The sequence below is a fragment of the Vigna unguiculata genome, chromosome 8 (genome assembly GCF_004118075.2).
Source record: "Vigna unguiculata cultivar IT97K-499-35 chromosome 8, ASM411807v1, whole genome shotgun sequence".
NCBI lineage: Eukaryota > Viridiplantae > Streptophyta > Magnoliopsida > Fabales > Fabaceae > Vigna > Vigna unguiculata.
This window is the reverse complement of record NC_040286.1, coordinates 24,486,966-24,631,144: the sequence shown is the minus strand read 5'-3', so window position 1 is coordinate 24,631,144 and position 144,179 is coordinate 24,486,966. Positions and strand designations below refer to the sequence as shown.

General features: G+C 34.3%; 2 protein-coding genes, 4 long non-coding RNA genes and 1 pseudogene across 14 annotated transcripts; 5 read left to right on the top strand and 2 right to left on the bottom strand.

Annotated features, from left to right (window-relative positions):
- Positions 1-19,301: 19,301 nt before the first annotated feature.
- Positions 19,302-22,838, top strand: LOC114194096 (receptor-like protein 6). The gene is given in 3 exon segments (XM_028084152.1): positions 19,302-20,919; positions 20,922-22,667; positions 22,754-22,838. Coding segments are annotated over 2 exon segments (3,180 nt in total). The 5' UTR covers positions 19,302-19,448; the 3' UTR covers positions 22,631-22,667; positions 22,754-22,838.
- Positions 22,839-51,265: 28,427 nt separating this feature from the next.
- LOC114195027 lies at positions 51,266-54,335 on the top strand (annotated as a pseudogene).
- A 16,862-nt stretch (positions 54,336-71,197) lies between these two features.
- Positions 71,198-72,006, top strand: LOC114193501. Its single transcript, XR_003606272.1, has 2 exons — positions 71,198-71,583; positions 71,661-72,006. It is a non-coding gene; the product is annotated as an uncharacterized LOC114193501 (long non-coding RNA).
- Positions 72,007-74,296: 2,290 nt separating this feature from the next.
- Positions 74,297-78,691, bottom strand: LOC114192988. 6 transcript variants are annotated; one of them, XR_003606190.1, is made up of 4 exons: positions 78,464-78,691; positions 76,612-77,460; positions 75,617-76,221; positions 74,297-74,360 (listed from the first exon to the last, which is right to left on the bottom strand). It is a non-coding gene; the product is annotated as an uncharacterized LOC114192988 (long non-coding RNA). The 6 variants fall into 6 exon arrangements; XR_003606191.1 differs by lacking the exon at positions 74,297-74,360 and adding an exon at positions 78,040-78,271 and having other exon boundaries at positions 75,432-76,221; XR_003606192.1 differs by lacking the exon at positions 74,297-74,360 and adding an exon at positions 78,211-78,271 and having other exon boundaries at positions 75,432-76,221.
- A 2,222-nt stretch (positions 78,692-80,913) lies between these two features.
- Positions 80,914-82,140, top strand: LOC114193335. Its single transcript, XR_003606252.1, has 4 exons — positions 80,914-81,033; positions 81,473-81,531; positions 81,695-81,745; positions 81,835-82,140. It is a non-coding gene; the product is annotated as an uncharacterized LOC114193335 (long non-coding RNA).
- Positions 82,141-94,981: 12,841 nt separating this feature from the next.
- Positions 94,982-114,870, top strand: LOC114195423 (synaptonemal complex protein 1-like). Of its 2 annotated transcripts, XM_028085896.1 has the most exons (19): positions 94,982-95,221; positions 95,349-95,398; positions 95,539-95,746; positions 95,848-95,973; positions 96,114-96,212; positions 98,369-99,045; positions 99,128-99,376; positions 99,460-99,588; positions 99,674-99,742; positions 99,816-99,926; positions 110,267-110,374; positions 110,452-110,562; positions 110,635-110,721; positions 111,593-111,661; positions 111,776-111,883; positions 112,052-112,138; positions 112,307-112,366; positions 113,688-113,791; positions 114,423-114,869. In XM_028085896.1, exons 1-18 carry the CDS (start codon positions 95,068-95,070, stop codon positions 113,787-113,789), a joined length of 2,604 nt encoding a protein of 867 aa, XP_027941697.1. In that variant the 5' UTR covers positions 94,982-95,067; the 3' UTR covers positions 113,790-113,791; positions 114,423-114,869. The 2 variants fall into 2 exon arrangements, with proteins under 2 accessions (XP_027941697.1, XP_027941699.1); XM_028085898.1 differs by lacking the exons at positions 94,982-95,221; positions 95,349-95,398 and having other exon boundaries at positions 95,732-95,746; positions 96,088-96,212; positions 114,423-114,870.
- LOC114195424 lies at positions 101,407-107,448 on the bottom strand. 3 transcript variants are annotated; one of them, XR_003606483.1, is made up of 5 exons: positions 107,140-107,448; positions 106,901-106,990; positions 103,723-103,954; positions 102,280-102,620; positions 101,407-101,769 (listed from the first exon to the last, which is right to left on the bottom strand). It is a non-coding gene; the product is annotated as an uncharacterized LOC114195424 (long non-coding RNA). The 3 variants fall into 3 exon arrangements; XR_003606485.1 differs by having other exon boundaries at positions 103,877-103,954; XR_003606484.1 differs by lacking the exon at positions 103,723-103,954.
- Positions 114,871-144,179: the final 29,309 nt, after the last annotated feature.

Below are 144,179 nucleotides of genomic sequence, written 5' to 3'. Positions count from 1 at the left end.
ATACTTTTCGTTTTAAAATATTACCAATATGTTTTTTCCTTAATAAATTTTTGCTTAACTATTTTGTTTTACTTAAGAAAACTATCTTTTATGCTTGTTATTTATTTTACCCTCGATAAATATAACTACTTTGCTTTAGATTCATAATATTTTATTCATGTTCAATTAACCTATAAAAAATTCATTTAAGAGAAACTAAAAGCAAATATCTACGTATTATAAGAACAATTGTTTTAAAAATATATTTTATTGAGATTAAAATAAAATTATGTAGTATACATATTCAAGTACACCTTGATCACCTAGGTTGAGATATATATGTACGAGTATACCTGAATCATCTGGGCTTAGATGTATTTAACCTAAACATATTTGACAAAAAAGGAATCATGCCAACCAACCATCATGTTAATATTGGTAAAATATGACTAAGTTAGGAGGAAAGGTGAAAGTGAGACTAACTAAGATAATTACGTAATGTGTCCCAAGCCTATCAGAAAGGGTTCATAAACAAAATTATAAATAAAATGTTGATGAAGTAAATTAATTATGTTAATTAATTATTGTATTTATTATTGCCTGATGCACTTGGGTGACTTGAGCGTCAGAGTATTTTCTAGAGACACACACCTCTTCTGACTTGAAAAGACGAATACCTTAGAGGTTTGGAATTACGGAAGAGAAGTAATTGCTTGGAGTGCAAACGAGGAGCTAAAGGGTGACTTTGAGATTCATCGGGTCTTATCAGATCAATAGGAGAGTAGGTCCATCAACATATGAGATCACCTTGCCACCGTACTTGACGAACTTGCATAATGTATTCCATGTGTGTAGTTGAGGAAGTACATAACAAGTCTCACTCATGTGGTGGAAGATGACGATGTTCATGTTCAGGAGGATCTGATAGTGGAGGTAGGACTAGTGAGGATACTTGATTCTCAGGTCAAGAAGCTGCGGGGAAAGGAAATTCGGAAGGTGAAAGTCCTCTATGACGAAGCAAAGCATGAGATGACTTGGGAGATGGAAGATCTCATGAGGCAATCATACCCAAAATTATTTCCCTGGTAAGTGCAATTTTCGAGGACAAATTTTTTTGTAAGTTGGGAGAAATGTAAGACCCGGGAAAAATAAATAAATAAATATTTATTTAATATAAATGTAATTAAAGGGATTTGTATAGTAATTAGTGCGAAGAGTTATGACAAGGAACAATACTAGCTTCAGTGATTGAGAGTATTTTGTTATCTTAATTAAGAGGACTTAGGTTCGAGTCTTGTGTATGCCATTAGTGTGATGTTTTAATTATTTAATGTATTTTGTGTGCATGCATGAACATGTGGCATGATGTTATAATTATATATGTGCATATAGTCTTTTTTATGTTTGGCATTTGATGGCCATTAATCTTTTAATTTAATTTTCGTTTTTTTTTATTTAATTCCATTTTTTTGGGCTGAAAATGGGGGAGGAAAGAGTATAGTGAAGTGAAAATAGAGGGACAATACTTGTGGCAACAGAGAGAGGTTTTGAGAGAGCATATCTTCGTGACCAAAGAGTAAGAGGAACAATAGTGAGGGTTCTTCGTGGGAAAAGGCCAAGGTGTGATCAAGTTTGGACCAAGAAGGAGGTTAGGAACACAATTAAAGTAGGAAAACCAGGTTACAAGAGTTGCAATTCGTGTTTTAATGTTAATATATGTATTTGCGTGATGTATTAATGCATGGTTGCCTCCTTTATGCTTTTAACTTCGTTGTTTTCGCGTTTCTGGATTTTTGTCCAGAAATCGCCTAGCAGCAATGAAGGCTTGCTAGGTGACGCATGTCAATTAAACTCATTTTCTAGGTTTTTCTATGAAGCGCCTGGTGGTAGTTATGAACCGCGAGGCGACAAAACCAGGTTAGGTCAATTTCTATATTTTTGTGAATTCTGTTAAATCTTTGGACTTTTATGAGTTGCTTGTACTCACAATGAATGTTTCTAGATATCTATATTGACTGAAATGTCACTTGGGTGATTTTAATTGAATGCATGGTTGTATGAATTACTGCAAGGGTTCATTTGGGATTGAGGATGAACTGAAGCATGATATTTAAATTATAATTGTTGTGATATTATGTGCAGTTACGTATAAATTGAGTGTATGAAGACTTTAGAGGCATGAGTGACAATCTATATGTGCCAATTGATGAATAGGAATGAGACCTTAGGGAATTTAGGGTTTCTCGTAGGTGCAAGAGAATATGGGTCTTTACCTAGAAACTATTACACCACCTGGCGATACATGCTTGCCGCCAAGCGACAGTCGATGTCCAGCAGCTTTTGTGGCTGGCTGTTTTGGCATTGAGTTGGGGTTCAGTTGGGGTTAGTTCTGACTCACGAATATGGTATGATAGTAGAATGCGCAGAGTTATATTGTGGGTGTGTTAATGTATGAATTGAGGTTAGGTAATAATGTTAAACTTGATGTGGATGATATGCATGAAATGTGTAACATCCCAGTTGGATATTACTAATGTTTAATAATTTGATAATATAAAAAAACAAAACTACATTTATTATACTTTCTTTCCCAAAATGCAGGAAAATTAAAACCATACATCAATCGTCATAATAACAATAGTCGTAAATTAAAATCCAAGTTCTACAATTCCAAAAAAACTAATTATAAAACCAAGTACAAAATAGTGAAAAAAAAAACCATAATCTTAAAATTCCCATGTTGCCCTGCTCTGATCTATGTCTCACCAGAGCCACTTGCAACATCATCTGCTCTTGTGTAACAAATTACACGATCATCGCTAAACACAAGTAGATAAGGTGAGCTAACATATATAAATATATATAAAGCACAACTCAAAAGTACACACACTCATCAGAGAACTCCATCCTCTGATTCAACAAAGCATGGCCACCACCATGTTTATCCATGTTCTACATCTTTAGATGATAACCTTAAGATATCCTTGTATGTCACCACCTACAAGCCACAACTTGTAGAACACGTGAGGGAATCATGCTACTGACCACACTTCACAACGCCAGGTGGAGTTCCTAATACGAACCACAGTTTGTACTTTTGACACAAGATTAACACATCAATGACCACAACCTATGATTGCTTAATCGAGTGGAAACCCTCCGTACGAGCCACAACTCGCACACTCACACCGTTAACACACACCATTTCGAGCCACAACTCAAGGAATGTACAATGTTCATCCTCCATCCTGAGTCATAACTTAAGGGATGTAATTCCAAGACACAACTCAAGGAATGCCATGTGTTTATCCTCCATCCCGAGCCACAACTCAAGGAATGTCATTCCGAGCCACAACTCAAGGAATGCTCTAGCAAAGTCCTACATTAAGATATTACCCAAAGTCTTGTAGACCACTCACATCAAAAGCACATAAGCCCTTACCCCTGCATTATCGCCTAGTGTTGCAGTAGAGCCTTCAAGCAAAAGCCAATTGCAGATCACTTGGCGGAACCCATCTGCCGCCAAGCGCCAAGTGTCTCAAAATTGACTGCCTCTGTAGGTATTGCTTGGCGGGTCAAACCTCGTCGTCAAGCGCTACACCAGTACAACGAGTTTACTGGTTTAATTCCTGCAACATATTTCACACACCTCCTAACCCTTTCCATCTCACCTTAGCTCTCTAAGTTTAGTAATCCAATCATGCACTACTCATAGTTCACCTTCACAACACCACTACCTAACCATGAACTATACATTCATCCAAGATACCTATGGTCTAGTTAGGTACTGTCCAAGCTGCTTCCAATCATCAAATCTCACCTACTATGGATCAATTTGCTAAGTGTGGGTATCATCTCATGTACTATGACAAATGCCATTTATCCTCTAATCACACCATAAACGTAGACAAGTCTTACAAGTAACTAATACCATGTTAGGTTATGCAACCACTCATTCACAGTCCTGGTGCAACTAACCTCATATGTACCTCCTTTTCATCACTCTTCCTCCAAAACCCAACCCTATCCATTTTGACTCCAACAAAATCCAACCCCACAATTGCACCTCACAACGTAGTACAATTTTCAATGTACTGGCGCCCGACAACAGGCCCCATGCCACCAGTCAGTGCATACCATTCTAGGAAAATCCCAAAATTTTCCAACACCTACAAAGCCAAAAAAATCTCCAATTTCATTTCTTTGCGTATTTCTACAACTCCACAAGTAATCACGCTTACAGTTGTACAATTACTCAACATAAACAATATCCAGTAACATTTCTAGTGCCAACCAAACAACGATTAATCAGAACATCAAAAACCCCAAATTTCCAAACCCTAAAAGAAAGTTCATAAAATTTCTCCCAATGAACTTCCAATCACAGCGTAATTCAACTGTTACTGGCATCTAGTAATCAACCAATAGATAAAGCTCAATTTTCCCCGATCAGAATCAACCTAGAAACCCCAAAACACCAAGATCAAGTCAATTTGGCTCGCGTCGCCTGGCGGGTGTTTATAACGTCCTAGCCGAAAATTACTTGTTTAAAATTAAAATAATAAAATTTATTGTAAATATGCCTTTATTATAAAAATTCTTTCCCAAAAATTTGGGAAATTTTAAACTTTAGTTTATGCGCGCCAAAATTTAAAATCCATCAATACGTCTAACGCTTACAAATGTAAAGTAATACATAATAACTTATGACAAAATAGTCCATAAAATCCATAAAGAAAAACTCATGTAAAAACTCCTATAGTTGGCCCCACTCCGATTCTAAGCATCCAGGTGCTCACCTGCATCAACATCTACTCCCATATAATAAGTTACATGATCATCGTCAATCATAAACAAATAGGGTGAGCTCAAATAAAAGGAAATACAATATAAATTAAAATTACAATTTCAAACCCATGACCCTTGTTAGAACCTCAATCCTTAATCTTTGACTTCAACATCTTCCGTTAGACGCCTCTTGATTCTACACCTTCTGATGATTATATTGATCAATCTTTGCTGTCACGAGTGTCTACTTGCCCCTTCGACTACAAGCCACCACCTAATAGTCCACACACGGGAATAAATTTGCCACGACCACGATCTACGACAGCAAATAGAGTTCCCCAATATGAACCGCAATTTGTATTTGTCCCAAGACTACCAAACTCGTCAAATAACACCGAGAAGGGCAATCTTCTAGACCCATCCGTACGAGCCACGATCTCACACACTCCACTAGACTTCCAAAATCACCAGGCTACAACCTCGAGTGACCACATGTTACCCTAATACAAGTTACACTCGTAATTGGGCCCTAACAAAGCATCGCATCAAGACCTCCATCCAAAGCCGTGTAGAATCCTCCTCGCAATCCAACTTTACACCCAAAACTGTCTGGCATATCACTCACATCGCTAGGCGGAAATTGGTTCCAGACCACCTGACGAACACCTTACGTCGCCATAGCAAGTTCCAAAGATCCCCAAGCACTCAACATACAATCCCTAACATCAAATATGCTTATCTAGTCATAATCACATGACTGGATCACAATCTAACACAATCACATACATCATGAATTCATTACACCGTCATTTAAGGTTTGACAACAATCTCTTACACATTTTATTTTATCAATTAATCATGCCATATTGAATTTAACTCTAATACAGTTTCTACAACATTCTATTCATTCCAAATGCATTATACCAAGCCCACAATTTATCGTCACTACATGATCATGCACTTTAAAGACTTCCAAACCAGCAATCATGCATATCATATATCTCTAGCTATAGACATGCAAACTAAGATCACACCGTTCAAACTAAAGAACAACATATTATGAACCCTCTGTCAACAATGCAGCTAAATCAAATGGTTCAAGAATTGGGAAACACAGTTTTACAAAAACTGCGCAAACTAGAAAAATCGTAGTCGCCCAACTACTAGATCTTGTCGCCCAGCGAAACAAGACCAGAGACCTAGAGCCTAATGGTAGAAAACCACCGCTCGACGGTCCCTATTGGGCGAAAAATCTGAAAAAAAATCATTTTTCCTAAAAAGAGACCTATTTCACACATTCCAAGCATCCAAATACGCGATCCAATCATGCAATTGCTCGAACATTCAATCAATCATACGTCCAACATTCATACATCTCATTCAACGCTTCACGGTTCTAATATTGAATGCATTATCTAAGGTAAGTTTCTTAAACCCAAAAGGAACTACTCATTCTCATGCCCCCCCCCTCTTCACGTAAGTCCATCACCCAAGCCTATAAAACAATTAGCATGCACTCTTAGAGGCATTGCACCCCTCACAAGACGTAAAAAAATAGGGAAGAATATAGATTTTAAAAACATGCACTTTAAGCAACCTACACCCATCAACCAAAGAAAATGTGAATGGAATTGCAACAGTATAAAGTGACCCCATAAGGAAAAACAATAGATGTTACTTTTCTTCCAACTTAACCATGGTCTGCACCTTCAACATTAAATCATAAATGCCCCAAAAGTGGGCAACATATCAAAGAGGAAATAAATAAAAGGCACCAATTAGGTTCACGTGTGTAGGCACCAAAGAGAGAGACAAAAACGTGCTCACTATCATGCACCACTACAAATGTAAAAGCAAAGAGAAATTTAGGCATGTGAAGAAAAGGAAACGTGAACACTTTGTGGAACCTACGGTGAACATAAAATTTAAAAAAAGGAAACCCTATTACACCAATCTTATACCAACTACACTTCACCATGGTTTGATATGAAACAACAAAAACATTGAAACCAACGCTCGTGAATTGACTATTAGCCATCCCCAAGCTTCATTCTCGTATACACCCCGTGCAAGCCCCAACATTTCTCTACAGATCCTTGCACCTAACCACGTGCGAAAAACCAAAGGAAAAGAAAACAACATTCCTCTATCAAACCCAACTACAACAATGTGACCAATGGATGAAAACCTCCCAAAACACCTTTTTTGTGAAATCTCTACACCCCACACTCTCTTTCCACCGTTGCAATCATTGCAACGCGTTTGGTTTGGGACTACGATTGGCTTATTACACATGAATGGGGAGAGATAACCCCATGGTATACATAACATCAATAAGTTATGATTAATAATCAAAGCATTAAAAAAACTAACAACAAACATGCTACAACAAGAAAGGACCCGCCGTGGTGTGTTAGGCTATAGAAATCCAGTAAAACTGATTCCTCCTCTAGTGTCTTGAAACATCACGCGACCATGAAGAAATATTAGTTAATGGCACACACATGCATTAAGGTGAAGGCTCACAATTGTTTGGGTTGAAAATCAGAGAAAGGAAACAGAATAAAGCAATGACACACTACACCGAGAGATCAAACCAATTTTGAAACTAATGAAAATACTCACACATGCTTTTCAAAGTTTCCATATCTATCAATACGAACTTGAAAACAGAAAAGAAAGACAAAATAAAGCTTCCCCTAACTTGGAAATCCTACTAAAACTTTGATCTTCTAATGTTCCTCTTTGCTCCAAATTTGATCTCCCCTCTTGAGACCTTTTTCCAACCATCTAACACTCTCCTCACTCACTTTTTAGGGTCCTAAACTTCCTTAGTGGCAGCCACACAAATTTTGTTATTCTCTCTCTCTTTTAATTGGTTCATCATAGCTAATTATTTCAAATTACTCTCCTTGTCTACGTCCAGGTTCATAGTACTTACCTTCAGCTTTTCATCTTCTCACATTTATCCCCAAGCCAAAAAAAAAATATAAAATAATATGATTTTTAGTCTAGTCAATGCACAACCATTCGACCAATTTATGTTTCATGATAATTCTTACACATCTAGGATTGTATTATCACATACTATGGTCAAGCATATTTGCAAAACAATAAACAATTAATTTAACAAATAATTGGCATAGTTAAGACTCAAGCCTAAGTCCTCTCCCATAACTAAGTACTCTCAACCACTTGAGCTAATACTATTCCACATCATAAAAGTCAGCATTTAATGCCATAAAGGTTTCCACTACCCACATTTATTAATTAATTATTTATTTAATTATTTAAATTCCTCGGGTCTTACAGTGTTCATCGCCACTAGACAATTCATACAGAAACCCAGAAAACTGGGTGAGAAGGGTTCATAAAGGCAATTCCTACCAGGAACCCATAAAAACATATGGAATTTACATGAGTCGCCTGGTGGCTTTGAAGTTCCGCCAAGCAATTTCTGAAAAATTTCCAAAAACGCGAAATTGCACAATTTAAGCAGTATTTAACATCCAATTATACATACTAACATGCAAAAGAATAATACGAATCTAAATTCATAGAGTCCAATTCCCCTAACCTAGATTCCTTGCTTAACCTTGATGATCCTAGAGCTTCTTCTTGCTCCACAATGGCCTACCCTTACTCCTTCCACGATTAACCCGCCCTCTCTCTCTAGAACACAATGGTGGCTCTCTCCCTCAATTGACCTCTTAATTATGCCTTAATGATGGTTAATGTTAAAAAAAACGAATTTCAATAAATCATAAGTATAATTGCCATTCAAAAACCATTATTTGATGTTTTTCCAGCCCTTCTATCTGCTTCTTAAGACAACTAGGGTTTTTGACTCATCTAATTATTTAAATGTCTCAAGTCTAAAATGGTTAGTTGTTGAAGTATGTTTGAGTTATCTCATGTGCATCATTTAATTACTAGACTGATGGGTGCTGATAGTATGACTCGCACTTGATAAAATTCAAGCATGGGGATGGTCTAGTTATGAATGGTATATATTTACATGTGTGGATGCATACTTAATGTTGTAGTTATGTGGCTATGTAACTGAGTGCAATTGAGATATATGAATGTGTATGAAATGTTTTGGATGGTATGTCTGGGTATTGAGGTTCACTAGAACCTACTCGAGGTGCTAAAACCAGTAGCTTTCATACTACTGGTGTTACGCCTAACGGTATTCAGTTTATTACAAAGCGATAAACGTATCAGGGAGGTCTGACCGAGAGGTGGCGCCTAACGATACTCTAAGACTGCCACGCGAGGGCAAAGCAAGTGACCTAGCGCCTAACAGAAAGAACTGGGTCGTTAGGCGGTCAGGGGAAACATGTGGTCTAAGTCAATTTTAGTTGGCTGGCGCCTAACGACACTGAAAGGACCGCTAGATGGTCTGTAGCTTGACTTTGCTTGGCGACGTGCTAGGCGATGTTCCAAGTGTAAGGGGATGTCACCTTAGAACCGTATCTTTTCTCAACTTGAAATCACTAGTTTGATTAGTACCTAGCAGATCTATAATACTTCTCAAACTAGGATTGTCCAATTTTCCTTTTCCTAACCATTTTCAGAAACTCACTAATTCTAATCAAGTGACTACACTAATGAAATCTTCTCACAACTTCACTTCCCAGCTCAAATTCTTATACTTATCTACCAACTCTTACCTTTTCCAACCAAGGACTTGAAATCCCTTTTCTGGTTAAGCATTTATTCTCACTTCAAGGTTGGCACCCTAACTTAAAATCATAGCTTAGATAATCTTCTTCTTTTCATGTTCAACTTCTTATGTGCAACTCGACACTTCTAGCTTTGGATGATCACTAAACACCTTTAACTAATCGACCTAAGAATGACACCTTTGTTGGTTTAGAAAACTCCCTACCGCATCAACCATCAGGTCATGAGTAAGATAGCTCTTCCCATGCATCTCCTACTATTGGGAAACATAACCTACCACCATTTCGTTGTGCTACTATGATCCACACATAAATTGACTTCTTTGTTTGCTAAAAAGGATGATCCTTTCGTGTCTATTGTGAAAAAGAAACGACCACCCTTGAAAAACCTTCCTCAAAACTTTCATAAACCTTGTAAGATGTAACACCTTAGGCAGATATTACTTGGTAAAGCAAAATATAATAAAAAAAAATTATCTGATACCATTTCCAAGCGCAGAAAAATTTACAACTTTAACGATTCACTTAAAATAACAATCCATAATTCACAATTCAACTATTACAAGTTAAAAATCCAAAACCAAATTAATATAAAATAATAAAACATTCCAAATCATAATTCTTTAGTAAAATTCCCCAAGTTAGCCCTCACTCTAACTCTATGTCTCTCCACCATCACCTGAAATAACATTTGTTATTGTGTGACAAGTCACATTATCATCGCCAATCACAAACATAAAGGATGAGCTAAACAAAAGAATAAACATACACAAATAACATTAAAATCTCACCCAAAAGATTTAACTTCACTTGACAAGATCCACATGCTTAGAGACCTTATATCACAAGATAAATATGAAATCATAGTCTCATAAACTATATGAGACTAGGATATCCAACCACATCATGCACATACTCAACCATGGATTCAAGGATATCATATGCTTCTACGAACATGCCGCTCGTAGTCGAACCTCTATGAACCTCCCTGCTCGTAGTCCAACCTCTACGAATCTCCCCGCTTGTAGTCTAACACGCGTGAACATATCCAATTACGAACCTCCCCGCTCGTAAAACCCTTAAGTGTGAGCAAAGAACATATGAACCTCCCTACTCCTATTCACACAAGAGTACCACCAATATGAACCTCCCCGTCCGTATTAATCACGCGTTCAAACTCAATTAAGAACCTCCCCACTTGTAATACATTAGAGCATATGCTAGACCTAAGGCCATCATAACTAGGCATGCAAAACGCACCAAATGCCCAAACTACCACTAGACCATTTGATGGACGTCCTTGGAGTAGGAAAGGAAGAAAATCCATGGAGAATGATGAGAAGGAGATGGAGTGCAGCGGATTTTGGAGAATTAGAGGAAAGTAGCTCTCAGAAATGGAGAATTTGGTGAAGATGAAGAGTAGAAATGGAGCTATGGTATGGAAGGTAGCTAGAGGAGATGAAGGAGCAGGTTAGCCATGTATGCTCTCAAATTAATAGAAGTGTGGAGTGATCTCAAACACTAGCATCTATTAGCAATTCAAGAGTAACCATTACAATATTTGAGTGGCGTTATTTATAGGCACATGGCCGGCCAAATGAAGAGAAAATGCAACAAAGATGAAATGCAAATGTAGCTTGGAGAAGAAGCTTGATTGGAGACCATGTGATGTAGTAGATGAGTCTTGATGATGCCAAGTGGCATATCACACTCTCCTAGCCCAAGTCACACGCATCATGCTTCCATCACATGCTCCTTGCTTAGTTCATGCTTTGCTTGCATCCAAATGGAGAGTCACTAAAGTAATTCTCGGCCAAAGGTAGCAAATTGGACTCGGCCCAATTGATTTCAAAAAGTGTTCTAACTTTTATTGAAAACAAAGCCTAAAAATGGCCCAATTTAAATCTAGACTACTTCCTTCATACATAATCTCATATTTTAGAGATTTCTTTAGTCCATGTGAATAATGTAAAAATCTCATGATTGACTTGATCATCTTGTGATAGGCCCATATGAATCTTTCTCATCATGCTTCTAGTGATTGGGCCTTGATGTGGGCTTGAGCTTGTTGATGCATTTGAGGTTGGGCTTATTGGGGTCACATCATCCCCTCCCCCTTAAAGAGGATTTGCCCTCAAATCTTGGTGGTCACCCTCTGCATCAAAAATACCTACAAAAAGATCCAAATCAGTAATGTTGAAAGTAGGATGCACACCATATTCCGGAGGAAGATCCAATTGATAAGCATTATTATTGATCTTCTTGATGATTTGGAATGGACCATCACCTCGGGGACTAAGTTTGGATTTTCTTATATTAGGAAATCTTTCCTTCCTTAAGTGCAACCAAACTAAATCTCCTTCATTAAAAGACCGAACTCTCTTGCCCTTGTTTTTAGAATAAGCAATCTTGTCAACTTGGGCTTGAATTTGGTGTTTAACCTTCTCATGAAAATCTTTTATGAACTTGGACTTAGAAACCCCTTCTTTATGAACAAAATCAAAAGAAGTTGGAAGAGGTAATAAGTCCAATGCTGTGAGAGGGTTAAAACCATAAACTACCTCAAAGGGTGAGAGTTTGGTGGTGCTATGGACCACTCTATTGTAAACAAATTCAATATGGGAAAGATACTCATCCCAAGATTTATGATTCCCCTTAAGTAAAACCCTAAGCAATGTGGAAAGGGATCTATTGACTACCTCGGTTTACCCATCAGTTTGTGGGTGACAAGAGGTAGAGAAAGAAAGTTTTGTTCCTAGCCTAGACCACAAGGTCCTCCAAAAATGGCTTAGGAATTTAGCATCCCTATCAGACACAATTGTTTTGGGTAAACCAGAGAGGCGAACCACTTCTCTAAAGAACAACCTTGCTATGTTGCTAGCATCATCTACTTTGTGGCATGGTATAAAATGTGCCATTTTAGAAAAACGGTCCACTACCACAAATATAGAGTCAACACCCCTAGAAGTCCTTGGAAGCCCTAGGACAAAATCCATACTTATATCCTTCCAAGGGGTGGAAGCAACTGGCAAAGAAGTATACATCCCTGCAGGCATTGCGCTAGACTTAGCATGCAAACAATTCAAACAACTAGCACAATAGTTTTGTATTTCCCTTTTCATATGGGGCGAAAAGAATTTCTCCTTAAGGATGGCCAAAGTTTTGGCGACCCCAAAGTGACCCATAAGTCTCCCCTCATGCATTTCTTTGATCACAAGTTTTCTATGAGAACCTAGAGGAATACATAGGCGGCCTTCTTTGAAAAGACATCCATTTGAGAGATAAAAGCCGCCTTGGGACTTAGTGAGACAATCATGATAAATGGTAGCAAAGAAGGGATCATGAATATATAATTCACATATGTTGTCAAATCCAAGAATTTGGGACCCAAGCTTGGCTAAGAGAGTATATCTCCTTGATAGTGCATCAGCCACTACATTAGCTTTCCCTTTCTTGTACTTGATAACATAAGGGAATTGTTCCAAGTACTCAACCCACTTTGCATGCCTTTTATTCAATTTGTGTTGGCTCTTCAAATACTTGAGAGTTTCATGATCACTATGGATAATAAACTCTTTTGTCACAAGATAATGTTCCCAAGTATGAAGAGCTCGCACAAGAGCATATAGCTCTTTGTCATAGGTGGGATAGTTGCGAGAAGGACCATTTAGTTTTTCACTAAAATAGGCAATTGGATGGCCTTCTTGTAACAAAACCGCACCTATTCCCACCCCAGAAGCATCACATTCTAGCTCAAAAGTTTTCTCAAAGTTTGGAAGAGCAAGAATGGGAGCTTGGGTGAGCCTAGTCTTGATATCATCAAAAGCCTTTTGTTATCTTTCACCCCACTCAAAAGATATGTCTTTCTTAACAAGTTCATTGAGGGGTGAAGCAATGGTGGAGAAGTTGGGGATAAATCTTCTATAAAAACTTGCTAATCCATGAAAACTTCTAATGTCCCCAACATTCTTTGGCATAGGCCATTCTTGGATGGCCTTGATTTTTGCGGGGTCAACATGCACCCCACTCTTATTGACCACAAATCCCAAAAAGATGACACTCTCTACACAGAAAGTGCAGTTGTCAATGTTAGCATAGAGTTGGTGGTCTCGGAGAAGAGATAACACAACTCTAAGATGACCCACATGAAGCTTAGAACTTGTACTATACACAAAAATATCATCAAAATAGACAACAATAAACTTGCCTATACAATCTCGCAAGACATGATTCATTAGGCGCATGAATGTACTAGGAGCATTGGTTAGACCAAAGGGCATGACTAACCATTCATATAGACCAAATTTTGTATTGAAAGCAGTTTTCCACTCATCACCTTTTTGAATACGAATTTGGTGGTAACCACTTTTGAGGTCTATTTTTGAAAATATTTGTGCTCCATGTAATTCATCAAACATATCATCTAGTCTTGGGATTGGGTGCCTATATTTTATGGTGATGTTGTTGATAGCCCTACAATCACAGCACATACGCCACTTTCCATCTTTCTTGGGCACCAACAACACAGGCACAACACAAGGACTTAAACTTTTTTGAACCCATCCCTTGTCTAGCAAATCATTCACTTAAGTTTCTATCTCCTTGGTCTCAATTGTGTTTGTCCTATAGGCGGGTCTATTAGGAAGACTTGCCCCTAGGACAAAATCAATTTGGTGCTCAATCCCTCTAAAAGGTGGGAGACCATGAGGGCCATCCTTTGGAAAAATATCTTGAAATTTATGAAGGAGAGCACGAATGGAAGGAGGTAGATCCTTAAGAGAAGGATGTTCAAGACAAGTAAGGATTGCTTGACAAAGTAAGAGGAAGGGAGGTTGCTCATTATGAAGAGTGTGCAAAAGAGTTTTATGAGTTAAAAGAACTTCATGAGCAACATCCTTAGAAGAAGAAACTTCCTCTACCTTTGTCTTGTCCTTAAAATCTTTAGAAGCATTAGAGTTCTTGGAACTCTCTTCCTCTCTCCTAGCTCGCATTTGAACTTGATCACTAGCAACTTGGCTAGGAGTGAGGGGATGCAACACAAAAGTTTTTGAATGATGTTGGAGGGTGATCTCATTGGTGTGGCCATTGTGTAAGGTTTTATGATCAAATTTCCAAGGCCTCCCCAAGAGAATATGGCAAGCTTCCATTGGGATTACATCACATAAAACTTTATCTTTAAATTTCCCAATGGAGAACTTGACTTTCACTTGATGTTCAACTTTGAGATCTCCATCTTCATTAAGCCAATGAAGTTTGTAAGGTTTGGGATGGGGTAACAAAGTCAAATTCAACTTCTCAACCAATCTTGTGCTACAACAATTGCAACAAGACCCACTATCAATGATCAAAGAACAAGTGTTTTTCAAAACCTCACATCTTGTGTGGAATATATTTTCTCTTTGATCATTGAGAGGAATGCTAGGTTGGTTATTGAGAAGCCTCCTAATCATCAAAAGTTTCCCTTCATTTGGATATGAATGTTCTTGAGAATCATTAGAATGAGAAATGTCGGAGTCACTTGAAGATGACTCCTCTTGGCTAGTGTAGAGGTCTTTGCCCTTAAGCACAATGGTACGTTTGGTAGGGCATTGAGCGGCCACATGACCTCTACCTAGACACTTGAAACATTTGATGTCACTACCTCTTTTGTTGGTGGAGGATTCACCCTTATCACTTACCTTTGTAAGGCTCTTATGAGTGGACTCTTTTTCTTTTAAAAAATCTTTCTTTTGAAAATCACTTTTAGAAAAAGAGGGAGAATCCTTGCGAGAAGGACGTCTCAAAAGTTGTTGCTCCACCTTAATGCTCATTTGAACAAGATCATTAAAATTGCGGTAGGGGAGCAACTCAACTTTATCTCTTATGTTGTAATTGAGTCCACTTAAGAACCTAGCAATGGTAAGTTCCTCTTCTTCTTCAATTCCGGCTCTCATGATGTAGAGCTCCATCTTTTATCTATACTCTTCTATAGACATAGATCTTTGTTGGAGCCTTTGGAGCTTGTCCAAAAGCTCTCTTTTGTAGTAGGAGGGAACATGGCGGGCATGAAGGGCTTCCTTAAGATCATTCCAATACTCAATATCATGTAGCCCTTTTCTCCTTCTTTGGAGGACTAAGGAAGTCCACCAATTAAGAGCATGCCCTTGAAAGCTAAGAGTAACTAGAGACACACGCCTCTCTTCCTCCACAACATGACTTTCAAACAATTGTTCTACTTTGGCAACCCAATCAAGAAAAACCTCAACATTATCCTTTCCATAGAAATGAGGCAAATCAATTTTGACTTCCTTTGGGTGAGGAGGTATGCGCCTTTGCCTTCTTACACGAGGCGATTGTCTAAGGTTAATGCGCTATCTTCCTCCTCTTCAAAATCATACTCATGCCTTGAATGGGCACGAGAAGGCCTAGGAGAGACACGGGTATTATGGTTGGGAGGGGTAAGTTGATTGGCAATTAATTGAAGATTGGCTTGCATGGAAGCCATTTGAATTTTAAGGTCCCTAACCTCTTGAGAGAGATTATTTAGGACTCTAGGATCAACCTCAACCTCCTCATCACCACTTGTGTGGAGGTTGTTTTCATCATGTTGTTGATGATGGGTACTAGCACGAGTAGCCCTTCGAGTGCTCATGGTGATTGAAAGAACTTAGAACTTTAACCAAATGGTGAAAGAAGAAACCAAGCACAAGGAGACCTCCAGGTTAGGCGAGGTGAGTCTAAAAGACTTCTTAAGTACCAAGGCCAATCCTTGCCAAGATGTACTTGCAAAAGGTTTCAAAGATCACACAATTGTTTAAGGCTAAGTAAATAGAATCACTTGAGACACTAAGCACAAACAAACACAAACAAGACTCAAAGAAAAGAAAAGACTAACACTAAAAACGGACCCCTAAATGGCAAAAATTTTAGAGACTTTGGTCTCACAAATTTAAACCACTAAGCGTCTAACTATGCGGCCTAAAAGCAAGATGAGAAAGCACTTAGAACTTTCAACACACTCACTTAGTAAAACGTTGCACTATAATATGAAAAAGGTTCTACTTAGGAGATGGGATTGAACACCTTTGGTTCCCCAAGACACCTAAGTAGGCCATGGATACAATGGAATGTTCAAAACAAAAGAAATTGATGCACAAGTTTTGGTACAAAGTGAAGCAAACCGAGAGCAAATTGGATGCTAGAAAATAAGATTTTAAGGCTTTTTGGAGAACCAATAAAATGTCTTAGAATGCTTCAATTGTACCAAAAAGAGGTGTCCAAATTATACACAATTAAAGAACTAAAAGGTGTTGCTAAAATGAGGTCCAAAATGTACAACCAAAGACTCCAAAACAGCACCAAAACAAGCTCTCCAAAGATCACAGCTGCTGGAAAATGTACTATCCCGAGAGCAAATGAGGCTTTGGTAGCCTTTGTATATGACCAAATTCAAGCACCAAAGTGTGTAAAAGTTTCCTTTGCAGCACCACACTACTACAACACCCAAAAAGAGCAACCAAATCTGCAAAAGAGTGAAAGAAAGAAATAAAACAAACTATGGCAAGCAAACTAGTTAGCACACACTCTCTCAAATGAATAGGCTCAAAACTCTCAAACTCTTAAAGGTGAGGAGAAGGAAATCATATAGAAAACACACAAGCTAAAATTCTACTTCAATATCCACCACCTAAGATGCTACCATATCATACAAACCATTCTAAACTCCATAGCATCATTAATCAACCAAAACCGAGAGACAAGTAGATGAACCCAAACAAAGGAGAAAGCAAGAAAAGCTAATTAGAAATGCTAAACCAAAAGAGAATTGAAATGAAACATGACTAGAAGGAGGTTCAAGAAGTGACAAGCAAAAAATTAAAGGCTGGAAAATAAAAACAAGCACCACAAAAGGAACCTAGAAAGGCACTAGAATAGATGAAAACAACAAAACAGCAAAATAAAAGTGCTCAATCATATGGTTGAAGTACTCATTGCAAAGCAGTAGCAAATGAAGTGATAAATTGACTTCCAAAGCAAATCAATAATGAAGCAATATAGAGTACAAACTCAAGAAAAAATTCATGTGAAAACAAGCACTAAAAACACACAAACACGCACAAAACAGCAATAGAACAGTGAATTTTCAGAAACTGCAGTGCCAGAAAACGGAAATATGAGCCTCAACTTGCGTGATTTTTTATTTTTTTTCTACTCAACATTTTTAAATGATTCTTTTTTTGTATTTTTCGTCTAGATGTTAACTAAATGAGGCAAAAATCATATTGAATTTTGGTGCACTGAGTTACTCACAAAAAATCAAAAACAGAGACTGCGCATGTAGTGGTTTGGTAGAAAAACAGAAGAAAACTATAGCAGATTTGCTCTCTGAAATTGGAGGAGATGTTCTATGGAAAGCATAGCTAAAGAACTTGATTATGAACTGAAATCAAGCATGAATCATAGAAGAACATCTTAGACACACAAAAGCACAATCCAATCGGTGAAATGGATGAAAAACAGTGAGGATTCAGGCCTTAAACATCCACACACTTCCTTGCAGGATCATAGTGTTTTGGTTGTGAGATGTGGCTCAGAAACTCAACCAAATCAGTAAGCAATGCAATTAAACTGTGGAAAAGAGGAATTAAAGCACAAACAAAGCATAGAACATGACTTAAACATAGATGGAATGATAAAATGCAAAGAAGGACTGAATTCACCGAATAAAAATGTAGAAAACTCAAGAACCAAAGAACAAGTGCTGGAAAACGAAAATGGAACCTAAAACAGATTTGCACCAATGAAGCAAGGAGTACTACAAGATGAATTAATGGAGATTCATGTAGCCTCAATGTCAAATGGTGGAGAGCAACAAAAACATGAAAAAAACAATAGCAAAATTGAAGAAAACAGTGGAGAAGAGAGACAAAACGGAAATTGAAACAAGAGACAAGTATGGACCAAGAACCTTACCCAAACCAAGAGGATGGATGCACCAAAGGCTTGGATGGCTCTAGATACCAATTAATGAGACTAAATTGAATAAAAATAATAAATATAAAACATTTAATCTAACACGTGGTACATTACTAGGTTGACACATGGACATTTTTTCAAATATAAAAAAAGTTAAAAAAATAAAAAATAAATAAAAATAAATAAAAAATTTTAAAAAACAAGAAAGTGACATGTGATGGTTACTACTCATTATTTTTAATTATTTAAACAACATTAAAAAAGGACTAAATTAAATAAAAATGACAAAAATTAAAGCTTGATTAAAAAAATATTATTGTCAGATACAAGACACCAATGAGACCTGAGCCCAACCATATAAGGCATTGACACCACTCTCAACCCAAAACCTTAAGACAATGGGTTTATGGGTCTTTATTCTTATATAGTGTTCTACTTTCTCATTTCTGGTCAATGTGGGACTTAGACTCACACTTGGATTCCTAACAATTATAACTAAATTGATAAAATTGAACTAGGACCAAATATATATTTTTTAGATTATATTTTATAAGAGATTGTCACGGTAAACTTTTGCATAGGCGTGAAGGTGTAAAGGCACAAGTTTGGAATATAGGATTTAAATCAATATATAGTTGAGCAAGTTCTATCGTGTTACTTCTTAAAAAAAATAAATGAGTTGCTTTAAATAACAAATTAATTTATAAAACTCCCCTTATATAACTTTTATAAAATGTTATATTATGCTTGTTAACTTAATTATCAAAAGTTATTTTATTTTTTTATTCTCTTCTGATCTACTTAAAAAGGAGAAATTTAATCAAAGCACCATTTATTGTATGAAGACCTTGCAACTAATTCCACGCGGAAAATTTATTTGTGCGACCTCAATTTTCATATAACGGGGCCCTACTCCTTCCTTAAGCACCTGTTTTCAAATTAACATTCACACCTTGCTTACATTCCATAACCATATAGCTTTCCTTTTAGAACTCCTAAAAGGCAGAGTATGAATTGAGCAGAACAGTTTGCAGAAGTATGAGGTGGTTTCTTATTCTGCTACTAAGTGTCTTGGTTTTTCAGTTTCCTTCAAAAAGGTCTTCGTCGATGCTATTGCCCTTATGCAACCATCATGATGCCTCTTCCTTGCTTAGCTTCAAAAGCCAATTTAGAGTCGATGGCTGTTCTGGCACTTCTACATGGTACCAATCTACATATCCAAAGACAGAATCTTGGAAAAATGGTACTAATTGTTGTTTCTGGAATGGAGTGAGTTGTGACACAAACTCAGGCCGCGTCATTGGCTTAGACCTCAGTGGCAGTTGCCTTCAAGGTGAATTTGATCCCAACACCACTCTCTTTAAGCTCACTCACCTGCAAAAGCTCAACCTTGCTTTCAACGACTTTTCCTTTTCTCTAATGCCTTCTGGGTTTGGTCATCTTCTCGCTCTTACACATCTCAACCTATCGTATGATGGATTTAGCGGTCTCATTCCTTCCGAAATATCTCATCTCTCAAAACTAGTTTCACTTGATCTCTCACTGTCATATGGAATGAGAATTGAATCAGCAACTCTCGAAAAGCTGATTGTAAATGCAACTCAGTTAAGGGAGCTTATTCTTGATTGCCTAGATATGTCTTTGATTAAACCAAGTTCTCTGTCTTTGTTGGTTAATTTTTCATCCTCTTTGGTTTCTCTTAGCCTTCACAGTACGGGATTGCATTGGAAGTTAGCAAATAAAATACTCTCTTTACCTAATCTTCAAGAGCTTGATCTGTCTGCTAATGGGTATATTGAAGGTGAGCTTCCACAGTCCAATTGGAGCACTCCTCTTAGACACTTGGATCTCTCTTTGAGTACTTTTTCAGGACACATTCAGTCTTTATCTAATCTCACGCAGCTAAAATACTTGGCCCTTTGTGATAGCGAATTCAGTGGCGAGATTCCATTATCACTTTCAAATCTTCAACATCTCACTTACATTGACCTTTCAGATAATAATTTCACAGGACCTATTCCTCAATGCATGGGTAACATCTCACAATTAAACTATCTGGTCCTCCATTCGAATTACTTCAGTGGTGAGATTCCATCATCTCTTTTTAACCTTCACCATCTTATTCACTTAGATCTTTCATATAATAATTTTGATGGTGAAATCCCCAATCTGTTTCGCAAGCTAAGCAAATTAGAAGTTTTAGATCTTTCTAGAAACAACCTAGTGGGCCAATTGCCATCATCGTTGTTTGGGCTCACTAATCTTCGTGATTTAAGTTGTTACGTGAACAAATTACTTGGAGCAATACCAGAGAAAAATAGTGGACTTTCTAATTTAGCTAATCTGGATTTGTCCGATAACCTGTTGAACGGAACAATTCCGCGTTGGTGTTTTTCTTCGTCATCGTTATTTAACTTACACCTCAGTGGGAACCAGCTTACCGGCTCAATTGGTGAATTCTCTGCTTTTTCACTGGATATTTGTGATCTGTCTCATAACAAGCTGCAAGGTGTTATCCCGAGTCAATGTTTCTTCTCCAAAATCTCTCTGAATTAAGTCTATCATCAAATAACCTCAGTGGTCACCTAGATTTTCATAAATTTTCAAATCTTCAACAGCTACAAAATCTTGATCTTTCTCGCAACAATTTTCTTTCTCTTAGTTTTAATGGTGGGGGTGAATACACCTTTCCCAACCTTCACGGTTTACATTTATCTTCATGCAATGTAATTAGTTTCCCGAAATTTCTTAGCCGACTAAATATACTTACTTCCTTAGATCTATCCAACAACCAAATTCATGGAAGGATTCCAAAGTGGTTTACTAATACGACCACATGGAAATATACTTTGTCTTATTTGGACCTCTCTCATAACCTTCTAACATCGGTTGGGAGTCTCTCACTCGTATGGGAGAAAATTTATTACATTGACTTGAGTTTCAACATGTTGGAAGGAGATATTCCGGTCCCTCCATTTCGCACTGAATTCTTTTTTCTCTCTAACAACAAATTGACTGGAGGCATTTCTTCAGCTCTTTGTCATGCAAGCTCACTTGAGATGATCAACTTGTCTCACAATAACTTAACAGGAAAGCTTCCTGAATGCCTTGGAACCTTCCATTACCTTTCAATTTTGGATCTGCGAAGGAACAACCTTAGTGGTATGATACCAAGAACCTATCTTCAGATAGAATCATTGGAAACTATGAATTTTAATGGCAATCAATTGGCGGGACCATTACCTCGGTCGGTAGTAAAATGCAAACAACTAAGAGTTTTGGATCTTGGAGAAAATAACATACAAGATACATTTCCAAGTTGGCTAGAGTCACTCCAACAGCTGCAAGTCCTTGTTCTACGTGCTGATAGGTTTAATGGATCCATCAACAGTTTGAAATCCAAAAATGGCTTTCCTATGTTGCGGGTTTTCGACATCTCCAACAATAATTTCAGTGGAAATCTGCCAACAAGTTACTTTGAAAACTTTAAAGGAATGATGGTGAATATCAATAATGGTTTGCAATATATGAGGGGTGAAAGATATTCTTTAAAATACTATGATTCAATAGTGGTTACCATAAAAGGAGAGATTTTTCCGCTAGAGAGAATCTTAACTATTTTCACAACTATTGATTTATCAAATAACAGATTTGAAGGAATAATTCCAGCAATTGTTGGAGAGTTAAAGTCACTGAAAGGACTTAACCTTTCCCACAATAGAATCACTGGTTGTATTCCACAAACCTTGGGTGGTTTGGAAAATCTGGAATGGTTAGACCTTTCCTCAAACATGCTCAAGGGTGAGATTCCAAATGCATTCACCAATCTTCACTATCTCTCTGTCTTGAACCTTTCACAAAACCAGCTGGTGGGAATGATACCAACAGGTAAACAATTGGACACATTTCAGAATGATTCCTATCTGGGAAATCCAGGGCTATGTGGGTTGCCATTGTCAAAACCATGCCACAAGGATAAAAAACAGCGGAGAGACTCAAACACCTTTTACCATGATGAGCAATTCGGGTTTGGATGGAAACCCGTAGCTATAGGATACGGGTGTGGAGTGGCATTTGGAATAGTGTTGGGGTATATTGTATTCTTCTCTAGGAAACCACAGTGGTCAATAAGGTTTGTTGAAGGCATTCTCAATCAAAGAGTGAGAAAGAAGAGTCACCTAACTCCTGCAAATACAAAACAACACAATGAGGGTCGTTGACGAATCTGACAATCAGTATCCATCCATGCTATAACAGGTAAGTGAAATTTTGTGTTAAATTTTACCTGTTTGGTGTTACTTCATATAAACTTGCATTATGATCCTTAATATGTCAATCCGCAGAAAACAAACACATTCACAGAGGTCTTTCTTCTGTCCCATTCCCTTTTTTGCCTCAATTGAAAGACGTTCATGTCTTATGTTAAGATGTTGAAACAATTTGTTGTAATAAAGTAATCTTTCTGTTTTATTTTTTTAGTATTTTTAATTAATTCTTTATCAAGTATTTAAAAGTTTTATATTTTTCAATTAAATTTGTTTCATTTAATTTCTTCTTTAAGTGACTCATATATTGTTCTCTTGTTTGTCATCTTATTTATTTGTTCTTAAATATTAAGAAACATGAAATTATGATGGTTAATATAAAATTAAATTATATATGGTTAATGTGAACTGAAAAAGATAGCATCACCTATAATTAGTTACGTATATTGTTATTCAATTAAGTCTTAAAAAAAACAAAACCTTATACATCTAGAACAAGTAATAACGAAACAATATAATAATCATGGCAAAATACTTAATCGAAATATAATTTTTTTTAATACTCAATATGTAACACCCTATTTAAAATAATAACTTTAATTTAAATGAAATGTCACATAGATAGAATGAGAAACAAAGTCATGGAGTATAATGTCACTCCTTACTAATATCCAAAGAAATCTAGGAAAAGATTAAAGGCACACCACGATGCCAGATACAAGGTGAAATAAGAAATTGACAGTAATTCAAATAAATCTCAAGACAAGACAATACATGGGCCTTAGCCCTAAATGAAAGTTGGAATCCAACCTAGAGAGGCTACGCAGTAGAATCATCGTTTCCCTATTAACCACGGGTAGTCCTCGCATCTGCTCACATCAATAAATTGATGATCATCACAAAGAGAGAAAACCACACTAGACAGAACATACAACAAATAGAAGGATAAGCTAGAGTAGAAAATAGTTTATGTCACATCCCCACACACAAGGTTAGTCCTTAATGAGTTTTAGGCCTCTTGCTACTCTCACTACTAGAGTTAGCACGCTCTATGTGAGACTAACTAACTCTTTAGAGTGTCAGGATGCAACCTTACCTTGAATCCTTACTAAATTATATAAATGGGGCACCACCATGAACTCCCACTAATAGGGGTCATGAAATTACGTCCTGACCAACTGAGGCACCACCATGAGGTCTCACCTAGAGGCTCATGGAATTACGCCCTAACCAATGAGGCACCACCACGAAACTATCGTGGAATTATGCCCTAAACACACCAATATCATGTTTCATCCATTCATATAGAATCATACCTCATACCAACACCATTCCACTTTCATTACCAACCATCTCATTTATTTTACATGTCAAGACCATACCAACACATCAATCCAATTCATAACCTTAGATATTTCATGCATATTCACATGCCTCATACTTTAAATAGCGCAAACCAATCAATCAAAGAATCAATAACAACCATGTAAGGAAAACAGGGTGGCCTGCAGCAGCAGATCTCACTTAAGCTAGAAGCCCTCGCTCAGACGAGAAGGGTGCCCTCGCTTAAGCTACAGACTCTCGCTTAGGTGAGATCGCGACAAAAGCCCTGAGAGGTTTTGCGAACACTCGCTTAGGCGAGGCCATCTCACCTGACCGAGATGGTCTTTCGCTCAAAACTCAATTCGCTCGCATGTGCGAGTACTCGAACAAAACTCATGGGCGAGGTGAGCTCGCTTGGGCGAAAATAACAGTTTGCGTTCCTTGTTTCACGTGACAGTAGCAACATACCAACTCAAAACAACATTCCATTCATATCCATCTGAACCCAAATATCATCCAGGCATATAAATCACAAAACAGAGGTAAAATAGCCAACGTACAACTAAAATATGAAAAACTCTAGCTTCCCTTACTTGGAAAGGGTGAGCAAAGGACTTCGACACCAACTGTGGAGCGCAATAGCTCAAGGAATATGCTTAGAAAGTGGAGCAGGAAAAATAAGGTTGATCTTCCTTGACCAAGGTGGTATCAAACCCTAGCAGAGAAACAGCAGCAGCTCTAGGAAGGAATAAGGGAAACCTATTTTTCTGAAAGTGAATGGAATGAAGGTGTTAGGCAGATTAGGGTCTTTGGCTCTCTATGGGCCAGCCCTAGGCCCAATTGATTTGAAGGCAGTCCTTTAAAATAAGGACAGAAAAATAATTGGGCCTTACATTCTCCTCAACAAGAAAAATTGTTGCCCTCGAAAATGAAGACTTACCAGAAAAATAGATAGGGATGCGACTTCCTCATATTCTCCTCTAACTCCCAAGTAGAGTCATTTGTCCTCCAATCTCAGATGACTTTGACGTACGCTTTGCTATGTTTAATATATTATTTCAGCTAATTTCTTTTTTTTTTAGTTTTTAACAAATTTATATATAACTTAATTAGTAATATATGTTAAACTATATTTTTTCACTATTTTTTGGCTTTTTAAATGGACTTAAAATATTTTTTTTAAATACAAATTTCTAATTTCTTTTTTATATATAGTATTTGTATTCTTAAATTATTTATTAAATTTTTTAGAAGATAATACTTTATTTTATATATATATATATATATATATATATATATATATATATATATATTCTTTCGTTCACATATAGCATTTAATTAATTTTTTTGTAAAATAAAATTTTCTCACATGTACCTTTAATTACACGGATAATGAAGGTAATTATTGTTTTATGCAATATTTTGATATATTTATATTATACTATTTATTTTAGTCATTATATTATCTACAATATTTTACTTTACACATCAAGATATTAAAATTGATAGATGATATATTTTATATTAATTTATTTTATAACGATTATATTAATTAGCATGATAAAAAAACATTACCAAATTAAAAGTATGATAGTTTAATTTATTTTAAATTTAAATATTTTAAAATATAGTTTAACATGAATACACAAGAAGAATAACTTATAGAGTCAATTATTTATTAAGGTTTTAACATGACATAATATTAAAAAAGTTAGAAAGTTATATAGTTACTTACAATCGATTTAAATGTGGTGGAAAAATTATAATGTGCGCACTTTGCGGTAGGCTTGCTCGCATAGTTGTCTTTTTCTCCTACACTACTACACTTGGAGAAGAGTTGGGTCTCTTATGTCCATGGAAGTTATCTTCTTTTCTTCTTGTGGAAGCCATCATCTCTTCCCTCCATTAAAGCCATCTTAATCTCTATGTTCCTTGTTCATTTTCCTTTTTGTAAGTATTTCTTCTCCTTTTGTAAGTTATTTTTCTCTTCCCGTAGGTTATTTTTCTCTTCAGGTAATTTTCAAATTTAATTTCCTTTTTGAAGTTTCAACTTGTTATAATTTCTGATTTGAATTTCTTTTTGACATGTGTTTTTGTATTGGTTCACGTTGATTTTTTTATTCCATTTTTCAATCTCAAGTTCCTCACATCAATTGATCGTCTCTGGTAAATATTTAAACCCTAATTTCAATTTCTTTTAAACCTTAAACCAGGATATTAGGTTTTATTGAAATTAATTTACTCATTGTTGATTGCACTCATTATTGTTACGTGGAATGTTTCCATATGACAAACAAAATTCCACAATGAATTATAATATATAATTTTCATGTATTATACCGAGAGGAGGAGAATGAATATTATTTATTTACGATTCTTTTCTTATCTAATAATATTTTTATTGTCCTTCAAATTGTAAAACTAATTAAGGATCTTTAAGATTTATGATTCTCACACGATAAACATAATAGAGCACTAACCTTGATCTATGAGAGATCTGTGAATATACGTTTTTCAAATTTGTAATCTTGTGTGCTCTTCAATTACCGTTTCCCAATCTATCTCTTTGTCCTTCTTTCTCTTCACACACATTCTTGATGGGTTATTGTGAAAATAATTTTATGGCCAGAGACAGAACCCCAATTCCTTTTATAAACCAACGCCCATCAAGTTGGTTTTTATTTTATCTTTATCTTTATTTTATTTTATTATCACTTCCCATAATAATAACCAATAAGTCTTTATATTTTATTAAATCACAATTGAGCCCATCATAATATTTCAAATGAGTCACTAATAGAATTAATTCGTCAATTAATTCTAACATTCTCCCACTTGACTTATATGATGTCATAACATTATGTGATTTAATACATAAACATAATGCGTGTTAAAAGACCTTGCATAAATTGGTTCCATCATTATTCATAATTAAAGATACAGAAATAATAAGAGTCATTGCGGTCACACATCATTTGGTCGACATGATCCCTTCCATGTACTACTATATCATCCATTTCTCCTTAATATGACCTTAAAAACGAGAAGTTCATAATGGGCTCAAACATAATGTCATTTTACAAAGCAGTAACATAACATAATTTGTTTTCTTCATCATAATTTGCATGCATAAACATAAAGAAGAAAACACAGATTTCAGAAATTTATACATTAGGGAGCTCAGAGTGTCACATAAACATTAAAAATATTAACATTCAACATTTAACATTCACTAGTAGACATAATGCCCATATTCTCTACATGACCAGCATACAATTTGGGCAGTAACCCTTTTGTTAAAGGGTCAGCAATCATAAGATCTGTGCTAATATGTTCTATTCACACTTTACATTTCTGAATTTCTTCTTTAACGGCAAAGTATTTCAACTCCATATGCTTAGCACCTTTAGAATACTTGTCGTTTTTAGAAAAGAAGATTGCTGCGAAATTATCACAATAAATTTTCAGCGGTTTGGAAATACTGTCGACTACTCCAAGTCCTGAAATAAAGGTTCGCAACCAATTAGCCTGAATCGTGGCCTCAAAGCATGCCACAAATTCAGCTTCCATGGTGGATGCAGCAATGACAGACTGCTTCGCACTTTTCCATGAAATCGCTCCTCCGGCTAAAAGATACATATAACCAAATGTAGACTTTCTTGTATCCACACAGCTGGCAAAGTATGAATCTATATAACCTATCACCTCAAGGTGATCAAATTTTCTATAAGTAAGCATGTGATTCTTTGTTCCTTGTAGGTATCTTAAAACTTTCTTTGCAGCTTTCCAATACTCCAAACCTGGATTACTTTGGTATCTACCAAGCATACCAACTGCAAAGCTAATATCTAGCCTCGTACAGGTCTGAGCATACATCAAACTCCCAACCACAAATGCATAAGGGATATTTTCCATCTGTTTTCGTTCCAAATCATTCTTTGGACATTGCATGAGACTAAACTTGTCTCCTTTCTGTATTGGAACGAGAGATGCTGAACATTTATCCATTCTGAATCTCTCTAAAACTTTATTAATATATGCATTCTGAGACAAACCTAACAGTCCTTGTGATTTGTCACAAAATATTTCTATTCCTATCACATAGTATGCCTCACCCATATCTTTCATTTCAAAGTTATTAGAGAGAAACCTCTTAGTCTCACTTAATATACCAAGATCATTAGTCGCAAGCAAGATATCATCAACATACAGAATCAGAAATATAAACTTACTCCCACTGACCTTCAGATATATACACTGATCAACGGTGTTTTCCTTAAATCCAAAGGACACAATAGTATCATTTAACTTAAGATACCATTGTCGAGAAGCTTGTTTAAGTCCATATATCGATCTCTTAAGTTTACACACCATGTGCTCCTTTCCTTCTTTAGTAAACCTCACCGGTTGGCCCATATAGACATCCTCTTCTAAATCCCCATTCAGAAAAGCAGTTTTAACATCCATTTGATGCAACTCAAGATCATAATGAACTACTAATGCCATGATAATTCTAAAAGAATCTTTCTTAGAAACAAGCGAAAATGTTTCCTGATAGTCAATGCCATCTTTCTGAGTAAAACCTTTAGCAACAAGACGGACCTTGTAATGTTCAATATTGCCTTGAGAGTCACGCTTAGTCTTAAAGACCCATTTACACCCAACTCTCTTGCATCCTTCTGGCAATTCCACAATGTCCCATACGTCATTATGTGCCATTGATTTAAGCTCATCTTTCATGGCATCTAACCACTTATCAGAATTATCACCATTAATGGCTTCTGAAAAAGAAATTGGATCATTATCAATACTTAAGTCATTTTCTGACTCTTGTAGATAAACCACATAGTCATTCGAAATAACAGACTTTCTATCTCTGTGAGATCTTTTTAATACTATTTCTTGTGGTTGTTCTACTATCGGTTCATTATTAACCTCAGGGTCATTAATTTGTTGTTCTTCTTGATTGTTGTGAGTTTCTACTAGCTATAGGAACTTGTACTCTAACTTCCTTAATCTCCACATCTCGTGAAGCTTCACTCACACTGGTTTCACCATTCTCAATGAACCGAGCATTTGCAGTTTTAACGATTCTTGTACTATGGGTAGGACAGTAAAACATATACCCTTTTGATTTTTTTGGATAACCAATGAAAAATCCACTGATTGTTCTTTCCTCCAGTTTCTTTTCTTGCGGATTGTATATTCTTACTTCTGCCTAACATCCCCAAACATGCAGGTGTCTCAGTCTATAACTCAAAAGGAGTCTTTTGAACAACTTTACTAGGAATCCTGTTCAATAAATACATGACAATCTTTAAAGCATACATCCACAATGATACAGGTAAACATGAATTACTTAACATACTCCTAACCATATCCATTAAGGTTCGATTACGCCTTTCTGATACACCATTTTGTTGTGGTGTGCCTGGCATTGTGTATTGAGCACAAATACCACATTTCTCAAGAAACTTAGCGAACGGACCAGGGTGTTGTCCACTTTTATCATATCTTCCATAATACTCACCATCTCTATCAAACCTTACGATTTTCACCTTTCTGTCTAATTGTCTTTCCATTTCATTTATATAAACTTCCAAGGCATTCACTGACTGAGATTTCTCATGCAGTAGATAGACACGTCCATAACGCAAAAAATCATCAATAAAGGTGATGATGTACTTCTCTTTATTGAAAGAATTTACATCAAACGGACCACATATATCGGTGTGTATGATTTCAAGAAGTTGAGTGCTTCTCGTGGCTCTTCTCTTTGTGTGTTTAGTTTGTTTGCCTTTAATACAATCCACACCCACATTCAGATCAGTAAAATCTAAATCCGGAATGATTTCGTTCTTTACTAATCTTTGCATTCTTTCTTTGGAAATATGTCCCAAACGTTTATGCCACAAGTAAGCAGATCGTTCATCCACTAAACTACGTTTAGTGCCAACATTATGATGCAAAGTCATAAGAGTTTCAGCATATAAATTATCCAAATTCAATTTATATAAACCATCATAAAGTGTACCAGATCCAATCATAAAAGTACGCTTAAACAAACTGAAACAACCATTCCCAAACTTAAAAGAATATCCAGCAATATCAAGCGTAGACAAAGAAATTAAATTTCTAGTGATACTAGGTACATAAAAAGTATCCATGGGGTCTAAGTGATATCTAGTGTCGAGGATTAGACGATAAGTCCCGACCGCTTCCACTGGAACTTTCTCTTTATTGCCCATGAAGACAAACTTCTCATTTGGGTTTATGATTCGGGTTGTAAGAAATCCCTGCATCACATTAGAAACATGAGTCATACATCCAGAATCAATCCACCACGTATTATGGGGAACTTCAGTTAAGTTTGATTCAAAACATACGTAAGCATTATGCTCACCTTTCTTTTCGAACCAAGCTCTACGCTTTATGCAGTCCTTCTGGAAATGTCCAGACTTCCCACAAAAATGACATTTGTCATTTTTCTTTTGGATTTTGGTTGAGGACTCGTCAATCTTCAGTGGTCCTTTACCCTTTCCATGTTTCTTAGCAACTTTCTTTCCAACAGCTCCTTGACTCTTCACATACTGAATAGAGTGGCTTCCTAAGTTCTTTAGTCGGGTCTCCTCCTGAACTAGCATACTGTGCAATTCATGCACATTCTACTTGTCTTTTATGGTGTTGTAGTTCATCTAGAACGGACCATACTCAGACGGTAATGAGTTCAGAATGAACTGCACGAGACCTTCATCCACTGTCATTCCTAAAGACTTAAGTCTTGATGCGATATTTTTCATCTCAATCACATGCTCATGCATGGTACGTGAGCCGTCAAACTTCATGGAGGTCAACGTACTCATCAATGTCACAGCGAGAGACTTATCAACAGTTTAAGAGCGTTCTTCTACAAATTTCATAAATTCTTTTGCGTCATCAGTTTTGGGAAGAGCTGACTTTATATTGCTTGCTATGCTCATTCTCATAAACATTGAGCTAAGTTTGTTTGATCTTGCCCAAGCTTTGTAATGGGCTTTCTCTTCATTGCTATTAGCATCTGTGATAGCAGCCGGCTTTTCAACTTGAAAAGCTAAATCAAGATCCAACACACCTAAGTGAAATTGGACTTGCTCACTCTAGTCAGGGAAATTCAATCCATTAAAGACTAGAACATACAAAGCATGCGACTGTAAAGATATCGGAACAGAGACTGCAATTAACACATGCCTAACATTAATGCTTCGAGTCATAAAACTAAACGTAAAAACAGATTCAGATATAAACAATCATTTTATGCATACTAATGTTCTCCTTTGGGAGATTCAATAATATACAAACATAAACATAATGATGTTAATCATATTATAACATTATTGATAATTAAAATATGCATCAACTAAAATCACCTACTACCTTTGGGTATATAAATAAAACTAGTGATGCATACAAAATTATCTACAATCATGTTCATTACTTATGAGAACAATTAATCAACCTTTGGGCGATCCTTAAATGTCTTATAATTAATGAATTTTAATTAACCCATAAATTTAATTATTCATAATTTAGCATCCATATTATGGGTAATTAAAATAAAACATTAATAATTTAAAATCACAAAAACTTTAAAATTTTGGCCACTTTAGTGACTAACAAAATTTATCATACTTGATTTCAAATAAATAAATAAATATACATTTAATTGCTATAAACTTTATATAGCATCCTCATTAATTTTAATTTAACAATAACAAACATAAATATTATTGCAAATTAAAATAAAATTATTAATTATTTATATAGATAAAATAATTAATATTAATTTTATTGGTAACCTAACCCAATAAAAATATTAAACTTTAATTTTAACAAACCACGTAATCAAACGATTCACACATTATGAAATTGAAAAACTTCCAATTTTCACACGTTCACGGTAGTACTTTTATGCCATTATCACATTATGTTCCAATTTTTACACGTTCAGTGCTTCATTTCAAACAGTAACGATTTTTAAGCCTTTCATTCAATGTCATTCACTCCACATTCACGTGCACAAGAACAGTTTTTTATTTTTTTATTCAATGCCAAAAAACCAAAACATGTTACATTAAAAACACACAAACAATTTCGATTAATGGCAACACAATCGGATTCAGTTTTAGTAGCGGAAAACAATTCTCATTTTCAACCATGGCATTCACATTCAACTTTTAAACAACGAAAAACTTAAATAACCCTTAAAACTTTAATTAGGGTTCATAAAAATTGGAAACAAACATCATAAAAGGAGAATCATAAATCCTACAACATAGGCTTTGATACCACATGTAAAACTAATTAAGGATCTTTAAGATTTATAATTCTCACACGATAAACATAATAGAGCACTAACTTTGATCCATGAGAGATCCCTGTGAATATGTTTTTCAAATTTTTAATTTTGTAATCTTGTGTGCTCTTCAATCACCGTTTCTCAATCTATCTCTTTGCCTTTCTTTCTCTTCTCACACGTTCTTGATGGATTACTGTGAAAATAACCTTATGGCCAGAGACAGAACCCCAATTCCTTTTATAAACCAACATCCATCAAGTTAATTTTTATTTTATCTTTATTTTATTTTATTATCACTTCTCATAATAATAACCAATAAGTCTTTATATTTTATTAAATCACATTTGGGTTCATCATAATATTTCAAATGAGTCACTAATAGAATTAATTCGTCAATTAATTCTAACACAAACGACTAGGACATCTGGGACAGTCACAAACATAAGTGTTGAGAAAGTTGTCCCCTGAAAGGTTATAGAATTATTAACCACGTTAGTATGCTAGCTTGTTGTGGGTAAAGCAACGATAATTTCATCTCTGAATGGATTTGAAATGTTTTTGGAGCTTTCATTTAATGTGAGATTTTCCAAGTTTTGATTTTCATACACAAACAACAAAACAAATATCATGTAAAATTACATCATATCTAAATAAAATAAAATAAAACTCTTTCAAATATATGAACTTGATTTTTATCATACTTTATAGTCGGGATAAATGAATTCTACCATAACTAACAAGTAACCTAAGAATATCTAATCTTCAATAAAACTTATTTAAATCTTCAAGATCACACTACCAACTTTAATAATTAAATCTTTATATTATTTATCATAAATTTTATCATTTTACAACAATAATCATTATTATTATATTTATTTGTTATAAATAGTAAATGTTTGACACAAAAATAATATAACTAAATAAATAAATATAATTGATATGTAACTAAAGATAAATATAAATAAATAATTAAGATAAACAATAAATAAATAATTGGATAAACTATAAATAAATAAGCAGACCGATGTGTAATTATACTTTTCCTCAATCAGAAAATTATATATGTTTATAGAATTTTTTGTTGCCCACACATTCTTCACACAGCAGAATAAGGTATTACTAACTAACAACTCTGTAGTTAGTATATATCCTTCAGGTTATATTATTAATTGGGTTTTTTTTTCACCCATTTATCAATTAAAAATTGAAATATTCCAGGGACTTGCTAGGGATGTTGTCCTTGCTGCTTCCATTGTGAGCTAATCTAGAAAAGGTGAGTTCTCCGTGGCCTCAACCCAAGTCCCTGACCTTTTCCTTTGAAAGAATAGTTGACTTCTTCCTTTTTAGTGATCTGAACCTGATTGCAGGCTATATGGTTTTAGGGACAAAATCGTAAAAACCTGATCAAAATGGATTCAACATCTGTGTTTTTTTTACCAATACACCTTTTTGGGTTGTTTGCCGAATTAGTTTCTACTCTAGAAAAACAAATAATTATATGAACATTTTGATGAATAGTGTAATTTTTTTAATATTTTGATAGAAAATGGATAATATCAAAAAATAAATATTTGTTTGTTGTGGGTTGAAAATACCTTTATAACAATCTACAAGTTTTGTTTTTCTTTTCTAATTGACGTAACTTGTACATTTTAATTATTTGGTTCACACTCTAATATATTGTTAGGTTTCAATCAAGCATGAAAAAAAATACTGGTGAAACGAAGACTACAACAAGTAATAAACTAAATCAATATTTTTCAATTCTTTTACGTTTTTTTCATGATTTTTTTTAAGTTTTAAATTTGTATGTTTTATTTATTTTATATTATAATCCAATGCAACCTTAAATATGTCATATTCATTTATATATAGAGTTTAAAGTTCGATTAATTATATTTAAAAAACATATAAAGACTAAAATTACGAAATCTAATACTATATACAATTGGGAATTAACAAAAGGTAAGTTTTTCGATTGAATAATATATCTGACCTACTTCTCAATTCAAATTTTTATCTATAAAAGGTAAAAACGCTGATGTGTCAATCTCTCACCATTTTGAAGTATGAAAAAAAAATGGAAAAAAAATTGAAAACTGAAACTTTTAATTAAAACTTCTTTCTCTCTCTTCCTCAGTGTTCTCACCTTCCTCCTTCTCAATTCTTTCTCTCTCTTTCTCATTCTCTCTGCGACCGCCTTCTTTCTTCTTTCTCTCTCTTTCTCATTCTCTCTGGCACCGCCTTCTCACTTCTTTCTCTGTCTCTATTTCTCCGCGTTCATCATGGTTTCTCTGCCTTTCTTAGCTTCTTCTCTAACATCTTCTTCTGTTCATCTTCTTCTTTTCATCGAGTTGTTTCTAAATCGCAAAAAAACGACTATGGAGATGGTTTATATTTTCTTCTTATATTTTGTGAGATCTAACTTTTTCATGCGTTTTTTTACAGGTTTTAACCCAGAAGTCGAATTTATTTTGAGTTTTCTCAACCAAACAACTCATTTTCTTCTTATATTTTGTCAGATCTAACTTTTTCATGCGCTTTTTTACAGGTAAGAACACGGAAGTCAATTTTATTTTGAGTTTTCTAAAGCGAACAACTCATTTTCTTCTTATTTTTTGTCAGATCTATCTTTTTCATGCGTTTTTTTATAGGTAAGAACCCAGAAGTCGATTTTATTTTGAGTTTCTCAAGCGAACAACTCATTTTCTTCTTATATTTTGTCAGATCTAACTTTTTCATGCTCTTTTTTACAAGTAAGAACCCAGAAGTCGATTTTATTTTGAGTTTCTCAAGCGAACAACTCATTTTCTTCTTATATTTTGTCAGATCTAACTTTTTCATGCGCTTTTTTACAGGTAAGAACACAGAAGTCGATTTTATTTTGAGTTTTCTAAAACGAACAACTCATTTTCTTCTTATTTTGTGTCAGATCTATCTTTTTCCTGCGTTTTTTTACAGGTTTAAACCCAGAAGTCGTTTTTATTTTGAGTTTTCTCAAGCGAACATCTATTTTTCTTCTTATATTTTGTCAGATCTAACTTTTTGATGCGTTTTTTTACAGGTTTAAACCCAGAAATCGATTTTATTTTGAGTTTTCTCAACTGAACAACTCATTTTCTTCTTATATTTTGTCAGATCTAACTATTCCATTTTTCCTCTGTTTACAGGCTTCAAATCAAGATTTCAAACTGATTCAAGAGTCTTTTTCGCTGTACAACTTAACTAGTAAGTAATTTGTATAAAAATCTACCTTTTTATTTACCAATTTATCTGTATTTTTCCACCTTTTACAAGCAACCCGTTCATCTTCTTCATTTTTCTACCTTCAACTCTCTTGGTGTCATTATTTTTTTCGTTCATGGTATTTTTTTAATAATGCATTCTATCAGCAGATCTCTTTATTGTTACCTGATTTACGTTTTTATTTGGACATTTTTCAAAGAGTTCATCATACACTATATTTTTTCAAAGTTCTACACCAAAAAGAGTTCTTCTGGATACAGGCTTCAAATCAAGATTTCAAAGTCATGCACGAGTCTTTTTCGCTGTACAACTTAACTGGTAAGTAATTTGTATCAAAATACCTTTTTCTTTACCAATTTATCTGTATTTTTCCACCTTTTACAAGCAAACCCTTCATCTTCTTCATTTTTCTACCTTAAACTTTGTTTGTGTCATTTTTTTTCGTTAATGGTATTTTTTTAATAATGCACTGTATCACCAAATCTCTTTATTTTTACCCCAATTTTGTTTTTATTCGGACATTTTTCAAAGAGTTCTTCACATTTTTTCAATCACCGTTTACTCCATCAAAACCATTTCGTTTACAAAACGTTTTGTATTTCAACCCCTTCAAATACTGCTTCGAATTTTTTTCCAAATCAACCTGTAAATCAGTATTCAAACGCATTAAATTTTGCACTGCTCGAGATAATGATGAATAAACTGCTCCATCATCTGCCACTGCTCCATCATCTGCCACACGTTATAATTATTAAACTTTATTCTATTCCAATATTAAATACCCCTTCCTGGAAAAAATCAACATTAGTAAATTACATTAAATAATTCTTCTTATACTTTTACGACGCTTCATAATTATTTTTTTTTAACGTATTATTTTTTAATTCGTATTTATTAACCTGTACTTTTACCAGTTCAGACTGTCCAGTATGTACGGATACTTCCAACAGCTATGACTTCTCCTATTCTTTTTATATATATATTCCCTATGTTTACCAATTCAAAGTCAGACATCTGATTTTTCTACTATTATCCATTTTCTTCTCTTACAATTTTACTTCATCACCAACCTATTCTCCTGCAATGGAATCCATGCCCACACCAAAATCCATACTTTCTTCAGAAATGGTTGGCAGATTCATTTCTATGTTTTTGAAAGACCAGGTATATTTTTTGATTCAAAATCATTTATTTTTGTTATTTATATTTATTTATTTCTTTATTCTTAACTTGCTAATATTTTAAGGACTTTGGACACGTCGACCGAGTGTTCATAATACGCTATTGGAAGGACCTTGCTGCTAAATGGATTGTTGTTGATTACCAAAGTAATGTTCACATGTTACTTACAACATGGATATTCACACTCCAATGATTACCCAAGGCTAGAACCAACTAAGATTTTTCTATGGAGATCATCAACTCTTTGCAGAGGATCACCCTAAATTGTTTTTTAAAGTTGAAAGTGAAAGAACAAGCAGAGATATCAAAGTTCTTTATCTATTTTTTTAGTAAAGTTGAAAATTTTGTATGTAATTTTGTTTGAACTTTATATATATATATATATAAAAGAAGATTTCAATTGGACTCTTATTTTGTATGCAGTTATTATATATCTCAATATAAAAGTTATATTTTATTTTCTTTTATTATATGTATTTTCCTTTTTGTATTATATTTTGTTTGACTTCATTTTAGTCAATATAAATTATTTTTAATTAGAAATTGAATTAATTAACATTAATTATCATTCCATATAAATTAGAAATTTAAACGTCAGTGAAATACAATAACTATTACTTATTAATTATTATTATTAAAATAATATAAGTTATAAAATAATTAAAATATTTTTCACCATTTTCATACTCAGAAGAATTTAAGATCAATTTTTATGGAAAAATAAATTTAAAATGACCGTTTTAAAAACTTTTTGTATTCCAACGCCTTCAAAAAGTGGTTCGAATTATCTCCAAATCAACGTGTCAATCAGTATTCAAATGCATTAAATTTCGCATTGCTCGAGATAATGATGACAACGTGTCAATCAGTATTCAAATGCATTTAATTTCGCACTGCTCGAGATAATGATGATTAAACTGCTATATCATCTGCTACACGTTTTAATTATTAAATGTTTTCATATTCCAATATTAAATACTAAATCGCCAACCAAGGAGCGTTTCATTTTTTTTAAATTTCTCTTCATTATGGTTTTCACTCCTCATGATAAAATTAATTGCATTGTCCAGAGTTATCAACACCTCTCAAGACGATAATCATGATTGCTCTACGTAATATTATTATCACTAACACGCTTTGATTACCGGTACCTCTCTTCACACCACTCAAAGAACGCTGCTACGTCTACAATTTACAACTTATCTTCTCTCAAATATACTCATATGGGTTCATATGTGTAGATCAGATTTCTAAACATGTATTGAAATATACAACATTCATTTATTATAGTAAGAGAGTGTCATGTCCCAAAAAAACATAATTGGTGGTCTTCATAATTAATGTTTTGGAGCATTAAGTATCATAAGATGACATTTTAGGAACCTTTACAAAGTTTTTTAGAGAAAGTAACTATTGTTTTTAAAATAAATTAAACTAAAAATGGTAATACAATAAATTAATTAGGATTTGGTGTGGAATTTACAAAATATTACACGATATTTACTGAAATTTTTCGTAGTTTTGAGAGTGAATACGTTCAAATATAATTTTCATGTTATTTGATACAATAATATTTATTGTTTAAGAATTATAATAGTGAAGTAAATGAAACTCATAAGTTACAATTTATTTTTAAAACAAATGCAAATCGAGGTAAAATCTAAATTTTTCAACAAACAAAATTGAAATAAAGTTCATGCTTCAATAAGTATTTATTAAAGTTTAATAAGTTAAATCCATGAATGAAATATATTTGTTTGCTTCCTCATTCCAGTCCCCCGTCTTAAAAATTTCAGAGTACAAAAAATATTTATAATTTAAAATTAAAAGAATACATAATGATAACTACCAAATATTTTTATATAAATATTAATAGTTTCTCCTTTTTTATAGACAAAATTAGTTATTTTTTAAATTTTTTTTTAAAAAATAATATTACATATTACACTTTTTTGAATCTGATTAATTAATAATTTCTTATTAATAAAAAATGCAAATAAAATTATTTACTTTAAATACATTTATTTACCAAATTAAAAATTAAAACTTTTTTTTACTTAGCTTGCTAGATATGTTTTTAATACTTTTCAAAAAATACTTTTCATCTTCCAGAAATTAAAAGATGTTTAGGAGAATAAAAACAACTTTTCAGTTTCTTTCAACACTACTTTCAAGATAAAAATTTGTCTCTTCCAACACATTTTTATAATCAATTAGCATTAATTATGAAGAAACCAACAACTTTTTTAGTGTCTCAATACAATGTTATATTTGAATTTATTGTATTATAATTTTAAATGGAAAATATTTTAAAAAATCTACATACCTTCTTGAAAAACTTTTATACGGGGTCCAAAAATCTTCTCACATTCCCATAGAGTAAAAGTCATTTTGAATGACCAAAATCTCTAATAGCATATAATGTAATATATAATTATATACAATTTCAAAGCTAACAATATTGTTTTGAGTTCTAATGTGCATTGTCCCAAAATATACATCATTGGTGGTCTTCATAATTAATATTTTGAAGTAAATATTATAAAATAACAACTTTAGAAACTTTTACAAAGTTTCTTGGAGAAGGTAGCTAATTTTTATAAAATAAATCTAATTAAAGAACATAATATAATAAATTAATTAGAATTTTGTGTGGAATTTACGGATATTACATGACTGAAATGTTTTGTAGAATCGAGAGTGAATACTTTAAAATATAATATTAAATCTTATTTGATAAGATAATATTTACTATTTCAGAATGTTTATAGTGAAGTAAATGCAAATCATAAACTACATTTTATTTTTATAATAAATACAAATTACAAAGGCATAATCCAAGTTTTTAAATTTTTGAACAAACAAAATTAAAATAAAGTTCTGATTCCATGAATTTGTCTCATTAATGATAACATAGACTTTTAAAAAGTTCAAAGTAGAAGAAAGATTTATAACTAACAAATATTTTTTATATAAGTATTAATATTTTCTCCTCTTCTACAAAAAAAAAATATGTATTTTATTAATTTATTTTAAAAATAGTCATTACATATTACACTTTTCTTAAAATTTGATCAGTTAATAGTTTCTTAAAATTACTTACCTTAAATATATTTAATTACCAAATTAAAAATTAAGACTTTGTTTTTTTTACCTAGCTTACTAAAAAATATATTTATATTTTTCAAAATCTACTTTTCATCTTCCAAAAATATAAAGATGCTAAGAATTAAAACAATTTTCCATTTTTTTCCAACACTACTTCCAAGATATATTTTTACCGCTTCTCAAAGATGAATGTCTTTGTCATTAAATAACATTAAATATTAGAAACCAACAACTTTTTGTGTTTCTCATTGCAATTTTATATATGAATTTATTGTATTAAAATTTTAAATGGAAAATATTTTAAAAATCTACCAACCTTTTTAAGAGAGCTTTATATAGTTTTCAAAAATCTTCTTAAATTTTAACATAGCTTATTGAATAAACTTTATAAATCAACACTTACGTCTTTCAATATAAATGTCAAAAATATACAGAATAAATGGAAAACTTTTCGTCTTCCAAGAATTTTTCATTTTGAATTATGACTATTTATTATGAACAACAACAATCATGATTTGTGGGACTCAATGAATCACGGAGTATCAATCAAACACATAATTAGAGTTTAAGACATTCACGAAAAATATTATTTATCAATTTTAAGTATATAAAAAATATAAAAATTTTATATCATCATGTTGTTTTTTGGGATGCTATATGCTTCTTTATTGATCGCTAATGATTAATACAAAATGCAAAATCTTCTTTTATTAATGTGCTTGAAAACCGATTGATCTAATATTACTTATTATGGTTGTATTCTTAACTTTATATCAATTATGGTTTTAAAATATTGCATTGGAAACCAAAATCTTCTTCTATTAAAGTGTTTGAAAAGTGATTGATCTAATAATACTGATTATGGTTGTATTCTTAACTTTATATCAATTTATGATTAAATTTAAATATTAATTTAAGAATAAATTTATATTTATGTAGGATTAATGTAATATTATCATTTTATATTTTTATGTAATATTACATTACATTGAATTTACATTGGAAACTATTTTTTTTCATTTAATGTCCTTCGAAACTGAACTTTTCTTATAATTGATTTTTGTAAACATCAAGCAGTAGATAATCTTAGATAATATATTCCTTCCGTGTGTTTTTAGAATAAATTTCAAAATTAATTCATTGAAAATAATATCGTTTTTAAGTTGTGAAAAATTAATCATAATACATATAATAATATTAATAAAAAGTTAATTTTAACATTCAAAATGAAAAATATATACAAAAAATTAAGTTTTGTAATAAATACTTTAATATTTCTGATAAAAATATATAAATTCAAATATTCAAAAAATTTGATGACCCATAATGATATAATAATATATTATAAAATATAATAATATGTAACAATGTAAATATAAAATATAATAATATTAATATAATTAAAATATAAGGTAAAAATTATAAATTATAAATTTTTTAAACTTTTAAAGATATGGAAATAATTAACTATTTCAATTTCAATATTATTGCAAGATTAAAATTCATATATTGTGAAAATTGGAATTCGAAGTATATGTACAGTAACATTTTCTCTAAAAGCAATTACCAAAGTGAAACTTTAGAATGAAAATGGTATTATTTGACTAATTAAACAAAAAATACACCAATAAAATTTAAATTTTAACATTAAAAAAAATTGTAAAATAGTGTAGGTTTTTCAATAGATTCTTATAATGTCTCTAAACAACTTTCAAATATTTTTAACTTATAAGAAAGGTTCGTATTTTATATATTATCAAAATCTGAAAAATGATAAATTAAAAAAATTTAATGGAAATACATTAATATTCACAATAAAAAACAATAAAAGTTAAAAATATGATATAGAAAATAAACAAGTAATATAATATTTAGGAACAAAAGATCTATGGTTCTTAATAATATAGTAATATATTAACATATTAGTCCTAATATAATAATAATAGTAAAAATAATTAAAATATAGTGTAAAATAATAAATAAATAATTGTAAAATTTAAATATGATTTTTTAAATATTTTTCACATATTTTTCACATATTTTTTGACATTTTACACAAACTTAAACAATAATTTAAAAAATAATTTTTATAACATAGACATTGGTATATCATTACAAGTTAAAATTATACATTCTTAAAATTTTTAAAGATATAAAAATCACTAATAATGTCGATTTCAATATTTTTTTTCTAAATTAGGATATATATTGTCAAATTTGAAATTCAAAATATATAGTAATAAAGTTTGAATTTAAATTCTAAATTTTAAAAGCTATGAAATATGGGAGCAAAGTTAAAATTTGAAATTCAAAATCCAAAAAAATTGTAAAAAAAGGACTCCAATAGAAGAGTCTATCAACGTCTAACCTTTGTATTTTTGCATAGTGTACTATTTATATTTGTCTACATAGTCTACATTTTCTAAGTTTTGATTGTTTACTATTTATATTTTGTTTGCAGTCTAACATTTGTATCTTTAAAGAATCTACTATTTATATTTAGGTGTAATTAGTCGGATAATACTCACTTTTGTTTGGATATGTCAGTTTCATACCCACTTTACTAAGGTGTCAATTGGGTCCTAACTTTGGAAAATATGTCTCAAACATCAATGGTATCGATATTTAAAATGACTTATAAGAGTGGAAGGAACCTAATTGAGACATTTTTTCAAAAGTTGGGATTCGATTGACACATTTTTAAAAGTGAGTATCAAACTGACACATCTAAAGAGAGTGAGTACTATCTGACTAATTAAACATTACATTTATATGCACGATCTATCATTTGTAGCTTTATATCGCTTACTCTTCACATTTTTTGTATCATCTAATGTTTGTATCTTTATTAAGTCTACTCAACTATATTGTCCATCATTTTTATTATTAGAGAAACAACTATTATATTTTTCTACATTTTTTACTCAATATTTCATTCGAAATTAAATTTGATTTCTTAATTTTAATTATCTAAATCTTAAGATATTATTTAAAATAATTATATATAATACATTTTATTAAAAATATATAAATAACTTAAATACATTTTTATTATAAAATTAATTAAAATATTATTATTAAATTTTATAAAATAAAATTTATATTAAATTTAATTATATTTTTATAATTTCAAATTAATTTAATAAATGCACTGTAATTTTTAATTTTAAAATTCGATATCCCGTGCGTTGCACGAATAAAAACACTAGTTTTTAACAAACATACAAGAATATATATATATATATATATATATATATATATATATATATATATATATATATATTATTTTGTTTTTCATAGAAAGAAGTAGTTCGAATTTTTTTCCCAAAAAGTCCCTTACGAATTTAATTTATAAAAAAATACTTGTAAAATTTAAATTTACAGCAAAAGCTACCTACTTTTTCTTAAGTTAATTTTTTTATAATAAAATTGTTATACATTTGTTTTTATAAAAATTTGTTGCAGATTATTTTTATAGAAAAAATTTTAAATTTGTTTTATACATCTCACAATTATCCATGGTGAGACTCCTGACTTTACAACCTCCCAAATTTATTAAACTCATTGGGATTTAATGAAATTATTATTTAATAAAGAAACTCATAAGGTAAAAAACGTATTCAGGAAAAATGTGTCGAAAAATACGTAACTAAAAGCTGATAAAAGATCTAAATTTTGATATTCAATCTGTAATAATCCAAATTCATATTACTTTAAGTCCATTAATTAAATAGATTGTTTCCAAAGTCACATTTTTAGGATTTTAAGTCCTATATGCTTAATTGGATTTGGATCGTTGAATATCTTTTGGATTTTGAAAATTCAAAGTAAAAGTGTGCTATGTCGAACCAAGGTTGTTGAGTACAAGAGCGAGCCAAATCGACTTAGGTCTGAAGTTGAGTAGAGTTGACATGGGTCAAAAGTCGACTTAAATCAGCTCGGACCAAAAAGTTGAGATGAATCAGCTTGGACCACAGTGGCGGATCTTGACCAATATTATTGGGGGAGCCAAAATAATACATTCAAAATTTATATATTTAATTATTATCACTAATATAATAAAAATGAATACATAATTTAGTATAACGATAACTAAAAAAAATATTACAAATAAATATATGGAAGACTTTGTATACCTATTTAAAAAAAGGACTAAAAAATAATTTTTCATAATCTAATAAAAAACTGAGAGACGTAAATACCAAAAGAAAATTCGATGATAATCAAACCACACTTAAGATCCAGTTATAAAAAACACACAGTACAATATTTTTTCTTTTATGTTCATAAAATAAAAAATTAATATGTAAGCTTATTAAATAAATTAATATACAATTATTAAACTAATATTTCACTATCATGTGATACGAGACAGAATTACCTTCTTTATTTTTTCGAGAATGGAAGACAACAACTTATATCTGAGAGCAAAAATAATAGATCTTTTTCTCTTCAGAAACAAAAGAAAATAGGTGAGAATGGGAGATAAGAACAATTTGTGAGAAACTCAAGTCATATAATGAACCACAGTATCCGGTTATAAAAAAAACACACAGTAAGATACTTTTACTTCTATGTTCATAAAATAAAAATTAATATAAAAGACTTATTAAATAATTTATTAAACTAATATTTCACTATCAAGTAAGATGAAAGAATTACCTAATTATTTTCCTCCTCGTGAATGAAAGAGAACAAAGAAAAATAAGAGCAAAAAATAGATATTTTTCTCTTCAAAAACAAAAGAAAAAAAATTTAAGAATAAGAAATGAAAACGACTTATAAGAAGCTCAAACCATAATGAAAAATAATTATAAAAACATCTTGATAAATCTTTGTATTCTTTATTCTTTATTATGTTTGATTTTATATTTTATTATTTATTAACATTAATTATTATATTTATAAAAGAAATAAAATATTTAATTTAATCATCATTAATTTATAATATATTATCTAATATTTATAATATAAAAAAATTTAAAATACCTAAAATTTTAAAAAAATATCAAATTTTTGGGGGGGCCATGGCCCCTCCCTGCTGCCACAAACATCCGCCACTGTTGGACCAAAAGGTTAGACTGAGTCAACTTGAGTCGAAGGGTCAAATCAATTTAGTATAGGTCCAAGGTTGAGATGAGTCGGTATAAGGTGAATGTCAAATCGAGTCAGCCAAAGCAGAAGGTTGAAAAAAGTTGGCTCGGGTTGAAGGTCAAGACAAGTCAATTCAGACTGAATGGTCGAGCATAGTCGACCTAGTTTGAAGGTCAATTAGAGTCAACTATAGCCGAAGATCGTGTCAAGTTAACTTAGAATGAAGATCGTGTCGAGTCAACCTTGACCAAAGGTTGAGTTGGGTCGATCCCAATTGAAGGTCGAATCGAGTGAATTGAAACTAAGTTGACATAAGTCAGCCTGGGTCTAGTCTGAATCAGCTCAGGCCAAAAGGTTAGGCTAAGTCAACCTGAGTCAAAGGGTCAAGTCAAATCGGTTCAGGTCAAAGGTCGAGGTGAGTCGATATAGGGCGAATGTCAAAACGAGTCATCCTAGGCAGAAGGTCCAAACAAGTTGGCTTGGACTGAAGGTCAAGACAAGTCGATCTGGACTGAATGGTCGAGCAGAGTCGGCCTAGGTCGAAGGTCGAGTAGAGTCAACCATAGTCGAAGGTCGTGTCAAATTGACTTAGATTGAAAATCATGTCGAGTCAATCATGACAAAAGGTTGAGTTGGTTCGGTCCCAATTGAAGGTCGAACCGAGTGAACTGAATAAGTCAGCCTAGGTCTAGGTCCGGCATAATCGGCTCGACACATGTCTAATAGACCTAATAGTTAGGTATATTGAATTGATATTATTAGATTTAATCTAATTGACAAAGTGGATTGAATCCAATTTAAACTAAATTCGAAAAAATATAAATTTAATTGATATGTGGATATGGATTATAGATCCGATCTATTTTATTAAATTTAGACTAGGTTTTAAAAAATCCAATTCATTCTTCGACACAAAGCACAATGTTCCTACTTAATTCAAGCATATTTGATTCCTGGTAATACTATTTAATGACTAAATGAAATGAAAGTCCCGTCGTCATTCATAATGCTAGGTTTTCATTCACGCTATTGCTTCTTTCCATGATTTTCTTTCCAGTCTTTGTTTCTCATCGATAGTCTTTTCGGTCCCTAACGATGATGTACACCAATCAAGCATGATATGAAGAGCTTATAATAAGTCATACAATTTGCCGTAATTCACAAACCAGGTTTGATTGGGATCGATTTCGACATTGTAGGACCATATTGTGGGGTGGGAGAGAGGGAGATCAATCTTGATGTCAAGTCTGGTTTGTTGCAAAAACCTTCACAAAATACACCCTTTCATGCTTTGAATTGGTATAATTTAATTAAATCAATACAATTATTACAGTAAAGTTTTAATATTGGAAAATGATTAAATGACTACTGCATTTTGACTACTGCATTACTAACGTGGAAAATGAATTTTAATTTATTTTCACTTGCAAAGGACGGAGAGGCACGTGATGGGAATAAGAACATTTGTGAAATAATAATTGCAAGCGGCGAGAGAAAAGAAAACCACTAAAAGCGGTTTTGCTCTAAAACCACTCGCAAACCGCAACGACCAGTGCTGGAATCCTTCGAAACTCTTTGCCGCTTCCCTGCAAAATCCACCCTTCATAACTATTTAATGTGTTTTTTTTTGTATGGTATTCAAATTTTACTTAAAGGTTAAATAATGTCTTTTTGTACTTTGAACTATTTGACAGTATATGGTTAGAGCAATATAGTATATGTATGACATTGTTGTTATTATGCATTTTTTTATCCACCTAAGCCACACTCATTGATAAAATCCATATTATATATGATAACACTGGAAGGAATAATTGGTGACCACTGACTTATTAATTGGTGACCTACTTTGAACTTTTTGCACAACAGTTTTACCACTGCTATGTTGTAAGGAAAACCACAACTAAAACATTTCTAGTGTATTAGAAGACGTCAATAACATGTGAGGAAGGTATATTTACTCTAAGAAAAATTGTTGTAGAATAATTGGTCCACAACTCCCACCTCACACACATGATAACAATGAATGCATTAACTAGGGTCCCTACATGTATTACATGGTGACCTGCCAATTAGTTTTTGCACAAAAATATCAACTGGGGTTTGCTGTTACAGTACTAAACATGTATACCATTCATAGTGAATCACATGACCTTCAAAGCATGTATGGAAGGTATATTGAACCTAATAAATATTGGTGTGAGATAATTGGTCCACAAAATTCAACTCATATATATATTGACTCTGGATGGAATAATTGATGACCATTAACTTATTAACTGGTGACGTACCTTGAATTTTTTGCACAACAGTTTCACCAATGCTCTGTTGTAAGGAAAACAACATCTAAAACATTTATAGTGTATTGGAAGACCTTAATAACATGAATGGAAAGTATATTTACTCCTAACAAAAATTTTTGTGTAATAATTGGTCCACAACTCCCACCTCACACACATGACAACATTGAATGCATTAACTAGTGACTTCTAATGTATTATATGGTGACCTGCCAATTACTTTTTGCACAACAAGATCAACTAGGGTCTGCTGTTATGGTACTAAACATGTATACCATTCATATTGATTCACATGACCTTCAAAACATGTATGGAAGGTATATTGAACTTAATAAATATTAGTGTGAGATAATAGGTCCACGAAATTTAACTCGCATATATATTGACTTTGGATGAAATAATTGGTGAACACTGACTTATTAACTGGTGACCTACCTTGAACTTAATGCACAACTAGTTCACCATTGCTCTATTTTAAGGAAGTCCGTAACTAAAATATTTATAATGTATTAGAAGACGTCAATAACATGTATGGAAGGTATATTTACTCTTAAGAAAAATTGTTGTGGAATAATTGGTCCATAACTACCATCTCATATACATGTAATAGTGGATGCATTAACTAGTGACCTCTAATGTATTACATGGTGACCTGCCAATTATTTTTTGCACAACAATATCAATTGGGGTTTGTTGTTACGGTACTAAACATGTATACCATTCACAATGAATCACACTTAGGGTTCAACAATAATGACAAAACTTCGAAAGGGGATTTCCAAAAAATGTCGTCTTCTTCCTCACACTTTCGTCTTCACAGCTTCTCCCTACCTTGTGCGAGAAACCCTTCCTTTCGACGCTTGGGAATGTTCTGCGTCTTCCATTTTTGTCTTCTCCCACTCGTTTTCCCTTTTGTCTTTCTCTTCTCTCACAGAACGGAACAAAGACGGTGGCTTTTGTCGAGAGGGTGGAGATTTTCCAAGAAAGATGACCGTCACAGTGGATTTCGCACGAAGAGGGTAGAAAGTTTCAAAGGATTCTGACACCTGTCGTTGTGGTCTACGAGTAGTTTTAGAGCAAAAACCGCTTTTGGTGATTTTCTTTTCTCTCACCACTTGCAATTATTATTTCACTAAAGTTCATATTTCCCTCACGTGCCACTCCATCTTTTGTAAGTGAAAAAAAATTAAAATTCATTTTCCATGTCAGGTAGTAATGTAGTAGTCAAAATGCGGGAGTCATTTAATCATTTTCCTTTAATATTTTAGTTTTATTATATAAGTATTAGAATCATACTATCAGCTCGTTTGAACACATTCTTATTGACTATAACTTGTTGAATATCTAATGAAGTTCCATCTCCTATTTTAATAAATCTCTCCTCTATGTTGAAAAAATTAATTAACAAATCTAAGCTATTTTCAATAAAAATAATTAATTAAATAAAGACAGCATGTTGAAAAAGTATGTTATGAAATTCATAACATCACTTTTAACAAATTGTCTACGTGATACATAACACTACTCTCAACTCAAAATATTAAATTTGTGAGTTTTTTTTAAGATACTCAAATTTCTTATCATATTTAATATGATAATTTGAACCCATAATTAAATTCCAAACAATATTGAATATAATATTCAATTATTAGCATACATGACATCCACTAAGCTACAACTTTGAAGTGTACCTTTATATATAAATATAATATTAAATTAGTAATATATTAAATACTTAAAATAAGTTCCTTTTTATTGGTCTACCAAATGAGTGGGTTAAAGAAACCTTGTTCTAAAAGTCTCCTTTTAAAGTGAGTTACGATCAAGACCAAAGTTAATTTGGTTTCATTACAAGACTTTAATTCGTTTTTAAATATATTTCACACTTATCTCAACCTTTGATTCAGACAACACATATCAATCTTCAGTCTAGGTTGACTCAACTCGACCGTTTGGCCCGAGCTCAATCTGTTGGACCATTCGATAGCAGGCCAACTAAGCTTGACCTTTGGCTTAAATCAACTCGGCTCAATCCTACGCCCAATATGACTTGAATCGAGTTGACTCACAATGGCTATCAATCTGAGTCGACTCAACAAGATCTTTGGTTAGTATGACTCATCTCGGCTTTTTACCCTAGACCAACTCGTCTCAACCTTTGACTTAGGTAAACTCAGCTCGAACTTGAGTTTGTCAACTCGACTCTACCATCGACCTATACTGACTCAGCTAGACCTTTGGCCTGAGTAGACATGTCTCAATCGGGTCAACTCAATTCAACCACAAGTTTGGACCTTTGGCTCTAAGCAACTTGTATCAACCATCAACCTTGGTTGACTCAACTTAATTTTGCATTTAAGCCAAAGGTGAACCTGACTTGACTTAGAATAAGGTGTTCCTAACTCAACTCGACTTAAGGTGAACTCGACTTAAATTGACTTGAGGTGGGCCCACCTTACTTGGCCAGAGGTGGGCTTGGCATGACTCTACCAAAGGTGGGTCTAACACAGCTCTCCTAGAGGTGGGCTCGGCATAACTCTACTAGAGGTGGGTGCGACACAACTCTTCCAATGGCGTTCAACATGAACTAACCAAAGTTGGGCCCAAATCAACTTAGTACGAGGTGGGTCTGACTTGACTTAGCTCGATGTGGGCAAAATTAACTCTAGTTGAGGTGGGCATGATATAACTAAGTTTGAGGTGGGCCCTACTCATCTCGGCTAGAGGTGGGGCTGACTCGACTACGTTTGATGTGGACCTAAACTAACTCTGCCTAAGGTGGGCTCGACTACACTCAACCTAAAGTGGGTTCGAACTAACTTGGTCCGATGTGGGTCTGACCTAACTCAACTTATGTGGATTTAACTTAACTTTGTTTGAGGTGGACCTAACTTAAGTCATTCAAGGTGGGCTTGACTTTATATAACCTTATGTGTGCGTGTCAGGACTCGACAAAATGTAAGTCTTACTCAATTTGACTCAACTTAGTCTTATGCAAACTTGACTAGCCACAACTCGAGGTGGGCCTTACTCAACTTGGCTTGAGGTGTGTCTGACTCAATTGAGGCGGGATTGATTCTACTTGGTTTGATTTGGATCCAACTAGATTGGCCTTGACATAGGTCCAACTCGACTTGACCTAATTTGATTAGGCTCGAGTGGATCTACTCAACTCGATCTGAGGTGTGTCAATTTCTGAGATGCATTCAACTCACCTCGCCGTATTTTACATCTCAAAACTACCACTCTATGCATTGCCAAATATGGCAGTTTGCGCGACGGTTCAATTGAAACCGCTACATTTTGCTTTGTGACGACACGAATTATGACCGTTTTCGAAGCCGCCACAAATTGCGGTAGTTAAAACCACCATATTATACAAAAAATAACCGTCACAATTTACATTATTTTTTGTAGATTCCAACTCAACTTGATTAGGTTGGACCAAATTGATAGGTGTAATTAATAATACAATCTTAATTTTAAAAAATGTTACATAATTAATAACATAAATATCATTTGTGCAATAAAAATTGGTAAAAGAAGAAAAATCTAATAAAATTAAAATAACAGAAAAATAATATTATAAAAGAGGACTATAAAAAATATAATAGATGTAATAAAAAATCACACAAACAATTAATTGTTATTAAGATAATAATAATATAATAATTTATAAAAGAGGACTATAAAAAAGTCTTGAGGTAACCTAGTCTTGGAATTTTATATAACAGCCCTCGTCTGATTGGATCAAGCTTTTGCCGGGGTTTACAAGTAATGCATGTTATTTTGGTCTTTCTTTCTTTTTCTCACTCCAGTTTGTTTTATCCTTCATATAGTTTCTATCAGAAGTTGCGTTTTCATAAGCATCGGTGTCAATAACTTATAATCCATACATGGACTCCCATTCCTTGCGGCTAATTGTTGGGTATTATTTGGCTACAAAAAAACCTTAATGCATTGCATACATTCATTCCATAATCATTATATAATTTTCGTTTTACAACTCCTAAAGTATCAAAAGAAATATTCGAAATTCCGAATATGTTGAGTACAAAGGTTCTTTTTCTGCTACTAAGTTGCTTGGTTTTTCATTTTTCTTCAGGCACGTCTTCGTTGGTGCGAAAGCCATTATGCAATCATCATGATGCCTCCGCCTTGCTTAGCTTCAAAAGCCTCGTCACCATTGTTGGCCCAGATAGCTATGGTTGGTGCGAGTCTAGAACTGGAGTGAGTTGTGATCCAAAGACAAAATCGTGGAGGAATGACACGGATTGCTGCATGTGGGATGGGGTAAGTTGTGACACGAATTCAGGACACGTCATTGGGTTAGACCTTAGCTGCAGTTGCATTCAAGCTGAGTTTCATCCCAACAACACTCTCTTCAAACTCATTCACCTTCAAACACTCAGCCTAGTTTTGAATGACTTTTACGATTCTCCAATGCCTTCGGGGTTTTGTAATCTTCTAGCTCTTACTCATCTAAACTTATCTCTCGCTTGGTTTACCGGAGTTGTTCCTTCCAAATTCTCTCACCTCTCCAAATTAGTCTCGCTTGATCTCTCTACCAACGATGAAATGACAATTGAATTAGCAACCCTGGAAAAGCTCACTGTAAATGCAACTCATTTAAGGGAGCTAGCTCTTGATAGACTAAATATGTCTTTGATTAAACCCAGTTCTCTGTCTTTGTTGTTTAATTTTTCATCCTCTTTGGTCTCTCTTGGACTTCAAGGTACCGCCTTGCAAGGGAAGTTGGAAAATAAGATACTCTGTTTACCCAATCTTCAACACCTCTCTGATAATCCTGACCTCCAAGTTGAACTTCCAGAGTTCAATTCGAGCTCTCCTCTTAGATATTTGGCCATTCGTCATACCAAATTCAGTTGCGAGATTCCATTATCACTTTCAAATCTTCATCACCTCACTTACATTGATTTTTCAGAAAATAATTTCACAGGATCCATTCCTCGATGCATTGGCAACCTCTCACAATTAAATTATCTCAACCTTGGTTTCAATAACTTGAGTGGTGAGATTCCATCATCTCTTTTCGACCTTCAGCATCTTATTTACTTAGATCTTTCGTATAATAATTTTGATGGTGAGATCCCCAATTTGTTTGGCAAGCTAAGCAAATTAGAAGATTTAGATGTTACTGGAAACAACCTAGTGGGCCGATTGCCATCATCGCTGTTTGAGCTCACTCAGCTTAATTCTTTAAGCCTTTCAGCGAATAAATTAGTTGGAGAAATACCTGATAAAACCAGTGGACTTTCTATGTTAGCTTATCTGGAATTGTCTGATAATTCGTTGAACGGAACAATTCCCCATTGGTGTTTTTCTTTGTCATCGTTACTTAACTTACGCCTTGGTGGGAACCAGCTTACTGGCCCAATTGGCGAATTCTCTGCCTTTTCATTGTATATTTGTGACCTTTCTCATAACAAGCTACAAGGTGATATCCCCACGTCAATGTTTCTTCACCAAAATCTGTATGAATTGAGACTATCCGGAAATAACTTGAGTGGCCTCGTAGATCTTAACAATTTTTCAAATCTTCAAGAGCTGCACATTGTGGATCTTTCTGACAACAATATTCAATCTCTTGGCATTAATGAGGGCAGTGTTAAAAGTTTCCCGAAAGATCTTAATTTAGATCTTTCCAAGAACCAAATTCATGGAAGGATTTAATCATATGGCGGATACTTTGGGTTCTTTGGATCTTTCTCATAACCTTCTAACATCGGTTGGGAATCTCTCACTTTCATGGAACAATATGTATTACATTGATCTAAGCTTCAATATGTTGGAAGGAGATATTCCCATTCCCCATTATACCGCTGAATTCTTTTCTATCTCAAACAATAAATTGACTGGAGGCATCCCTTCATCTCTTTGCAACGCAAGCTCCCTTGTGATACTTATCTTGTCTCACAACAACTTGACAGGCAAAATTCCACAATGCGTTGGAAACTTGAGTAAACTTTTAGTTTTGGATATGCAAAGGAACAACCTGCGTGGGATCATACCCAGAAGCTATCTTGAGATAGAAACATTGGAGACTATGAATTTTAATGGCAATCAATTGGAGGGACCATTACCTCGCCCCGTCGTCAAATGCAAACAACTAAGAGTTCTGGACCTTGGAGACAATAACATACAAGATACATTTCCAAGTTGGTTAGAGTCACTTCAAGAGCTGCAAGTCCTTGTTTTACGTGCTAATAGGTTCAATGGTACCATCAATTGTTTCCAATCCAAGAACGATACCTTTTCCAAGCTGACGGTTTTTGACATCTCCAACAATAATTTTCAAGGCAACTTACCAGTAGTTTTCTTCAAAAACTTCAAGGGAATGATGATCGATGTCCATAATGTTTTGCAGTATATACATGCTACTGAATATACCTACAGTGATTCTGTGGAGGTCACAGTGAAAGGTAACACCATTCAGTTAGAGAGGATCTTAACTACTTTCACAGTTGTTGATTTAGCGAATAACAATTTTGAGGGAGAGATTCCAACAATCATTGGAGATTTGAAGTCATTAATAGGCCTTAACCTTTCTAATAACAGACTCAGTGGTTTAATTCCACAAAGCCTCAACGGTTTGGAAAATTTAGAATGGTTAGACCTCTCCTCAAACATGCTGACGGGTGAGATTCGAACTGCATTGGCCAATCTTCCCTTCCTCTCTTTCTTAAACCTTTCACAAAACCAGCTGGAAGGAAAGATTCCAACAGGTAAACAATTCAACACATTCCAAAGTGATTCCTATCAGGGGAATTCAGGGCTATGTGGGTTACCATTGTCAAAACCATGCTATTGGATAGATTTAGCAACCTCTCAATCTCAGCAAGAAGAACAATTTGGGTTTGGTTGGAAACCCGTAGCTATTGGATATGGTTGTGGAGGGGTATTTGGAATGGTATTGGGATATCTCATATTCTTCATTCGAAAACCAGAATGGTCAATCTGTTTTATTGAAGCCATTCTTAATCAAAGAATGAGAAAGAAGAGTCACCGAACTAATGCAAATACAAGACAACACAATGAGGATCGTTGAAGAATCTGAAAATCAGTCCAGTGTCTCCACCCAAGCTATAACAGGTAAGAGAAATTTTGCGTTAAATTTCGGAAGTGTGGTGTTACTGTAGATAAACTTGCGTTATTTATGATCCTTAATCTGGTATTTGTGGAACCACAGGTGTCAAGTTCTAGTTCCACAGCGAACACACACCATTTCACCGAGGTCATTCTTCTATCCCATTCCTTTTTTGGCCTCTTTTGAAAGAGGTGTTCCTTGTACTCCTTCGGTTAGTTGTGCGTGTTTTATTAATATTATTATATGTCTGTATATTGAAAACCATAAATATTTTGTTAGAATACAATAAACGAAACATTAAAAGACTTATACTTATACAGTAAAAAGTTTCATTGATTTTGTTTAAATTTCATTTATAATAAGATAAATGTAATATGTGAGATTAACAGAGAAGATTAATATTAATATAATATTAATATGCATTACGATGTAATTATCACTAACATTAAAAAACAAACAAAAGATAAAAGCTTTGGATTTCAAATTTACAAAAACAACATTAATTTTTCTTCTAATAAATCAAATGATAATCATTAAAAATCAAATATACATTCAATTCATTCAAAATCAAATATCTATTCAATTACATCACTATTGAGACTTCAATATGTAATCCACATGGGTACACAAATTTACAAAAGTGTAATTGATTAAAATTTATAATACTTTTAAATTAATTACTAACTATAACCATTATTCTCGATTTCAAAAGTGCATTATAACAACTTTTGAAAGTTTACAATTTCAAAAAACAGTTATAAAACCATTAAATTTGTTACAAATAATCTACTATTTAATTACTTAATCCAACTTTTCCTTGATAATATTTTGGTTTGACCGGTGATTTAGTACTCTAATTGGTTGATTGGTTCATTTTGATCTCTTTATTATTTTTTTCCAATTTAATCCTATAATTTTTTTAAAAAGTTTAATTTGGTCCTGTAATAGTTGAAAAAAGTTCAATTTTTAAAAAAATTTCAATATTTTCAATTTAGTCCCTGTATTTAAAGTTTTGATTCAATTTAGTCATATATTTCTTAAAATGATTAAATTTTGGCCTCTCCAATTTGAGATCAAATTAGTAATTAAGCTTAATTATAACTTATATATACATGTTAAATTTTTATATTTTTTAGAATTTATAAATCAAGTCACTCCACCTAAATGTAAAAAATTTAAGTATTTAGGTGGAGTGTAAAAAATAAAATAATTTAAGTATTTAGATGGAGTGATTTATGTATAAATTATAAAAATTAGTTTAACATGTATATATAAATTGTAAATAAACTTACTTACTAATTTGAGCTCAAATTTGATTTCAAATTTGATGAGACAAAATTGGATCGTTTTAAAAAATAGGATGATTAAATTGAATAGAAATTTTAAATATAAGGACAAAATTGAAATTAGAAAAAAATGAACTTTTTTAAGTAATTGGAAGATCAAATTGAACATCTTAAAAAGTTGGAAGATTCCATTAAACTAAAAAAATAATAAAGGAACAAGAATGAAATTAAACCAACAAATTAGGAAAGTAAATCACAAATAAAGCCTAATATTTTTTTATATAAAAAAATCTTCAGTGAAAGGTCATTGTTAATGAAAAAAATTATTTATACAAAATTTATTTTATTGAAAAAATGTCCAAACTAAATACTCCGTTAAGCCATCGATTTATTTCTTCTAAACCAACATGTTAATCATAACTTTAGTTATTTTTATATTAAGCTTGTATTATGTGCACAAGCCTTAACAAAGAAGAAGAAAAAAAGAACAAAAAGACTTTTCATTTACATATGCTATGCTATGGTTAATATATTATTTCAGCTAGTTTTTAACATTTTCTTTAACTAGTTAAAAAAGTTATATCACTTAATTAGTTAGATTTGTTAAACAACTTCTTTTACTAACTTGTAGTCTTTTAAGTTTACTTAAAGTATTTGTTTAAAGAGTTAAAAATTTAATTAAAAGATTTGAATCTGTATATTTACAGAATTGAATGACTAATTTGGTTTAAAATTTCTAAGAGAGATTAATTTCGTGTTTACATATTAATTTCTAATTTATATATATATATATATATATATATATATATATATATATTATTTTCATTCGAAAATTATTTATTAATTTTTTCTTTTAATATTTTCTCTAGAAGATAATGTTGTATTATTATTTTTTAATATATTCTTTCGTTTATACGTGGGTTTTCATTATTTTCTTATGAAATAAAATTTTCTTATTTTAACCTTTATATTACATTTGTAACGTCCCATTTAATTATTAAACGAAATTAAAGAAAATGTCACGCGATAAAAGCGTAGTCTTGGGGTCCTTAACACAACCCCTACAACCTGGGCACACCACGATGCCAACATAAACCAAATACAATTCTAACAAAGAGTGTAGAGTAGGAAAACATAAAACGATACAGGGGCCGTAGCCCTAAAGAAATCATGGATAAAATAACTCCAGCCCAGATGGCTAAACAGCGGACTCGTCATTCCCTTGTTGACCACGAGAACTCCGCCCATCTACTCCCATCAATCAAATTGATGATCATCGCAAGAAGAACAGCCACATACAATACAACCATGCAACAAAACGAGTAAGCTAGAGCCAACAACATATTCATCATACAGTCAAATATATTTTCATCATCCCATATCTATATAACAACCACGCATGTTATGACTCTTCATTCAATACACTACGACTCGACTCATCCAGATACGTATAACTTAGTCGGATTCAGCAGATGCCCGCACTTATGGTGGATACCTCTGCTTATCTCCGAGTTGCTCATCCCCGAGTTATGTGTTACAAGTGTTACAATGAATCAAATTTCCCTCACTACAAGGTTAGCCCTTAATGAATTTCTGGCCTCCTACTACTCTCCCCACAAGAGTCAGTCCGCTCTAAGTGAGACTAACTGGCTCCTTAGAGTGTCAGGATGCAACCTTAACTTGAATCCTTACCTAGTTATACAGATGGGGCACCACCATGGACACCCACTAACAGGGGCCATGGAATTACGTCCCGACCACTGAAGCGTAGCCCCGGAGGTCTCACCTAGAGACCCCAAGGAATTACACGCTAACATAGACTAACACTCATAAATCAGCAAGGAAAATAATCACATACACTTTGCAGGGAAGATTTATACCAACATCCATAGACAACTCCTGTATATCACATGTCAATCAGTACCAGCTCGTATTACCAACCTTGAGGAAACATCTCCCCTCATGTCAATGTCATGCCATAAAATTACCAACCACCAAGGTTCATCGTTGTTCATACCCGATTTGTGATCGCATACAAATCTAACCACTCATGTAATATTCACATAAGATCATGCCACTCTCACCCATCATCACATATGAATTCCCCCCCTCATCATATATATATATATATATATATATATATATATATATATATATATATATATATATATATATATATATATATATATATATATATATACACACACATTTCAACCCATCAAAACAGATCATCCAAAATAAACACACGTCCCAAACGAAGCGTTGTCTCGCTTAGGACCTCGCTCAGGCTGAGGGGTTTCGCTCAGGCGAGACGTGCTCGCTCAAGCGAGCTCCCCCTTCGCCTAGGCGAGGGCTCGAGAAGGGAACAAAAGCACTCGCGGGATCTCGCTTAGGCGAGACCCCTCTCGCCTGGGCGAGATGCTCGCTCGCTCAGAATCACAGTGGGTCGCCTGGGCGACCATTCGTGGAAAAAGGGCTTAGGCGAGCCTCTGTTAATCTCGCCTAGGCGAGACCAACTCGCTTGGGCGAGTTTATCAGTGCCCGCCACTATTTTCACCTGTAACAGATGCGAAGACATACCACAAGCAACAATCCCACCGTATCATACATCCATATCAACAGGTAAACACAAAAGAGAATCACCAACCACATAAAATAGCATACTCGCACCAAACAAACAGAGGGTTCTAGCTTCCCGTACCTGGAATATGTTAGTACAGGACTCAACAGTAACCACGGGCACCACAACTTTAGGTTATACTTAGGAACTGGAAAAAAACAATGGAGCAGATCACATGATGAGCTCACTACGGATTCTTAGCTGAAACAAACATGAATAAACACTGGAGGAAGTACGAGCAGGGGTTTGAACGGACTTACGAGGAGTGAAAAACTGGTTCAAGCCCACTGGATGCGGAAGGCGGCTGAACCCTAGCAGAGCTCTTTCTCACGGAGTAGAAGGGTGACGGCTGATTTCTGAAAGAGTGAAAGTGAGTGTGGGATTAGGGCAACATGAAAGGCTTTTATCCTGTGGGCCGACCTTTAGGCCCATTACTGTAGGACAGCCCTTAAAAGGAAGCTGAAAAAGAAAGGGGGCCTTACATTCTCTCCAACAAGAAAAATTTTCGACCTCGAAAATAAAGACTCACTAGGTAAACAGATGTGGATGTGATTTTCTCATGTCCTCCTCTAACTCCCAAGTCGAGTCACCCGTCCTCCGATCCCAGATGACTTTAACAAGATTGACGGTATTTCCACGACATTCTTCGACCTTGCTATCCTCAAAAGCGATGGGTGGTACTTCCACGGTGAGGTCTTCCCTGATCTGTATATCTTCGGCTTCTAACACATGAGCTGGGTCAAACACATACTTTCTTAGCTGTGAGACGTGGAACACTGGGTGAAGGTTTGCCAACTGCGGGGGTAAAGCTACCTCATAAGCTATTGGCTCAATCCTCCTTGTGATATGGTATGGACCAAGGAATTTAGGAGAAAGTTTTCTTGAGCAGAGAGCCCTTCCCACGCCCGTGGTTCGGGTCACCCTCAAGAATACATGATATCCCGTTGTAAACTCCAAAGGCCTCCTCCTGCGGTCCGCATAGGCCTTCTGCCTACTCTGAGAAGCCTGCATCTTATCCCTCACCATACTTACCTTCTCGGTGGTCTGCTCTAACAACTCTGGTCCAACCAACACTGCCTCTCCATCTTGATACCAGCAAAGAGGAGTCTTACACCTCCTGCTGTAAAGAGCCTCGTATGGCGCCATGCCAATACTCGCATGAAAGTTGTTGTTGTAGGTAAACTCAATCAAAGGCAATACCTCATCCCAAGCTCCCAGGTGGTCCAGTATGCATGTTCTCAACAAATCCTCTAATGACCGGATCGTCCTCTCAGACTGACCATCGGTCTGAGGGTGATAAGTTGAACTCATGGTGAGCTTGCTACCCATAGCACTCTGTAACGTCTGCCAAAACCGGGATGTGAACCGCGGGTCTCTGTCGGAAACTATGCTCGAGGGCACCCCATGAAGTCTTACTATCTCCTTAATGTACAACTGAGCCAGCTTGGCCATAAACATTCTCAAGTTCATCGCGAAGAAGTGTGCGTTATTACTCAGTCGATCTACTATCACCCAGATGGTGTCATGACCTCTAAAAGTCCGCGGCAGATAGGTCACAAAATCCATGGAGATGATGTCCCATTTCCATACTGGTATCTCCAAAGGCTGTAGAATCCCACCGGGCCTCTGATGCTCCACCTTCGCCTTCTGGCACGTTAAACATGCCGACACGAACTGAGCCACATCTTTCTTCATTCCTTGCCACCAGAAAGTCTCCTTGAGGTCCTGGTACATCTTAGTCATGCCCGGGTGCAAACTAAGACGACTCTTATGTCCCTCCTCAAGAATTAACCGTTTTACCTCCGCATCATCGGGTATACATACTCTGCCCTGAAATCTCAGTATGCAATCATCACTCAAGGCAAAGTCTCTGGCTTCCTCTGATCCAAGCTGTTCTCTAACCCTATTCAGACCGGCATCCAACAACTGCCTCTCTGATCGAGTCCAAGAAGTCACTAGATATAGTAAGGGTACTACACTTAATGGACTCGGACCCCAACTCCACCTGTATTCTCATGTCTCTGAACTTCTCTAGTAGTTCTACCTCTTTTATCATGAGATGTGTCGTGTGTACCGTCTTCCTACTCAGGGCATCTGCCACCACATTTGCCTTCCCCGGGTGATATAGGAGCTCGAAGTCATAATCTTTTAGGAATTCCATCCACCTCCTCTGCCTCATGTTCATCTCCTTCTGGTCAAACAAATACTTGAGGCTCTTATGATCGTTGAACACTCAGAACTGAGCACCATAAAGATAGTGCCTCCAGATCTTCAAGGCAAAAACTATAGCCGCCAACTCCAGGTCATGAGTGGGATAGTTACGCTCATGTACCTTAAGCTGTCGAGAAGCATACGCCACTGCCTTCTTTTCTTGCATCAAGACACAGCCAAGTCCGAGATGAGACGCGTCGCAGTAGACTTCAAACGGTTTCCCCACATCCGAAATTACCAATATAGGAGCACTCGTCAATCTCCTTTTTAGCTCTTGAAAGCTCTCCTCACACTTGTCCGTCCAAGTGAAAGGTTGGTCCTTCTGAGTAAGCAAAGTCAAAGGTGCCACAATCTTGGAGAATCCCTCTATGAATCTCCTATAGTAGCCCGCTAACCCCACAAAGCTCCTGACCTCTGTGGCCGATTTAGGACTTTCCCACTTTACCACTGCCTCGACCTTTGCTGGGTCCATTGCAATCCCCTGGGCTGATATCACATGCCCCAAGAACTGAACTTCATCCATCCAGAACTCACACTTAGATAACTTGGCATACAGTTGCTTCTCTCTCAAAATACCAAGCACCAACCTGAGGTGTTCTGCATGCTCTTCCTGAGTCCTGGAATAGATAAGGATGTCGTCTATGAAGACTACGACAAACTTATCTAGGAAAGGTCGGAAGATCCTGTTCATGTAGTCCATGAACACTGCCGAAGCGTTAGTTACACCAAACGGCATAACCACATACTCATAGTGGCCATATCTGGATCTGAAAGCCATCTTCTGCACATCATTAGCCTTTACTAAAATCTGGTGGTAACTCGATCTCAGATCTATCTTCGAGAACACCGATGACCCATGTAGTTGATCCATCAAGTCGTCGATTCTCGAAAGCGGATACTTATTCTTAATCGTCATCTTGTTCAGTTGCCTATAGTCCACACACAGGCGCGAACTTCCATCCTTCTTATTCACCAACAACACTGGTGCTCCCCAAGACGAAGTGTTGGGTCGGATGAACTGTTTCTCCATCAGCTCTTCTATCTGCTTCTTGAGCTCTACTAACTCTGCCAAGGCCATACGATACGGGGCCATCGACACCGGACCTGTTCCTGGGACTAGATCGATAGAGAACTCCACCTCTCTATTAGGAGACAACCCTGGTACCTCCTCCGGGAATACATACCCAAAATCCTGGACAACCGGTATCATTGACGTTGCCTCTCCTCTCTCTACCTCCATATGTGTGAAGATCATGTAACATTGCTCGCCGTCATGTAGTTCCTTCATAACACCCTGAGAAGACACCAACTCAGGCTCCTCTACGTCGGGAAAAAGCAGCTTCTTCTCTCGATAATCTATCAGAATGCGATTGGCAGAGAGCCAATCCACTCCTAAGATCACCTCCAACTCCTGTAGAGGTAGACAGATTAGATTTACCCTGTACCTGCGTCCCTCTACCTCTACTGGAAGCCTAGCACACAAGGACGACGTCCTAACCAAACTCGACGTCAGAGTAGACACCGCAAGCTCACACTGCAGCTCGCGCACCGGCAGACCCAACCGTTCCACACAAGCAAATGACACAAAAGAGTGTGTTGCTCCAGAATCATACAACACACAACATCTCATCCCAGAAATCACACAATAACCCATAACAAGGTTACCTGAACCTGCAGCCTCAACTCCGGTTATGGCATAGACTCTTCCCGTCGCTTGAGGCCTGTTGCCTTTGTCCCTCCACTGATGCTAATGGGGAGTCTGAACTGGAGGGCGTGCCGCTGCCCTAGCAAGGTTGGGACAATCCTTCTCAAAGTGGCCTTCCTTGTCACAGTTGTTGCACCTACGGTAACCCTCCATACGTGGACAAGCGTACCTCGGGTGGGGTCCTCCACATGTGTAACACCGAACTCGGCCTTGCTGAGGAGAAAAGCTCCTAGACCCCTGAGGCTGATGGTGGGGTCTATCATACGGTTTCCTCCGCTCCTCATGCCTGGGCTTGGACCCAGACGGTCCACCGATCCTCTACGACAGCTGTGGCTGTTGTGGGCACTGACCTTCCACCTCGCGCTTCATCTTCTCCATTACTCTGGCCTTCTCTACCAGAGCAGCATAATCCTTGATGGACAAGGGTGCCACCATCAAGCGAATATCTCCCCTGAGGTCGTTCTCAAACTTACGACATCTACACTCCTCGTCAAGTGGCAGTGTATAGAAGCGGCTGAGGTGCTTGAACCTCTCAGCATATTCCGTCACGGTTTTCCCTCCCTGGGTCAACTGGAGAAACTCCACCTCCTTGGCGTACCGGATGCTGTTTGGGAAGTACTCGGAGAGGAATCTCTCCCTGAAAGCCTCCCATGTCACTGGCTCATCCCTCTCCTCTAGAATGGATCTAGTGCTGCTCCACTAATGTTCCGCCTCTCCCGTGAGCATATAAACCGAGAACGCCAACCTTTTCTCTGCAGGGCACATCTTGGCGTCGTAGATGCGCTGTAGGTCCTTCAGCCATTGGTCTGCGGCGTCAAGACTAGTCTTCCCATCAAACTTCGCCCATTGGCCAACGATTTATTTCTTCTAAACCAACATGTTAATCATAACTTTATTTATTTTTATATTAAGCTTGTATTATGTGCACAAGCCTTAATAAAGAAGAAGAAAAAAGAACAAAAAGACTTTTCACTTACATATGCTATGCTATGGTTAATATATTATTTCAGCTAGTTTTTAACATTTTCTTTAACTAGTTAAAAAAATTATATCACTTAATTAGTTAGATTTGTTAAACAACTTCTTTTACTAACTTGTAGTCTTTTAAATTTACTTAAAGTATTTGTTTAAAGAGTTAAATATATTTGTATCCTTCAACTTTTAGTAAAAGTAAAAATTTAGTTAAAAGATTTAAATCTATATATCTACGGAATTGAATGACTAATTTGGTTTAAAGTTTCTAAGAGAGATTAATCTTGTGTTTAAATATTAATTTCTAACTTATATATATATATATATATATATATATATATATATATATATATATTATTTTCATTCAAAAATTATTTATTAATTTTTTCCTGTATTATTATTTTTTTAATATATTCTTTCATTCATACGTGGGTTTTCATTATTTTCTTATGAAATAAAATTTTCTTATTTTAACCTTTATATTACATTTGTAACGTCCCATTTAATTATTAAACGAAATTAAAGGAAACGTCACGCGATAAAAGTATAGTAGCGTAGTCTTGGGGTCCTTAACACAACCCCTACAACCTAGACACACCATGATGCCAACATAAACCAAATACAATTCTAATAAAGAGTGTAGAGTAGGAAAGCATAAAACAATACAGGGGCCGTAGCCCTTAAGAAATCATGGATAAAATAACTCCAGCCCAGATGGCTAAGCAGCGGAATCACCATTCCCTTGTTGACCACGAGAACTCCGCCCATCTGCTCCCATCAATCAAATTGATGATCATCGCAAGAAGAACAGCCACATACAATACAACCATGCAACAAAACGGGTAAGTTAGAGCCAACAACATATTCATCATACAGTCAAATATATTTTCATCATCCCATATCTATATAACAACCACGCATGTTATGACTCTTAATTCAATACACTACGACTCGACTCATCCGGATACGTATAACTTAGTCAGATTCAGCGGATGCCTGCACTTATGGTGGATACCTCTGCTCATCTCCGAGCTGCTCATCCCCGAGCTATATGTTACAAGTGTTACAATGAATCAAATTTCCCTCACCATAAGGTTAGCCCTTAATGAATTTTTGGCCTCCTACTACTCTCCCCACAAGAGTCAGTCTGCTCTAAGTGAGACTAACTGGCTCCTTAGAGCGTCAGGATGCAACCTTAACTTGAATCCTTACCTAGTTATACAGATGGGGCACCACCATGGACACCCACTAACAGGGGCCATGGACTTATGTCCCGACCACTGAAGCGTAGCCCCGGAGGTCTCACCTAGAGACCCCAAGGAATTACACGCTAACACAGACTAACACTCATAAATCAGCAAGGAAAATAATCACATATACTATGCAGGGAAGATTTATACCAACATCCATAGACAACTCCCGTATAACACATGTCAATCAGTACCAGCTCGTATTACCAACCTTGAAGAAACATCTCCCCTCATGTCAATGTCATGCCACAAAATTACCAACCACCAAGGTTCATCGTTGTTCATTCCCGATTTGTGATCGCATACAAATATAACCAGTCATGTAATATTCACGTAAGACCATGCCACTCTCACCCGTCATCACATATGAATTCCCCCCTCATCATATATATATATATATATATATATATATATATATATATATATATATATATATATATATATATATATATATATATATATATACACACACACACATTCAACCCATCAAAACAGATCATCCAAAATAAACACACGTCCCAAACGAAGCGCTGTCTCGCTCAGCACCTCGCTCAGGCTGAGGGGTTGCGCTAAGGCGAGACATGCTCGCTCAAGCGAGCTCGCCCTTCGCCTAGGCGAGGGCTCGAGAAGGGAACAGAAGCACTCGCGGGATTTTTCTTAGGCGAGACCCTTCTCGCCTGGGCGAGATGCTCGCTCGCTCAGAATCACAGTGGGTCGCCTGGGCAACCATTCATGGAAAAAGGGCTTAGGCGAGCCTCTATTAATCTCGCCTAGGCGAGACCAACTCGCTTGGGCGAGTTTATCAGTGCTCGCCACTATTTTCACCTGCAACAGATGCGAAGACATACCACAAACAACAATCCCACCGTATCATAGATCCATATCAACAGGTAAACACAAAAGAGAATCACCAACCACATAAAATAGCATACTCGCACCAAACAAATAGAGGGTTCTAGCTTCCCGTACCTAGAATATGCTAGTACAAGACTCAACAGTAACCACGGGCACCACAGCTTTAGGTTATACTTAGCAACTGAAAAAAAACAACGGAGCAGATCACATGATGAGCTCACTACGGATTCTTAGCTTAAACAAACATGAATAAACACTGGAGGAAGTACGAGCAGGGGTTGGAACGGACTTACAAGAAGTGAAAAACTGGTTCAAGCCCACTGGATGCGGAAGGCGGCTGAACCCTAGCAGAGCTCTTTCTCACGGAGTAGAAGGGTGACATCTGATTTCTGAAAGAGTGAAAGTGAGTGTGGGATTAGGGCAACATGAAAGGCTTTTATCCTATGGGCCGATCTTTAGGCCCATTACTGTAGGGCAGCCCTTAAAAGGAAGCAGAAAAAGAAAGGGGGCCTTACAACATTGATAATGAAGATGATTATTATTTTTGCAATATTTTCATATATGTATATTACACTATTTATTTTAGTCATTATATTATATACACTATTTACTTTTATAACGACCAAAATTTTTAGCAGTTCACAAATAAAAATGAAATATTGTGTACAATACTATAGAAACTTTTTATTTTTTCTAAACAGAAAGCATTTCAAAATGATGGAAATAAGACTATTACATAACATAAACTTTCCAATCTATATTATAACTATGAAAGCAATTAGACACCCTCATGGCATTCTCAGCATTGCTTTCCACCGGATCAAAGCCACAAATAAGTATACCAAATATATCAGAGATAATTTAGAATTTATAATTTTTTAAGAAATTTTATGAAATTTTATTTTTTTAGTCATAATTCCCATATTACTACAAAAGAATGTTAAATTATTGATGGAAAAAACATGGTTGATAAAATACATATCACCGACCAACTTTAAAATTTTAATTGTTGTCAAAAATATATGTCACTAATGGATCTATCAATAAATTAGAATTTTTCTTATTAATAAAAATATTTGTCAGTAATGGATTTGTCTGTCGTTAAAATTCATTGACAATTTATAATATTTATTATAAATAGATATTTTAGTCGGTAAATTTTGTCAGTAAAATAGGTATCAAAGTTTTCGCTTTGGTCTTTGACCATGTCGTGGTAAGATACCTTGGTAATGGAATTCATTTAAAATCCATCATTAAATTCGTCGGTAGTGGATTTTTATTTAAAATTAATAAATTTGCTGGTAAATCTGTCAATAATTGTATTCTTTTAAAAACAAGTTAGTAATTCCATTAGTAAATTTTTCACCAAAATTTAACGGAATAGTTGTTATAAAACATAATTAGAGATGGGTGAGAAGAAAAATAAAAGAAAGAGGAAGAAAAGGAGGAGATGACAACAACCGCATAGATGACAACAACAAATAATGAGGAGGAGAAGGAGGAGGAGGAGGTGGAGGATGAGGAGGAGTGAGGGCCCCTACCAAAGATGGAAGAGGGAATCCAAAGAAAATAATCTTGGACTCATATTTGTGTTTTTGTGTTGGGGGCTTCTTCCTACATTTTATTGTTTTCTTCCTACACCCCCAAATTTTTTAAAAGGCCAAAATAAACCTTTAGCTTTCACTAAGGTAAAATCCCTATTTGCTACATGTATGCCTCATTTGTGACGTACTTCCTCCTTCAGCCATGCACTTCCTTCTTGAGCACTTGCACTTCGTCATTGTGCCTTTCACCTTCACTCATTCCTTTTCATTTCACTTCAAATGATTTCGTCCATTTCACATTGCACTTCATTTGCTCCATTGCGGAGCGAGACAAGCTATTCAATTGCACCTCAATTGTTTTCGTTGGCCAAGCTTTTGTGACCTCCATTTTAAAGTAAAAATTGGTTTCTTTCATTGGTTGGTTTTTTTATTTTCCACACAGGGTTGGATGGTTCTTGAACAGTAGTTGGAAGTTATTTTTTTGTTTACTGGATTGTTATAAAGGGGTGTAAGATTTTTGTTCCGATAGAGGATGTTTCAATTTCTTTGTTTGGGGGAACCGAATTCTAAAATTCGATTAATGTGACCGGATCTGGCTACATAACCTTACTTTGTATTCTAGTTTGAAGAGAAATCTAGTGTTGTGTATTGTCATATTGTGTGATTTATTGGCAAAGCACTCAATCATGAATAATATTATTTACTTCACTTGTCTATTTCATATCAGCAAGACACTATAATTTATAGGACTTACATTTGGTTTTTCATCTCCAAGCCATAATGTCTCCAATTATGACAAAACATAATACTATAATGACTATTAACATAAAAAAAATAACACACTAGACTCTTCACTTTTTTCTCTCCTAAAACATCATAAATACAACTACTCATAAAATCTATTGAATAACCCTTCATTTAAGTTTATTCTAACAAAACTCCGCCATAAACTTAAATACTTCTTCCATCCTTCATTTTGATTAGATTTTTGTTGTTATTGAACAACATAGTTGGCAATGGCTTTGTAAACAAATGTGCAATTTGATCTCAACTTCCCACGTGCACCATTTCCACATTTCATTCCTTCATTTGTTCTCAGAAGAAATGAAATTTTACATCAATGTGCTTACTTCTCTCATGGTTTACCAGATTCTTTGCCAACTCAATAGCGGAATTGTTATCTACTCGAATTATAACCCCCCCTTCTTGTTTCATCTCTAGTTTGTTAAGAAGATTTCTAAGCTATATTGCATGACATACACTCAATGATGCTGCAACATACTCAACTTCAAATGTTGACAATGTCACTATAGGTTGCTTCTTTGAGAGCCAAGTGAACTTTGCGTTGCTTATGAAGAATACATACCTAGATGTTTTTTTTCGGTCATCTACATCTCTGCCCCAATCACTGTTCGAGTACCCTACTAGTCTGTAGTTTTCTGACCTAGAAGTCGAGTGATAGTGTTCCCTGTATATACCTTAGTATCCTATTCAATGCTTTCTAGTGTGTGTAGCTCGGCTCCTCCATATAACGACTTACAATTCCAACACTTAGTAGTAACTATGGCCTTGTACTTGTCAAGTAACGAAAACTTCCAACAAAACTTCGATACTTGGTAGCATCTACTCAGTCTCCACCATCGAATTTAGCATGGACTTAAAACATAATTAATCATTTATTTTATGAAGCACAACATTTAATGTTATTAAATATTAAAATATAAAATCAAATATAATAAAGAATAAAAATATCTATTAAGGTAATTTTTTTATACATTGTCTCTTAAGTTTTTCACATATTATACTTATATCTTAGTTTTACCTATTTTCTTTCTTTTTGTTTTTGAAGAATAAAAAAAAAAGTTAAAGACAAACTCAATATTTTTGTTGTCATTTCTTATATTCTATTCAATTTTTGAAGAAAAAAAATCTTTTTTATTTCACTTGCTAGTCAAATATTAGTTTAATATACTTAGCATTATTATTATTATTATTATTATTATTATTATTATTACTATTATTATTATTATTATTATTATTATTATTATTATTATTATCCCATGAGCCTTTGTATGCTCACTTTTTATTAATATAGAAGAAAAAATATGTACTATGTGTTTTTTCATATCCAATTTTTAATTGTGACTTGATTATAAGAATTTTCTTTTATTAGTTATATCTTTGAATTTTCCATTAGATTATGATATACTATTTTTGAAATTCAAACTTAAAAAAAAGGTGGATTGATGAAGTGTCGCAACCGGAATCGCGACGGTACGACGAATCAAAAAAAAAACGGGTTTGAAAAGAGATTTGGAGTCACCACCATAGTTATTTCTGGAAAACTATGTAAAACCATAAATATAAAGCAAGCTGCGAAAAACTAGATTTTTGGGTTCGGGAGTCGTTTATGCGTGGGGAAGGTATTAGCACCCTACAACGCCCGCCCAAGGGTGATACCTTTAATTAAACATGCAAAGTTGATGTGGTTTTCAAAATGTTAATATTCCCTAAAAATAATAAGACAAGAATATATAAAAGAAACAAAAATATTTTTTTTTGTTTTTTGGGCTCGACAAGGATTAACCTTGATCCTACGTATTCTTATTCAAAAATGAGAAATTAAGGTTATGTAGGTCTATAAAAAGATATTTGGAAAACAATTGAGAAAATGATTTGATTTTTTGGAGGTGAACCTAACAAGGACTGGTTGGCCTTGCTCCTACGTATCTCACGGTAGAGAATCAAGGATCACGTTGTTTTTATAAAAGACTTTTGTTTGAAAATGTTGATGATTTTATATTTTGAAAATTTATATTTTTTGGTATTTTTGAATTACTTGAAAATATATGTCACACGATGCGAGCGGTCGAACATACACTAAAAGAGAAAGAAAATTATTTTTAGTATTTTTGAATTATTTGGAAGAAAGTTCACACGACGCGAGCGGCCGGACAGACACAATAAAAATGAAAAAGAACATTTTTTTATTTTTTCTATATTTGTAATTTTTATAATTTTTAAATATATTTGTTTTTTTAAATAAAATAAAATTAAATAAATAAAAGAATGAAATTATTTAAGAAGGATAAAAGTGAAAAACAAAATATGAGGTACATGAGTGATTAGTGGGGGTGCACAAAGTAAACACAACAACAGGCCAAAAAAACAATAGACAAAAACATAGGGGTGCAGGACAATCACATGTGGGAGGTGTATAAAGTAAACAAGAGGGGTGCATGAAGTGAGACAGTGGTGTAAAAAATAAAATGAGGGGTGCGTGCAGTAAATAAAGAGATGTGTTGAGCAAACAAAAACATATCTAAACCACACAAAAGGGAGGGTTGCAAAGATTAAAAAGGGGTGGTGCGCGAGTAAGGATGGATTTGGCTGCCGGCCCAAACTCTTCCTTTCTCAAATCAGAAAACCCTAAGGGCTTATCCCTCTTCCACTCAAACGCAACCTTCTCCCTCATCTCTGCCCACCAGAATGCCACCCCTCGCTACTTGTTGGCGACGCTAATCGACACTAGAGACGTTGTCCTCCGTCATAGGGCTCAATGATTTCATTCTCGCGCACCACAGAACCAGTCGGCTACTGTATCTTTCGCACCTCTAACGACCAACCAACGTTGCTACCATCACCTCCGTTCCATACCGAAGCAGTCGCCGTCGCTATTGGCTCCCACTTGTTCCCCTCACGCGGACCTTGTCTCCGTAAGACCAGTTCCCGCTATGCCCTCCGCTGCACCGCCACAACCAACCAATATCGAGAACTTGGTGCGTCGCCGTAGCTAGCTGAAGGCATCGCTGGCTTCCACTAGGGGTGTCGTCATCGAGAACCCAGGGATGCTCGACCTTTGCTTTCTCTTCGCATGCGCGACTCGAACTGCCTCTGTGCGACACCTAGGGTTGCTACCATTATTGCGCGTCTTTCATTCAAAGCTATGACTCGCCAGCGATGGTTTCCACTCCTTTGTTCATCTCTCTATTACAATTGGTTGTGGTTGATTGGAGAATATGAGACTTGAGTGTTTGGCACTGGAATGGGGGATCCGGTTTGGTGAATGGAGATTCTATGTTCTTTTATTTTGGTCTTTACGGAGATGTAAGAAGAAGGTGATAGTGATGCGTTTTTTTCGTGTTGTTGGTTTGGTGTTCTGTTTGCAGGTTGAAATGGTGATGTGATGTTGAGGTGGTGGTCCTCGAATGGGAATGGTGCAGGAGTTGAACGGGATGTTGCGGGATTTGAGTGGAGAATGGGTCTTTTATGTATTGATGATGCCAAAACTGAGCAAAGAAGGGTGAGAATTGGTGGTTGATTCTGACTGGTTATGTGGTGATGAATGATGGTGAAGGGGTTTGTTCCAAGTGTAGGCTGCAAGAGAAAGAAAATGGAGATGATGGAAATGTGTAGAATGGAGGTTGTGATCAAAGCTCTAGTGTGTTGGTTCTACTGAGGGTCACAAAAAGGAGTGAGATGGTTGGCGTAGGAGTTGGCATTGATGATAAAGTGTAGCGAGAGTTGGATGGATAATGGATTTTGGATGGATAATGGATTTAGTGATGTGTGTTTCGTTTTCAACCGTTAAAGCAACAACAGTCTCCATATACAATCATATTTGAATCATGAACCAATAACAATCAAATACAGCCAACCCCACATACGACTGATCATGTTCACACACAAGTATTAATGGTGGAGTTCTTACCTTTGATGTGGCCGCTATATCTCCCTTTGGAACTTCTTTTTGCGATGGGGATGAGGTATTTGTGTCCCTTGTCCTGGCTGACCTTTTCTCCCTTTCTCCTTCTCTGATTTTGGTTTTATTTTTTCTCTTTAGTCCAAGTGTGCTGAGAGCTAAGAAAATTGTGTCCTTTTTCTCCTTCTTGATGGCTATCAAGTTGTCTTCTGCCATCTAGCCAAGCCAATAGCTGCATTGCTACGACTGTCTGCCATGGTTGCTGCTATAGTGATACAGTGATACGCACATACCAAACATTTCCTTTTCATGCCAAGAAGCAAAAATGGCTCAAAATATGAACATTTGAATATTTTTCTTGCATGGAGAGGGAAGGGTCAGAGGACTTTTGACTTCCACTTTCCATCTTTTCCCCTCATTTTAATTAATTAATTTTTTAATACAATATTATTTAAAAGAAAAAAAAACACGAAAATGATAAAAAAAAGGAAATAAGATAAGATAAAAAAACTAAAATTCAAACTAAAAATGAATATAAAGTAAAAAAAAACAATAAAATAAAAATAAAAAATAAAAGCAAAAATATATGTATTGAAGAAAATAAAAATAATAAAAAAAGAGTAGAAGGAAAATGTGAATGATGTAGAAATTTAAAAAAGGTATGACTAAAACAAAATTGTGAAAAAGAAACATTTTAAAGCCTTATTATTCATTATCTATTTTTTTTGAAATTTTTGCAAATCAATTTTATTTACCCAGACAAAATTAGGTGTTGATATGAAGAATAAAAGAATATATATTTATTTTTCAAAAGTAATAAAAGGAAAACTATCCACGAAGATAAAAATAAAAATAAATTCAAATTCTTTACATAAACTAAAACATCATATTGTTAATCCAATTGTTCAATTAAAGGAACCATTTCGTAAGATTCAAAAGATTACGTGATGAATTTGATATTAATTCTTTTAACCATTATACATGCAAACATATTCAAATATATAAAAATATCCAATAAGTAAAAAAAGATGAAATTAGGAAAGCGTATTTAAAACGGTGTCAATATCACATACAACTTTATAAAATCTTTAGTAAATTAGTTTGACTATAAAAATTAGTAGTCAAAATCCATCATTGGACACCATCTAATTCTCCGTGAATGGGAATTGGTTTATTGCCAACTTTTATTGCCTTCATAATATCCTTAACTAGTTGTTTGGTTCCTACAAACATATCTGAGAGCAACCTATAACATTAATTGTCCCACCCTAATCCCTTTGCTTAAGATCCCTACCATTAGCTAAAAGGCATGGGGTAGACGATCTCTCATGTAAAAAAGTCTTAGTGAGAAGAAGTGGATAATCATTTCTGACCACACTATTCCAATTATTTTCAATACAAGAACAATACATATTACAAGCTGACGATTTTTGAAATGGCATTTGAATGTTAATTTTGTTTCGTTGATTTTGTTTAAATTTCATTCATAATTAAGATAACTGTAACGTCCCATTTAATTATTAGACGAAATTAAAAAAAACGTCACGCGATAAAAGTATAGCAGCGTAGTCTTGGGGTCCTCAATACAACCCCTACAACATGGGCACACCACGATGCCAACATAAACCATATACAATCCTAACAAAGAGTGTAGAGTGAGAAAGCATAAAACGATACAAGGGCCGTAGCCCTAAAGAAATCGTGAATAGAACAACTCCAGCCCAGATGGCTAGGCAGCGGACTTGCCATTCCCTTGTTGACCACGAGAACTTCGCCCATCTGCTCCCATCAATTAAATTGATGATCATCGCAAGAAGAACAACCACATACAATACAACCATGCAACAAAACGGGTAAGCTAGAGCCAACACATATTCATCATACAGTCAAATACATTATCATCATCCCATATCCATATAACAACCAAGCATGTTATGACTCTTCATTCAATACACTAAGACTCGACTCCTCCGGATACGTATAACTTAGTCGGATTCAGCGGATGCTTGCACTTATGGTGGATACCTCTGCTCGACTTTGAGCTGCTCATCTCCGAGCTATGTATTACAAGTGTTACGATGAATCAAATCTCCCTCACCACAAGGTTAGCCCTTAATGAATTTCAGGCCTCCTACTACTCTCACCATAGGAGTCAGTCCGCTCTAAGTGAGACTAACTGGCCCCTTAGAGTGTCAGGATGCAGTCCTTACCTTGAATCCTTACCTAGTTATACAGATGGGGCACCATCATGGACACCCACTAACAGGGGCTATGGAATTACGTCCCGATCACTGAAGCGCAGCCCTGGAGGTCTCACCTAGAAACCCCAAGGAATTACACGCTGACACAGACTAACACTCATAAATCAACAAGGAAAAATAATCACATACAGTATGCAAGGAAGATTTATACCGACATCCATAGACAACTCCCGTATCTCACATGTCAAATCAGTACCAGCTCGTATTACCAACCTTGAGGAAACATCTCCCCTCATGTCAATGTCTTGCCACAAAATTACCAACCACCAAGGTTCATCGTTATTCATACCCGATTTGTGATCGCATACAAATCTAACCACTCATGTAATATTCACGTAAGGTCATGTCACTCTTACCCGTCATAACATATGAATTCCCTCCCCCTCATCATATATATACATGCACATTCAACCCATCAAAACAGATCATCCAAAATAAACACACGTCCCAAACGAAGGGGAATTTAATACGAAGCCCTAAATAGACATAATGCCAAGAAAAAATACATACAAGCTAGAAAGGGCACTTACCCTAGCAGAGTGTTTTGTGAGGGAAAGGAGAGTGACGACTGCTGGATTTTCTGCAAGAGTGCAAAGTGAGGGTTAGGACATTCTGAAAGGGTTTTATCAATTGGGTCAACCCTAGGTCCAAACATAAGAGGGCAGCCCTTAACTTTAGGGTAGAAATGACCAGCCAACTTTGATGACCTTATAATAACCGTAATATATGAGATTAACGTAATTATCACTAATATTACAAAACAAACAAAAGCTAAAATGTTTGGATTTTAAATTTAAAAAAACTAACATTAATTTGTCTTCTAATAAATCAAATAATAATCATTAAAATTCAAATATATCACTATTGATACATACCTATGTAATTTACATAGAAACGACAACAAGTTACGAATAGCGTCTAACCACTTTCCACTAAAATTTTAAATTTTTACATCAGTTTAATGTTATTTAGAGGCGGTTTGAATTGCTACTATTCCTTTTTCCATCATTTAATTAGCCGACATAGGATTTAGAATTACAAAAACATTATAACATTAATTTATTATAATTCACAGAATAATTATCTCTAAAATTATTAAAGTTGGATTTAAATTTTTTAAAAAATATATTTAATATTTAGTGACAATTATAATTGTCAATAAATTAAAAAATTTAGTGACAGTTTTAGCCGTTATTAAATGATTTTTTAAATAATGTATTAAATACTTAGTTATAAGGACGGTAAGTTCAAAAACTTTAAAAATTTAGTGACAGTTATGACTATTTTCCATTTATTACTATTGTTTGGTAAAGCCCATGAATGAAAGCTTTCTACATGAAATATGATATATATATATATATATATATATATTATAGTAAAATAAAATTCACATAAATAAAAAACTATAACATGTTCTTTGTGTTTTCTACTTCATTTCCTTGGTAAGCAAGTTCATATTTTCAATCATTTAAGTTCCTCTATTGACTAAGGTTAGGTTTTCTCATTCATGTTGGGCCATTTGCAGAAAATTGTATATAGATAGTTAACTTCTGTTTTCAAAATTCACTTGACTTCAATTCTTTTAAATGCTAAAGGGATATCAAGCACTGGTTTAAGAAATCTTTCTGCAGAACCAAGTCTCCATAGGTCATCATCGTAATTTTTAAGTTTTATTTCCTCCTCCTTTGTTAGAGCTATATTCGCTAGAGTCTCCAATAACTCATTTACAAGGAGTTCATAGTTCAGAAAAAATAATAATTTAAAATTATCTTTTATTTCTAATTTGATACATATTTCCACTAAACCAAACGGTGAATGGGAAATGGAATCACCAACCATTATTAATGCATCGTATATTTGGTGCATTAGAAGTTGAAGCCTACTAAACTCTCCCTCTCCTGCTTGGTTTCAACACTGCAACTATCCTTAGAAACAGTGCCAGCAATTATATTTGGTGGCCAATACCGAAATATTGATATGCCTATGATGTTCTTCGATGACAGGGGACCCCTAACAAAAATCACATTCCATTCACAATATAATTATCAAACATGGAATAGCATAAATAATCAACTATATTAAAAGAAATCATTATCACACGTAGGAATCATAGCTGTTATTGCGATTGTTCTCTTGTACACGCTACAAAAGCAAACAAATTATTAGATTAAAATCAGTGCACAATGCTTCAAATAATTCAAGGTTAATGTAAATTCAAACAAGAGTCCAGGACCCATCCTAATAAATTTTGGATTAGTTCACCCAGTTGAATACAAAATAAGTCAGGATACTTCAATATCAATAGAGGAAGGGAAGACAACAGAACCAAAATATTAAAAGATATAAGTTACCGTGGGTTTCATCTCATATGCAGGTTGTTCAAGAATCTAGTCTTCATTCCTCTCAACCACATTAACTGCAGTATCCAGCACCCCAAGAATCTGGCTTACATTATAAATGACAACTAAATGTTATTGAACCTGACTTTGAAGTTCCAATTACATGTAATAGTCAGTAGCCACTATCTAACAAACCAAACTCCTGAACAATTAGAAAAGAATAAGCTTCCCTTTAAACTAATGTCAATATAGTGAAAAATTGGCCTAGTCTTTGGCTCAATCTATTTATACCAACAAGAGACTCAAAACGGTGTGGTTTCTTTAATATATATATATATATATATATATATATATATATATATATATATATATATATATATATATATATATATATATATATATATATATATATATATATATATATATATATATATAAAGGGGCCTCATTGAGGTTAATAGTGATGGTGGTGGTGATTTTGGATAAAGGAGTACCTGATGGAGGAGAAAGATGAGGGGAGAATGGGCCAGTAACATGGGTTAGTGTGGCTGTGCTCACTGTTTGGTCATCATGGTTGGCCGCAACATGAGGAGACACACCTATATTTGGCCACACAAAGGTTCCCTGAGGCTTTCAAATTTGAAAACTACTTTTCAGCCTTTCAATCTTTGTTGTCTGGATCTTTGCTGCACTGTTGTTTTTCTGCATCTGTGTATCCGCTGAGTTTGTTGCTTTGTTCTTGTAGCTTTTCTTTTCCTTCCTTGTCTCCCCTCCTATCATAGGAGTCCTATGTTTACTAATGTTGGTCCTAGAAAATAGGCTTGGGGTGTTTCGGATTCTGACATTTTTTGTTCCTCCACCATTGCTGGTTTTAGCATTCTAATTTTCGCTTGCATCAAGGATTCCATCATTTATCACTTCTCAATATTGTATTCCCTTTTATCTAGCTAGCATTGGTTATCATTTCTCAATAATTAATCCGGGTGAAAAGGACAGGGAAACAAATAATAACAAACTAACAAGCATGATTTTGTACACTTTTGTTGTCTGTCGTCTGTCTATGATACTCAAAACCGGTAGATTTTAAGGAAAAGAAACCAATCATTAGCAACATTCCTTGCTATCAAAATCATTCAAACTATGGCCTCTAAATAATATGAAAAGGGTAATGATTACATTACCTCCATACAACTAAGATGAAAAGGGCTTCTCTGTCATCTTTTCCTCCAATGAATATCACTGCCTGCCACATTTACTGTTGTTTCACATCTTGTTATACCTTCAACTGATCTAAGGCCTCTATCTACTAGAATCCCAACAGAACAAGAGGCACTTCTCAGAATCTGTTCAACAAAAAATTGTGTTTGACTGCTATTGAAAAAGTTAAGAGTAAATTACAATGAACGCCTTCTGAGATTTTATCAAATTATACTTACAATCTTGTTTTTTCACTATTACAATAGTGTTCTTTATCAAGGGATGTAAGTCTAATGTCTTTAAATTTAAGGGTCAGGAACTATGCCAGATTTAAGACTATCTACTCAATTCTGCTCCACTAGACTCACTGTAACTTTTTTTTTGTCAATACACCACTCTACTTAATTCTGCAATTGGTACAAATAATTCCAACTTTATACCAACTTTTCGCCACCTACCCACCCATCATCCTAAATCAATCTACAATTAAATCGCCAATCTCTTTTCTTTTTCCACCTATCTACTGTTCTTTACTAATTATTATCCTTCCTACAAAACAAACCAAAGTTAATATATATATATATATATATATATATATATATATATATATATATATATATATATATATATGTAGTGTACCTTAATATTTAATATGAATTGAAATTACAATGTACTTCAATTATACAAAGGAAGGAATTTTATTGGTCCACACGCTTGATACTAACATCGTCATACTATATCCAACTTCTTGAAGCACCAGAGGGCTTTTGAATATTACTATGTCACTTGCACATGGTTTTCTAAAATAGTAAGAAACCTGAGAGCATAACTTACAGTTGAGATGCATCATAGCAGAAGGTAAATTCAAGATCAAGAATTGAAGGAGGAGAAATTACATAACACAACTAACTTGGATAGGTTTACATTCACAGGTCCAGGTCCACAAATAGGTCCAATCTAACACAAAGATTGTGAATAATACATAATATAAAATCTTGAATCAATACCAACAAGCAAAGATTTTATCACCAGAACACATAAATCAAAGTTAAGGTTAAAAAAATTGAAATTAGATTTAGAACAAGCTAAAACTAAAAATAACCTAAGAAGAAAAAAATACAACTACCATAAAAAAGAAAAAACACTTACCACGAAGACTTTTATGAGGAAGAAATGATTCCTACCGAGAACGACTTCAGTCGTGAAAAGAGATAATGTCTCGAAGAGAATGAATGTTACAGTGAAAATATGAGAAACAGAAACTGTGAGAAGCTTATAATGATAGAAGCATCTCGCTTGCGCTTGCGATTCGAAGAGAGATAGTTAGAGTGAAAGGAGCTCGAGGGAAAAATAAGCTAAAATAAGGAAATTAGTGATTTCTTTTACGGTCAGTTTTAAACTGACTGTAGATATAAAAAGTTATAATGTGAATTTAAAAATTTTAATACGATATCGTCGGTTTTCTTAACCGCAGGGAAATAAATGTCGTTCCTAATAGATTGTTGCACTATCCCAATGTAACAAAAAAACATTTATCCGTTATTCATTTTATTATTCGTTGAATATTCAATTAAAAATAAGTTTAAATATAATTACATATATATTAAATAAAATATAAATTTAATTTAATTTTAATTTGATTTAATCTAATAAAATATAAATTAAATTGATATTTTAATTAAATTTAACTTATTAAAATTTAAATAAAATTTTAAGTTTTTTTTTACGAATGTAGATACAGATATTATGATACCAACACCTAACACCTGATTCGTTAATAAGAATATTAAAATACTTGTTATTTATTATTTGCAGATATTAACTATCCACCATAAATTTTATCTATGCATCTCGCAAATACAAGTATTTTTATCATCCTTAAATCTATATATCTATATGATAATACAAATTTACAAAAGTGTAAATGATTAAAATTTTTAATACTTTTAAATTACTAATTCTACCCATTGTTTTCAATTTCAAAAATGCATTATAAGAATTTTTGGAAGTTTAAAATTTTAAAAAACAATTATAAAACCATTAAATTTGTTAAAATTAATTTTATATTAATTACTTTGCTCAACCCCTCCTTCATAATATTTTTTATATAAAAAAATCTCTTAATTTAAGCGAAAGGTCATTGTAAATGAGAAAATTTATTTTTATTGAATTTATATTAAGATTGAATTATGGGCACAATCCTAAACAGAGAAGAAAAAAAAAGATCAAAAACAATTTTCACATAGGCTATGCTATGTTTAATCACTACAAATGTAATATTTTATAGTGGAATATACATACAGCAGCAATTATACAAAACTGATCTTATGTTTTTAAGAAATTTAAATTTATATTATATATACTAACATAAACACATATGAAAATTTTTAAATATAAATAATATTATATTAGTAGATAAAGATATTATAATAATATTAAAATAATATATAAAATAAATTTATATTTACTAAAAATAAAGTGAAACAAATGAAAAAAATAGAGAATAATTAGTAATGAATAAAAAACAAAAAAAAAACATGAATAGTTTTATAGAATATAAAAATAGTTGTTAATTTTTTAAAAAATATAAATAATTATATTTTAAAGAATAAATTAAAAATAATTAATTGTGGATACAAAAGAGTAAATTGTCTTTATATATAATTTGCATAAACATAGATGTAATATCGTATTTATGTGTATGCATTTTTAAAATATATGTGATATTATATTAGTAGATGATTATATTATTATGTTATTAAGTTAATATATAGAATAAAATTAATTTTAAAATAAAGTGAAATATAACCTAAAAGAAGAGAAAATAATAATAGATAAATAAGAAAAAGAAAATAAAAAGCAAATATGGACAGTTTTATAAAAAAAAATTGTAAAAGTAATGGATCCATTTTCAAAATTTTAATAAATAATTATATTTTAAAAGGTAAAATTGAAATTTTGAAATATGGATACAAAACAGAAAATCTTCTTTATATATTGTATATTATCTATAGTTATAAAATAGAATATATAAAATAAATTTATATTTATTAAAAATAAAGTAAAATAAATGAAAAAAAGAGAAAATAATTGTTAAATTAATAATAAATAAAAAAATTTGTTAAAAAAATTTTATAAAATATATATAAAAATAATCGTTAGTATTTAAAAAATAAATAAATAATTATATTATTTTGTAAACGATAAATTAAGAAGAACTAACTGTTTACACAAAATAAATTTGAGACATTTAATTGATACTTTTCTCTTTTCTTTTACTTTTTTTTTTTCTTCCCGTGCTCCTTCGTTTTCTCACCTTCACATGGCACTGAAGAACTCTATGTTATTTTTGCAAAAGAGCTCATTCTCTGATATTCATGGATGCTATATTCTCCTCTCCACGTTGAAGTCATATTTTCTTCTCTCTTGAGCCATTCTTTTCTCCTTGAAAATTCTTTTGGAAGTGTTTTTTCTACATGATAGTGGTTTTTTTTTTCTCCAGAAGGTTATTTTCCCTAACTTCAATTTCTGTGTTCTGCTGATTTGATGGATTTATCATTTTGGTAATTTCTCGCATTGATTTGTATGCAGTGGATGAGATTGAATATCTTCTTCTTAACCATTTCGCATGCCAACACAACTACGGTTTCTAAAGGGTGATGACTGTCAGTTTTCATAAGTATGGAGACCTGTTCTTCCCAAGTACTGGTGATGCTAAGGTGTTTTTCTTTATTCTCTTTGTATCTTTGGTTATGCCAATCAGTCTATTCTATCACAACCTTATAATTACATTAATGTCAATATTCTCCATGTAGTAATATGCTGAATGAAATGCGCTATGTTGTCTGAGAAGTTTTCTAAATACTCTATATAGATTGGAATGATTTGAATTAATTTTATCATATTAAAGGAATTAGGAGAAAGAGAAGCAAAGTTTTATGCCATAAATGTCCCATTGAAGTATGAATAGATGACCTTAGCTTCACACGACTTTTCAAGACTGTTAGTTCATTTTATTTTTCTTTTCTTTTTCTACCAACCTTCAACCTAAATTATTCATTGCATTATTTCTGTTTGGTGGTCATTTTTCTGAACTTTTTTAAATACTCATGCCATAGATTATTTCCAAAGTAGTTGAAACATATCAACTTGGTGCAGATTCACTTGCTGGAGATCGCTTTGGTCGCTTCAATCTCTCTATTGATGGTGCTTAACCTGTAAATTTCCTATTCTGATAAAAATATCACCATTCAATGTTAGGGATAAAGTCAGGTTGTTCTTGTTTATGTTCTCAGTTTGTCTTCTTAAATATTGGTCTTTATTGCTTAGTGGATGTTATAGCTTGATTAAAAAATTTAATTTTTGATGTTTCTTTAATAGGTCACTTCGAATGTGTTAGCTTCGCAAAAATATTCAATTTGCCATTTGCTGGTGAGTTTATATCAGTTTGTGTTTGCTTTCCATTCACATGTGTTATGGATGATTTTACAATAATGGACATTTGTTACATGTCACTCAAGGATGCCCCTCATGGTCCCTGCATTATGCTTTACTCTCATGAAACACCCATGATCATAACAGGCGGGTACCAAAGCCATAAACAAGTAAGAAAGCTTTATCAAAATTGGTATCACTGGTGCAGAAAGAGATTTGGAAGACGGTTAAAAAGAGCTTTCGAAGACGGTTTTGAGACCATCATTATTCATGTTGTTTCCATAAGTTCAAAATTTTGATGACGGCGCTACTCGTCATGATAACTTGCCTTTTTAATGACGAGTAAGAAAAAACATCCGTCGTTGTTATTTAATTTGATTTGGAAAACGAGTAGAAACGACGTTTCTCTGTAATGAACCGTCATCTTAGGTGTTTCTTTTAATTTTTAGAAAATATTGGACAAATGACATGTTTTGTGCATAACCGTTGTCAAAATGTGTTGGTTTTTAAATAGGTTTATTTGTTTATAATTTACCCCCTTATAATCAAACAAGCAGCCAACCAATAATCTAAAGATAAAACTTAGTAAAACAGTAGTAAATTTATACAAAGTCAAAAAATGAAACTAAATTTCCATAAACTAGTTTTATCATCTATACTAAGGTGTTATGCATGTTTATGAAATATTTGGCCAAGTTGTTCTAACGTATACCATTGCTTTTAGGACCAATTGTTCTTGGTTATTAAAATTTGCAACATATATAAATTGAAGTTGACATAATTAACAGTGTTCATTAATAATATGTGATTGTTATTGTCGTAACTGAAATTGCGCTAGGACGACGAACAAAAAAAGAAATGAGTTAGAAAAGAAGAGATTTGGAGTCGCTATCATAGTTATTTTTTAAAAATTATGGAAAATCATAAAGATAAAACAAGCCTGCGAAAAACTAGATTTTCGAGTCCAGGAGTCGGTTACGCGTAGGGAAGATATTAACATCCTACAACATCCACTCGAGAGCGATACCTTTAATTAAACATGCAAAGTTGATGTGATTTTCAAAATGTTAATTTTCCCCAAAAATAATAAGAAATAATACTAAAAATAAACAATTTTTTTGGACCCGACAAGGATTGACCTTGGTTATCATTCAAGATATTTAGAAAGTAATTGAGAAAATGATTTGATTTTTTCAGAGGTGAACCTGATAAAGACTGACTTTGCTCCTATGTATTACACAATAGAGAATCAAGGATCATGTAGTTCCTAAAAAGAGATTTGCTTTTGAAAATGTTGATATTTTTATATTTTTAAATTTTATATATTTTTTGGTGTTTTTGAATTACTTGAAAATAGGTGTCACATGACGCGAATGGCCGGACAAACACAAAAAAATTGAAAGAGGAAATTATTTTTGATATTTTTGAAAATGAATGTCACACGGTGCGAGCGACCGGACAAACACAATAAAGTGAAAGAGAACATTTGTTAGATTTTTTCTATTTCTGTAATTTTATAATTTTGAAATATTTTTATTTTTTTAAAAAGAAAAATAAATAAATAAATAAATAAAAAGATGAAATTTAATTAAAAAGGATAAAAGTGAAAAACATAAGTATAAAGGTGATTGAGTAATGTGTGAGGTGCATGAAGTAAATCAGGGATGTACAGAAAGGGTGGGAGTGAAGGTGATTGAGTAATGTGCGAGGTGCATGAAATAAATCAGGGATGTACAGAAAGAGTGGAGATAGTAAACATGGTGGTGCAAAAAGTAATAATTGTAGGTGTGTATAACAAAACATGGACTGCAATCAATAACATTAACACAAGTCCAAAACAAAAACAAACACATGGGGTATAGACACTAAAATAGGGGTGCATCAAGTAAAGAAAAAAAAGGCAAGTCCAAATCAAACAAACACTAACTAACAAATGTGGAGTGTGTGTAGCGGTGCAGGATTAACAATTATGGAAGTGTACGAAGTAAATGACAGAAAAAAAGAAAAAAAAAACACAATCAATTCTACAAAGTAATGGGGTTGCATAGATTAACAAGAGGGGTGCACGGAGTAAAGACTTGCCCAGACCAAATCTCCTTATTCTCTGAAGACCAAAACCCTAAGACCTCTCCATTCATCTTGGGAGCTTTTCCCTCCACCTCCAATATTTTTTGTGTACCTCCAAAAAGGTTCTTAATTCATGTTTTGCCCTCACAGTAAAAAGTAAAGATTAAGGAGTAAATTTTCTCTCTCTTATATTTATTCCAGAAGCCCACCTCCTGCACCCACAATATTTTGTAAACAACGGAAGTGGACTTCCGTAAATTCAAATTTTTCTCTGAAACTGGTCAATACGGATGTCGACATCCGGTTTGCACATATGAGTTGCGGATGTCGACATTCGGTTCATTAGTTTTGAGTGTTGGGGATTACGGATGTCAAGTGATATGTTACGGATGTCGACATCCGGTTTATGCTTTTGAATTGCTGATGTCGACATCCGCTTCCCTTTTATCCAATCGCTTTTCATATATTTTTTGAAATGATCTATTACAGATGTCCACATCCGTTTAAGACAATTGTATTGCGGATGTGGACATTCAATTATGATCACTGGTTGAGATTTTATTCCTATGCCAACATACTGCATTCGAATAAATTAATTTCCTGTAATTATATTTTAGCAACACAAAAGTAAGACATATAAAATTATGCAATTATCAAAAACAAAAATTAGAAAAGTATTAAAAAACTAACATGTGCACTTTCGGTTTCTTTTTATTTTGTGAAAGTTTAATATTTAATTAACATTTTTTATATATTTTTTCTATTTTTTGGTATGTTTTTAACATAATGATTTATTAATTATTATAATTGTTTAATAAGTGTGTTAAAAAAATAAAAAACCAAATTTTTGAAAAATCTATCGGATGTGGACATCCGAATTTTGCTTGAACACATGTGAATCGAATGTCGACATCTGTAACCCAATATCCTCTTACGGATGTAGACATTCGTAATGGTGTTCATCCAAAAAATTGAAATTTGTAATGGTGGACATTCATAATGGTACACACACGAATATGAACGTTCGTTTTATAATGAAATAATTCCCATTATTGAACAATTTGAGAAATAAAGACATCCTCCATCCCTATGATCCTCATGCACTGTCTATTCCATAAAATACATTTTTCCCTGTTTTTACGAATTTATAAGTATTTAAAATCTATAAACTTTTTAAAAGTGCTTAAACAAAAAGAATCAAATAATATTTACATAAGGTTTTGACTAATATATACTATCATTCAATACAAAGATCATATTTTAATTTACAAAACTAATTTTATAATAATTAACCTTTAAATTCGCACTAAAAAATATTTAACTTTTTGACTACCAGAGTTTTTCCACTAACCATAAGCGAAAATTAATTTTTGTACAAAACATGATTAGACACATGTGGACAATTTTTTAAGAATTTATAACTCAATAATTACAAAAGTAAATGTGGACAAAAGAAAAAAGAAAGAAAAAGAAAAGAAGAAAAGAAAAACACTTTGATTAGGCCTGGCCTCACTCCTATAAAATACAAACGCAAATCTTGATTTTCTCTTCACTTTCTTTGTGCATTTCATAGTTATAGTAGATACCAGACACTTCTTCCCAGAGATTAAATTTTTCTCTTTTTCTCACACTTCTTTATCATGAACGTCAACAACCAACTCTTTCTTCTTCTCATTCTTTCTTCCACATCCATAATAGAAAATTTTGATGCATGAAAACTCAAAAAAAAAAGGATGTCGACATCCGTAACAATCCTATTATTTAGCCACATCCGTAATGACAACTCAAAAAATGTGCACCGGATGTCGACATTCGTAATGCACTTGTCTGAACCGCATGTCAACATCCGTAATAATCCCATAAACCAGCAACATTCATAATAAAACACAAAAAAATGTGAATTGGATGTTGACATCCGCAATGCAATTGTCTAAACCAAATGTCGACATCCGTAATTGTACGAAACCAAAATTAAATATGTACACCAGATGTCGACATCCGCAATTCAATCGGATGACGACATCCATAATGATATTTCTTTGGAAAGAAATGTGTTAAGGAAGTCCATTTCGGCTATTTCAAATAACATATTCAAATAGCGTCTTATTTACAAATCATTAAGGAGGCTCCCACTGGTGTGATTGCTGCTATGCCATTTAATTAGACGAAGAGAAGAGAGAAAATGAAAATGGCGGATCTGGGAGAGAAAAGGAGCTGCTGATGCACAAAAGGGGATAAGTTCAAAATTCGGGGGTGCATGGGCTGCTGTATTAAATACAAGAGAATTTTTTTTTTACTTTTAAGTTTTTTACTATAAAGCACTAAGTAAGAATTAAATCAGCTTTTGGGTACAGGAAAATTCATTTGGGGTGCAGGGAGAAGTCCCATTGATCTTTCTTTCCCTAGCCAATCATCTCCAACGCACAACACAACAACTCCTAGCTTTGGGTCAATCACCTACGCAACCTGAAACGCTAGCGACGACGGCGGCCACCGTCGCAAGTGCTGCTGGCGGTGATACCATCATCCGCTTCACCTCACGTGAAGCACTTTCGTAGCAACGCCCACAACGTCTTCTTCGTGCGAAATCTGGATGGGGACATGGCAACCACACTACCTTCACTGTTTGCCAGGCGACCTGGAGCAGACAATGTTGCTTCTTTTCCTTCTTGCACGAGCCACCGTTGCTGGGTTCACCACTGTGCGCGGCCACACTCCTATACTCGAACTCCGACTCGACATCACTCACTCTAATACCAAATCTCGTGGTTGTCACGACCAAGACCGTCACGGTTCGAGACTCCGACTCGTCGACGATGGTTTTGTCTCTTTCTCACTGCTTTCTGTTTCTGATTTGAATGGATGGGGATGAATGATTGTGTAACACGCGATTGATGGAGGTAATGGAGAGCCCAATGGAATGAGATAATATGATTATGTGAATGAAGTGGGTTGGGGGAAGGTGAACGAGGGTTCTCTGTTTTGGTTATTTTGGTGCCGGTAGAAGATGAAGATGGTGATGGGTTGTTTCTGTGTTGTTGGTTTGGTGTTCGTGTTGAGTGTAGTGGGAAGGTGGTGATAATTGGAGGAATTAGTGTTTGGAGATTATGTGTTATGGTGTTGAAATGAGTTTGAATCGTGGAGATGGAAAATGGTGTGGTATGCTTCGTTTGAAATGATGGGTGGCATAAAGTTAGTGAATTTTGTGAAGAATGGTGAACTTGGGGTAGAAAAATGAACCCGATATGTGTTGAGCTTTGGGTTGATCTCGGTGAAGTGGTGGATGGAACTGGTTTGGGGTTATGCGTGCACAGGTGAAGGAGAATGGAATGGTGAGAGTGCATTTCTGGTTGGTTTTCTTGTATTATGAGACCATGAAAGGGAAGAGTGAAGTACGGGTGAATTGTGGGATGAAGGTCATGTTTAAACGTCTTCTGTTTCCCAGCACTCAAGTAAAAACAATATTTGAGCAATAGTGCATCACCGGTTTGGATCATGAGCCAAATAGACAAAGAGATAATGCGGGAAACGCACACACATACATCATATCACGCTCATTTAGGAATAAAACACAACAAATCCAACACACCAGATCATGAAGGCACAAACCTTACCTCTTGAAGCTCCTGATTCTCCTTGTTTTGTTCTCTTCTCCGAGTGTGCCTTGGAATTGCGCTATCAAATTGTGTCTCTCCTCCTTTCTTTCTTGTTTGCTATGATATTCCTTGTTTTTGTATTACCCTTCCCTCTTGTTCTCTCCTCTTTTCCCTCCAACCTCGAGCCGTGGGATTAGCTGAAAATAATGATTGATTTCTGCTCCTTCAGCTACATGTTAAGTAAGCCACCACAATACGTAATTCCCATTTGACATGCAAATTGAATGGCAGCATAGCTAGTGCACCTCTAGACATCTTTCAATTAACTAAAAGAGGAAGGATATAGGTCTTTTTGGTACAGAGTCCTTAATTTGACTTCTTATTTTTTCTATTTATTCTTCTTTTTTAAGAAGATTAACGTTTTATTTTTTTGGTTGTTTTTCTTTTCTTTTTTCTGTTTTTTCTTTGTTTTTTTCCTTTTTCTTTTTTAACTAAACTAAAATGAGAAACGTAAAATAAAATAAGTCATTATTAAAAAAGAGAAAATAATAATAATAATAAAAAATAAAATAAAATAAATAGAATCATTTAATTATGGCATTGCTAATGTACGTTTTTGTGTGTCTTGTCATTTGTTATGAATCAAATTAATCATTTAAGTTCCAAAAATCTATATGTATTGTGTTTCCCCTCGTCCAAACACACACCATGCATTTATCTATATTGTAATAAATTAATTAACGACATTTATAACAGATAACAAATACAAATTTTAGGAAACATTGAACTGACATCAACCATAACTGCATGAAATAAAGTTCTGCAATGCCTGTGCTACATTAACAACCTCTAATGTCGTCACTAGAACTTGAACATCACTATAATATACCATCTCTACCATGACCTTTATCAAAGGAGAAGGAATATACAAATTGTGTAACATGGTTGCCCCGTCATAACACTTCCCAATGGTTACTAAGGGGAAGAATCAACATACAACTCACATTGGCTAATTGATCTAATATCATATTTATGCTCTCATTTAATGTTTAATTCTAGATTTTTAATTAAATTTTGTTCTTAAAAGATTAATTTAATTGGGTTTATTGAGCATGAGATACAAAAACATGTTAAAAATAATTTTTTAATTGCATAAATATTCTTTGAATACTTTGAGGTGTGTTAGTGCAACTGCAACTAAGTTGAGCTCATGGAGGTGTGGAAATAAATTGTTTAAGGTTTCATGAAACCTTAAAGATAGGGGTGGTAATGTGGGCTAGCCAACTCATTTAGCCCCAACCCTGTAAAAGTGCGAGCACATAAGTTTGCGTGCTAGCTCACATTTTCTCTTTTTTTTAAAAAAAAAATCTTATGATAAAGCTTTCAATGTTTGACCAATCAGGAAACTTTAACAAGTTCACAAAATTAAGAAAAGACTTTGGGGAGTTGGATGATAAATCGATAATTCAACATTTTCATCATATTCATATTTATACTTTGACATATACGATGTATTTTTCAAATTTTAGCACATTCAAAAATACATAATTCTTGTCTTTTCCAGACATACAAGAATTGTGAATGTTCATGCAGAAGTCCAAAAGGAAAGTAACTGATATACACAAGTACAAGTTTTTTTTTTATGTGGGACAACCAACTATATTTGTCAAATAGTTTTAAAATTGGCTATATCTCTCCAAATATTTTTAGATATTCATAACAACTATAAAGATAAATGATATTTATGATTATCTTAAAGATATTTGAGAGATTTTAGCAACAGAAAAGCTCATTCTAGGTCCTATTTAAAGAGACCAATGGGAAGTAGAAAAGATAAGTTCAGAACTTCAGAGTTTAGGAACCCTTATGAGAGCCTAATTTCGTTCTCTCTCTCCACCCTCTCTTTTTTTTTTTTTTATTTCATGGAGCGTTAAGCTTTAAGAGTTGGTTTTACTGTAATTTCATTATAGATTCTAAGGTTAGAATGCAATAATTGGTTTGTCCATTTGATTATTGTTGTGATTTATATTTTTCTATGTCTTTTATACCCAAATCAAGTAAAAATAATGATTTTTACATTGTAGCAAGTTACCATAGTGTTAAATCTACAAAACATATCAATCATATGAGTTCAAGAGTTTTAATTTTGATTAAGAATGTGCTTTGATTAAATTTAGAAACTTTCATGTGATTAAATTTTTGCCAATGATTGAGAATGTACTTTGATTAAAGGTGAAAACTTCAACAAGAATTAATCAAGAATGTACTTTAATTAATTAGCATTTTACTTGATATTAGATGTAAAAGAATAAACATGATTAGGCATAGTAATGTTTAATTGAGAATGTACTTTGGTTAAATTTACTATGATTAATCTACAAAGTTCTTACTTTTAATTTAGAATGTACTTTAGTTAATAGTGAGAACGCCAACAAATTAATTGAGAATTTACATTGATTAATTTGCAAATCTACAACAATAATTAATTGAGCAATAATTTTTAGATAATCGATGATGAATCTATTTTGAAAAAAAAAGTGGAATCAATCTACTTTCTTTATCAATTTTTTTATATATTTTTATCCTTATCTTCTTCTATTATTTTTTCCAATATTATTTAACTAACCCCTTTTGTATAGTTTTATAAGAACTAATTTGTAGAATCAATTCTGTGTTCGTTGGGAGGCAACTTAGGATTGACTTTACCAATACTAATATTTTGGCTACTTTCTTAACAATACTCATATTGTTACAAATAAGTAGTTTTTATTTGATCGACAACGTTATCAATTTCCCATGGTTACTATCGCAACACAAATCACAAGGGGATAACAAACCAAAAATAATATATATATATATATATATATATATATATATATATATATATATATATATATATATATATATATATAACAAAGAGCTTTGGAATCGCCATCATAGTTATTTTGGAAAACTATGGAAAACCATAATAATAAGAACATGGTCTACGAAAAAATATTTTGAGTTTGGGAGTCGGTTACGCGTAGAGAAGGTGTTAGCACCCTATAACATCTGTTCTAGGACAATACCTTTAATTAAATATACAAATGGATGTGTTTTTTTATAAATGTTTATTTTATCCAAAAAAAGAAACTTCAAAAGAAACAAAAATATTTTTTGTTTTTTGTGCTCGACAAGGATTAATCTTTGCTCTTAGATATCTCTATTCCTAATGGAGAATCAGAGTCACAGTTTTTTATGAATCGTTTTTTTTTTTTATTTTGAAAAGTTTGTATTTTTCATTAATTTTATAGAAAATAAAGAAGGTACCAAGTACTAAAACAATGCGGACAACTCCCGAACACTTATACCTTTTAAAAGTTAAATGTATATTTAAATTATTTATTAATTATTTTTTTTCTAAAACTTTTGAAACATTGATAGGATACCAAATAATACATGTGACTACATATCCAGAATTTATTAAAATTGTGAGAAAAAAGAAAAAAGAAAAAAATAAAAGTAAAAGATTAAAAAATAACGCTTAAAATTAAATTTATTTAGTGAATGATTTATTTAAACGTGTTATTTGTAAAAAAAAGTTAAATATAAAACTTAATCTAAAAACAACCATGGCCAGTTATCAGCCCCTATGAAGTCTAATCTTGACAAATTTATAGATACACTATGTGAATTAATTTTTTGTTGCACACCAATTGTTTGATAAAATACAAAAAAAGTTTCTTAGTGTTTTTGTGAACTTTGTGTCTAATTGAGTCATGAATTGCAAGAGTTGTCATGCGTTGCACAAGTTCCTTAGGAGAGAACAATAAAAACTTATTACTTGCTATGTGCGACTAGTGCATTTGTCGTGTTGGTTTTTCACTAACAAAGAGATATTGCTTCTAATTATTATAATCATATCACTACTTTCTTTTTCTGGAATAAAGGTGTTAGAGCAAAGAATGAGGTGAGAATATAAAACATTGAGCTACTATAAGTAGCAAAAAAATGGTTGTGTGGGTGGATAAAATATATTTGGCTGCAAAATTAAAAATCAAGGTGTACAAGAAAAATACAAAAATGAGAGATTAGAAAAGTTAAAAAGGGATTGTGCAAATTAAACCAATTTTTTTCAATTTCCTTTTATTTATTTATTTATTATTATTATTTTTATTTTAAAAAAAAAGAAAATTAAATTTTTCGAAGAAACTTTTTTTCATTCTTTTTATTAACACTATTTTATTTTTACTATTACTTATTTATTATTATTTTTTAAAAAAAAAATTATTAAGCTAGACGAAATTGAGTGTTGACAGTTACTAATTAAGGGGAAGAATCAACATACAAATCACATTGTCTAGTTGACCCAATGTCATGTCTTGATGGATCTACCTTTAGTGCTAAACAATATAACAAGAGGCAATTCATGTTGGGGTATAATGGGTTGTTGTTACAATTGTGCTAAGGCTAACAATCGTTGATCAAGCTCATCTATAAACTCCTTCTTGAGTTCCTCCTTTAGTTGTTAGCGGACTAGTGTATTGAGTGCAATCCTGAGACCATGCACCTGCCATTACTCATTCACTCCTGCCATGCAGAAGCTATAGCTATATTTTATGAGTTCAACCTCTAGCCAAAACTCCATATATGAACCTTCCTCGACTCTCACAACTGGTTATTATTCTCTATATGATTACAAATACTAGTAAAGTTAAGATGACCATTTCATTTTAACCTTTATTGTCAATACATTACACACATCACAACACATAGTAGTATTCCCATCCTAGGAATCACTACCTACTTGTTCTATTCAAGTTCATACCAACCTAAAGTAAACATTCTCAACTCACACACAATCACAAGAAAATAGACAAAAAATATCATATCAACAAAAATACAAAGTAGCATCCAATGGTATAGGAGGGCGCCCAACGTCCACACATCTAGGGCTCACTGTCAAGTGAGCGCCTAGGGTACCAAAGCAACGCCTAGTACCTTGAACCCTTGGAGCTCATTGTCAAGTGAGCGTCCAACGATGCTAAGGTCGCATCCAATGCACTAGACCCCTAGAGCTCACTATCAAGTGAGCATACAGTGGTGCCAAGGTAGCACCCAACACCGTATCCTCTAGAGCTTTTTGACTTCAATTTTCAAAATAGCATTCAATGCCCTACACCCACCGCCTAATTCGACATCAATGATTAAGTTAAAATAGGTAGCTTAGATTCTTCAATTAACTGTAATGGTATTTTTTTATCCCTTTTTGTACATTCTAATTGGCAACTAATCAATTTCTATATTCTCATGTTGAAGATTATTACACTCCCTTCACATCTTTGTTTCTTTTATCTTTCAATTTTAGCTTAGACTTATGATTTTTAGAATGTTTTGAAGATTTTCAACACTTCCCAACGTCATTCATTTGCGCCTAGTGTGTTTTTGATCATTCCTCCTTGACTTGGTATCACTTGGCGTTGCTCAAAAACGTAGAGCTTCCAGTATTGATCTTTGCTAACTGTTTTGCTCATAAATTTTTTTACAAGTGTCCAATTGAGTTCATTCCTTTTGAATTTGATTCTACACTCAAAGAGCTTGAATTTGAGCGGTAAAACATATTTTTTAGAGCAATGTACAAGATGCAGTTTAACTTTGAAGATCACGATACATTACATTTTCTTTGAAAAACTGGTGCATCTAGCAAAGCTTTGGAGCAGATCCTCTCTTCATCTAATGGGCTTCTGGACTGCAAATGGAATGGCCCAAATGGAGCTAAGCTAGGGTTGTGCACTGCCACATCAACAGCCACATCAACATACAAAATAGAAACTGACTCTGTTACATAAGCAACATACACTCAGACAAACAGGAGACAAAGCAACTTTTTGGCAACAAATTTTCAGAATTTTTTTTCCAACTTTCTAGAGGAATGTTTTCTTGGTATTTTTAGTGAAGAAAAAGGGAGAGGATAGGAGGTAACAGGAGATACATTTGTTTTAGGGTTTTCTAAATATGGAAAGGCATGTGAGAGTGGGTGAGGGTTACTTTAGTTTTTTTGAATGTGGAGAGTAAAGGAGATGTCTTGAGCCTCTCTAAGGACCATTTTTCATTTTCTCAGTTCTAGTAGACATGTTTTAGTGTTTAGTTTTTTAATTCCATGTTTGAAGTTATGTTTTTTTACTATTCCATTATATTAAGTATCTAATAACTTCCAACTTGTTTTGATGGCTTAATATAGTGTTTTAACTAGTGTAGTTAATTTTCCTACAAATTGTGTTGCTTAATCACCACCCATAATCATTTTCTGGCGAACACAATGTCTCTAGTTTCCTTGTTCATCCTATTCTTCCAGTTTTCCTTCCATATAAAATCTACTTTTTGCTAAATTTATTTTAAGTCCAGTTGGTTTTGTTCACTATAATTTAACTACTACTTTGCATTTGTTATGTTAGCTTAGCTTTAATCTTTAGTTAATATGGTGGTTTAATGCTTTGATTGTTGTGGAAGTTGATAATCTCATAGTTTTAACTTACTTTAGCCTAGGATTCTTGCTTTTTGTAGTAGTATTTTGCTATGTTTTATTCCTTGTACATTTTATTAGTCTATGCTGCTAATGCTAGTATATTTTTAATTATGGAGAAATTCTAATTCATTTTCCCTCTTGTTTATTACAGATTACTACTTATACGTTATGTGTCATGAGTGAGATTATGACGTATCTTTCATCATAATTAACTTTGTTGAATAAATAATGAAGTGCCACAATTTTTTTTTTCTAGTATTCGTTTATCACTTTTCATTATATTTGATTTGATATTTACTGAGATTTCAATTTGAGTTCGTAATTAGGAAAAGGCTTTGTGTATTTTCTCGTGAATAATATGCTTAAGGAAAAATGAGACTATATTGGAGTAGTTTGAATCCACTCACTTTTTCTTTTTGGAGCAAAAAAGATATCACAAGGATAATTTCCTTTCCGCGTTAATGATTTAAGATTAGCATAAATACATATAACCACAATTTTATGTTAACATAGTTAAATATGTAGGTATTTGACTTTTGTTTTTGAATAGGAAATGAGTAATTGAATATATTTTTTCAACTTCATGTTTTAAATAATTGAAGATGACACAAATTTATTATAATATTAACGAAAATTATGTTTGAAAACACACTTTTAACTTTTTAAATAATAGAAATATTTTAAATATTTTTTATTTATAAAATAAAAATATTTTTTTTAAGAAATTGTGTTTTATTTATCATAAAATTTCTTAATTTAAAACATGATTTCACTAAATTAAAGTTAATAACTTATGTGCTTTTAAATACAACTAATTTATTTATGTAATTTTGGAAAAATGTTCTCTTTTGATATTAACAAAAAAAAAAGACCCCCTTTCCATACTTTGTTTTCCAGAACCAATTATGAATTAAAAATAATTAATTTAATATAGTAAAAATAATAAAAAGAAAGGTTTCTGTCTAAAAGGAAGTTAACGGTCTACGGGAACAAAAATCCCGCTCACGCGAGAGTATAAATATTGCGTCACCATGGCGCCTAACTAGATTTTAATTTCACACTCAAACGTCTCTTTCAGCGCAGTGTGGCAGAGAAGAAAAACGCTTGAACACTTCACTCACATTTTCTAGGGTTCCATTTCGATCTTCGCTATGCAGAAGAAGCTAGCATTCCCAGTCTCCAAGAGCCTGGACCAATTCAAATCGTTGTACGGTTCCATTTCGGGAGCTTCCAAGCCATTACCTTCGCGTCCTTCTGTGGATACCGTTTCATCGGGGAGTTTTGCAAACCTGAAGCTCACAGCAGGTTTTGAACACAATTTCACTTCAATTATGTGATTTTCGGTATATTTTCCTCCTTATTCGGGAACGAAGATTATGTCGGAAATTCTTATTGTAACGTGACCATGCTTCATCGATTTGTTCATGTGTAGAGAAATTGGTGAAAGAGCAAGCTTCGGCGAAGACTGATCTTGAAAATGCGGTATGATGATACTTTCCTTTGTGAATGAGCTTGCGCTGTGTGGCGAGGATTGCACGCGCGTGAATTAAAGTGAATCATGCTTAGGGTTTCGTATTTGTTGTTTTATTGAGATGTTGTTACTTTGTTGCTGTTCTCGGCAGAATGCTAAGCTTAAGAAGTCGCAGGAGTGTTTGCGTGCATTGGAAGAAAAATTGCAGAATGCTTTAAACGAAAATGCCAAGCTCAAGGTCAAGCAGAAGGAAGATGAGAAATTGTGGAAGGGATTGGAGTCTAAGTTCTCTTCTACTAAGACTTTATGTGATCAGCTTACGGAGACTTTACATAAGTTGGCTGGTCTAGTTCAGGATGGTATGAATATTCAAGTTCCCTCTGTTTACTATTTGTTTTTGTTTTGTTTTTTCATTTGACTTTTCTTTTAACTGTTCTATTGGTTTATTTTGCTCATATAGCCGAAAAAGATAAGGAGACATTGGAAAATAAACTGTCAGCAAGTTCAGAAGCTCTTGATAGCTTGAGTAAACAGATGGATGATTTGTCTTTGAAGCTAGATTCTGCACAGGAAACAATTAGAACCCGTAAGTTCTTTTTAATTTACAGCTTCGGTAAAAAGAATTGAATTGAAACATAGGTTGGTTTGATATGTTGTATTTGTGATGTTCCGACATTTAATATCCATAATGCTCCCATAGGTAACATATGGTTATCCCTATTATAGGTGATAACGAGCTAGAGAAGCTTAAAGTTGCTTCAGAAGAAAAGGAGAAATTTCACAGGGATGAACATTGCAGAGTTGCCAATGTTATAGAAGAGAAAGGTGAGGACTATGCTGCAAATTGCAATTGTTTAGAATATATCTGGCTATGTTTAATGTTATATATCTTGGGATGTAGGATTGGCGGATTATATTGAAACAATTTCAGATGAGGTTGGTCATTACTAAATTAGTTTGGTCGTCGAGGGTCATGAGTTCAGTTTCTGTATCTGTTTATGTTTGTTGTGTGTTAATTTGGGTCATATTTTGAAATTGGAAAATCACATACTGCAATATCAATAAATTGTCTTCCTGGTTTGCATGTTTTATGCTTTAATCTTATTTGGTATTCGTACTTAGTTCTCATCTTTAATAGTCTTGATTTCTTGGAAATGGTACTGGCACTTATGTAGCTAATCTAAGGTTCCATTGCAACTCTTTTAGTAGAAGTTGTAATAATCTTCCATTTTGACTACATTTCAAATCAAGGTGTGTTGGTATGTCAGGGTAATAAAAAAGCTTTTGGGCATGCTTCTTTAAGGTAAGGGTAATTGCACTTGCAGCTGGTAATAAGATAAGAGGTATAGATCAAATCTATGGCTAGACTTCTATTTTTGTACTAAAATGAAGACTAGACTTCTATTTCTGTTTGACTTGTTATATCTATTTATTTATATTATGAACTTAATAGCTGTTTGATTATTAGCCAGACATTTCATCTTTCTGTCATTGCTATTAGGAAAAACCCTAGTCCAACATTGACTAGAGGTCGTACCAAAATGCAATACACAAGTGGGACAATCTTTATCTTAGAAGCTAGTTTTGTAAGGTTGAGTCATACCTAAAATATTATGTGAGATAGTACCAGAGCCTATCCTAAATCTATTAAAAGGGTCATTCATAATCTTATATGTGTATCAAGCCCAATAGTGATGTATATAAGTGGGGAAATCCTCACCTTGTATCAATTATGAAGGATTCAGTCAACTTCAAACCACTTTGTAACAATTGCACAGGTTTTATAACAAAGATACTATAATAATGATTTATGATGTAGAGTATTATATGCACTAATACATTTCATGTATGTTGAAGAATTGAAATCATTACAAGGTAACACACTTTGTAATTACAAAGTAACACACTTTGTAAGAATTGCACAGATTTTTAGCAAAGATGCTAGAATAATGATTTATAATGTATACTATTATATGCAGTAACACATTTATTGGATGTTGAAGAATGGAAATCATTACATATTTGAGACAGAAAAATCCATACAATGTTAAATGGTTGTAAGAATGATTTAAAACCCTGCGTGCCCTTACTGTGGGTGAACCACCGGCATAGGCAGATGATGGGAGGGGTGCAGGTGGGCCTCAGTCACTGCCCCTTTAAATTTTTCTAAATGTGTGATTGTGAGTGTGTATTTTATAAAAGAAAAGAAGAAAATACACTCTTGTAAGTTTAATGATTATAATGTAAAGCTTACTTCTTAATAGACATCTTGTGATTGTGATAGATAAGTTTTAGATATATATTCATGTTGGACACTGTATAGGTGCTCTGAATATTTTTAAATGCATTTTTTGTCATTCATCATGTCTAAAATAAGTCGTTTATTTTTTAAATAAAGAATTGTCTATTGTGATATCAATTTGTACGTTGCATTATAGTCATGTCATATCCAATGTCGTATAATCATATACGTATCCTGTGTTGCATCCATAATTATTGGTCAAAGTTTATTTACTTTCAACCTCTACATCAGAATTTCTCTGGATCTACAACTGGCCACAAGTAACTAATTACTTAATGCAAAATGTGTACTCAACAGCTTCTATATTATATATCTTAATAGGCTGTCAAGATGGAACCTTCCTATGCTTTTCAAACTAAAATGATAAAAGCAGATATAAAAGTAAATTCTGTTTCTGTTTGACTGAGAAGATATTGATAAGAATGTTTAAAATAACATTATTTGATTTTTAATGGAAGATTGTCTCATTCGAGATAATTGAGCAGCTTTCTTCTCACGTTATACATGTGCTAGTACTTTGTCTTTTGTATCACATCAAATTCATGCAATTTCAGGTTATTAGGTTTCAATTTTTTTCCTTTTCCTAGCTAAATCCTTATAATTCTCAACAGACTAGATATCCTATATCTTAAGTTTCTATTGATTCGAATTGTTGTATGGAAATTCACTTTGTTTGCAGATAACATGATAAGGAATTTAGAAGAAATGTTAACATCTAGTAGATTGGCTACAGAGAGTTTGAACTCAACTTTGGAAGAGGTCCATCTTCAGTTAAAAGTTAAACAAGATGAAATTTTGCGTCACATAACCAGTCAAGAGAAATTGGAGAAAGAAAAGAGTGATCTTCAATTGTTGAATGCTGGGCTTGCAGAAAAGCATGACATGTCACTTCACGTAATTGAAAACCTTAAAGAAACACTTCAGTCTTTGGCTGGAGATTTGTCAAATTTAGACAAAGAAAGCCTGAATCTTTTGAGCAAGTTCGATGAAATGAATTCACTCTATGCTTCTTGCTTCCAGTTGGTTCAGAAGGAGAGAGAAACTTTCTCAAAACATGCTCAATTCCAGTATAGTGAGCTTAATAATAAATTTGTAGTCTTGGAATTAGAAAAGAACGCAACTCAAATGAAAAGTTACGAGTTAAGCAAAACTGTGGATGAACTTCAGAAAGTTCAAGAATCTACTGTAGCCCAATTTACAGAGGACTCTCGAGTAGCTGCAGAGAGAATTCAAAGTTTGGTGTCAGAAACTGAGACTTTAATCTCAAAAAAGAAAGAAGCAGAGGTATTAATTTCCAAATTAGAAGAGAAAGTTGAACTTCTATTAGAAAGTTCTAGATCATCAGACAACCACGTGGTATGAAAGTTAATCTGGTTGAGTTAATTTCCTATTGACATACATTGTCGATTTCATTATTGAGGTATCTAATGCTTTGCAGCAAGACTTGCTGCTGAAGGTTTCAGCATTAGAGACTGAAAGCAAAGAAAATACCGAAAGACTGCAGGCAGAGATATTGAAGAAATCAGAGGAAATAGATACTTCGCAAAAGGAGAGAATAAAGCTAGAGAAGCATGCTGATTCTCTTGATCAAGAATTAATCCAGCTTCGTAATGCCCTGGAGGAAAAAGAACAGTGTGTTTTACATTGTAAGGAGCAGGAAAAGAAGCTACAAGATCAAATCACAGAGGTTTTGGAGCAAACGTATAGTGCAAATTGCATGTTCCTGACTGGTTTTTGTGTATTATTTATGTTTATTTTATGACTTTGCAGAACATATCATTGTTGACTGCTGTTGAAAGCAAACTTTCAGAAGCTAGAAAGCAATATGATCAAATGGTAGAGAATAAACAGTTAGAACTATCAAGGCATTTGAAAGAAATATCTCAGAGAAATGATCAGGTCTTGTACATATAGCTGGCTACCTACTATTGGTTCTGGACAAATAGTGCCCTAACTTTGCATGAAATCTTGATTATTTGAACAGGCTATCAATGACATTAAGAGGAAGTATGAATTGGAGAAGATGGAAATTGTGAATATGGAAAAAGACAAGGTTTGATATTATATCCTGGCATCTGTAAGATGTTATTTCAATTAACTTGTTTCTAACCAATTTTAACTTTCAGACAGACAACACTATTGCCGAAATTGAGGAAAGATGTGATAAAAAACTTGCAGAATGCAACGAGGAATCAAGGCAACAGTTGATGCGCATTCAGGAAGAACACACGTTGTTGGTAAGCATAGGAAAAGTGTTGAATTTTAAATTATTGGTTACTCAGAAGTAATCTGGCCTAGCATTTTCTGTTACATGCGATTCTAAGTGGTATGATTCGGGTTACATTTTTAATTAGTTTATGTTCTAATTAGTTAAAAATCCAATTTTTAAATAAACTAATTGTTGAGTCCGGAGAAAATATGTTGTTCAGTTACAAAAGGATATTGCAATCGTTACAAGTGTGCTATTGTAAAATACTAGAGATCTCTTTGTAATCGGTATATATGGATGTTTATGTGCTGTTTCATTTATTCAATTCAATAAAATCTTTTCTCTCATATACTTGAATTCTTTTAAAGTTGGTATTAGGACTTCTGATCTTGGGGTACTTCCTTTGCCGTCTTAGCTGCAATTTTAATTTTTTAGGGTTATTTTTGTGCACCTATTTATTTAGTTTATCTGGTTTGCCTAAAGTGCACCTAGTTTGTGTTTCACGAGTATTGTCATTGGCATCGCCACTCCCAAAGACACCAACTTGACCGACAACCACACCAAGAGATTGGCCTTCCTTCGATCTGACAGCTCCTGGAGTTGGGCCGCCATTGCAGCAGCCACGCGTCCACATGCGTGCGTGTTCCCCTTCTGTGTGTGTGTGTGGGTTTGACAGACCACCCATTTTCGGCGGGTGACGGCGCTACTTCCTTCACTGGAGTTAACATGAGATGACTGTTATAGACTTGCCCCTATTAAGAATCTTTGCCTCGGGTTTCGTATCTCTCCTTTCTAAAGGGCATTGTTCATGATTTTCTCTAAAAAGAAAAGGGTTTTAAGGAATCACTTCTTTGGTATGACAATTCCACTAAGTAATGCTTATTTTTCACATTTGCCTGATGATGATCGTTTTGATGGTCGAAGTTATTTCTAATGGGCTCAATTTATTAGGTGCACATTGAAGGGTATAGGTAGGTTCAACCATATTGAAAAGTTTAGGACAACAATGACTCAAATTATTATATGTGCATGTCAAATTTGGAAGATCTTGAAATTACGTTTCCTTGCTATAACACATCTATAAATGGAGTTAGAAAACAAGATCGTTAGTCCTAGATACTGTCCTCAGTGTCGCAAAATACACCGGAATATTAAAGGAAAGGATATGTGGATTTGATTGGACTAACATCTAGACATGGCAATGTTAGTGTGTATAAATATAAAACGGGTTGGCCGACCCATTTTAGCCCAACCCAATTTTGGTCAGATGAAAATGAATCCGGTTGGGCCAGTCCGTCTAGAGATAGCAGGCTGAGATTGGCAACCTGACCCGCCAATGGACGGGCTGGCCGTCAGTTTTGAATATCTTTTTACTTTTTGGACTTTTGTAGTTGACCGTGGTGGCTAGAAAATTAAAGAATTGCACCTAATGTAGTGATAGATTGTCGATACAGTGGCTGGAAAATGAGTCAACATCATAAAAACCTGCATAACATAATACACTCTACTTCTCATGCAATTCCAACATAATTCTCAGAACCAATTCTCAGAAAGCATCTGAACAAGTATTGCATTTCTCAGAACAACAGTTCTCCCCTGTAATGTAATTCCAACAGAATTCATCCCATAACTTACAAGTCCAAAGCACAAATAAGGTTCAAAGTTATATCACCAAAAAAAAGATAAGGTTCAAAGTTAATACACCAAATCACATGTAGAAGTCCAAAGCCAGATAGTAAGGTTCAAATTTACAACTATAATTCATCCAATTGAGATCCACCAACAATAAACTCATTCACCATGTTGTCCCATGTCCGGAATATTAGAAGCACCCAAGGTCGATGTCCCCTCCAATCTTCCATCTTTGTCAGCTGCTTCATCATGTTTTTAAAATATGACATGTATATGAAACAAAAAGTTATAATATCAAAATTGAGTTTTAATAATAGAAAAAAGATAATAGGATTTAAATTAGACAAATTACCATCACAAAAGCCATGCTTATAACTTGAAGTACAAATAATTGCTTCAACACATAGGCAACAATTGATTTCTATACTTATTTAGAATTTTTGATCCAATGCTGAATGAAGATTCATATGCAACTGTAGTAATCATGATATTTAGCAAATCCCTTGCCATCAATGACAATTCTGAAAAACGTTTACTATTACTCAACCATCCAAGAACATCCATTGATTCTGTAGTCAAGATCTAATGTTAGCTCATCCAAATATACATCTAGTTGATTCCTTCCCATTTTAACAACAACTTGAAGTTTGCGTTGTTTCATTTTGCTAACACGAGAAAAAAAAATAGTTTATTTTACATCAAAAACAATAATTAAATTAGAAAGCTTGTACTATGCTTAGAAAACTTACATCAAAATGTGGGCGTTTGGTGGAAGCAGAAGATGATGAGATATTACTGCGCTTTACATCATTTGAAGTTGAACTCTTTGCAAAATATTGAGAGAAAAGCTTGTACAATTTGTCCTTCAACTTCTCTAACTTTGCTTCCCAACAAAGGGGATCAATTGGTTTATAACAATATCCTAATGTTTCCAACTTCACACTTGGGTCTAAAATAACACGAATGCAAGGACTGCACTATATTCCTCCCAATATTTATCAAATCTTACCATCATCCTTTCAGCCATATGTCTTATAACTCCATCTTCATCTTTTGCGCTTCCCATTAGAAGAGTTTGGATATTCCAAACCTGTAAAAAGTACAAGTTTAATGTATAGGATAACTTGAGACAGAAATCAAAGTTGTGATATCATAAAATGGCATCAAGAAACTACTAAATTTTTCCTGCTCTTTTCCATTTTGTTGGAGATGGAGAAAACTTCTAATTCTCAACAAGTAGGTGTAAACTTCGAAACACTCGTTGGTATTTAAGGGCACTTTGAAGCATAAAAAAAGCTGAGTTGCACCTTGTAGGATCATCTATAGACAAAGCACTTGAAGCATCAATACCCTCTACTTGCTCAATGCATTGCTTAGATTTTATAATTATACTCTTAGATCCTCTAACATAAAAATTCGTTTAACTTCTTAGACAACTCAAATCCAGTGTGAGGTGGAGGCAAATGGAAAAAGTTTAGAATTTTGCTACAGAACTTCCAATTACAATCAACATAATAGGCTGTCAAACATATGTAACCCTCTGTAGTACACGATATCCATAAATCAGAAGTTAAACACATCCTAGATGGAATGGGCAAAAACTTTTCCTTCAACAAGTTTTTTTCTCATGAAAATTCTCAAAACATCACTCTTAATGGTATTTCCGGAAACCCAAGCAGCATCCAGGTTCACATAAGTTATCCAACCTCTAAGTTCTTCATACTCAACAAATTTAAACGGTAAACCTTGTCGAATAGTTAGATTAGCACACAACTCACGGGATACCATTTGATCTATTTTTTTGGATTTCAACTTTTCTTGCACATCCATCATCATTTGACTCACATCTTCAAACTTAATTTTGTTACATTCGTCAACATGATGTTTTAAATAAGAAGTACCCTACATTTTACTCCCAACTATATATTTTTGATTACAACCATTACATTGTGCCATCTCTTTTCCATACAAGGCCAATCTTAGTAAAAAGTCAGCAGTTAGATGTTGTAGACTTTTCCTTTTCTTTATCACTTCAACACATTCCTTATCAACCATATTTTCAACCTCATCTTTCACTTTAGAACTATTGTCCTTGTCATGGACATCCCCACCAGGTTTAGTAACTGAATCGTCCATTATAGGTTGATACAAATGAAGGAAAAACAGCGGAGGGGCAAAGTAGGAAAATCCACCAGATTTATGCGAGGAAGAAGTGGAAACCCATCACTTAGGGACCCATAGGCGTACGTCCATGATTTTGTACTAATAGAAGGGTTGACGTGGCAGGTGTGAAAGAGTAAGGGTATCGTTTCTGTTCTTACTGGGACCAAACTGTATTCCGCAAACCTGTTGAAGGGCTCTTGTATCCGGTTGCAGGTGAATCTTCTCTTGCTCGGATGAACTTTGAGGACGGCACAGGGAGACCTGCAAAAGACACTCCAATGCCTAAGTTAGCATTGGTTATGTCAGAATCTCCGGAAATATATTAATGCGTAGTCAATGCATAGGATAACGTGCTATATATACCTTTTTACCTGTGGGTCCTATCTGTAATGGGCTTTGGAGGCCCAAATACCTCTTTACCTACTTCTAGATCCATGGCCATGGGTGAAAGTACCAATAAGCCCCTCTAGGGTTATTAGTGGACGGTTGTTGGTTATGAGTGTGGAGTGCTGCGTACCTTGAAAGGTGTCTTCTAGTATGCGGGACCCGGTACCCGGCCATATGGATCTGAAGGGTTGGCTACCTGGTGCCGCTTAGTTACTTTAAGTGGCCGCTGGCTGTGGGCTGCTAGTTCTGCGCTCTGGGAGGCCTTGGAGGGTGTTCCTAGTATGCGGAACTCGGTACCCGGCCTCGTGGATCTGAATGGTTGGCTACCTTTTGCCGCTTAGTTACCTTAGGTGGCCGCTGGCTGTGGGCTGCTGGTTCTGCGCCCTGGGAGGTTTTGGCACGAGGCATGCGGCCTAAGGAGTTGATGGTGGCCGTGTATGGTTTATAACTTAGAGTATGCAGTCCTTGGCAGGTTTGTACTGTATATTATGTGCATTTGTGCTGGTTGATGGTATGATTGGGACATCAGCCCCCCAGTCTTGAGGAGCGTGGTGACGCATAGACAGAGTGCTTTGATGCATGGTGCGCACTTTGTGCTTGGGCCGCTATGTTTCTTCTTGTGTTTGCAATTTTCATTTGTGGCATTTGGTCATGTACCCTATGGATAGTTTCTTTAGAGGAGATAGGGAATTACAGAGGGAGGAGGGATTTTTGGCTTACGGACTTTTGGGAATAGAGAGACATAACTACTCTTTGGTTTTGGGTCTTTCTTCATTGATTGAATTTGGAAATATTCAATACGACAATAAATACTTTTATTTCCATTGTTTTCTCTATTACTCTACGTCTATACATAACAATTGGTATTCAGAGCAATGTTCTGAAAGTGCATGGTAATGATTGGTTGTGCAATGGAGCAACAATTGAAGTTATTTACGACTGGGTCTCTTGAGGGGTTGATGGATAGGGCCCTGTTGCTGGAAGAGAAGAATGTTGCTATACGCAAAGCGGGACTAATGAATTTAGAAAAGAAATTGTTGGAGAAGACCATGGGAGGGCATACTTGCAATTTCACTAGGTGGGAGAGGGAGGAGGAAATAAGGAGGAAACGAGCAGCAAGATGAATGAAGCTGATCAGGGGGAGAAGAAACTCTTGAGTGAAGGGAAACTTTCTCAAGCGGAATTGAGAGAACGAAGTAGTAAGGGGCTCTGTTGTAAATGTGGAGAAACATGGGGTTGCAATCAAGTTTGCAAATTGAAACACTATCAATTTGTACTCATTGAAGGATCACAAGAGGAAGCGTCGGGAAGTAGTGAAGAAGAGGAAGATAAAGTAGAGCCTATGACCAACAAAGTATTGCAGATTCATTACAAAGCAAAGAAGGATTAACTTCTAATAGATCTTTCAAGGTGGAAGGTATGATTAAGGAAAAAAGGTGTAAATATTGGTGAATTGTGGTGCTTCGGCTAATTTCATTTCCAAGGAATTGGTTATGTAGCTCAACTTAAATGTACATGACACGTAAGATTATGAGGTGGGAGTAGGAAATGGAGACAAAAGGAAGGATCAGAGAATATACTTGGAAGTTGAAGTGCATAGGATCCCTATTGTGCAACATTTTTTCATCATGGAGTTAGGAGGGACAAATTTGGTGTTAGGGATGGATTGGTTGGCTAGCTTGGGGAATGTCAAGGCAAATTTCAAAAACTTGATTCTGAGTTGGGGAGATAAAGGTGAGAAGAAAAGTATGAGAGGGAGGGGATCCTTCACAATGCAAATCTCAAGCCTCTTGGAAGGCAATGGTGAAAGCTTTTACCAATCAAGGAGAAGGATATGTGTTGTACTGTCAAGCCAATATGCGCTCAAATTCAAAGGAAAGAGACCCTCTCAGCCTTGCATTGGAAGTGTTAGTGCAGTGGGAGAGTCTACGAACTTGTGAAAATTCAAGGGAACCTCTGAACAAGGTGAACTTCACCTTGAGGACAAGGTGAATCTTCGAGGGGTAGGTGTTGATACAAATGAAGGAAAAGGAGTGGAAGAGCAAAGTAGGAAAATCCACCACGTTTATGAGAGGAAGAAGTGGAAGCCCATTACTTGCGAACCCACAGGTGCACGTCCATGATTTTGTACTAATAGAAGGGCTGACGTGGTAGGTGTGAAAGAGTGTGGGTACCGTTTCGTTAGAGGAGAGAGGGAATAAAGTTGGGGGAGAGGGAATTACAGAGGGAGGGATTTTTCGCTTAGGGACTTTTGAGAAGAGAGAGACGTATATTCTCTGTAGTTTTCGGTTATTTTTCATTGATTGAATTTGGGAATATTCAATATGACAGTAGATACTTTTATTTCCGTTGTTTTCTCTATTACTCTACGTCTATACCTAACATAGGTATAATGTTCAGTTCTATACTGATGAACCAATAATTTAAAATAGTTTTAGCAACCATTTCAACAAATCAACCAATTGAATAGAATAAAACTGGAAATTCTACATCTGAAAGGCATAATAAAACATACACAAAAAGACATAAAAACTACATTGCAAGGCATTGGCAGTGTGCATGTCAATAAACTCTTGGTCATGAATAAGCTTCCAATGACAACCCTAAATAATAGATAAAGGCTACACAAACAGTTCAATCAAACAAACATATGCAAGGCTTCACAACTCATATCAACCATCCAACATAACATATAAAGGCCGTAACTCAATCAAATAGATCAAGGATACACAAAACCTCCACACATAGATCAAGTATACATAGATCAAGGATACACAACTCAATCAAACTGATCATATAAAGGTTTAATTATTAACATACTTGCACTTTCATTGTCATATGCACAAAATGAATAGAACATCCACGAATCAGTACACACTCGATCAGACAATAGCAAATTGATACCTTCTACTGCAAATTAGCAAACAAAGTGAAGAAATTATGGCCAATGTTTCGTTAATACTCAGAATAAAAAATGAATTAGGAGTTTAGGGCTAATCAAAGAACTAGGGGAAATCCAAATGAAGAAATTGGTGCTAATTGATGACAAATGAACGAACCACTCTCTACTACGTGAGCTGTAGCCGCTGCTGAATGTGCTCATGAACGCGTTCAACGTCGACGAAGACAAGAGGACCAGCATTGTTGAATGTTGGCGAAGAGAATAACAACAAAAATCAACGTTGTACAAGAGAAGAAGAGAAGAGGAATAGCTGTGGTGTTTGATGAGAGAAGATGATGAACTGTGGTATTTGAAGCTCTCTCTGGTGTGGTGGGCCGCACTCTCGCAAAGAGAAGACAAATAGTTGTGGTGTTTGACTAATAAACGAGACGTGAACACGAACTTTGAACTGGCCAAGTGAAGTGATCCTAACTTAATGCATTTTTACTTATGTCCAACGGGTTGTGGGTTGGTCCGCTTAATTAACCCGCCTTTTGAACCCATCAGACTGCTAGTTGCGTCGGGTCGGGTTGGAGCGGGTTCGTGGATTCTATCGTCTAACCTGCCTTGCGATTTTCTAGTTGGGCTGGCGGGCCGACCTATAAGGTCGGACCTGCTTTTAAACCCTTACTAGTATCAAAATTTGAAGTTTGATAATAACATAGATGTTGTCGCTCTTGCTTAGTTTGTCTAACTATCCTAGACATTTAAGTTCTTATTAGGTTTTAATGTTAAATATGACCACATTAGAACACAAATCCTTGGAAAGAAAACTTCTTCTCAACATTGTTCGGGGAGTGGAAACTTGTTAAATGGTCATGATGAATAAGTTCTCCACGGATGAAATTGCCTTGTTCTCGGGAAAGGCTTCCAAACCTAGCCCTTAAACATGGGGAACATGAAATTCAACTCAAAAGTTAAGGAAGATTGTTAATCCTCTCATTGTAAGAAATTTGGTCACACCAACCATACTTACTCTAAGTCATATGGAAAAGAGAAGACTATCATTCATGTCACAAAACTAAAAGGTAAAGGTGGGTAAAAAAATTCCAAATTTTGAGATCCAATCTATAATAATCTAAAATCTATATTGTTTTAACTACATTTAAATGGATTTGTCCCAAATTCAAATCCACATTTTTGGATTTTAAATCTCATTAAGTTAATTGGATTTGGATCAGATTTAGATTGGATCATGTTTTAGATTTTGAAAATCCAAAATCAAAGTGCGTCAAGTCGAGCCAAGGTGGTTCAAGACCAAGTCGAACCAGGTAGGCCCTAGTCTAAGGTCAAGCAGAGTCGGTTCGAGTTGAACGTTGAGCTAAGTCAGCCCAAGACGAAGGTCGAGCCTTATCGGCCTAGGGATGAAAGCCGCACCAAGTTGGCATGATTTGAGTCAGAGTAGAGTCAGCCTGGTCTGAAGATCGAGAAATGTAGGTCAACCCTGATCAAATGGTCAAGTCAAGTAGGCCATTGACAAACTATAAAGTCAACTAGGGCGGGACCAAAGGTCGACCTGAGAGTGCTAGGGTTGGAGGTTAAGCGGAGATGGATTGGCCCGACCAAGAGGTCGAAACGGGTTTGGGTCGGGCCAAAGTTCCAACTAGGTTGAGCTAAGCCAGAGGTCTAGCAAGGCTGGGCCGGGCCGACCAAATAGGAGGTCCAACCGAGCCGGCCTAGGGTGGAGGTTAAGCTGGCTCAAATTGAAGGCCAAGCCTAGCCAGCTTGAGATGGAAGTTGAGATGAGCTGGCTCGGGCCACAAGTCTTGTGTAGCTTAGCCTTCACAGGGGTTAGAAGTTGTGGTCGAGCTTAGCCGTGATGGGCCTGAGGTTGAGATGAGTCTTCTTAGGTCAAAAGTCAGGACAAATCATTCTCTGTTGGAGGTTGAGACGACTCTTCTCAAGTCTAAGGTCAAGACAAATCGGCCTCGCTGAAGATTAAGACGAGTTGACACCGGCTGATGGTCGAGACGAGTCCACCTAGGTTGAAGTTGGAGATGAGTTAATCTAGGCCAAAGGTCTAGGCAAATAAGCCTGAGGCGAAGGGTTGAGCAGAGTAATCCTTGACCCAAGGATTAGCTAAGTAATCCTTGACCCAAGGATTAGCTAAGTAATCCTAGAATTAGGGTTTAGTCGAGTCATCCTAGGCCTAGGGTCTAGTCTAGTCGAATGAGTTGACATTGGCCTAATTCAACTCAAGTTAGTCCGGCCTCAGGTTGGCCTAAGTTAGCTTTCTTTGATGTTTATGTGAAACAACCCAGACTCAAGTTGACATGAGTCAACCTAGGGTCAAGTCTAACCAACTCAGTCCAGCCCATGTTGGGCCGAGTCCCCCGACCTTTGTCTAATAGACCTAGTAGTAAGTTATATTAGATCGATCTCACTAGTTTAATCTATTTGACAAAGTGGATTCAATATAGATTTAGTCCAAATAAAAATGGATTCAGAAAAATCCAAATCTAGTTGGTCTAGTTAAAATAGATCTGGATCATAGATCCAATCTATTTTATTGGATCTAGATTGGATTTTGAAAAATCCAATCTATGGCCAGCCTTACTAAAAGGTGAGTCCCTAAAGATGGTTTATTAGGTAACTTAATATTCTAAAAATTTTGGCAATAATCCACAGTCATAGGAGGAGTCGGGCATTATCCACACTTCAAGGCCAAACAGCTCATGCACAGGGGAATGTGAAATATATAAAATACAATAGGTGAATGAATACTTAAATTGATCTAGGAAATTATGAGGCGAATTTCAAAAATTCGTGACTCAAATGATAATTTAACAAAATTTTCAAGGACTATAGTAAAAATATTTTAAATTTAGGAACTAAAGTGATACAACATAAGGACATTTTTTTAATTTCTTTCTTACTTCCAAAGACTAATGGGACAACTTTGGATGACCAATTTGGATATTCACTCAAAACAAAATCATTCATGTATCTTCACCTAAGAACATTGCTTTTTAAATAATTGGTCCATGATAGTAATGACAGTAACATGAAATCTGTTATGTAAAGGTATCAAGTTTTTCTAGTAATAATTTATAGTGGTCTAAGTACATTAAAGTTAGTTTTTGACTATTATAGACTTATACCTTTCTTTAAACGGGTATGTATCTCTTGTGAGTTGTGGGAGTGTTATTGCATCATTACTTCACTTTTTTTATATGAAATTTGATTAATTTAAAGTTGAAAAAATTTCAGGCAATCAGTCACTTGTTTTGCTGCTCAATTTACAGGTTAATCAAATGCAGCAGGAGCATGACAAGAAGCAACTAAGCCTCATAGCTGAACACAATGAACAGCTAAAGCGTGCCCAACTGCAAGCTGAAAATGAACTGCGAGAGGTGCCACACACCCTCACACGTTTGACAGAGCCAAGATTTGTGTACAAAATTCTTCACCTATTGATACTTTAATGTAGAAAACAATCTTTATGAGGAATGATCATGAAGCTCAAATTAAAGCATTGAGATGTGAACTTGAAGATGAATGTCGTAAGCTGGAAGAGGAGCTGCATGTTCAAAAATCCAAAGTATGGAATATCTGATACAATAAATTTATTTCATCCCATTATTTTATTAATATTATTTGGGGTATATTGTAGGAAGACAGACAAAGGGCTTTGTTGCAGTTGCAGTGGAAAGTGATGAGTGACAAACCCAAAGAGGACCAAGAAGTGAATTCAAAACAGGTTGTGTTGTGTTTCAGTCTTGTCTGTGTCCCGTCCAAATAGATGCCATATTTTTGGGTACCATTGGTTTAGCATTAGATTTCCTTCAGTAGCATAATTGGGAAACTTAGAAGACGTAGCTGGTATAACATTTTAACCTAAAATTTCTTCTTTAATATTCTTTTAACCCAAGCATGTGAACTGTGAACTTAAATGCAGCGCAGGTTGTTGCAAATAAACATCCACTGGTTCACATACATTTTCTTCATGATAATATGACCACTTATAGAATAGGCATAATCTTGTTACAGAAAGCATAACTAATTTGTACTGACTCTTACTGACATGCTTTTATATAGATTTATGCGCAGTTCCTCGTAGGATAGCTGTTTTAAAATTGAAGTTAAAAAGATTTTATTGATGATTTTGCACTTCACAAAGGGAAGAGAAGACAGAGCCCTGAAGGCTTGATTTAGGTATAGCAGAAATAATGTGTGGTTGATTTTAGATTATAGGCATTGGTTTGGTTGTGATTTCGTATATTTTACTGAAATCATGTGTCATTTCAAGCTCCTGACTCTCTTAAAGATGAACGTTATGGAAAGTATCAATATACTTACTGTTTAGCGGTTTCGTAAGTATAAGGTTATTCCAATTGCAATTTATTTATTTTTATTCTGATATCGTATGTACTAAAAGTTCTCCTGAAAGTTAGTTTATGAGTGACTAAGATACTTAAGCAACTCCTGTTCGCGAAAAATGTCATGAACGTATGAATATGATGATAAGTGTTAGAATACGTTAGAATAGGTTAGCCTAGTGAATGTAATCAACATTTGTAATGAATTTCAGTTGAACTCTTAAAGTTAGCAAAATGCTTTTTACATGATAGGATTACTCCATTTCATCAATTAAGAGAAGGAGTTCTTGTGGAGGCAAAAGCAATCTGCAGCGTGATGTAGTAAGATCGAAATTCTAGAAAAAGAAATTTTACTTTTTCCTTCCTTCGTAACAGGTTATTGTTATGTTCTCACTAAGTAACTTAATATCCTTGGTCTTTCATCTCTTTTCACAGGACTCTCCTTACTTTGAAGCAACACAAACACCAGTGCCAAAGTTGTTGACAAAAGTGGACAATATTAAAACAGGAAGTGCGGTGAGCATTCCTAAGCGTCATAGAAAGGTAACTTTCTTTACTATGAATTAACGGCCAAGAGGAGGCTTATATTGCAGCAATTACAACGCAAAAGATTATTATTTTAGGGATCTTAATTCGTGACCTCGAAAGATAGTAGAAGTAAATAACTTATGATATTTGGCAATTACCCTGGCTACTTAACTGAATTAACAGGTAACTCGCCATGAATATGAAGTTGAGACTTCTAATGGAAGAACAATCACAAAGAAAAGGAAAACAAGAAGTACTGTTATGTTTGAGGCATGTATTAGTTTTTCTCTAAATGCTATTAACCATATATATATATATGTGTGTGTGTGTGTGAATATGACTACACGCATGAACTTAATACTAACACACCAGATCTCATGGCATCGGAGTGCGAACTTCTTACATTTCTGGTAATATGAAATCTCTCGTTATTGTCAGGATCCTAGAAATCGAAAGATAAATACACCAAAAGTAAATACTCCTGGAAGTGTTGTTAAGGTAACCAACTCAGATGAAACTTCCTTTTTATTAATATGTCATGCATAGCTTGCACTTAGCATTATTTCTTTAAAATATCAAGGAGCGGAGTTATCAAACTTGAACATTTTATTACATATTTGGTTTTGTAGTAAGCTCATGGTGAATTTCCTTCATTTAGACAAAGCGTGTTTGACCCAAATTTGTGATTTTTCATCACTTGATAAAAGCCATGTTCGGGTTTAAGCAGCAGGGAGAGTGTTCTAGCTTCATGTCATATTTACCTTTCTGATGGTTTCATTTTCTCTAATTTTCACTCCTCTCCTCATCTACTTTTTGCTTACCGGTCTCTTCTTGGCGCTCCCTTTCGTAGGTGGTCGCATTCTTGCTGTAGTATCTTTTGAACCTTTCTTTTATGTTTTAACCTTTGATTGCTGGCCAAAAATCATTCTATGCGGAGGAAGTGATATCTACATATATGATATATCCCTTATCTTTCGTCCTTCACTTTTTATTGGCGTGGTTAAAAAAAACTAAAACTCTATTGGGTAGCTTGTGGAGAAGCATTTCTTGGAGTGGTTGAAAAGAATCTCTTTACTGATAACTTACTCATTTAGTTTTTTAAAATATTGTGAATTTATTTTATGTTTATTTTAATAATTTTTTTTTAATGTATGTGTCGAAGTAGCTAACTATATTTGAATTTATACGTGATCTTTTGAATCCATTTTGGTAAGTACATATTCAAAATCAATTTTTAGTTAAAGTACTTAAAGAATATTATTCGCTAAAATTGGTCTTCTAATACACGTTGTTATACAAACAAAACTAAGTTATTTCAAACTCAATTTAACCACAATTAATTTTTACAAAACCACATTCATACATTCACTTTATCTTCATGATGATACCAGACTTGATAATGCTAAGAGCTAATATGATCTTATTAGTTTAAAGTTTTGTTTTTTTATATTTACTTTAGTTTGTATTATTTAATTTTCAGTCTTTTCCATGGTGATTGCCTAATGTTGAAAATATTTATCTTTTCTCAGTAAATGGCTAGATTTGTAATTAGTTCCATAAGAATCTTTTGCTTCTCTAGGTCCAATTGCTTTTCTGCAATATATATGGAGTTAGTTTATCAAATTCAACTGATATAGTATAATTAAAAGCCAAAGGACGAAGGGTTTGTGCTCAAAGTTTATTTTCCCGCTTTTGTTTCTAAAAGAATATAAAACAAATTGATGGGATAATGATCCTTGTACTTACTTTTGTTTATGGCGACATGTTATGGTATGCTTTAGTAATATATGATCTTTCCTTTTACATATCATTAATGCAGAGCATCAAAGGAGGAGGACATACTAATCCTTCAAATATAGGTGATTTGTTTTCAGAAGGGTCTCTTAATCCCTATGCTGATGATCCCTATGCATTTGATTAGAGGTATTTACGATCAGTTACTGACTAACTGGAGTCCTAATTTTATTTCCTCCGAAAATCTGATGCTTCCTCCTACTAAAAGCTATGAAAAAAGCACTGCAGCCTTTTTAGAACTTCCTAATTCTGTCTCGGTGATGCTGTGCTTTTACATTCTAAAATTAAGATAGAGTCCATGAGCTTACAAAAAACTGTTACCTGAAAATTTTATAATTTGTTATCTCAAACTCAGCTATAGCCTTTCAGGGAATAAATACCCTGAATTCGAGTAATATCAACCCACTGTTACTTGGTTGGGTCCCTTTTGTTCTTTATCTGTTACACTTTCTGTCTCCCAGAAACCTAGAATGATATTGGATATTTGATGACATTATATCTGGGGAAACATGGATTCTGTGTCCTATGACCTTGAATAACCACACGATGAATTAATCATTGAGGAGCAAGAAATTTTATAAAACTGATATTCTAGGAGCAATTACATGTTTGTGTCACATTATGCAAATCACATCTTCAAATGTCGATTTGGGGAAATTAGCTAATGCATTAAGAAGCTAGTCTTTCTTTTGGTTCATACGAATATAGTCTTCTTCAATGACCGTCCCTGTTTACTTGATGATTGCGTTATGATTTTCAGTTGGGCATGGACTGCTGTTTTGTTCAATGCCATTGTTAGATAAAAGTTATACATGAAGATACAATTTTATTGAACCTGAGAAATAGACAAGATGGGTTGAAATTTAGCAATGCTATCATAGTTTCTTAGTATTGTTGAAGTTGACAGATCTGAAGACTTCCTGGTTATTTCTGCTGGTTTGGATCTACAGCTGCTGATGATAGAATAACAGATAGCTGGTCAAAACAATTCATTTGACAAGATTTAGTTTCACTTGTAATTTGTTAATTCAAAGAATTACAGTTGTTTGCTGGGTTGTTGTATATAGCATCGGTCTGTATTGAAAGTGCCTGTAGATGGTCTCTATTACACTTCGCCAATATTTTCATGATATGGATCATGACTGTAAATTGCACTGGCATAGTTTGTAAACTTCACAGACTTTTAACATCTTTCTAGTTTAATCTAAACTTCAAAGGATTTAGTTATAAAAAAATTACTTAATAAAAGTACAATGATGGTTTAGAGAATTATTGACCATCTTTTCATTCTAGATTATCATATAGAGCTACAGTGCTGATTTCTAATTAATTAAGAATATAAAAACATCAAAATTAAACTATTAAATGTTGTTTCTGACGGCAAGAATCAAACACAAAAACTAAATAGATCATATTCATAATGTATGAATACAAAGGTTCTATCCATTGTATATAAAGGTATTTTACACTTATAAATGAATTATTGTGTACCATTTATGAGGCGCCTTTCCAAACGAATCCTCATTTATCAAAGGAAAATCGTGAAAAAAAAATGGAAAAATATTAAAAATATAAGAACGTGAAGAATGTGTTTTGATTAATCGTAATAATAGTACAAAATAAACTTGTCTGCAGTAATATTTGTTATGATAAATCTAACGTGGTGTTGATAGCGGAGCCACTTATTGAAAGATTTGGTCCTGAGTTATATCTCCTTAATGAACACACCCTGTGTGAAAATTTATCACAATGAAAAGTTTGAGCCGCTGGTGATTGTAAGAATGGAACATATGATATATTCTCGTTAACTAATGTTCAATCGCCGCCATATATGGTTCCTTCAAGGTGTGCGAAATGTTGACGTAACAATGAACGGCAGGTTCCGGAGGAGGTCATGCACATCTTTCACATGCTACAAATTATTGTTGAACTGACCAACTTTGTTAGAAAGTCATTGCTACTTATACTCAGATGTCAACCTCTTTCTTTTATCATTCAAAAGCTAATAATTATCGAGATCCTTAAACAGTAAAAGAATGTTTATTCTACGATCACATTAGAATTAGTTACTCTAATTTATGTGTAAAACTCCGCTTTAAGTAGAGAGGGACAAGACTCAGAATATGTGAAAGAGATTAAGTACGAAAAAATATGGCACCAAACAAAGAAAAGAGAGGAAAAACTATTATGAATTTTGCATATTTTCTAGAGTGATAATTTTTGAAGTATAATTCAAAATTTGTTCAAGAAATCTGGCTGTTTTTTAGAAAATAAATTCATAAGGGGTGATTTTTCATTTTCAACAGTTGGATCATGGTTGCTTACATTAGTAACTTTGTTTTGCGCTTTTTGTTTGTCTTTTTTTATTATTTTTGAGTATTATTGTTCGATATGTTTTGGTTAGTTGTATTAATCGTTTATTTACTCTTTGGAATCTCTTTTGCATATTTTCCATGTTAAAAGTATGTATTTTATATTCCATGTTAAAAGTATGTATTTTATATTTTTGTTTTTCTTGTTTCTTCCCAATCTATATTTTGGTTGTGCTCCTCGTAAGTTCGTGAAAATTGTAGAAAATTTTACTTCATTACTTATTGCTATATTATGTAGTTGTTATTTTGACACATTCTTTTCTTCAAGTGGCGTTAGAGCTCTTTAGTTAGGGAATTTTTTTTTTTCTTTCCTCAATGATGGAGAGGAACATACAAAAATGAATTTGTTTAATGGAGCAAATTAATCAAGGACTTGTTATATGTGAAGAATATGAAACTTCTTATCTTTAGTTCACAAAAGTCAAATTCCATGTCTGATGTAGAATGAATTTTTGAACACCAATGTATATATGATTTTATTAGGTATTTTTAGGATGATAATGTATACAATCTTGTTATTCAAGTGACACATGTGACAACCTGGTGGGATAAGCTTGAATCGTTATATGCTTTTGAATGAGGGAGCAACAAATTATACAAAATTTTGCATAGTTGAAGTACCAAGAGAAAACTCTTATAACAAAACACTTTAATAATATTCAAGAACACGTTGATCATTTTCAATTGTTCATGTCAAATTTGATGATGTTGATGATGATAATGATATGTTGGAATTGTTCGAATTATTTACTTTACCTTATTCTTGGGTGATGTTTTGGGTTTCCATAGTTAGTGTTGTCCTTACTTCTGATATTTCTTTTAAGATGGGAGGATGAGAAGGAAAACACATAGTACTTTATCTCATTCAAAGATATTTGTTACTAAGAAGCAGTAAAGATAAAATAGTTGTGATGAGTTCATATTTATATCCTCATTTAATGTTTAATTATAGGTATTTCATTGAATTTTTGTGCTTAAAAGAATGTCTTAATTGACAATTCTGATAATTTAGTTTATTTAACTTGTGCGATAAAAATGTTTTAAAAAGTGATTTTAGTTGCATAAAATATTCTTGAATATTCTTACTTTTGTTCATGCAGTTGAAGTTAAATTTGGTTCATTAAAGGTGTGGAATTGAATTCTTCAGAGTTACAAAATCAAGCCAAAATGGACTATCAAAGATGGTCAAATCTGGCTAACCACATGCTGCCACATGTCATCAATCCACACATTCAAATTTGGCCAACCATATGCTGCCACGTGTTAGCCTTTCAACGGACGGTCAAAGATGGTCAAAACATGGTCAAAATATTCAAAATTGGTCAAAGCAGTCAATCCCAGACAAATTCTGGTCAAAGTTGGTCAAATGGTCAAACTGGAAGGGCTAAATTAGAAATTGGACAAATATTAAGTTGTTGAATAATTAATTAAAGATTTTTAATTAATTATCTTTAGTATATTTCAAATTATCAATAGAGAAAATCTTCCAAATATTTTAGAAATTGATACAATCTGTTAATTGTTTGAAGTATATTATACCAAAGGATAAAAGATTTTAGCAATAGAAAGATAAGATTCAAGACCAATCAAATCCTATATGAAGAGACCAAGGGAAAGCAGAAAGGAGAAGCTTGACACTTAGGAGTTTAGGAACCCTTTGGAGGACCTAATTTCGTTCTCTCTCTGCTTTCTTCTTCTATTTTTATTGTTCTTTTTTATTCCATTAGGGGCTAAGCTTCAAGGGTTAGTTCCATTGTAATTTTTTAATTCGATTATGAGGTTTGAATAAATTTGTTTGTTATTTTGATTATTGTTGTGATTTATTTTCATTTATGTCTTTTGGTTCTTAATCTACTAAAAGTAATTAATTTTACATTGTAGCAAGTTAGCATAGTGTTAAATCTATACAACATAACTGTCAAAACCCAATTTTGTCCGGATTATAATGATTTTTTTATTTACTTTTTATTTTTATTTTTCCTCCTTATCTTATTTTACTTTTATTTTGTTTTTTCATTTCATCTTATTTTACTTTTATTTTATTTTATTTTTATTTTTATTTTATTTTATTTTATTTACAATTTTCTTCATAATTATTTTTACTTTTTATTATTTAAGAAAAAAAAGAAAATAGATTAAAAAAAAAATAATAATAAGAGAAAGAAGATTGTAGAGATCCATTGAACTTCAGTACGCTTAGGCCTTTCCCCATTTGGTGCCTATATACGTTAGCTTGATATACTATTAATTAGTGTACAAAAATAAAAATGGAAGGCTGGTGTCTATGATGGATAGGAGATAGGTTGGCTAAATTGCAGGAAGCAACCACCCTTTCCACTTCTCGCACGGCTCAAGAAATATAGGGGATTAGGGACTTTAAGTTGGATTTTTCTTTGCCTCTGTCTAAGGAACTCATGATGAACCACACAGATGGAAGGGAATAAAATTGAAAAAAAACAAATACAGGGGAAGGTTACTACAAAAGGTAGTCCAAAAACATATTTTTAGAGGGGGAAGGAAGGAAAGGATGGAAGCACTTAAACCGGTTGGAGGAGTAACTTTGAGAAGGGGCTGCAGGATGTATTGTAGAGATTTGTAAGAGGTAAGCACCAATACTTGAAAGCTCTGATGAACATAAAATCATCTAGTTGTTGAATGCTTGAATGGATATGATGTGTGTTATGTGGGATTTTTCTCGCGCGCGGGAGAAGAAACGAGAAGGGGGGAGATTTGCGGAGTTGGGTTCTCATTGACGACGCCTCCGATGGTGGCTGGCGTTGACGAGGTGTGTCTCGCCGGTCGTGGGATATGCAGTGGCGTTGACAAGGTGTGTCAAGGGGGAAGATATGAAGTTGTGGTGTGCGGAGATGAGGAAGAAGAGGCTGCCTAGAATGAACTTTAATCTTAATTAGGGTTTTAACATGGTTAGGAAAAAGTTGGGTCTATTTTCTTCGTGCACCCCCCCCCCATTTTTAATCTCTGCACCTTCATGAAGGAGATTAACACTTGACTAGAATGATTTCTGAACCCCAAATGCCACTTAACATTTGTTTTACTTTGTGCACCTCCAAAGTTGTTAATCCTGTACCCCATGTTTTCTTTTGGTCTTGTTTTAGCTCATTCTATATTTTACTTGTTGCACTCCCACTTTTATTGTACACACCTGATTCACTACATGCACCTCACATTACTTATGCACCCTCATATTTTAGTTTTCCACTTTTATCCTTTTTAATTAAATTTCATCTTTTTCTTTTCTTTTTTCTATTTCTTTTTTCTTTCTTTTTTTCGTTTAAAAAAAACAAAATATTTGAAAATTATCAAAAATTACAAAAATAGAAAAATCTAAAAAATGTTCTCTTTCATTTTATTGGGTCTGTCCGGTTATCCGCATCATGTGACACTCATTTTCAAAAATACCAAAAATAGTTTTCTTTCTCTTTTAGTGTCTATTCGACCGCTCACATCGTATGATCCATATTTTCAAGTAATTCAAAAACACCAAACAAATACCACATTTTCAAAACATAAAAATATCAACATTTTCAAACAAAAAATTGGTCATTTTTTTAAGAACTACGTGATCCTTGATTCTCTACTATGAGATGCGTAGGAGCAAAGTCAGTCCTTGTCAAGTTCACTTCCAAAAATATTAAATCATTTTCCAAATAATTTTCCAAATATCTTTTGAAGAACTACGTAACCCTGATTTCTCATTTTGAATGAGAATACGTAGAACTAAGGTCAATCATTGTTGGGCCCAAAAAGTTAAAAAAATATTTTTGTTTCTTTTTAGTATTTTTTGTCTCATTATTTTTGGGAAAATGAATGTTTCGAAAACCACATCAACTTTGCATGTTTAATTAAGGGTACCACCTTTGGGTGAGCGTTGTAGGGTGCAAAAAAGGGTAAGTGTGGTCGATTTTGATGAGTCATTATTTTCCTCCATTCCACTAGCCTTTGTGTACCCATTTGACATCTGGCATAATATTGACACCTGTCATTGTCACTACCACATCACTCTGTCACTGCACACGTACGAAAATAGAGACCAAAGGCATGATTAAACCTTAATAGTTTATCTTTAGTGTGTTTTCATATGTTGGGCTTTATTTGGCCATTATTCCGAATTTTCGTTTTTAATTATTTTTAGGTATTTGGGTAAAGCAAATTTTGGAGCTTGGACATTAATATTCAGTTGAAGAGAGTTGTCACATCATTGCCACGTCATTTTCCACGCCATCTAAGTGACTGGGCCAACATTTGAGGCCTAGTAGTGGTATTTTTTTAATTCTTAGTGGCATAATGACATTTTTGTAAATACTAGTGGCAAAGTTGATTTGACAACGAGAATTAGGTCTTTTAGCATGGACCAGCCGCATTGCTTCTTCTCCAACCTCCATTTTCACGTTTTCAAGCTTTGGTGGATGTCCATGGAGGTGCTTCTTTCGTTTTTCACGTTTTTGCACTAGTTTTTACCGTTTTTATGCACATTTGACAGCACCCAATGTGGGATTTACGTTTTGAATACATTTGGTAGCTTGGGCATCTCATTTTGTGGATTTTATTGACTTGGAACAACACCCATTGATAGGGTTTTCAGATTTTTATATCACAACAACATTTTTCATTCCATTGAAGCTTTAGATTTGTCTTTTGGTTTTGAAATTTGTGTTTGAATAATTTGTAAGTTAGGGTTTGATGCCCTGTTCTTGTGAATCTCGTTTTGTAGGGCTTGTGTGCTCCATTTTCATGTCTAGCTAAGCTATTTTCATTGATTCCTTGACGAAATTGAAATGAAACCATAAGATTGTTAGTCGTTTTTGGGTTGTATTCGGAATTGCATTTGTTTCCGGTTGCGTTATGATGATAAACACGTTTTTGATGCATGCTTAATCTCAAATTCGTGTGTGCACATTAACGGCTCGTATTCATGCTTAATATTTATGGTTGTGTCACAACTTGCTTCAATTTTGTGGGTGTTAACTGCCTGAAACTTATGCTTAAAGACATAATGAATCCATGGTAATTTTCGCTTAGTTGATTGCTTAAGGTTCATGAGAGCAAATTCGAATAGAACAATTAATTTGGTAATCTGTGATTGCTGGACTTTCAATTGAATCCAGGAATCATTGCGTTTTCATATAACTGTTAAATTTCTCTGCAATTTTGTGAATTAAATTTTGTGTGAATCTATCAACCCCCCCTTATGTTATATTGTTGTGTTTGAATCTAGAAATTGAAGCTTCGAACAAGAACATTGGTCGTTGGGAGACAACTTGGTTCAACTTTCATATACTGCATTTTATCTATTTTAATTTGGAACGGTACGACCTCTATCAAGTTTGGCATCATTGCCGGGGACCAATAGTTTGGTTCAAAGTAAAATTTTCAGTGTGTTTATGTTTGTGTGTTGGTGTTTTGGTGTGTGTGTGTGTGTGTACTTCAAACAGTTAGTGGGCCAGCCCATGTTGTTCCCAAAAAGACAGGCCTCATTGTAGTCAAGAATGAAAAAGAGGAGTTTATTCCAACTAGGATGCAAAACAGTTGGAGAGTTTGCATCGACTATAGAAGGCTAAATCAAGAAACTAGGAAAGACCACTTCCCCCTGCCTTTTATTGACTAGATGCTTGAGTGCTTGGCAGGTAAGTCCCATTATTACTTTCTTGATAGTTTTTCTACTTACTTTCAAATTCATATTGCACCTGAGGATCAAGAGAAAACCACATTCACCTGCCCCTTTGGCACTTTTGCCTATTGGAGGATGCCGTTTGGCCTATGCAATGCCCTTGGCACATTCTAGCGGTGCATGCTTAGCATTTTCAGTGATTTTCTTAAAAATTGCATAGAGGTGTTTATGGATGATTTATGAATCCTCCTTTGATGCATGCTTAGACAGTTTGGACAAAGTTTTGAATAGGTGCATCCAATCTAACCTTGTTCTCAATTTTGAAAAATGCCATTTCATGGTAGAATAAGCATAGTTTTGGGGCACATAATTTTGAGTAAGGGCATTGAAGTTGACCTTGCTAAGATTTCAACTATTTCATAATTGCCTTACCCCTTTTCTGTGCGAGAGGTTCGTTCTTTTCTTGGCCATGCAGGGTTTTACAGGCGCTTCATCCAGGACTTCAGTAAGAAGGCCCTTCCACTATCCAACTTGCTGCAAAAAGATTTTGAGTTTATCTTGAGTGACGAATGCAAAGAGGCTTTTGATTGCCTCAAGAAGGTCCTGACCACCACTCCGATCATTTAGGCGCCGGATTGGACAGCCCCGTTCAAGCTGATGTGCGATGCATCCAATTATGCATTAGGGGCTATTCTGGCTCAAAGGATTGACAAGTAGCCGAGGGTAATCTACTACGCCTCCAGGACATTGGATGTTGCCCAAACAAACTACACCACAACAGAGAAGGAGCTTCTTGCGGTTTTGGCTCAAAAGATTGACAAGTAGCTAAGGGTAATCTACTGATTACTTACCATGCAGCTCTTAATTACTTGTTGAAGAAGGCAAAATCCAAGCCTCAATTGATTAGATGGATGCTCTGGCTCCAAGAATTTGATTTGGAGATCCGTGATAGGAGCGGAGCACAAAACTTGGTTGCAGACCTCCTGAGCAGGATTGAGAGGTTTGTTGATGATGCTTCACCGATCTGGGATGATTTTCCCGATGAGAGTTTGTTCACACTTTCTTCTTTTCCCTCACCTTAGTTTGCTAATATTGTGAATTATCTTGCTGCTTCTGTTTTTTCTCCCCTAGCATCCAAAGCTCAATGTGATAAACTCAAGAGCGATGTTAGGTATTACATTTGGGATGACCCCTACTTGTGGAAGATGTACAGTGATCAGGTTACCAGGAGATGCATTTCGGACCATGAGATTGATTTCGTCCTCAAGTTGTCATTCATTTGCACCTAGTGGTCATCTTGGCACACAAAGGACAACTCACAAGGTGCTAGATTGTAGATTTTATTGGCCCACCATCTTCAATGATGTGTGAAGGATTTTTAGCACGTGTGAGTAGTGCCAACGAGCAGGATGAGCCATTTCTTGGAGACAATAGATGCCTCAATAACCCATGTTATTTTGTGAGGTCTTCGATGTTTGGGGTATAGATTTCATGGGCCCTTTCCTGTCTCTTTTGGTTTCACTTACATCTTGCTTGCTGTTGATTATGTTTCAAAATGGGTGGAAGTCAAAGCCACCATAACTAATGATGCTCGAGTTGTTGTTGACTTTGTTAGGTCTCACATATTTTACAGGTTTGGAGTTCCAAGAGCCATCGTTAGTGACCAGGGCACCCATTTTTGCAATAGATCCACGGGGTTTCGCTTTAAAAGTATGGGGTTGTGCAAAAACCTTCTACACCATATCACCCCCAAACTAATGGGCAAGTTGAGATCTCAAACAGAGAAATCAAGAGAATCTTGGAGAAGATTGTATAGCCCAACCGAAAGGATTGGAGCAACAGACTAGAGGACGCTCTTTGGGCTCACAAGACTGCTTACAATGCATCTATAAGGATGTCTCCTTATTGGGTTGTCTTTGGTAAGCCATGCCACCTTATAGTGGAGATAAAGCACAGAGCCTACTGGACTGTCAAATCATGCAACTTCTCACTTGATCAAGCTGGGGAGGAAAGGAAGCTGTAGTTGAACGAGTTAGATGAGACTCGTTTGGAGGCATATCAGAACTCTATGTTCTACAAAGAGAAGACCAAGAGATTCCATGATAGCTCCATAGTTAGAAAGGAGTTTGCTGTCGGCCAGCAAGTGTTATTGTATAACTCTAGACTTGGACTCATGGGTGGTAAGTTGCGGTCAAAGTGGATTGGTCCTTTTGTGGTGACTAATGTTTATCCTTATGGTGCAGTTGAGATCAAGAGCCAATCCACCGATAAGAGCTTCAAAGTGAATGGGCATCATCTGAAGCCATTCCTTAGCAACCCTACCTTGGTGGATACTGTTGTAGAGGAGACTTCCCTGCTTGACCCCATTTATGTTTCACCATGATTGAAGTTTTCTTTCTCCTTCCTTTCTTTTATTGCACTTGTCCAGGTCCATTTGCTGATGTATGATTGTTTGATATTGTGCTTGAGTCAGATTGAGACAATGTGTACTTTAAGTGTGAGGGGAGTCCGTCTATTGTTGTTTCCTTTTTGTTAATTTGTGTTATGTTTTTGTTTTCTGTTTGCGACACTCAGTCCACTTTTGGAGGATGTGTTGTCGGTTATTTTGTGGACTGATATCTTTGCTTTCTCCTTGCATGTCAAGTTGCTTTTGAATTATTTTACCTTGTGTGAGGATTTGAGCCACTCCTTGTTCTTTGTTGTGTGATATATGCCTCTTCAATGCTTGCACAATGGCCTTAGCTTGACTCTTTCTGATGCTTTTTTGATTCACATGCATGTTTAGATATGATTTAAACAATTTTGTTCTGTGAGCCTATAGCCAGATAAGCTTACCTTGAACTATTTCCTTTGATAACCCCTTTTTGAGCCTGCGTACCCTTTTTCATTGATTTATAGCTCATTACAAGCCCTTAGCCTGAAGAAACATGACTCTTCCTACCTTTGAAAATTTTGGAGCTTTGGAATTGTTTTGGAAATGGGTGCTCAATTAAGTGTGTTCGCGCACAACAAGTGTGGTTGTGCGCACACTTGTTATTGGTTATTGGAATTGCTCATTTGTATACCTAGGTGGAATTTCAAAATTGTTGTTTCTATGCATCTTCTTTGTATAAAAAAAAAGAGAGAAAACAAAGAGAAAAGAAAAGAAAACAAAGAAAAGAAATAAAAAGAGTTTGGATTTGTGTATTGTGTGAGAACCAAATTTGGAAGTGTTGGTGTTTGGGATTACTTTCATGCTTGATTGTGAATTATTCCCCATTGCTCCTCTGTTTCCTTTGTTGCTTAACTACTTATCCATATGTTCCACACCTTGTCCTCAGCCTCAATACAATCTTGAGAAGCCATTCTGATCTTGACCTGCATGTATTTTGGTTTGGTTGTTGGTTCTAGAGACTTGCCAAGTCTGTTTGAAGTTTATTTTTTAGGGGTGCTTTGAGAGTAAACAATAGCCTAGAGATTTGAGTAATACAGTGCATATTTTGTGAGGTTATGTTGCTTTCAATCTCTTTTTGAGTTGAACTGAGTACTTGACATGTTTTGAATTGCTTGAATGATGTTCATGGATACCTTGCAGCTTTGAATCCTTCTGTGTTAGATGTGTTTCCATTTGTCCGTTTCGAGTCTGTTTATCTCGTGTCTCTTTTTGTCTCTCTTGTTATGTTTGTGATGTCCTTGCTTTGCTTTACTTTTTAATTTTGCCCAAGAGTGCAAAAGGGTAAGTGTGATCGATTTTGATGAGTCATTATTTTCCTCCATTTCACTAGCCTTTGTGTACCCATTTGATAGTTGTCCAGTGCTTAATTGTTTATCTTTAGTGTGTTTTCACTATTGGGCTTTATTGGGCCACTATTCCGAATTTGAGTTAATTTCACATTATTTGGCCTAATTTTCATTTTTAATTATTTTTAGGTATTTAGATGAAACAAATTTTGGAGCTTGGATATTAATATTCAGTTGAAGAGAGTTTCCACATCATTGTCACATCATTTCCACGTCATCTAAGTGAATGGGCCAACATTTGAGGTCCAATAGTGGCATTTTTGTACTTCTGAGTGGGAGAATGAACACTAGTGGCAGAATTGATTTGACCACGAGAATTAGGTCTTTTAGCATGGACCAGTCGCATTGCTTCTTCTCCAACCTCCATTTTCATGTTTTCAAGCTTTGGTGGGTATCAATGGAGGTGCTCCTTCCGTTTTTCATGTTTTTGCACTATTGAAGCTTTAGATTCCTCTTTTGGTCTTGAAATTTGCGTTTGAATAATTTGTAAGTTAGGGTTTGATGCCCTATTTTTGTGAATTCTGTTTTGCAGGGCTTGTGTGCTGCATTTGCATGTCTAGCTAAGCTTTTTGCATTGATTCCATGACGAAATTGAAATGAAACCATGAGATTGTTAGTCGTTTTTGGGGTGTGTTCAGAATTGCATCTATTTTCGGTAGCGTTTTGAAGCATGCTTAATCTCAAATTTGTGTGTGCACATTAATGACTCGTATTCATGCTTCATGTTTATGGTTCTGTCACAACTTGCTTTAATTTTGTGGGTGTTAACTGCCTGAAAATTGTTGTGCTTAATGACATAATGAATCCATGGTAATTTTCGCTTAGTTGATTGCTTAAGGTTCATGAGAGAAAATTCAAATAGAACAATTAATATAGTAATCTGTGATTGGTGGACTTTGAATTGAATCAAGGAATCATTACGTTTTCATATAACTGTTAAATTTCTCTACAATTTTATGAATTAAATTTTGTGTGAATCTATCAAAACCCCTCCTTGTGTTATAGTGTTGTGTTTGAATATGGAAATTGAAGCTTTGAACAAGAACATTGGTCGTTAGGAGACGACTTGCTTCAACTTTCATATACTGCATTTTATCTGTTTTAATTTCGTGGGGTGTAAGACCCGTGAAATTTAATTAATTAAATAAATAATTAATTAATAAATGCGAGTGGGAAGATCATTTATGTGAGAGGACTTGGGTTCAAGTCCTATGTATGCCAATTGTGTGTTATTTAATTATTTTGTTTTGATAATATGTTTAACCGTGTGTCTTATGAGAAAATGCTTGAATTGTATTGTTTGACAAGAAACATGAATTAGTATGATGGTGTTGGCTTGGCATGTGCATGGGTGTGGGTTCAAACCTTGGTGAGACCTAAATTAAGTTTTTTTTTTTGCTAAACTTGATTTTGGCAAAGAAGAGAAGAGGTAGGAAACCTAGCAGCCTCGTTAAGGCAGCCAATGGTCTGAAAAATAGTCCATAATGCATTCATGAATGGCAATAAACACTAGTTTTAAAACATTTTCGTTTTATGCCATTAAACCATAATTAACACCCGATTAAAAGGCCAATTAGTGGTAAGTGAGAGAGTTTCTGGGGGTCTGTCATTCTGCTAACAGAGGAGAGAACAAAATTTGAGAGTTGTGAGGTTTGGGTGAATTATTGGGCTGCATTGAGGAGAGTCAAGGAAGGTCATTGGAATCAAGGGGAGAATTTTCAAGTTCCCAAGTTATGCTAAGGAATCCAGGTTAGGGGAGCTGGACTCCGTTTTCTTGTTGTTTAAATAATTACATGAAAAATATGATCACTTGAATGCATGATTCCCATTTTATCTGCGTAATTCTGATTTCTGGAAATTTTCCAGAAACCGCCTGGCGGGCTATACATAGCCGCCAAGCGGCTCATACCAAATTGTGTGTTTCTTTGGGTTCCCTGATGAACCGCCTGGCGGTGAAGCCCTGTACCGCCAAGCGACGCAATCTTGTAACCTTTTTCTGGGCTCTCTGATGAACTGCCTGGCGGTGATGAATTTCTGCTAGGCGACGCGAGTCCGTTGGCTCGATTTGGTGATTATGTGCGTGTTCTGGAATTATTCTCATCAAGGGGAAATCAAGGGTTAGTGGGTAGGAGTTGATGTAATGTTGTAATTTATTGAATTCCAGTGTAAGTGATGGTTAAACTTGATGGAATGGTGAAAATAGGGCTTAGGATCGACAATTGAGGGTGTTGATTCTTGGGGTACAATTGATGTGTAATTGTTTTGTGATTCTTGCTGAGTACAGTTAGTATTGACTTGGAGGGCTGTATTGTTGGATTTCTTGTGCCAAAGTGGGAGAGAATGGATCGAGAGAGGCGAAAAAGGAATGAATGGGAATGTTGGCAGGTGTAATAGAAACCAGTTTTCCAGGTCTGATACACCGTGTAACATCCCTAAGGGATATTACTAATATTTATTAAATAAATACTGAAATAGAATAAATACCACATTTATTATGAAACTATTTCCCACAAACTTGGGAAATTCAAAACAAAGATAGTAACCGTAACATCGTACAAAAGTTCACTATCGTTCTATACAAAAGTTAATAAAGTCCAGCATAATTAAAGTTACATCAAAATCCAAAAATAAAAATGCTTTCAAAAGCCCAAGTAGCCCATGCTCTCCGTCTCTAAGCATCTCCTGGCTCAGATGTCAAATCATCTACTCCTGGATAATAAATTATCCGATCATCACTACACACACACAGATAGGGTGAGCTATGCACAATATATAAACATATACATGAATTAAATATGCCGCCCATCCCAAAATAACATAAATTATATTTCATGCATTTCAAATAACCCAACCATGACCTCATAGTCCTTCATGAGTCATATACTTGTACTAGGTCTTGGGACTTCCTTGTGCTCCCACGAAACTAACTCATTCGTGGTCCAACCCTATGAGCCTATCCCGCTCATAGTCCTGCCCTACAGACTCCTCGTCTCTAGTAAAACATCCAAGTCTCATACTTGGACCCTAGCACGCACACAATCACCATACTATGAACTCCTCGCCCAATAGTAGCCGACGGGAACATAACAGTTCCTTGCCCATCATGCGCCCGACACATGTAATCACCATACTAAGGACTCCTCGCCCATTAGTAGCCGACGGGAACTCAACCAGTTTCATGCCCATCATGTGTCCAACCATCAAGCACATCCCAGACCCCTATTTGGACTTAGTCCTTCAAGCCCAAAACCTCACCACACATGTCTATACTTTCTATACTTAGGAGAAGTAGTCATATCACACACACAAGTTCACATAAACATGAGAAATTCACATAAACCCGCTTAAGCCAGGGACTCCCGCCCAAGCTAAGCCATCTGCTTCACTTAGGCTAGTTCACCTCGCTTGGGTGAGCTTATAACAGCCACAACATCATGTTATCTCGCTTAGGCGAGATCCCCTCGCCTGGGCAAGCCACACATTCGCCCAAAACCACACCCAAACCTCGCCTGAGCTACAAATCACGTAAAACATCACACATGACCACGATATCTCGCTTAGGCGAAGTCGTCTCGCCTGAGCGAGATCATGCTCGCTCAACACCCTAAACCCCTCGCCTTAACGAGAAGTCGTGCTCAACATGCGCACACTTCCTTGCGATCTCGCTTAGGCGAGCCACTCTCGCCTAGGCGAGAGTGTCCGTTGCCCAAACCAAAACCCATTCGCCTAGGCGAGAAGCGTAAAACAGAACCAAAAATGAGGTGCTGCAACTCTTGCTTAGACGAGATAAACTCGCTTGGGCAAGACTTGCAGAGTTTCCCTCTGTTTACGCACACAAACCATTCGAAACCATACCAAACCAGTCCCAAAAATATACCACAATAGCATTCAATCAATACCAACACATTAACATATCAACAACCCTTTGAATCGTGATTTCCACCTATATGAAATGCCTACATCGCATCTAAATTCAACAGTGCCACATTCCATATGAAATCTCCCTCCTAATCATATAATATTAATCGTGTTGGTGTAAACAAACCCCAACCAGCACCCCCAATTACAGCATAGATGACACAAATTTCATGAACACAAAACCAATTGAAACAACAATGGCCCAAAACTAGAAACACATATCAGTTAATTCAAACGCACAAGGATAGCTCCCCTAACCTGGAATTAGTGGTCAAAAATTGAGAAGATAAAATCCTTGATTCGCACTCTCCCTCTTGGTCCAACCCTTGCACACCCACAACTCCACTCACACTCTCAAATTCGTGCTTCTCACTATAGGGCTTTGTGGGTTTTAATTCCTCTTCAATGTTAATTATTTGGTAAATTTTCCACTCACAATGCCAAAGCACAACCACTATGCCAATTCACCTTTGGTGATATACACAATTCAACATAAGTTTACATTACAATTTCCATACTCTTTCATATTATTAAAAATAAATCATAAAACAACAACACATAATTGGCATACATAGGACTCGAACCCAAGTCCTTTCACACAATCAAAGTACTCTCAACAACTTGAGCTAGTACTTTTCCACATCACATTAAATAACAATTAATGCCATAAAGGCGCCTTCTACCGGCATTTATTAATTAATTGATTATTTAATTAATTAATTCTTTCAGGGTCTTACAATTCCCCCACCTTTAAAAGTTTTCGTCCTCGAAAATATGACTTACCAGTAAAGAGGTGACGATAAGACTTCCTCATGAGATCCTCCATCTCCCAAGTCATCTCCTGGGTTGCCTCATCCTAGAGAACTTTCACCGTCTTCAACTCCTTACCTCTCAGTTGCTTGACTTGGGTGTCCAATATGCGAACCGATCCAACTGGCATAGTCAGATCCTCGCGTACTTGCACCTCATCTGACTCCAAAACATGATATGGACTTGCAATGTATTTCCTCAACTGTGAGACGTGAAACACATTATGCAAATTGGATAAGTGAGGTGGTAAAGCGATTTCATACGCCGCTGCTCCTATTCTCCGTGTAATCTGATAAGGTGATGAGTCATTATTTTCTTCCATTCCACTAGCCTTTGTGTACCCATTACATAGTTGATTAGTGCTTAATTGTTCATCTTTAGAGTGTTTTTCATCTATTGGGCTTTATTGGGCCACTGTTCCGAATTTGGACTAATTTCACATTATTTAGCCTAATTTTTGTTTTTAATTATTTTTAGGTATTTGGGTGAAGCAATTTTGGAGCTTGGACATCAATATTCAGTTGAAGAGAGTCGCCACATCATTTCCGTGTCATTTCCACGTCAGCAGAGTGAATGGGCCAACATTTGAGACCTAGAGTGGCATTTTTGTAATTCTGCAGCTCATAATGGCAGTTTTGTAAATATGAGTGGTAGGGGGTGAAATGACTACAAAAATTAGGTCTGCATGGAAGGGGAGCCGCTACTTCATCTTCTCCATTCTCTCCAACTCCATTTTTCGTGCTCCAAGCTTCCATGGATGTCCCCCCTTGCGGTTTTTCACGTTTTTGGGTCATTTTTATCATTTTTATGCACATTTGACAGCACCCATTGAGGGTTTTGCGTTTTGATTTTGTTTTCTACATTGGGCAGCTCGTTTTGTGATTTCATTGACTTGGAACAATACCCATTCATGGGGTTTTCGCATTTATATATGATAGCACGGTTTTGCATTCCATTTAAGCTTTGAAATCTCTATTTTTGCTCTTAAATTGCGTTTTCAGATTTCATAAGTTAGGGTTCTTGGTTCTGTTTTTGTGATTCCAGTTTTGAAGTGTTTAATTGCTCATTTCCATGTCTAGCTAAATTTGTGTATTGACTCCTTGATGAAAAATGCAATGAAGCTTTGAGGTTGTGCTTATTTTGTGAAATCTGCCATGTTTTTGTTATGAATTCGTGGAATGCATGTGGTGAATCTGTTAATGCTTAAATTACAGAGTAATTGCATACATTTTGGTTATGATACGTTCATGCTTAATGTATGAAGCTTGGCTGTCATGAATTTAAGGATGTGTGCATTGCTTAATTGCATAATGAAGCTAGATTATAATTTTCGCTTAGTGAATTATTATCTAGTGGATTAAGATAAGGCAGAGTTGGTGTTAATTTGGTGGCCAATGATAAGTGAAATTGCGTTTGAATCAAGGATGTCAATACAGTTTTAATCACTGTAGCATTTAATTTAATCTGTTGATTAGCATTCTGAATCTGTCTGCCAAATCCCCCTGTGTTGTATTGCTGTGTTCATCTGGAAATTGAAGCTTTGAATGAAAATATTGGTCGTTGGGCGACGACTTGGTTCACTTTCATATACTGCATTTATTCTGTTTTAATTTGGTGGGGTACGACCTCTATCATAAGGCCCTATAAATCTCGGAGTCAACTTCCTTGATTTAAGAAAGCCAAGAAGTTCTCTAGTTTCTTTTCCAAGAGTGAGCCAAATTTTATGCCCTTCATTTCTTGCAACTACTGTATGAAGAAGGGTCATGTTCTTAAGAATTTCTATGCTAGAAAGTATGATGTACCTAAGGGATTTATGAAATGGATCCCAAAAGGATCTAGAAAGGCATAACCATGTTGGACCCAAACTATCAAAGGGTACCATGTAATACTATGTTGTTTTGCAGGTCATAAAACAGGAAAAGAAAGATCTATGGTACCTAGACTACTCAAGGCATATGACAGGAGATAAGACCAAATTTGCAAAGTTGGAATTGAAGGAAGAAGGATTTGTAACCTTTGGAGACAACAATAAAGGAAGAATCCTATGAAATTGAGTCATAGGCAATTGATCCTCTTTCAACATCAAGAATGTGCTACTGGTAGAACAACTGAAACATAATTTGATAAGTATAAGTCAATTATGTGACAACTAATTTAAAGTCATGTTTTAACCAAATAATTGCTTTATATATGATGCATATGGTAGTATTATTTTGATAGGAAAAACAGTCAACAATATATATCAATTTGATCTGCATCATGCATCATTCAACATCCATTGTTTGCTTACAAAAGAGGATGACACTTGGTTATGGCATAGGAGACTTTTTCACATACACATGCAACATTTTAATTAGCTAAATAGAAAACAATTGGTTGAAGGACTACCAAAACTCAAGTTTGAGAAGGATATAGTGTGTCAAGCATGTCAAAAAGGAAAACAAATTAAGGTCTCTTTTAAACCCAAAAATGTTGTTTCAATTGAAAGACCTTTAGAGATGCTTCACATGGATCTATTTGGTCCATCTCGAACCATGAGCCTTGGTGGCAATCTTTATGCATTAGTCATAGTTGATGACTTCTCTAGGTACACATGGACTTTGTTTTTAACTACCAAAAATGACATTTTTCATGCTTTTAAAAGACTTGCCAAGATGCTAGAAAATGAAAAGAGTTCCAAGATAGTGTCTATTCGAAGTGACCATGGTGGAGAATTTCAAAATGAAAAGTTTGAACACTTTTTGTGAAAAGCATGGCATTAAGCATAATTTTTCTACACCAAGAATCCCACAATAAAAGGGTGTTGTTGAAAGGAAAAACAGGTCACTTGAGGAACTAGCTAGAAGTATTTTTGGGTTGATGCAGTCAACACTGCTTGCTATGTTTTAAATAGAGTGTTGATTAGGCCAATTTTGAAGAAAACACCCTATGAACTTTTCAAAGGGAGAAGGCCTATTTTAAGTCACTTAAAAGTATTTGGATGTAAGTGTTTCATTTTAAACAATGGCAAAGAAAGTCTTGGCAAATTTGATGCAAAAGCAGATGAAAGTGTTTTTCTAGGCTATGCTATACAAAGTCATGCATATAGAATCTATAATAAGAGATTAATAAATGTTAAAGAGTCTATGCATGTTGTATTTGATGAAACTAACCCAAAATTGCAAGATCATGTGCCTAAGATTGCAGATGAAGAACAAACAACACATGAAAAGCAAACTACTACAAAACTAGAATTTACTGTAGGAAATAAGTCAGCTGAAAAGGAAATTCAGTCGACTGAAAAAGCTACAGACAACAACTTACCCAAGGAGTGGATTGAACCCAGGGGATTATCAAAGGACAGCATAATTGGTGACATAAAACAAGGAGTATCCACTAGACGCAAGCTTGCATTCTTTCAATATGTTGCATTTGTTTCTCAAATTGAACCTAAGAATGTGAATGATGCATTATGTGATAGTAATTGGGTTGTTGCTATGCAAGATGAACTTAATCAATTAACTAGGAATGATGTGTGGTCTCTTGTTCCTAAAACTGATGCAATGAATGTGATTGGTACAAAATGGGTGTTTAGAAATAAAATGGATGAAAATGGTAACATTATTAAAAATAAGGCTAGGCTAGTTGCTAAAGGTTATAATCAAGAGGAAGGTATTGATTTTGATGAAACATATGCACCTGTAGCTAGGCTAGAAGCTGTGAGATTATTATTAGCATATGCATGCATGTGTAATTTCAAACTTTTTCAAATGGATGTGAAAAGTGCATTCTTGAATGGTTTCTTAAATGAAGAAGTGTATGTATCATAACCCCCTGGCTTTGAAGATCACCTTTATCCTAATCATGTTTTCAAATTGAAAAAGGCTTTATATGATTTGAAACAAGCACCACGATAGTGGTATGAGAGGTTAAGCAACTTTCTTTTATCTAAAGGATATTCTAGAGGTGCGGTTGATAAAAAACTTTTCATTAGAAAGCATACAAGTAATGTAATACTTGTTTAAGTATATGTAGATGATATAATCTTTGGATCAAATAATAACTCCATGTGTGAAGAGTTTGTTGTAGCTATGCAGGGAGAATTTGGGATGTCTATGATGGGTGAGCTAACCTACTTCCTAGGGCTGCAAGTGAAGCAACTCAAGCATGGAACATTTTTAAGCCAGTCAAAATACTATTTTGATATACTGAAAAAGTTTAAAATGGACCGATTATAAAGAGGCTACCACTCCAATTGCTACAAAGTGCCTTATGGATGTAGATGAAGCTGGAAAACAAGTATCTTTAATCTCATGGAATAGCAAGAAGCAAGCATGTGTAGCACTCTCTACAGCTGAGGCTGACTATATAGCAAGTGGACATGCATGTGCTCAAAGCATATGGTTGAAGCATCAACTTATGGATTATGGTGTAAAGCTAGAGAAGGTACCTCTTTATTGTGATAATACAAGTGCAGTCAACCTAACTAAGATCCAATCCATCATTATAAAACTAAACACATTCAAATCAGGCATCATTTCATAAGATATCATATTCAAAAAGGTGATATTGAAATCATGTTTGTGAAAACTGAAAATCAATTGGTGGATTTATTCACTAAACCACTTGCACGTGATAGATTTAATAAGCTTAGAACTGAATTAGGTATTCTTGACTAGAAGAATATATGTTGATATCTATTTCGCTTGTTAATCTTATTAGATCATATGTGTGTTGTATTTAAAATGATAAAAATCTGCATAGTTTGAAAATGGCTAGAATTGGCAAATTTAACACATAGAATTCACTTAAACTGTCAAAATCTGCATAAATTGTGTTCTAGAACTATTTCAATTTGTTAAATCTCACAAAACAGCACATATATTTCATTTAAATTAGTCTGGTGTGAATTTCGTGTAATCTAAAATTTTTAGTATGCTAAAACTGTAAATTTAACACAGATTTCACTTAAAACTGCCATTACACCAAAAGTTAGTTTTCTGGTACAATTTTAGTCAAGAATTTGACTGACTGACTCTGTATTTTTATGTGTTAAAATCACTTATGCTAATGTGGATTTTCTTGAATTGATTTTAATTGATTAACCCAGTCAAAGTATGCATCACATGACTGTTTTTGGACTGTAGTAGCAGCATGTAACAACTTTATTATATGAGCTAAAATCAACTTTTCAGATTGCATTGACCATAAACTGCTTTAATTACAGGATTTCCAATGAGCATGCATTAGATTTGAATTGTTTGTGAGTGGATTGTTCATAAAACGCATGAGAAACACATCACTGCATCTTTGATACAAATTCCCACACATTTAATTGTTGTGATTTCCTGTACTGTATTGAAAAATATAATATCTGCACAATTTAATTGACTGATTTTGAAAATCAACATGTTGATTCTATAAATACTTGCATAGGCATCATGCATTGGCATTCTCATTTGCTAGTAAGAGCCAAACCTATATTTCACCATGCCTAGAAGATCACGAACAACCCTCTTAGATGATGAAAGCTCTACCCTACCTATTTCATCCTCTCCCAATGCAATGAATCAAGGAAGGCTTGAGGTATGGTTTGAAGGCCATGAAGACAAAATTCAAACCTTCTTAAGTGAGATCGATAGGAAGCAAATCATCCTTCCTATGGTGACTCGCATGTCATGGCTAAGGGTAGAAAACTTTGGCAACCTTAAAGACTTTCCTTGAGCTTTTGGGCAAGGTGTATCCCGATTTGGTGAAGGTGTTCTATGCCAACCTCAAGTTCAGCAATGGCATTCTCAAAAACAAATATCAAAAGTGTGGAGATGGGAATAACTAGGAAAATATGGAAGGATATGGCTGGCCTACGGCAAAGAGGTGTGCAAGTTCGCAAAGGTGAAACTAATGTAGTGGATGAATTCAACAAAGTGCAATACTTCAACCAATGTGAGCGTAATCAAGGTAAGCAAACCATAAATTTCCATGTGGGAAGGCTTCGTTTGGAGGAAAGGTTGTTAGCCATGGTGGTGACCAAGATCATCATGCCTAATGGGAGCAATCATGCAACATTGAATGAAGGTGATCTTACATACATGTACTACATTCAAAATGGTGTGATGGTGGACTTACATACATAATTCATGACCACATGATGAAGGCAAAGAGGCTCACGAATTTCAAGCTTCCATATGTGGTGCTCATCTCCAAGTTCATTGAGCATTTTGGTGTGGATGTGGAAGGAGAGCTTGAGGAGTCTATTGGACTTCTAAATCATGATTCAACACTAAATATGCACAAAACTGAGATTCACCAAGATTGGCAATACTTGGCTGGTTGAATGAGATCATGGTGCAAATATTGAAGTTGAAGCAAATGACCATGAAGCGGGAACTAGTTGAGGAAACCAAAAGGAAGATGAACCACAACCCATGGCAATTGAACTGTACAATCCTCCTGAGAATATTGGACCTGCATACTCCCAATTTGAGAGAATAGTTCTAAACCTCCTTCAAGACCTCAACATGGCACAAAATGCACATCATTCTTATTGCACAACAAGGTTCCAAGACCTGGATGATCAGCTGCATAATGTTCATGACCTTCTCTCCAATGTCTACAACAGGAACAACCCTAGGAATGAGTGAAGAGGATGGCTCATAGGTCATGCATTGCATTTTCATGCTGCATTTCGTGTATCTGTTTGTCTATTCCAGTTTCTTAATCGGTTATTTTCTCATTTCAGTCAACTCATTATATCAGTTTTCAGCTTCATGATGTATCAAATGGTGACCTGTGAAACTCGACCGAAATTGTGAGGTGTACGACGAGTTGTTTGTCTTCGATGTGTCTGCTTATCTTATTAGAAATAATTTCTTGCGTGTTATGGAAAACAAAACATTTGTACGAATAAGAGTGTGATATCAATCAATATGTTGTACGTCAAATTCTTTAATTACTTTCGATTATAGAGGTGGCACACAATTTTATCAACTAAGCTTACCAATTAACATGAGCACATTACACGAAAGATTATTATTTGACAAATTAAAAGTTAACTTTCGATGTATTTTGTGAATAATAAAATTAAGAGTGGATTAATCATAATTTCTAAATAGTTAAATTGATAGAAAAATATAAAAACTCGCGACACGAGAAATCAATACAAGAACTTTATTTTTGATTCAAAGAAAAATTCATATATTTTTTTAAGACTAATCATATTGCCTATAGATTTCTAGGGTTCAAAGATTCAAAAATAGTCAAAAAAATACACCAATTTTGTTTCTTCGTAATGGTTATTTATTTGATATTTTTCCTAGTTTTAGTCAAGCATTAAATAAGGCAATAAAATAAAGGTTTTATATTTTCAACGCATATTTTACAAACTAATGGGCAAAACGCATTACAAAAAAAGAATAATAATTTCTAAAATGTAATTTAGCAGCCGGGAGTTGAACCCATATTTCGAATTTTGAAATTAACCTAGTGTGCTACTGCGAATCAATTGATGTTAAAGTGCAAAATCAATTGTTTAAATTATTTATTTCTTGAAACCATTGCTCTAGTATAAAAATTACCATTTTTTATTTTTCAAATATATAACTTTGTTACACTTTAACACAAACGAGTTGTATATTTGGCCAATTTTTGCCTTCCCTTGATCAATAATATCCTTTCCGCCATAATATTTTTGTGATTTATTAAAGAAATACAAAAAGTATTATCACTTTACGTGCAGAATAGTTAAAGAAAAAAGAAATATAAATTCTAATCAAAGAAATTAAAACTAGTGAGAATTTGTTTCTACATTACCATTGGTTCCCTTAGAGTTGATCTACAACTCGACTTTGTTACGATTGTATAACTTCTCCTGAGCTCGAAGGCCGAGGTTGAGAACAACAATCTGTGGACCACATGTAACGCCCAACCTCTCAAACCATGATCTATAATTAAGCGTTTATCTCTTAACCTGTTTATAACGAGAAAAAAAAATCTTGGCCTACATGTTTGACGTTGACATTCAACGACTTATAAGAAACGGGAGTATCAAATGGTGACTTGTGAAACTCGACCAAAATTGTGAGGTGTACGACGAGTTGTGTCCTCGATTTGTTTGCTTATCTTAATAGAAATAATTTCTTGCGTGTTATGGAAGGCACAACACTTGTACAGATAAGAGTGTGATATCAATCAATATGTTATACCTCAAATTCTTTAATTACTTTCGACTATAAAGGTGGAACACAATGTTATCAAGTAAGCTTACCAAGCTACATGAGCACATAACACGAAAGATTATTATTTGAAAAATTAAAAGTTAACTTTCGATGTATTTTGTCAATAATAAAATTAAGAGTTGATTAATCATCATTTCTAAATGGTTAAACTGATAGAAAAATATAAAAACTCCTGACACGAGAAAACAATAAAAGATCTTTATTTTTGATTCAAAGAAAAATTCATATATTTTTTTAAGCCTAAACATATTGCCTATAGCTTTCTGGGGTTCAAAGACTATAAAAATAGTTGTAAAAATAGACCAATTTTTTTTCTTTGTAATAGTTATTTTTTTGATATTTTTCCTAGTTGTAGTCAAACATTAAATAACGCAATAAAATAAAGGTTTTATATTTTCAACGCATATTTTACAAACTAATGTGCAAAACGCATTACAAAAAAAGAATAATAATTTCTAAAATGTAATTCCGCAGCCGGGAGTTGAACCCGGATTTCAATTTGTGAAATTAACCTGGTGTGCTACTACGGATGCTTTGATGTTAAAGTGCATAATCAATTATTTGAATTATTTTCTACATGAAAGCATTGCACTAGGCTAAAATTTACCATTTTTAATTTTTCACTCATATAACTTTGTTGCACATTACCACAAACGAGTTGTATATTTGGACAATTTTTGCCTTCCCTTTATCAAAAATATCCTTTCCGCCATAATACTTTTGTGATTTATTAAATAAATACAAAAAGTATTATCACTTTACGTGTGGAATAAATAAAGAAAGAAATATAAATTCCAATCAAAGAAATTGAATCTAGTTAGAATTTGTGTCTAGAATACCATTAGTTCCCTTATAGTTGATCTACAACTCGTCCTTGTCAGGGTTGTATAACTTATCCTGAGCTTGAAGGCCGAGGTTGCGAACAACGATCTGTGGACGACTTGTCTTGCCCAACCTGTCAACCCGTGATCTAGAATTAGGCGTTTGTCTGCTAATATGTTCATAACGAGAAAAAAAGTCTTGGCCTACATGTTTGACGTCGACATTCAACGACTTAACAGAAACGAGAGTATCAAATGGTGACCTGTGAAATTCAAACGAAATTGTGAGGTGTAGGACGAGTTTTGTGTCCTCGATGTGTGTGCTTATCCTATTAGAAATAATTTCATGCGTGTTATGGAAGGCACAACACTTGTACAGATAAGAGTGTGATATCAATCAATATGTTGTACCTCAAATTCTTTAATTACTTTCGAATATAAAGATGGAACACAATGTTATCAAGTAAGCTTACCAAGCTACATGAGCACATAACACGAAAGATTATTATTTGACAAATTAAAAGTTAACTTTCGATGTATTTTGTCAATAATAAAATTAAGAGTCGATTAATCATCATTCCTAAATGGTTAAACTGATAGAAAAATATAAAAACTCGTGACACGAGAAAACAATAAAAGAACTTTATTTTTGATTCAAAGAAAAATTCATATATTTTTTTAAGCCTAAACATATTGCCTATAGCTTTCTCGGGTTCAAAGACTAAAAAAATTGTTGTAAAAATAGACCAACTTTGTTTCTTCGTAATAGTTATTTATTTGATATTTTTCCTAGTTTTAGTGAGACATTAAATAAGGCAATAAAATAAAGGTTTTATATTTTCAACGCATATTTTACAAACTAATGGGCAAAACGCATTACAAAAAAAGAATAAAAATTTCTAAAATGTAATTCCGCAGCCGGGAGTTGAACCCGGATTTCAATTTGTGAAATTCACCAGGTGTGCTACTGCGGAATGTTTGATGTTAAAGTGCATACTCAATTCTTTAAATTATTTTCTACATGAAAGCATTGCACTAGGCTAAAATTTACCATTTTTAATTTTTCACTCATAACTTTGTTACACATTACCACAAACGAGTTGTATATTTGGACAATTTTTGCCTTCCCTTTATCAGAAATATCCTTTCCACCATAATATTTTCGTGGTTTATTAAATAAATACAAAAAATATTATCACTTTACGTGTGGAATATCTAAAGAAACAAGAAATATAAATTGCAATCAAAGAAATTGAAACTAGTGAGAATTTGTGTCTAGATTACCATTGGTTCACTTAGAGTTGATCTACAACTCGTCTTTGTTACGGTTGTGTAATTATCCTAAGCTTGAAGGCCGAGGTTGCGAACAACGATCTGTGGACGACTTATCTGGCCCAACCTGTCTAACCATGATCTATAATTAGGCGTTTGTCTCCTAATATGTTTATAACGAGAAAAAAAGTCTTGGCCTACATGTTTGACGTTGACATTCAACGACTTATAAGAAACGGGAGTATCAAATGGTAACTTGTGAAACTCGATCGAAATTGTGAGGTGTACGACGAGTTGTGTGTCCTCGATGTGTGTGCTTATCTTATTAGAAATAATTTCTTGCGTGTTATGGAAGGCACAACACTTGTACAGATAAGAGTGTGATATCAATCAATATGTTGTACCTCAAATTCTTTAATTACTTTCGAATACAAAGATGGAACACAATGTTATCAAGTAAGCTTACCAAGCTACATGAGCACATAACACGAAAGATTATTATTTGACAAATTAAAAGTTAACTTTCGATGTATTTTGTGAATAATAAAATTAAGAGTCGATTAATCATCATTTCTAAATGGTTAAACTGATAGAAAAATATAAAAACTCGTGACACGAGAAAACAATAAAAGAACTTTATTTTTGATTCAAAGAAAAATTCATATATTTTTTTAAGCCTAAACATATTGCCTATAGCTTTCTGGGGTTCAAAGACTAAAAAAATAGTTGTAAAAATAGACCAACTTTGTTTCTTCGTAATAGTTATTTATTTGATATTTTTCCTAGTTTTAGGGAGACATTAAATAAGGCAATAAAATAAAGGTTTTATATTTTCAACGCATATTTTACAAACTAATGGGCAAAACGCATTACAAAAAAAGAGTAATAATTTCTAAAATGTAATTCCGCAGCCGAGAGTTGAACCCGGATTTCAATTTGTGAAATTAACCTGGTGTGCTACTACGAAATCTTTGATGTTAAAGTGCATACTCAATTCTTTAAATTTTTTTCTACATGAAAGCATTGCAGTAGGCTAAAATTTACCATTTTTAATTTTTCACTCATATAACTTTGTTGCACATTACCACAAACGAGTTGTATATTTGGACAATTTTTGCCTTCCCTTTATCAGAAATATCCTTTCCACCATAATATTTTCGTGGTTTATTAAATAAATACAAAAAATATTATCACTTTACGTGTGGAATATCTAAAGAAACAAGAAATATAAATTGCAATCAAAGAAATTGAAACTAGTGAGAATTTGTGCCTAGATTACCATTGGTTCACTTAGAGTTGATCTACAAATCGTCTTTGTTACGGTTGTATAATTATCCTAAGCTTGAAGGCCGAGGTTGCGAACAACGATCTGTGGACGACTTGTCTGGCCCAACCTGTCTAACCATGATCTATAATTAGGCGTTTGTCTCCTAATATGTTCATAACGAGAAAAAAAGTCTTGGCCTACATGTTTGACGTCGACATTCAACGACTTAACAGAAACGAGAGTATCAAATGGTGACCTGTGAAATTCAAACGAAATTGTGAGGTGTAGGACGAGTTTTGTGTCCTCGATGTGTGTGCTTATCCTATTAGAAATAATTTCATGCGTGTTATGGAAGGCACAACACTTGTACAGATAAGAGTGTGATATCAATCAATATGTTGTACCTCAAATTCTTTAATTACTTTCGAATATAAAGATGGAACACAATGTTATCAAGTAAGCTTACCAAGCTACATGAGCACATAACACGAAAGATTATTATTTGACAAATTAAAAGTTAACTTTCGATGTATTTTGTCAATAATAAAATTAAGAGTCGATTAATCATCATTCCTAAATGGTTAAACTGATAGAAAAATATAAAAACTCGTGACACGAGAAAACAATAAAAGAACTTTATTTTTGATTCAAAGAAAAATTCATATATTTTTTTAAGCCTAAACATATTGCCTATAGCTTTCTGGGGTTCAAAGACTAAAAAAATTGTTGTAAAAATAGACCAACTTTGTTTCTTCGTAATAGTTATTTATTTGATATTTTTCCTAGTTTTAGTGAGACATTAAATAAGGCAATAAAATAAAGGTTTTATATTTTCAACGCATATTTTACAAACTAATGGGCAAAACGCATTACAAAAAAAAAAAATAATTTCTAAAATGTAATTCCGCAGCCGGGAGTTGAACCCGGATTTCAATTTGTGAAATTAACTTGGTGTGCTACTGCGAAATCTTTGATGTTAAAGTGCATACTCAATTCTTTAAATTTTTTTCTACATGAAAGCATTGCACTAGGCTAAAATTTACCATTTTTAATTTTTCACTCATATAACTTTGTTGCACATTACCACAAACGAGTTGTATATTTGGACAATTTTTGCCTTCCCTTTATCAGAAATATCCTTTCCACCATAATATTTTCGTGGTTTATTAAATAAATACAAAAAATATTATCACTTTACGTGTGGAATATCTAAAGAAACAAGAAATATAAATTGCAATCAAAGAAATTGAAACTAGTGAGAATTTGTGCCTAGATTACCATTGGTTCACTTAGAGTTGATCTACAAATCGTCTTTGTTACGGTTGTATAATTATCCTAAGCTTGAAGGCCGAGGTTGCGAACAACGATCTGTGGACGACTTGTCTGGCCCAACCTGTCTAACCATGATCTATAATTAGGCGTTTGTCTCCTAATATGTTCATAACGAGAAAAAAAGTCTTGGCCTACATGTTTGACGTCGACATTCAACGACTTAACAGAAACGAGAGTATCAAATGGTGACCTGTGAAATTCAAACGAAATTGTGAGGTGTAGGACGAGTTTTGTGTCCTCGATGTGTGTGCTTATCCTATTAGAAATAATTTCATGCGTGTTATGGAAGGCACAACACTTGTACAGATAAGAGTGTGATATCAATCAATATGTTGTACCTCAAATTCTTTAATTACTTTCGAATATAAAGATGGAACACAATGTTATCAAGTAAGCTTACCAAGCTACATGAGCACATAACACGAAAGATTATTATTTGACAAATTAAAAGTTAACTTTCGATGTATTTTGTCAATAATAAAATTAAGAGTCGATTAATCATCATTCCTAAATGGTTAAACTGATAGAAAAATATAAAAACTCGTGACACGAGAAAACAATAAAAGAACTTTATTTTTGATTCAAAGAAAAATTCATATATTTTTTTAAGCCTAAACATATTGCCTATAGCTTTCTGGGGTTCAAAGACTAAAAAAATTGTTGTAAAAATAGACCAACTTTGTTTCTTCGTAATAGTTATTTATTTGATATTTTTCCTAGTTTTAGTGAGACATTAAATAAGGCAATAAAATAAAGGTTTTATATTTTCAACGCATATTTTACAAACTAATGGGCAAAACGCATTACAAAAAAAAAAAATAATTTCTAAAATGTAATTCCGCAGCCGGGAGTTGAACCCGGATTTCAATTTGTGAAATTAACTTGGTGTGCTACTGCGAAATCTTTGATGTTAAAGTGCATACTCAATTCTTTAAATTTTTTTCTACATGAAAGCATTGCACTAGGCTAAAATTTACCATTTTTAATTTTTCACTCATATAACTTTGTTGCACATTACCACAAACGAGTTGTATATTTGGACAATTTTTGCCTTCCCTTTATCAGAAATATCCTTTCCACCATAATATTTTCGTGGTTTATTA

Coding starts and splice junctions, on each gene's coding strand:
- LOC114195423 (XM_028085896.1), top strand. CDS start 95,068: ATGCAGAAGAAGCTAGCATTCCCAGTCTCCAAGAGCCTGGACCAATTC. Junction 95,222..95,348: donor AAACCTGAAGCTCACAGCAG/GTTTTGAACACA, acceptor GTTCATGTGTAG/AGAAATTGGTGAAAGAGCAA. Junction 110,375..110,451: donor CTGAAAATGAACTGCGAGAG/GTGCCACACACC, acceptor ACTTTAATGTAG/AAAACAATCTTTATGAGGAA.